At 40.2% G+C, this 144,179-nt stretch overlaps 1 protein-coding gene across 1 annotated transcript; it reads right to left on the bottom strand.

The window, feature by feature from the left end:
* Nucleotides 1–25,713: 25,713 nt before the first annotated feature.
* Nucleotides 25,714–133,484, bottom strand: cacna1eb (calcium channel, voltage-dependent, R type, alpha 1E subunit b). The gene is made up of 45 exons (XM_084410555.1): nucleotides 132,905–133,484; nucleotides 122,799–122,904; nucleotides 122,216–122,355; nucleotides 112,777–112,880; nucleotides 112,293–112,451; nucleotides 107,100–107,290; nucleotides 106,584–106,687; nucleotides 105,514–105,629; nucleotides 104,063–104,116; nucleotides 103,562–103,642; nucleotides 103,076–103,285; nucleotides 94,629–94,741; nucleotides 94,409–94,521; nucleotides 94,057–94,188; nucleotides 92,695–92,764; nucleotides 91,949–92,066; nucleotides 91,749–91,816; nucleotides 91,167–91,234; nucleotides 85,835–86,566; nucleotides 85,293–85,567; nucleotides 82,546–82,702; nucleotides 82,308–82,437; nucleotides 78,595–78,654; nucleotides 78,110–78,216; nucleotides 75,494–75,590; nucleotides 74,005–74,165; nucleotides 72,901–73,038; nucleotides 69,233–69,434; nucleotides 68,775–68,939; nucleotides 68,444–68,554; nucleotides 68,270–68,350; nucleotides 67,937–68,056; nucleotides 67,336–67,401; nucleotides 64,071–64,162; nucleotides 63,001–63,175; nucleotides 57,451–57,578; nucleotides 48,940–49,036; nucleotides 48,650–48,755; nucleotides 47,439–47,546; nucleotides 42,211–42,311; nucleotides 41,897–41,943; nucleotides 37,826–37,931; nucleotides 37,581–37,671; nucleotides 37,061–37,206; nucleotides 25,714–27,014 (listed from the first exon to the last, which is right to left on the bottom strand). The coding sequence occupies exons 1-45, from the start codon at nucleotides 133,111–133,113 to the stop codon at nucleotides 26,469–26,471; spliced, it is 6,501 nt and encodes a 2,166-aa protein (XP_084266681.1). The 5' UTR covers nucleotides 133,114–133,484; the 3' UTR covers nucleotides 25,714–26,468.
* Between the last annotated feature and the right edge of the window lie 10,695 nt (nucleotides 133,485–144,179).

Here is a 144,179-nt window from a genome sequence, read left to right as displayed (position 1 = left end):
TTTCTAAGGAAGGTTCTACTGTAACCCCGATGTCTGAGGGCTTGGAAGAGGGTCCTAGTAGCCAAATCAACATCTTCCACTGCTGTGCAAATTCTATTATATCTTATTAATTGTGATTTCACAATTCCCCTGTAGGTGTGTTTCGGGTGATGACTCGCCTTATGCAATAGCGCGTGAGTATCGGTGGGCTTAAAGTAGACCCTCGTTCCCAGAGAAAGCTCCCCACTATCCCCCCTAGCAATATATACTTCAGTGTCCAGGAATTCAATTTTATCCCGTTGTAGATTGTATTTAACTGAGATGGAAGCATAATGCTCGTTTAGGATCGCAATGAAATTTGTAAATTCAATCACTGAATAATTCCAAACACCAAATATATCATCCAAATATCGAACATAAAAACTGGGTAACTTATGGAATTTGAAAAACACCGCTGTCTCCCAGTCTGCCATATATATATTGGCATATGCCGGGGCGAATTTCTTCCCCATTGCTGTTCCAGAAATTTGGAGATACTGTTTTGAATGGAATTCAAAATCATTCCAAGTAAGGCCCAATTCCAACAGGGTAAGAAGGGCCTCGTCTGGTCTAGAAGGGTCGGGGTACTTCTCAAAGATCTCCTGTACTGCTTTTAAGCCCAATCGGGTATCTATGTTAGTGTAGAGAGAATCGATGTCAATGGTGAAAAGCATCCCACCAGGTGGCACTTTTATCTGTTTTAACTTTGCTATGAAGTCAAACGTGTCCTTAACATAGCTATCGTGTTTTTGTGATAAAGGATTATGGAAATAATCAATAAAGGCCGCAATCCTGTATGATTCGCTCCCACAATCCGATACAATCGGTCGTCCAGCAGGAACCTGATTCGGAATGGTCCAGGTCCCTGGAGGCTTATGAATCTTAGGTAATAAATAAAATTTCCTAGGCTGTGGGGGATCTTCACAGAAAAGATAGTATTTCTGTTTAGCTGTTATTATCTTCTTTTCATACAGGTCACCAACAATTTCCCGGATCTTTTTCTGGGTCTCCAGTTGGAGGGAACCAGCCAAAGGTAAGTAATGTGTTGTATTACTTAATTGTCTGTGAGCTTCGGTCAAATATTGATTCTTATCCATAATCACAATCTTCGAACCCTTGTCTGCAGGTTTTATCACAATGTCCTGGTTGGCTTTTAAATGATTGAGTGCATTTCTTTCCTCCATTGACAAATTATTCTCCCTCTCCCCATAAAAGCAAATCCTCTCAAGAGCTCGTCCATCTCGCCTGATTAGCTGTTTAATGGGTTCTGATATAGAATTCCATTCAGGTTCCCAAGAGGAAGGGTTGATAAACGGCTCCTGAGAGAAATCCGTGACATAACCAAAATGGTCCATAAGTTTCCTATGGTACAAATGGAGATCTCTGAGAAGCCCCCACCTATCTACTCTAAGCGGTGTAGGAATGAAAAAAAGGGCCTCTCTCCAGCAGCGTTTCCTCAACCTCAGAAAGAGAGAAGGTAAGTGAAAGATTTAAAATATGTGAAAGGGGCTGTGTGACATTTCTAGGTCCCCCTATTTTAAGTTTAACTGAGACATCCAATTATTAAGAATTTTCGTTGCCGTACCAGCCGTCCAATGGATCGAATCCCTCTGATTCACTAGGAACTGATCTTCTTCAATCCCTCTCAAGGTTCTGAAGTTAGCCTCTAAAAAGAGGTTCACTTCCCTTACTAGGGTTTGTACTTCCAATGGAAGTTGTGTTGAAATCTGAATCAAAGGGACCCAGATCTCCGCCCGCGGGAAAAGACCTCTGGCTCGTGACATTAACTGTCGAAACTGCCCCTGTATAGTAGTTAGTTTGTTTTTCCTAAGGCAATTATTAAGGCCAATTGAGAGAAGGACTTTTTAGGTTCTAAAACAAGGATCCAATTTCCCCAGAATCTCCTTCAAATGGAGAATCTGAGCTCCAGGAAAGCTGTCTATCTGGATCAAGGGATGTTACATTTTTTGAATCCTAGACAAATTGGAATCCCCTATTATTAAGATTGGTTGTTTAACCTCTACTCTCCACTGTACCATTTTTTGGTATGTATTACAGTGACGGGTGGGTTTCCTATGTGAAGGTGCTCTAGTCTCAACCATGTCACTACCTCGGCTCGAGGAGGTTTCCTCTCCCAAAGGAGGTTCTAATTCCTCTTCTGCTAAGAGTTGTGACCCTGGGAGAATCACCGCCACATTGGACTGTGGAACCCTTCCCTCTCTCATAGCAGATAGATCATCTTCCTCACCCCTATTTGTATCCCCCATATCAGAGCCCTCTGATAGATTAAGTTAAAAATTCAGTTGAAGGCTCAGGCTATTATTTAAACTACATGATGCAACAGCTGGATGTATTTCAGCTGTGCAAATCTGAAGCCTGTTCCCCAACTCCAATTCAGGAGGAGCCTGACCGGACCTGCTCTCTCCAGGGGCAGATATATGATCCCGCACTATAGTTAGGTTTGAATACTGCAAAACCAGCAGTGGATTAGGGTTAGGATCAGGGTTAGGATTAGGACTAGGGTCCAGATTGGGGTTAGGATTTGGATTAGGATTAGGATTGGGGTTAGGCTTGGGGTAGGGGTAAGAGCTAGGTCTAGAATTGATGCTAGTGTTGGAATTAGGTTCTGGTCTGGGGCCAACATTCCCCACCGGACCAGAAAGAGGCCTCAACTCTAGCCATGGATCAGGGTTGGGATTAGGATTAGGGTCCAGGTTGGGGTTAGGATTGGGGTTAGGATTAGGATTGGGGTTAGGCTTGGGGTAGGGGTAAGGGCTAGGTCTAGAAATGATGCTAGTGTTGGAATTAGGTTCTGGTCTGGGGCCCACATTCCCCACCGGACCAGAAGAAGGCCTCAACTCTGGCCACTCCTCCTCCAACAAGGCAGGATCGACAAGAACCATTTCATTCATCAACCCCGTTGTGACCGCTATTATCCACTAATATTGTCAAGGTTGAAATAGATGTAGATGTTAAACGGCTTTTATACCTATTTTTTCCATAGGCAATTGCCTTATCCAAAGCAATCTGTTCAAAAGAGGGCAGGTCCTGCAGACCCCCCGCTATTACCAAATCATAATGCTCCTTAAGGATGTTCATATTGACTTGCATCCATGTATCTGTATTTTGTTTGACCCGAGCTGTAGTTTCTACATTGGGTGAAGAAGGTTTAATAAAGGAGGTCAATTTATTGACTTGTCTAGTCATCTCTGTTGGAAATATATGTGTTCTCTGTACCTTCTCTATAATTTCTGCATGATGAACTGCTTGTAGCAATTTAAAATACTTTATCTCTAATTTATCGCCTAATGTTCTCTCAGGGACAGTAATCTCAGATGGTTAGGAAGCAAAGTTAGCTCCACGAGCCCGTCGACGAGGCTGAGCTGTTTTATTACGTACCATACTCCCTCCAGTCGGGGGGAACCAAAGCACACCTGGTTGCTGGAATCTCAAAATTTAAATATCTCAGTTTTAAACTCCAAGTTTAGGCAGATAAAGATGGGAAAAGGGGGAAAAGGTGGAAAAGGGAGAACTCCCAACAAATCACCTACTGATATTTTCAATTTGATCCTTTGCTAGAAACTACAAATTTTAATCTATTTTCAGGTCCATATTAGGACCTGAAATTATCTTTAAAAAAGGTCCATTGACACTATGCTTAAACTGTCATACAATTCAATTACAAAAACCTCCAAGTATTTGAGAGTCTAGGCAATCAATTTACAAAAGGCACACTGTGCTTAAGGTGTAAAACACTACAATCCACTCTTAAAGCGTAGTCCACATCACTAATTTCCCCAATTGGGGTTGTATCAACACTACACACACCCCAATACACTGGTAAATAGTGTCCACCACTCCAAACCACACATAAGGACCGTCCAGACTCTCAAAAGTTTGGATCTGGCTTCAAAGCCAGAATATAAAGATGTGATTTAGTATAACTAGATAGTGGTTCATTCAAGGTGTCAGAACCTTTTTTTTCCTAGCAAGGAACAACTAGATTCTTTTTAGAAAAAGAATAAAAAGAATAAATTTCATATTAGAATCAGTAGGATGAATGCTAAAAGCTAAAAAAAAATTCCTGACGTTTTGCCACGCTGTGGCTTCTTCAGAGGAATAAGTAAGAAGTAATAAGTAAGTGCCTTGTTCCAGTAAAAAGAAAAGTCACCCATCAGCACTGATGGGCAGTAACGCGTTAGAAGTAACGCGTTACTGTAATCCGATTACTTTTTTCAAGTAACGAGTAAAGTAAGGGATTACAATTGCAAAAACAGTAATTAGATTACTGTTACTTCCCTGTAAGCAGGCTGCGTTACTGCGTTATACTGCGCGACTGTCTCGCGACGTGAGCCGTGACTCGTGAGTGACAGGACATGAGCGCCGCGAAGTCAGTGGTAAACACTATGGCAAGCGATCGCGTTCAAAAGTCTTTGAACGAAACGCGTGAATTTTGACGCGTCAACACGTACCGTTTGTCCGTGTTCAGACGTCATGTTTATTCATGAACGATGTCTGGTAAACTGGTATGCACGTGCAAACATCAGACGTTATATTTGTTCATGAGGGATAATGCATTGGTGCGATGTGAGTGATGTCAGTCTTATGTCATGATTTGTCATGCCTTTTTAAGTTGTTCGTTTAACGTTCTACTTCTTTCTCAATGTAGAAAAGTCAACAGCTTAAAGGCTCTTAGAATGGGTCTTTTATTTTAGCAAACTGCCAAAAAACCTTTTCAGACTGTGTGCAGCTGAACCAAGAAAAGCTTAAGATTGCAGAGCTGATTAGCATGAATGGCAGAAGAAAAAGACTGCAATTAAAAAACAAAACAAGAGAAAATTATTTTAATGCAAGCAATAAAAAACTGCACACATCAGCTGTGGAATAAAAGAAAAGAAATGCATGATCAACTAGATTAAGGCAAACTCCTGTCTTAATGTAAACCCTGTCCACCACCCCCAAAGGTTTCACAAAGGTATTCTTGCCACTGTAACTTATGGCTTCCTAAAGACAGGTTTATGGGTAAATAAATGAATAATAATAAAAAATATATACCAGGGCTCAACATTTAAGCCTTTTCATTTGTCCTTCGGTCGGTCATTCACTTGTCCGAGTAAAAACATTTGTTAGAACAGGAAAAAAATGTGATTTTGTGTGTGTTGTAAATATAATTTATTCCGAATCAGTATTCTCATCAGTTCAGTCAGCTTTAACATATATAAATCGGCATATTTATGATAAAATTCTTAAATTTGATCAATAAATTACAATAGAATAATAAGATGCTAAAGGGCTGTTACCAATCAAAAAAACTGCATTAAATAATGTAATGAGATTATTTAAGATATTTTTTGAATATACAAATAAGAAATATTATTTGTGCATAGAAATAATATTTATAAACCGCCAGTAGGAGGCGGCAGGCGACCATCTTAATGAGTGAGTCATTGATGCAATGTGCATAAAGTTAAAATACTGAAACTAATAAAACAAGTTTTAAAAAAGAATGTTTCATTTGATTCAATTTTAGATGATGGAATATGCAGAAAGAATAAGAATTAAGCAGAAAGGTCTATTGCTTTATAGCGTATTCATTTCGTGCATCATGTTTTTGAAAAGTAACTAGTAAAGTAACTAATTACTTTTGAAAATAAGTAATCAGTAAAGTAACTGGATTACTTTCTTGGAGAAGTAATCAGTAATCAGTAACTAATTACTTTTTCCAAGTAACTTGACCAACACTGCCCATCAGTCATCAACGACTATAGACCTGTTGCCCTGACATCCCTCACCATGAAGGTCCTGGAGAGACTCCTGTTGCCCCACCTAAGCAAACTAGAACATATCAGGACCCCTGCAGTTTGCTTATAGTGCCAACTAGTCTCTCCCTATGGAGGATCCCTTTCCCACTCTACAGATAAAGTGTCGTCGGGAAAACTCAATTTGCGTATCTACCCCGAATTGATAAAATAAAATAAAATTCTGAATCAAAACTATAAGGAAACACCAGTAATTTGTTTAGGCTTGGTTTGTAGGGAATTCCAAACCTGCACACATATATTCAAACGCACATAACTATAGAACCCGTTCTTAATGCGCATCTGAACGCCATCAGCGTTTCTCACAGGTTCGCGTTTAAAGTCTGTGTAGAGAGAATGGTGTCGTCTTGGCGGCCCTAATTTAAAAACAAATGATCGTTGCGATGGAAGCGAATCAATCAAACATCTACATTGTTAAAAGCGCTATATAAATGAAGATGACTTGACTTGACTTGACTTATCATAGTGGAGTTGGCGTTGAAGATGCCATCATCCACCTGCTTCAAACAACCCACTGTCATCTGGACAAAGCAGGCAGCACTGTGAGGATCATGTTCTTTGATTTCTCCAGTGCATTTAACACAATTCAGCCTGATTTGCTTGGTCAGAAACTCCAGAAGACACAGGTGAAGCCCTCAACAATCGCCTGGATCAGTGACTACCTGACAAACAGACCACAGTTTGTGAGACTGAATGATTGTGTGTCAAACCAGGTAGTCAGCAGCACAAGAGCACCACAGGGGACCGTACTCTCACCATTCCTTTTCATTCTGTACACCTCAGACTTCCAGTTTAAGTCAGAGACCTGTCATCTGCAGAAATACTCAGATGACTCTGCAATTGTCGGGTGTATCAGAATTGATTTACATCAGATAAAGACAAAAAGCTGAGTGGATGGATAGTGAAAGTTGCCAGTTTGTCAGTATATAACCTATTGTCTTATTACCATCTCTGTGAAATCCTCCTCAGCATCAAACTGCAACATGTTGCAGGAAACACAGAGATCTTCCACACCATCTTAAATGAAAAACAAAAATAGTGCAACACAAGCAATGTTAATTTAAAGACATTTGCTACAAGACTTTAGCACAATTTATCCTGAATATAGTCTCTTGTCAAAGGACAAGAAAGACATGGATAATTAATGGATACCTTTGCATTCCAGAAGAGTGGCTGCAATTTTGACTCTTGCGGCTGAGACCTCCCCTGTGTCTGTTTGAGCAACGCAGATACTTCTACCTTGGAGAATGAGCTCTGCAAACTACAAAGAGTCAGTGTACTGTAGGTGTAAAGTAACACACATTCACCCCAATTACATACATCAATAATATCCATACCATCAAAATTAAGACTCCACAACTAGAGCCGTCCTGCTGCAGATTGTGGTTTGCAGTTTGGATCGTCCACGGGCCTTCACTGACATTTCTTGTCTTCCAGAAATTTCAGTTATTGTACAAGTCATTAGTTCAGAAACATATTCAAATACATAAGTCTACAAACACAGTAAGAAAGGCTTGTTTTACATCACCTCCAATTCCGAAGAATTTTTCTCTGGTACATATTTTCATTACCGAGGGGGTCTATCACAAGGAGGGATTTTTCATTCATTTTGACAATCTGTTGAAATTTTTTAAAATGTATTAGTTAATCCTAAAACAATCCCTAAGGATTCAGTGACCTCCAACGTTTACAGGACAAATCCAAGTTGAGGCTGTGGGTAACTTCATCAAAAAATAGAAGAGATCACTTAAAATCCAAAGGTTACATAGTCTGTAATAAAACCATATTATCTTTTGAACAACTCTGAAATGGCCACGATGAAAGAGAGAGGACCCAAGTACAGCGTCCAACCAATGCACAGGTATCTGTAACAGTATTGGTCTGTTAAAATCCAGTATTTCTAACAACAGAATGAAAACACAGATAAGGAGTGAAATTTCATTTATTTCCTTGGCTAATTTCATAATGCAGTGCAGGTATGTTGCAGTCCAATAATGACTTGTACATTTCATAGTATAGACTTTTGCACTAAATGAATCTACAATAAAATATTAAACATGTTTCCAATAAAGCTGAGCTTCATGGGCAATCTATCTGCATTTATATATTACTACTGCATCTAATGGATATATGTGGGATCTGGGAGTTACAGGAAAATATGTTGTGGTTGGGGTATTCAGAAAACCTGAGCAAGGTAAAAGAGGAGCAGTGGCACCTTTTGGGGTAATATGCTATGCAACCTCAAATCATACTGGTTTATAGGGCTGTCACTTTTATGAAAAAATTCTGTTCAATTTTTGAGACATAAATGTTCATTGAATCGATTGTAAAATCGATTTTCCATGTCTAAAGACTTTTCCATTTTAAACGCCAAATATGGGCAAATCCACGGACAACTAACAGGCATTAGGACGAACGTAAAGACGGCGGTTGAGACGCGCACAAGTCAGCAATATTCCTGATGATTTATTGACGTGAAGTTTCGTGCACAATGACAAACAGGAGTGCAACATTCTCGAAAAACAATAAGCAGAGTGAACTACCATAACATCAATGAAAAACATTACTGCAGTCTTCAACATGGCTGTGTTTACGATTAGAAATGTCAAACAAATTTTGCCTATGTAGGCGATTGTAGCCCGAATCTGTATCTGTATGCATGAGACTGTCTGAATACCGGCAGAATTCACACTTTTGTAGTAAAAAGAGAAACATTATGCAGAAGTATAATTTGCTGTTATTTGTGTTTGTCAGAGCCTGCAGTTGCTGTGTGACGCGCGTTCGCTGCGGGCGTATCGTGACGAGCTGGACGCGCTCCGAGAAAAGACCGCTAAAATCGATTCCCTATTTTCGTTTTCAAAACTTGTGTTGGTTGGTCCGATCGATTTTTGAACGTAAAGTGACAGCCCTACTGGATTAAGCTATATTATCTAATGGCGCTTTTCCACTGCATGGTACGGTACGGCTCGGTTCGGTACGGCACGCTTTGGCGCTTTTCCACTGCATGGTACGTTACGGCTCGGTTCGGTACGGCACGCTTATGGCGCATTTCCACTGCATGGTACGGTACGGTACGGTACGGCACGCTTCGGCTCGCTTTAAATGGTACCACCTCTGTTGAGGTTCCAAGCGTACCGCACCGGTACTAAAATGTGACGTGAAAACACTGAAGATCACTGATTGGTCAGACAGAATCGTCACTACCAGTGTCATTGTATTTGCGACACGAGACCATGCACGAGACAAACCCGCTAGATTTAAATAGCCAGTAGACAACAGCCAACGCTGTAGTGTCTTGCAGTTAAAAAGTTTCTTGTAAACTGTTTCTTGCAGTCAGGGGCGGCGCCGGATCATTTTTAACGCATGTGCTGAGGGCACACACACACATGTGTGTGTATATATATATAATATATATAATATATATATATATATATATATATATATATATATATATATATATATATATATATATATATATATATATAATTAATAAATGAGAAAAACTTGGCCACAAAATATTTAATATTCAATTATTTTAATGATCACAATTAAAGTTTTAATTTTATTAAATTGAACAAGCGCAAAATTCAGCATTCAATCAAATATTCAAAAAGACTTAATAATAATGTTATTTCTCTCTATAGGCGCGTTTACTACGAAAATGGCGATCGTCAACTTCATCTTTGCCAGACACTGACAGAAAACACTATTTTATAAATAAAAATCGGTGCACGCGTCCCCGGATTTACAAACGCACATCTTGCTTGTTGCACGCACATTATGTCGAAATAACGAGATATTATGTTGAAATAACATTATTATTATTAAGTCTTTTTGAATATTTGATTGAATGATTTGATTTAATAAAATTAGGCCTATATAGCCTATATATATATAGCCTACTATTAATAAATGAGCAAAAATTGGCCACAAATTATTTAATATTCAATTATTTTAATGATCACAATTAAAGTTTTAATTAAAACGCGTGCACTGATTTTTATTTATAAAATAGTGTTTTCTGTCAGTGTCTGTGCATGGCAAAGATGAAGTTGACGATCGCCATATTCGTAGTAAACGCGCCTATAGAGAGAAATGCACATAATGGATTACATAAGAGAGTAGCCTATTTCTTTTTGTTTTGAATTATTTCGTTTAAAGACATTTCAAGCTTTGTGTATTTGAGGATGAGATGCGCTCCAGTTAACGTACAATGCAAGTGACCGCTCGGGCGCCTCAATGGTTAAATTGTCTATTTTGCATCTTATTCAATCCAGGCAATTGTTTGATGAAAAAATTATTAAAATTAAGATACAATTTATACAAAACGAAATTCACTTAAAGAAAACAAAGTGAACAAAACTTAATGAAGTGGTCAAAATTATGTCTGACTCGCTCCATGTCTCTCTACTCGTCTCGTGCTGTTCACTTTTCATAATCAACATAGGCAGATGGAAAAAAATAACATAACATTAACATTAAATGCGCTTTTTTAATGGCAGTAGTTTAAAACAGTAGGCTACATTAGGCCTAGACTCTCTATTTGTAAAGATTGCTGCACATTCATTTAATTCTGAATTTTGCACACACAAGTTGAAAGGCATTTGTTCAAATCAAGTTCACGGATAATTGTGCGTGCATTTATTAATCATTATAATGATACTAAAATCATAAAGTAGGCTATGCTATGTACAAAAAATCAGATGAGCCCAGAATATGAACGCAACGTTTAATTACACGTTAAGAATTCTCCTTCCATATAGTAAACCATTATAAGAACGTTTAATTTAATTTAAAAACATCCACATGCCGAGAATCAAGAGCGCCATACATTAAAAGAAATGGTGAGAATTTTGTTGTGGTGTGTATTTTTGATCTCAGCGAAAAAAGACTTGCATCTAGGTACTGGTCCCAGTCATCCTGCGGATCATTGACAAGCTTTTTAAGTGCCCTAGAAAAATCATTTTTAGAATTATTTCTAAATTAATGTATTTCAAGACAGAAACTACCAACTTTCAATACACTCTGGTAATAATGATCAGAAGAGCTACCAAATAAACAAAACCCTTAAAAAAAAAAAAACAAGAATAATGAAAGCTTACCGTTTGATGTTATCATTGCTTTTCTCATCAAGCCCATTTGTTTGGGGATGGTAAGCAGCCGTAACACTCCTTTCAATAGAGAGCAGCTCACAAAAGTGTGCTGTTGATCTAAAAAAGAAAAAAAATTAATAATAAAAAATTATCATCTGATTATTATTTTCATTTGGTTTATAGTACTTCTGACAAATATTTCAATCAATAAATCTTTATTTGTTGAGCACCAAATCACAAATGACATCATCAGAACAAAATGCATAAAGTAAAGCTTACTTGATTGACAAACTTCCATCCTTGGTCTGACAGTATGCGCCTAGGGCAGCCATGTCTATAAATGAATGTACAAAGGTTTTTGGCTACTTCCAATGCAGACTTTGTCTTTTGAGGAAAGGCCTCCACCCACTTGGAAAAATAGTCAGTGACTGTCAATACTGATACCCAGTAGATGTTTTTTGGAGTGAACCAGTGAGATCAATGCCGATGAGCTCCCAAACAGCAGATACCTATTAGTGATTTGAATGCATAATAGATTAAATAAAATAACACAATTTTTTTTTTAAATCTAGTCGATTACAAAAGATGGTGACCTTGATGCAGTCCAGAGTTTTAACTGCATTCAGGGGTGGTCCCACCAGTTGACATTGGTCACATTCAGATATAAAAAAAGCTCAAATTCCAAACAGTAAGTTTCACATAGCTATTAATATGTAGATATAGACGTATAAAAATAACAAATTTTGCTTATGGATGAACAGATAAACTACATACCCATTTGTCAATGTCCACTGTCATGCCATACCAGTAGAACCGTGAACACATGGCAGCTCGTGTTTTTAAGGTTCCTGTATGTCCTCCAATAGGTGAGGCATGAAATAGCCTCCTCCTTTGTCTGTATGACTCTTCTGTGACTGCCAAAGAGTAGTTCTCCATCTTTAAGGAATATTGATATAACCAATAATAAATAATACAAAATATGAACACGTGCATATTCCTGTCAGTATTATAGACGTATTTTGATGGTAAATACTGACCGTGAATCCTGAATTTCGAGGAGTATTTCCTTAGGCTTTGCTTCTGCCCTTTATTTAGCTCTGCAGGGTATGAACCCTTTAAAAGGTCAATGAAAATTTCCTCCCACTTATTTTCCATGGTTAAACTACAGTTAGCAGAAAAATAAGCATTAATCATTTAAAAGCAAAACATTAGTCGATGTGTTTAATCTCGGTCAGATGGCGCCAAACGCTAGAACCTCGAGTTAACACCAGATTTAACGTTTTAACACGATTTGCACTTGCTAAAAATAATATATTGAAAACGTCTGTCAACATTTCTTGTGATTGTACAAGGCATGCAATTAGGTAATGTGTATGTAATATGCAATATAATACACCAACACTTACCGCTTGTAATCTTAGGTATGCTGAAATGATGGTTTAAATTTAACGCATGCGCAATTCCACAAATTTCACTGCTGCGCATGCGCATTAACCCGAAGGTATCCCATTCTGATGGGTATGGTGTTCCGTCAGAACACCGGCTCAAATGCCAGGTCAGACGTAAGGGGCTCATGCTCCGGTATGATGGTGGGCATGTCCGCTTCTCACTAAGGCAGTAAACTTAGTGAGAAGGCTAAGGCAGTAAACAAAACTGCATAATCCATCTTTTGTGGTCGGTTCTTCTGTCACACTTTAGATAAGCGTGGTGTATGCAGGAACACGATGACGACGATTAATTAACAGAAGAAAAACATAATCAAACTCAGCTTAAACGTTAACGAGAACTGACAAAGGGGACAGAAACACAGGCCAAAATATTATAAGTGCAAACAAGGATGATTTGATAAACACAGGAGAGGGAAATGAGAACTTATGGGTAACCATAGTAACAAACTAGATTGAAATGAGTAACCTAGGAGACTAATGAGAACACAGGCAAACGGGAGCATGGCAGACATGAAAGTGAGCATTGCTGTGACATTAACAATGAACATGCGTCACTCTTTTACTTTTACGTTTTCAACAACTATGTATGTACAAAAATAGCCTATCCAGTCTGTGCTTGGGCTGAACGTATTTAATTTCTTTTGTGTGTGTGTGTGTTTTCTTGTGACAGAAACAGTGACATTCCCATTTAAGTTTGAAGGGAGGTATAAAGGTACAGGGAGCGAAATCTTAGTTTAGATGGAGCCTTTGTTTAGGCTATTAAGGAAATGCAATTTCGCCAAAGAAGAACTTTTACTTTAAATGAATGTTTATTTAAATGCAGCCTACTTCAGTGTGATATGATACCATATCACCCCTTAACGCTGAGAATTTGAATAACTGTAATGCAAGGGCGGTTTGGATTAAGGTCTACACAGGGCCCTAGGCTCAGGGATTTCTCTGGCATTTTGTTACTCATAGCTACATATAATAGCTTGATCAGTCACACGAAAGTAATAAGAACATTGACTTAGTGCAACCAGGACTATATTTCAGAATAAATAATTGAGTGTTTACAAGCCATGAATAGAGATGTGGTCTCGCCCCCTGTTTGAAAATCATTCAAGTAGGTCTTTTTTCTGGCATGGTTAAAAGGCTTTACATTACCAAGCATTGACAGGGCTCTGATCCAATTGTGTTGAGCATTGTCAGATTAACAGTACCTGTTCTTGACATTAGGTAACAGTAATAGCATTGGTAACAGGTGTGGTGTGAGTTTATGTCACAGGTCGGGGTGGGCCAAACCAGACTGCACCCACCCCTAAACCACTATCACCCAGAGGAGCGTATCAAAGGAGGAGGCAGAAGGCAGGAGTAAAAGGAATAACAACTTTATTTTGTATTAAAAAGCAATTAAAAAGTCCTAGTCTAAAATTCCTTGTCCTCTCCTTCCCAGGGACCCAGAGCAGCACCGCCGCGAGTATGAACCGGCGAAACTCCCAATGGGAGAACGTTGGACAGGTGAATGTCACAGGTGAGTAGAGAGAACAGAGATCACTTCCTTCACAGACTGGCGTCAGACTCACAGTGGCAGAGCGTTGGACAGGTGAATATCACAGGTGAGTAGAAAGAACGACGGCCACTTCCTTCACAGGCTGGCGTCAGACTCACAGTGGGAGAGCGTTGGACAGGTGAATATCACAGGTGAGTAGAGAGAACAGAGATCACTTTCTTCACAGACTAGCGTCAGACTCACAGTGAGAGAGCGTTGGACAGGTGAATATCACAGGTGAGTAGAGAGAACGGAGGCCACTTCCTTCACAGACTGGCGTCAGACTCACAGTGGGAGAGCGTTGGACAGGTGAATATCACAGGTGAGTAGAGGGAACAGAGATCACTTTCTCCACAGACTGGCGTCAGGCTCACAGTAGGAGAGCGTTGGACAGGTGAATATCACAGGTGAGTGGAGAGAACGGAGGCCACTTCTTTCACAGACTGGCGTCAGACTCACGGTGGGAGAGCATCGGACCAGTGAGTATCACAGGTAAGTAGAGAGATCAAGGCTCAGCTGCAGCAGACTCACAGTCGCAGGCTGAACGGGGCTTCCAATCGCAGGCTGAACGGGGCTTCTCTAGGACAGACAGAATCAACTTCAACAGCAGTGTACAGTTCTCACGTGTATTGCAGGGGACAGATAACTTCACACCAGGCAAGTAGGCTTAGGGCTGCAGCAGACTCACAGTCGCAGGCTGAATGGGGCTTCTCTAGGACAGACAGAATCAACTTCAACAGCAGTGTATAGATCTCACGTGTGTTGCAGGGGACAGATAACTTCACACCATGCAGGTAGGCTTAGGGCTGCAGCAGACTCACAGTCGCAGGCTGAACGGGGCTTCTCTAGGACAGACAGAATCAACTTCAACAGCAGTGTACAGTTCTCACGTGTATTGCAGGGGACAGATAACTTCACACCAGGCAAGTAGGCTTAGGGCTGCAGCAGACTCACAGTCGCAGGCTGAATGGGGCTTCTCTAGGACAGACAGAATCAACTTCAACAACAGTGTATAGTTCTCACGTGTGTTGCAGGGGACAGATAACTTCACACCATGCAGGTAGGCTTAGAGCTGCAGCAGACTCACAGTCGCAGGCTGAACGGGGCTTTTCTAGGACAGACAGAATCAACTTCAACAGCAGTGTATAGTTCTCACGTGTGTTGCAGGGGACAGATAACTTCACACCATGCAGGTAGGCTTAGGGCTGCAGCAGACTCACAGTCGCAGGCTGAATGGGGCTTCTCTAGGACAGACAGAATCAACTTCAACAACAGTGTATAGTTCTCACGTGTGTTGCAGGGGACAGATAACTTCACACCATGCAGGTAGGCTTAGAGCTGCAGCAGACTCACAGTCGCAGGCTGAACGGGGCTTTTCTAGGACAGACAGAATCAACTTCAACAGCAGTGTATAGTTCTCACGTGTGTTGCAGGGGACAGATAACTTCACACCATGCAGGTAGGCTTAGGGCTGCAGCAGACTCACAGTCGCAGGCTGAACGGGGCTTCTCTAGGACAGACAGAATCAACTTCAACAGCAGTGTACAGTTCTCACGTGTATTGCAGGGGACAGATAACTTCACACCAGGCAAGTAGGCTTAGGGCTGCAGCAGACTCACAGTCGCAGGCTGAATGGGGCTTCTCTAGGACAGACAGAATCAACTTCAACAACAGTGTATAGTTCTCACGTGTGTTGCAGGGGACAGATAACTTCACACCATGCAGGTAGGCTTAGAGCTGCAGCAGACTCACAGTCGCAGGCTGAACGAGGCTTTTCTAGGACAGACAGAATCAACTTCAACAGCAGTGTATAGTTCTCACGTATGTTGCAGGGGACAGATAACTTCACACCATGCAGGTAGGCTTAGAGCTGCAGCAGACTCACAGTCGCAGGCTGAACGGGGCTTCTCTAGGACAGACAGAATCAACTTCAACAGCAGAGTACAGTTCTCAACAGCAATTACACAGTGCTCACATGGGGTGAACGTTATCTCACAGAGGTTCTTCTCTCTGAACACCGCACGTAGATGTAAGCAATCTCACTCAGCTCTCATGGTAAATAGTAGATTCCCCCTCAGGCCAGATCCTCTGCTCTACCCATGTCCGCACCCGCAGCACATCTCCATCTTCGCCCTGCCACAGCCTCCAGCGTTGTGGTTCCCATCCCCAACAGGGAGGGGGATCCTCAGGCGTCTGTCCCGGTGCTTCAACAACTCCCACCATCAGCCCCTCGTCGGACCCTGATCCTGGGGTCGGTATATGGCCGGCCGATCTCTCACCCGATAGCCTGGATAGCACGTCAGCATTGGTGTGCTCTCTGCCTGGCCGATACTGAATCTGGTAATCAAAGTTGGCCAGTTGTGCCACCCAGCGTTGCTCTACTGCCCCCAGTTTGGCTGTTTGTAGGTGTACCAGCGGGTTATTGTCTGTAACCACCTGTACCTTGGTCCCCCACAGATAGTCTTTAAACTTTTCGCCCATCGCCCACTTCATGGCCAGTAGCTCGAGTTTAAAGGAGCTGTAATTCGAGTCATTCTTCTCGGCAGGATGTAAACTTCGGCTCGCATAGGCAATCACCTTCTCCTCCCCCTGTTGCTTCTGGGCCAAGACAGCTCCCAACCCTAGCTGGCTAGCATCGGTGTACAGGATGAAGGGCTGGTTAAAGTCGGCATATGCCAATATCGGGGCCTGTAGAAGCTCCTGTTTAAGCTGTTGGAACGCGGCTTCACAGGTTGGGTCCCATTGAATGGGAGGGGATCCTCGGCCCCGTGCTCGACCCATACCCCCCAACAGCTGGTTAATGGGCTTGGCGATTTTGGAGAAGTTCTTGATGAATCGCCTATAGTAGCCCACAAAGCCCAGGAATGACCGAACTTGGCGCACCGTTTGGGGAGCTGTCCACTCTTGCACTGCCCTCACTTTTTCTGGGTCAACGGAGATCCCTGCCGCACTGACCACGTGTCCCAAAAACTTAACCTCTTTCTTGAAGAGCTGGCATTTGTCGGGCTGTAGCTTTAGTCCATAGCGTTCTAGGGAGCGGAAGACTCGCCCAAGATGCTCCAGGTGGGACTCGAAATCGGGAGAGTAAGTGATGATGTCGTCCAGATAGACAAGGGTGGTATCCATCACTTGGCTGCCCAAGCAGCGCTGCATCAGCCGCTGGAATGTAGCGGGGGCGTTGCAGAGGCCGAACGGCATCCGGTCCCACTCATAGAGACCGAAAGGGGTGGTAAATGCCGTCTTCTCCCGGTCTCGCTCGTCCATCTGCACCTGCCAATAGCCGCTGGCCAAGTCGAGGGTGGAGTACCAGGCAGCTTGAGTAAGGCTCGTCAAAGAATCTTCCACTCGGGGCAGCGGGAAAGCATCCCTCTTGGTTACCTGGTTCAACCGACGGTAATCTACACAAAACCTCCAAGACCCTGTCTTCTTGCGGACTAACACTATCGGTGCGGCCCAAGGGCTGCTGCTCTCACGAATAATCCCCTTGTCGAGCATTCCTCGCAACAGAGTGCGGATCTCAGTGTACAGGGTCGGGGGTACAGGTCGGTAGCGCTCTCGGCTCGGCGCGGCATCCCCAGTTGGAATCTGGTGTTTCACTACATCGGTGCGACCATAGTCTTCCTCGTGAGTGGAAAACAGGTGCTGCCACTTCCTCAAGAATTCATGAAGTTGTCCCACTTGCTCTTCCCGCAGTCCGTCGCCTCGTAACGACTCTCCCCTCAAGTGAGCCGGCAGTCTTCCGGTCTCTTCCACTCCGGGACCGGCCCGGGCTAAGGCCACTTCGACCACCGTGGGACCCACCCGCTGGAAGTTAACTTCATCCTGCTCACAAACCTGCTGCGGCTTTACTGAGGTCACCCGGACCAAGCATTGACGATGATACAGGTGAATAAGGAAGGGACTCGTGTTCCTAACTCTCACCGAGACTCGACCTCCCCGAACAGTTGCCAGTCCTCGAGCCACCTCCACCTTGGGACCCTCTTCATGGGGTTCCACCATAACCCACTCTTGCGTAGTATAACGTCGAGGGGGCAGTCTGGCCCAGATTACAGCCTCACTCTGAGCGGGGATCGACAGGGCGTAACGACAGGCCACTCTTCCTGTACTCTCCCGATCGTGCTGTTGTTCGGCCAGACATATCCGGCGGCAGTCGGCTCGGATGCGATCCCACTCCCGACTGGCTGGGGTTACGGTTGCTTGCGCCGGTCCGCTCCGGAATAACTCCTCCCAGCACTCCGAGATGACATTCATCCCAATCAAGGCCCGATGGGACCCCAGACACGGGTCTCGGACAACCACTACCCCCTTCTGAGGCACTACAACTCCATGGATCTTCAAATCAGTCACGAGGTACCCCACATACGGTATGTCCAGCCCGTTGGCCCCACGTAGCGTCAACCAGGGGGCTTCGGCAGGAGGCCTACCATTGGTGCCAAACAGCTCATAGGCCAGACTTTCAGCAAATAAGGTCACTTGGGAGCCAGTGTCCAAGAGACAGTGTATTTCTTGGCCATTAACTTGGGCCATCACCACCGGACAACGGCCTATCAAATGATTCTGAGAGGATGCAGAAGGAGAGGGGTCTAATAAGGGGGTCCCGACCACTTGACCCACAGTGGCCGGAAACTCTAAAAACCCCCTTGTGATGCTCGTCTAGCGGAACACTGGCGGAAGTAGTGCCCAGGCTCTCCACAGCCATTACAGATGGGCCGCCCCTGTTCGTCCCACTGGAATCGGGAGCCCACTGGCCGGGGAGGACGGCGTTCCGAAGGGCGACTCCCATCAGAATAAGCCCGCTCTCGGGAATGGAAAGATGGCGGTGGGCGCTCTCGACGGAGCTCTTCTATAACGGACTTGGACAACTCGAACATTTGTTCCCGAACATCTTGCTTCAACTCTTCCCGCAGGGCCTGCTTCCAATCGGGTGCCGGAGGGGCCGGGAGGGGGTCAACAACGTTGGCAGCTAGACAGCTGGGAGCTTCCACATGTTCCGCCTGGTCACACTCGAGGGCCAGGGCTTCTCGTCTCAGCTCCTCAATGGTTAAGTCTGGTCCTCTCCTAAGCTGCACCCGCAAGCTCTGGCGTACGGGGCCCTCTCGCAGCCCCAACAAGAATTGATCTCGCAGTAACACCTCCTCGCCCCCCAGGCCATGGTCCTGTCTCCCCGTGAGTCGAGAATACTGCTCCCGCAGTTGCAAGGCAAAGGCCCGCACAGATTGTCGAGGACCTTGGCGAGAATTGAAGAACTTCATCCTCAGAACAGCTACCGGGGTGGTGTCTCCATACTGCCCCGTGAGAAAGTCGAAAATGGCCTGGATCGTCGCTCGGTTGGCTTCCGGTGCTGCCTGAACTTCTCTTCTCGCCTCCCCTTCCAGGGAGTTCAAAACAAACTGGACCTTCTGTAGGGCACTCAACCCTTGGAGCCCCGCCAGATATTCCACCTGGGTCTTCCACAGGGACAAACTTACTTCAGACCCCGGACCTCCATACCTCGGGGCCCATGGAGCACCCATGAAAATTGGCATGACGGGTTGCCGATTCCCAGGCTCTTCCCCCTCCGCCATCTCGGCCTCTGACCGCTCAACTCAAGGTGAATCCTGCCGACTACGCCAAATGTCTGTCACAGGTCGGGGTGGGCCAAACCAGACTGCACCCACCCCTAAACCACTATCACCCAGAGGAGCGTACCAAAGGAGGAGGCAGAAGGCAGGAGTAAAAGGAATAACAACTTTATTTTGTATTAAAAAGCAATTAAAAAGTCCTAGTCTAAAATTCCTTGTCCTCTCCTTCCCAGGGACCCAGAGCAGCACCGCCGCGAGTATGAACCGGCGAAACTCCCAATGGGAGAACGTTGGACAGGTGAATGTCACAGGTGAGTAGAGAGAACAGAGATCACTTCCTTCACAGACTGGCGTCAGACTCACAGTGGCAGAGCGTTGGACAGGTGAATATCACAGGTGAGTAGAAAGAACGACGGCCACTTCCTTCACAGGCTGGCGTCAGACTCACAGTGGGAGAGCGTTGGACAGGTGAATATCACAGGTGAGTAGAGAGAACAGAGATCACTTTCTTCACAGACTAGCGTCAGACTCACAGTGAGAGAGCGTTGGACAGGTGAATATCACAGGTGAGTAGAGAGAACGGAGGCCACTTCCTTCACAGACTGGCGTCAGACTCACGGTGGGAGAGCATCGGACCAGTGAGTATCACAGGTAAGTAGAGAGATCAAGGCTCAGCTGCAGCAGACTCACAGTCGCAGGCTGAACGGGGCTTCTCTAGGACAGACAGAATCAACTTCAACAACAGTGTATAGTTCTCACGTGTGTTGCAGGGGACAGATAACTTCACACCATGCAGGTAGGCTTAGAGCTGCAGCAGACTCACAGTCGCAGGCTGAACGGGGCTTTTCTAGGACAGACAGAATCAACTTCAACAGCAGTGTATAGTTCTCACGTGTGTTGCAGGGGACAGATAACTTCACACCATGCAGGTAGGCTTAGGGCTGCAGCAGACTCACAGTCGCAGGCTGAACGGGGCTTCTCTAGGACAGACAGAATCAACTTCAACAGCAGTGTACAGTTCTCACGTGTATTGCAGGGGACAGATAACTTCACACCAGGCAAGTAGGCTTAGAGCTGCAGCAGACTCACAGTCGCAGGCTGAATGGGGCTTCTCTAGGACAAACAGAATCAACTTCAACAACAGTGTATAGTTCTCACGTGTGTTGCAGGGGACAGATAACTTCACACCATGCAGGTAGGCTTAGAGCTGCAGCAGACTCACAGTCGCAGGCTGAACGAGGCTTTTCTAGGACAGACAGAATCAACTTCAACAGCAGTGTATAGTTCTCACGTATGTTGCAGGGGACAGATAACTTCACACCATGCAGGTAGGCTTAGAGCTGCAGCAGACTCACAGTCGCAGGCTGAACGGGGCTTCTCTAGGACAGACAGAATCAACTTCAACAGCAGAGTACAGTTCTCAACAGCAATTACACAGTGCTCACATGGGGTGAACGTTATCTCACAGAGGTTCTTCTCTCTGAACACCGCACGTAGATGTAAGCAATCTCACTCAGCTCTCATGGTAAATAGTAGATTCCCCAGGGCACATGGGCAGTTGCGGGGCAATAACAGGTATTCTTCCACACACACACACTGCAATCCAACTCTAAACATGTATTCGTGAGGGGAAACGTCAATTTACACACTACAATTCCACTCTTCCAGTGCGCATAAGGCCAGCACTCACCCACAGCTCCTGGACTACCAGACTGAGGATCACCAGGGGCGGAACAGAACACTCGAGAGATTGGTCTTCACAGCCACAGACGGACTTCACTCTGCTGGACTCCAATCGGAGAGAGGAGATGAGGAAATCAACAGGAATCAATATTTCACTCGGTGAAAGGTGTACACATGCTCCAAACACTTCAATCCAATACCCAATTTAGTGTAAAACACATGCAGTTATGAGATTCAGTCTGATAACTACTCATCTCTCTCTTCCCCAGCTCAGTCAGCGAATTTCACTCCTCTTGACCGTCCCCGAGTCCTCTCAAATAACACTCCTTTTCCTTCAGGACGACCCCTCAACTGCAGTTCCATAAACAAATCCCCACGGGAGAGAAGCCACCAACAATCAGGGGGAAGAACAATCCAGATCAACGGGCAGAAAAACAGCGCAACACCACACAGCACAACCCAGCCTTCTCTTCCTTGTGTGTTTTTATCCTGTCAAGCAGCGGGAGTGGTCTCAATCAAACACTCAGCGTGAAGTCCTTACACCTGTCACCAATCTGCCGTTTAGTTGTCATGACGACAAACACTCATACAGGTCCGGGGATGGTGTTACGCTGAAAACGTCCCGACGGGAACAATTCTCCAGAGGGGAATTGTTCCGGGGCTGTTTGTCACCCCGTGACATTTACAACTAAAACTGATGTAGAGATGGGACATTAATCTATCTTCCGTAATTGTTAAACCTACATCCAACTAGCAATTACTAGTACTGCAGAAATAGATTAATCACAAAATATTAGCAAAAACCGCTGAATAGTGATGTTACATATGACACTGAAGCTTCAAAGTGCGTATCGAGCCTACGCACCGCAATTTCTCATGAAGCGCACTGTTTTCAGAGAAACACGTGATCAACGAAAAACGAAGCCTCACTTTCTTTGCAGTCGCGTGAATGCTTCACTTTGCGTGTCGGAGTGTTTGAACCCAGACCACTACTCGACAGGGTTTTGGAAGTTTAAGTCCATTTACTTTTTTAACTTTTTTCATTTACCATTTATTTGTATTTTTTTATTAATAAGTCTATAGCCTATGCTACATGATCATATATTCAGCTATATAGCCTAAACAGCATAGAAACCATAAAATAATTAGACCACCATTTACTTGCATCAAGCAACTCAACATTTAATTTATTGCCACAATCTAATATGTGAATTATATTTTCAGAAAACTGAACATTTAACATCGTCAGGTTTTTATTTGTGCTTAAAAGATAAAACAACGGCGCTGCGCACTCGGGTTTATGGCTGCCATACATTTTACCTCCCACAAGATGGCGCTGTTTTCGACACTCTTGATGCTTCGAATATTTTCCCGGAACAATCAAGGGAAAGCCTCAGTGCTTCATGACGCTTCATTTTCCCATCCCTACCGCTGAACAGAAGCGGTCACAGGTTGTTTTGATTTTTGGTTCATGTTTCATGTCAGTCATGTTTCATGTCTTGTCATGTGATTCCCTGGCCCTCATGTGATCCTGCCATGTGTTCTGTGTTGTCATGTTGTCACTGGTTCACTGTTTCATTGTGCACAGGTGTGTCTTGTTCAGTCATTAGTCCTTGTGTGTATTTAAGCCCTCATGTTTGCCATGTGTCCTTGTCAAGTATTGTTTGTGTAACCACTGTTGGTGGAGTTCAATGCCACACCATTGTTTTTGTATTTAGTTTATGTTGAATAAACTGCACTTGGGATCGTCAAGCTCGCCTCCAGTGGAATGATTACAGAAGCCCCCTGATCATGTGGGCTCCTATAAGCTACAGCCTAGGTTAGCCTATGCATTAATCCTTCCCTGGTGTGAGTGATTATTAGCATGATCTAATGCCCGGTAAATATTGTCGTCACAGTCTTGCAACCAAAGATAGCCTTCGACAATGACGTAAATTTAACATGATCATCTCACAGTGTGTTTGCTGCTACGACCTACATCTACTGACTAGAAAAAAAAGCAACATAAAATGGTTGATCAACACGACATGGCGCTAAAACTTACTTACCTCAAGCTACATTTGCAAAATTGGTCTCTTTTCCCTAGCCATGACCGCATCCATATTCTCCTTTCGCTTCCTCCTCTTTTTTTCAGCGCACATAAAAAAAAACAATTGCCAAAGTGCAATTCATCTTGCTCTATTTGTTTAACACAGGTGCATAATGATGACGTTTTATTCCTAAGTAATTCATTACATTTATATAGCACTTTTCCAGGCACTCAAAGCATTTACATGGAAGGGGGGAATCTCCTCAACCACCACCAATGTGCAGCTCCACCTGGATGATGCGACGGCAGCCATATTGCTCCAGAACGCCCACCACACACCAGCTTATTGGTGGAGAGGAAAATGTGATGAAGCCAATCAGTGTAAATGGGGATGATTAGGAGGCCATGATGGACAGAGGCCAATGGGCAAATTTGGCCAGAATGCCGGGGTTAAACCCCTACTCTTTCGAAAGACATCCTGGGATTTTTTTTTAATGACCACAGAGAGTAAGGACCTCAGTTTAATGTCTCATCCGAAGGACGGTGCTCTTTTGACAGTATAGTGTCCCCATCACTATACTGGGGCATTAGGACCCACACAGACCACAGGGTGAGCACCCCCTACTGGCCTCACTAACACCTCTATACTAACTTGCGTCATAGCCTATGATTTAACAGGTGTCATCATCAAACAGTCTACATACATGTCGTACCCAAGTTTATTAGAACCATGTTGCACTGTGTGATTTGTAAGGATCTTATAGGATTGCTGAAATCGCTGTAGCAGGCATTAGATGAATGTTCCAAGATGGTGGACACAAGCTAATGAAGTTTATGTTTCCCTTTCTCCTTACATAGCACTGAATGGACTTGAATAAAAACAAAAGCTGAGGGTGCTTTGTAATTTGAATGGGCAGAGCAAAAGGGAAGAGAGAGTGCATGGGTTACACTTATGGGATTTTATATTTCTTTTTGTAGATTGACAGCAGTGGTGTAACTAAACACAGTGGGGGTTGGAGATTGTACTGCAAAAACAATAATGCAAGAACAATGCAACTGAAAAATAAAATAAAATAAAATAAACAATACATACTTTATCTGTCTGAATTATTCTTTATGGTTGCAAATCGATTTAATCTACCATTTCATAGCAAAAGGCTTTCTCTTTCCACTTGACTTCAGCCAGCTCTCCACAGCTCTGCGTCAAACTACTGAAGCTCTGAGCCTTCTGTTGAAATGAGGATCATGTCTGAAAGGATGAGAGACATCTGAGTTTATTCTCTTTTGGGCACTGAAGGCTTTTTCACAGGTGGCAGAGCTGATTGGCAGAACAAGAAGAATCTGAACAAGAATGTTTTGCATCTCATCTCTGTAGGGTTGCTTCAGCAGCAGTGTCCGGTACAGGTCCATGAAGATCACTAGACACTCGCCTTTTCAAGCGTCTCTATTCCCCAGGGATTTCTTCAACTTGATGTCCAGATTGAACAATTTTCTCTCTGAACCATTCAAGTGAGGACCTTCAACTCCTTGTTGCAGTACAATAGTTTGAGTTGTTTTCTCCCAGACAGCAAAATAGTGTCAGCCCAGATCTGGCCCACATCTGAGCCATGTGGAATCCACTTGCACCGGATCTGGGCTGACACTGTTGCTGTCGGGTCTGTCATAGGGTCACTTGTCGTGGTTGATTATTGCACATGCTGACATCACAGCTTGTGCATTGTGACTCCTTTTAACTCCAAGCTGGATATCCAATTTAGCATGAAGGTTTTTCTCACAGGCTGAACATGTATGTCTTAGATGGTCTCTTTCCCCTCTAAAGTCAATGCCCTAAAAAAGTTGTGGCATGAGCACCAGGAGTTTGTTTTCAGACACTTTGTGATAAAAATGTCCAGAATACTGTCTTGGAGAGTGTTGGTTTTTGTGTAGTCACGACTGGTCAAACAGCTCTCAATTACAGCAACAACACTTGGTAGGATGAGGTCTGCCATCTGAACAGTCTGATTAACGTTGCTGTCTCCTGCAGCACATCAGCCAGGAAATAACCAAATGCAACAAACCTTTTTCCCTCTATCAGCAATGCCAGCATTGTGACTGGTTTGGCCCAAATTCTCCATGTGAATGACAACAGCTGTACGGCCCAGATTGACTCACAAGATGGTGGCTGTGTCTGAAATCGCCCTCTATTTGAGGGAACAGCCATCTGTTGTGGTGTCTGAAACCAGTGGATGCTATCGAGTGCACTCATTCATTCCCATAAAGCACCACAATAACAAATGTACAACTGATGTAAGTGTATTCCCATAGTCAGGGACAACTTGACATATGCTAGCTTGGTAATGGTAAATTTGGTAAAATATCTGAGTAATGGTGAGCGGGATTACTAAAAATAGCTTTTGCCAACCACTGCAATTTAGAATTATAATAGCAAGAGATTACTTTGGTGAAAACTCAAAAAAGAGAAATTCTAACAAAAATCAAAAACAGCAGATAACTAAAACAGGGTAAAAAGACAATATTTTATTAGTTTAAACATACAGTTATCAGGATGCTTATCCATTCAAATTCAGTAACAAAAATCCAAATTCCAAATAGCCTGAAAGAAAGATTCAATATTACATATTTTTCAAAGAAATCTTTTGTCTTTTAAAAACAATTCCTGAATTGACTGTGACATCAGATTTAACCTTTCCCCTTTCTCAGAACCCCTTTATAAGACATTCAGCTAAACTAAATTTCAACATTTAATAATTAAAGCCTCAGCTGTAAAATATTTTTGCATTTTCTTTTTAACAATATTTGAAAGAAACATGATTTTTTTATTTGTTTTTATTTGTTTTTGACATTGTTTCGTTAAATGGAGTACTTCATATTATGAACTGAACTTTGGAAGTCATGTTGCATTTCATTGCACTGGCCTATTCAATTTAGAAATTGAATTTAAACTTCAAAGTATTTGCATTATTAAGGAATTTCAATAATGTGGCACAGAGATGAATTAGAAACAATGGATTTTTTTGTAGAAAAAAAAAAAGACATTAAATGTAAGAAAAGTTTAAGCGCTTTAAACCATCATCTCACTATCCCCAATAAAGCGCTTAATACCTGAATTGGGCCTTAAATGTAAATACATGGGGTTGTTTTATATATTCTGTTCCTCATTTCATTGAACACATTTAATTTGTATATCTATAAAACACTGCATGAATATTGTGAAGATCAGCATCCACCTTAGTGCTCTCCTCGAAATCTACATTTGTCCCGTTGTGTCTCTGTTCTACTAACTGATCTAGTATTTGTCGTCGTCTACATCGCTGAGAGCTTCGCCGCCAGCGAGAGATACGCTCTGTGCCAATCTCTTCCGGAAGTGTCCGTTGGGCACCTGCCAGCCTACCCGTGACCTCGTGCGCATCGAGGCGCTGACCGTGTTCGCGCGGCCTAGGCTGGTGGCCACCGCTGCCTCAAAGGTGAGAGTTTCCATATGGGTAGCAGAATCCGGGCTGTGCTCTTCATCTTGTAGGTTAAGGAAGGATTCAGAAGGATATCGGCGGGCGGATGAACCCACTTCAAAACGGGGGCTTTCCTGTTGTCTCCCTCTACCTTCCTGGTCTTCAGCGCCGTCATCCCATAAAGCAGTGCTACAGCACCCTAACATCTGCTGGACGGTTGGGTCATCGTCGTCATCATCAGCTTGTGATGAAGGTTGCGTGTGTAAAATTAAGGGTGAGTAGGAGATGTGAGGGCGTGAGCAGGTGGAGGTCTGGGACAGGCGACGCTTGCCGCTCGGCGTGCTGGACTCTGAGGTGGAGGGAACGGGGCTTTCTGAGCTGTTTCCCTGAGGAGAAATCAGATGTCAGGTATTTAGGACTATGATCCAATTGAAGATGTAGCCAGACCACTACAAGTTAAGAGATTGTAAGATCAACACAATCAAACAATCAAACCTAAGATGGCAGATTTCTAGAGTTCTTCTGATTGATCTGACATTTCAAAAATGTCTTGGTCTGTATCTGAGTCTCATTAATTATGTTTCCATCCACCTATTTTTATGTAAAAAAAAGTGTGCTCATTTTTGTCACATTTTTCTTACAGATATTTTCTGCCAATTTCCCAGGAAGTGCTGAGTTTGGTCTCTTGAACACATACAGTAACATGTTTAATTCAGTTTTATGAAGTTAAATTCACAACTTAATGGATGGAAACATAGCTATTGCTCAGTTTCTCAACTTAAGATCTGGATATTGGCTTATGGTCTCTGACAAAACCAAAACATAGAAATAGCTACATGCAATTTAATTTGATCAAAAAACCCTTCAATTTCTCTTGAATTTAAGTTTTAGGTCATGTTCTTGATGATTTGAGATCAAATAGTTATTTGTACAAAAACATACGGTACCTTCAAACTCAAAACTCCTTTTTAAAATGAGAATTTAGCATTGAGCAAATTGAAATATATATATATTTCTACTGCTTACTTTATACTCCCTTCTTTACCCTAAACCTAACCATCAGACAAGTCTGTGCACAACACTACATTTAAAGCTAAACATAATCTGGCCCGTATATGAGCATTTTCACTAGTGAGGTTTCATTATCGAATATCACCCATGAGTGAAATACTGTGCCATTCATTTACATAAGTGTGAGGAAAGTTGTTTTATTATTGGATTATTACTATTATTATTTGCAATAAACATATATAATTAATAAGTGACAGAATCAGATGTTTGTGTGAGCGAAACAGACATGTGAGACATTATGAGTCTCATCCACTCAAACTGATGAACCTAATAATTACACAAAGGCCTATTATTTCGGTTTCGTGAAACTTATGCTTAAAATTATGCAAATAATCATTATTTAAATGTTTATTCAACTGACAGTCCTGGTTTAAACATATTTTCAAGATAATAGAGATTTTAGCAACTTAATTCAAATGAGTTCTTTTACTCAGTTTCCATTAAAGCAAAACTTTGTGAGGGAGGGACCCTGTCAGTGCTAAAATTAATCAGTAATGTTTAGATTATTATTTTTCAAGCTTTTTATTTATATATCACATTAAAACAGCAAAATATATGTATTTACAGAAAAAAACTTCTGTATTTCCTATGTTAAAACACATTAAACTTGTCACGACCAACAGCTGGAGTGCTCATGACAGCCACTAGAGGGTACAACACCCCAGACTATTGCCACATTCACGGACTCCATTACCCATAATCCAATATACAGGCAAGAGGTCATACACGCAGTCCAAACAATCACAGGGACACAGGCAAATAGGTAAGTCCACGAACAGGCAGATATCAAAACCATGAACACAGGAACAACAGACAGAATGCTCAGAATTGCAGTAGTAAAAAGACTTAGCGCAGAATGAGTGAGTGAACATGGCTGTTATAGGGTGAGCTAATGAGGCTAATGAGATACAGCTGCAAACAATCATTGAAGATTTGAAAAACTGAGCAATGGATTATGGGTAATGGAGTCCATGAATGTGGCAATAGTCTGGGGTGGAGTACGCTCTAGTGGCTATCATGGGCACTCCAGCTGTTGATCGTGACAAAACTGGTAATAAGAACAATTAAGTAAAATGATATCCAAAATTTTGCAGTTTATTATCTAAAGCTAAAAAAACTTTAGCTTTAGAAGAAGAGACGATAATTTCAAAAATTACGGCTTTTACTCATAAATCTCCTCCAAATTTGTTGGATAATAAATATCTTGAGTTATTCACACTTCAAAGCCAATTAGATGATATTTATAAAAGGAGGGGGGCTTCATTAGATCTAGACAGAGATGGTTAGAAAAAGGTGAACAGAATTCGGCATATTTCTTTCAATTAGAAAAATTCCATGCAAAAACAAATACAATTTTGCATTTGAATATTAATGGTATGATAACACATGACTCAAAGGACATTGCAGATTATTGTTCAACCTTTTTTAACACTCTTTACAATTCAGGGTTTAATGAAAACATTAGTCTTACTCATTTGAAAACTATAATTGACATAAGGCCTAATTATCTTAATTACACTTTAATGTTAGACGACTAGCGACCAATTTCCTTACTTAATAATGATTATAAAACTTCAGCCTCTATATTAGCTTCTAGAATTAAGGAAACTTTGGATTTTATTATCGATGACGCACAGTCAGGTTTAATGCGTAATAGACACATTTAAAATAATATTCGCTTGGTATTAGACCACGTTGATTACCCACATCTATACCCAGACGAGAGTTTCACTCTTTTCTTAGACTTCCATAAGGCATTCGACACTGTTGAACATCATTTCGTATATTCGGTTGGTTTCGGTGATTTCTTTATTAATTCCATTAAAACTTTATATTCTAATGCAAATTGTTCAGTCAAGCTGCGTAATGGCACCTCACCCAGACTCAAGTCGTGGTATCAGACAGGGATGCCCTATTTCCCCATATTTATTTTTACTTTGTTCACAACTTCTTGCAGATCATATTAAACAGAGCCCTAAGAGGTATCACTACTGCTGGCAGTGAAATTAACATTAGTCAGTTGGCAGAAGATACCACTCTTTTTTTAAAGATGCAGGAGAAATTTTGCTTAAACTTATGTTTGCTTATATGTCAAGACACGTGTCAGTATGGAAAAAAAAAATGTTCCTCTAAAGTTGAATCCGCATATTACTGTCATGTTTACATTATATAATGATGCACTACTGAAATCATCTTTGAGAGCAAGGGGGCCCCCTGGTGGTTCGGAGGACTTTACATGGAAATGTAAAGTCGATGTGCCAACGATGACAGACCGGTGTACATCTAATAAATGACCCATTCAAGAATGTTGTGCAAGTTTACTGCAACAATGGAGCTGCAAACTTCAAATAAAGACTTGCACGTCTCCTTGAAATCCTAGAGAATTCAACTAATTGGATGAAAACTTTGAAACCCCCGAAGTGTTTCCCATTTTGTGTGCCAAACGCATCAGACGTTCAGCCAACAGTGTGTGATGTCTGAGGCTGAGACTAGCTTTCGCATTACATTCATCTAATTTTTCATAGGAACCGTGCTCTGTTTCAGACTAAACTGCCTGTTTGAAAGCTCCTTAAGAAAATAATTTCTGTATGGACCACACTGGAGGGGAAAAGATGTTGCACACGATTTTGTAGAATTTTACTGTATGCTGTAGTTTGAATTAAGTCCTCACAGAAATGATTGGAATAACCAGACCATTGGTTCAGAAGGGGATGTCCACAGAAGTTTAGCCAATTTTGTATATCAGTCTATCTGAAATGAACTTTTGCAGTTTTTCCTCCATTCCAGATACTAAAAAATCTACTAGTTTTGGTCTGGATGTGAGTCTTGGAAGATGCGATCTTGACTCTGAAATGTGGTAACTGGTTCTCTTACGAGAGTTCTCTCGTACTGCGTCTTAGCTAAGACGCTGCGGGAAAGTCTCTTTTCACGAATATTGAAGCAAAAAATTATCCTTAATTTTAATATTTGTAAAACGCATTTGCCACAGTATGCAGCCATAGGCAAGACGGCTCGTTTGCTCATTGGCTGTTGTACTAGCAAATGCATAAGCCTATCGAGCGCAGGCTGATGCAACATCAGACCAATGAGGCCACTTCCCGCCGACGCGGGCGTGGCCTCGCCCTATAAAGGTAGCTCGAAAAGGCTGACTCACTTGATTTTTCACCTCTTCAGCGAACCTCTCACATCGCTGGATCTCGGATAGGAAGCAAGCGTCGTCTGAGTGCAAGCACATCAGCGGGACGAGCCATCTGAAGTCGCTGGCCTTCGCCGCCTTCCACTGCCGTACCTGCTGCGCTTTCCGGCGCTCATATCCTTTTCTGTTTCTCTGTGTGTGTGTGTGTTCGCCCTGCGACACACACTCGTAAAGAGCTCGCGTCTTTTTAAAGATGCCTTCCTGCGGCTCGTGCCGAGCCCCACTCAGCGAGGGAGACCGTCATGTCATCTGTGTCTCCTGCCTGGGTGAAGATCATGCAGCGCTCGCACTCGCTGACGGCGGCTGCCCTCACTGCGAGCTTATGCCTTTGGCGACTCTGCGGACTCGCCTGGCACTTTTCTCCGAGCCTGCACTCCCCGCCGCGTTGCCGCGCCGTAAAAAGCGCCGCTCCCAGCGGATTCCGGAGCCCTCTACAGCCCGACCGAGCTCGCCGGAGCGCCCGCTCGCTTCGCCGGCCTCGCCTGTATCACTTCCTGATGCTCAGCGCCCGCAGTCTGCCGCCGCTTCATCAGAGGAAGTCGATTTCAAAGCCGCGTCGGGGGATGAGGACACGTGCTCTCTGTTAGCTTCGGGCAGCGGCGATTGGTCGAGCTCTGAGGATCTCGCGCTCGCTGCTCGTAAGCCTAGCAGACGAGCCAACATCGAGAAAGAGTTGATGCGGGTGCTCTCGCTGGCCGCGACGAGTCTCGGCCTCGAGTGGTCTGCACCAGCACCTCCCTCTCGTACCCGGCTGGATGGTAGCTTCCTTCCCGGTGAGCATGCTTCTCCTGAGTCTAAGCCCGCCCCCTTTCTTCCTGAGCTTCATGAAGAAGTGGCAAAGGCCTGGAACGCTCCCTTCTCAGCACGAACTCGTTCGTCTGTTTCTCCAGCATTCTCCGCCCTGGACGATGCTAAAAACAGAGGCTACCAGTCACTTCCGCCGGTTGAACAGGCGATAGCGACGCACCTTTGCCCGCCCTCTGCTGGACGGCGGACGAAACCAGTGTTGCCATCCAAAGCCTGCCGCACGACGTCATCGCTGCTCGCGCGAATCTTTTCCGCTGCTGGGCAGGCTGCATCTGCACTACACACCATGGCCACGCTGCAGATTTTCCAGGGAGATCTCCTCCGTAAGTTGGACGAGATGGGACCTGATGCAATCTGCCTCGCGGATTTGAGAAGCGCTTCGGATCTCACCCTTCGCGCTACTAAGTCTGCCGCTCAAGCTATGGGACGTGTTATGGCTTCCGCCACTGTGGCTGAAAGACATCTGTGGCTGACGTTTTCAGACATGGCCGAGTCTGAGCGCACCGCGTTCCTCGACGCCCCGCTGAATCCCACTGGCCTCTTCGGATCCTCTGTCAATGAGTTCATAGAGAGATTCGCAGAGGACCAGAAAGCGTCACAAGCCTTCAAGCACTTCCTGCCGAAGCGCTCCAGTTCTGCAGCGAGTCGTGCTAAGCCGACCCAGCGGAGCTCTCAGCCACAGCCCCCTCCTCCTGCTGCGTCATCACGACAGCAACGCAGCGCGAGACCCCGCTCTCGCTCTACCAGCCGTCGCCCCGCGCCGCGTGGCCCACGGCAGAGGATTGTGGTGAAACCGGAAGCCCCGAACACATCCTAGCACGCCTAGGAAAGCGCCGGTGTACAAGTCCCGCTGCGGCCGGACTCACACCCAAGCGCGCCGCTGTTTCAGTTCCAGGTATTGCGACTGTCTCAGCGTCTTATGCAACGCGCAAGCCCGTACAGTTGCCCGCTTGCCTGCACACAAAAGCCGTTTTCACGGCTACCCAGATATATCCCATAAAGAGTGTATTTTCTGGTGTCCCGGCCACGGCCGATGGTGCTATAAATGTAACGCTGATGCCCACTTCTCAGTGCCCATCCGTACACACAAGCACAGCCCTTCACACAGGGCTCGCGCCCATAAAATCGACTCAAGTCGATCGCGCGCACTGCATAGTAGACGTGTCCACTCCTCAGTGCACACGATCACTATGTCACGCACGTCTGACGGTTTCTGTAAAAACGAAACCTGTGCACGTTCGCTCTGCTCAGGCAGACAACGCGCCAGAAGTAGTAAAGGTGCGCGCTTCCAGCCCACACTTACTCACAGACGATATGAGTCCCACGGGACCCGTTCAGCCCTCCCTCACTCAGCTAAGCGCCATAGTGGGGTCGAGGACGAGCGCTCTGCCCGCTGTCATCAGCGCGCCCCACGCCTCGAATGCCACAGACATAACGCCTGTGTTACAGCACACCGAAGCGCTTCCGTTGCTCAGCCAACAGAGTGCGCTTCGCATCCAACCCTTAGCCATCCATGCAGATGCATGGGCAGCGCTTCCAGGGGTTTCGGAATGGGTGCTAAGCATTATAAAGAGAGGCTACTCGCTACAGTTTTATCGACGCCCTCCCCGCTTTACGGCGCGTGTCGAAACTACGGTGAATTCGGAAGTAGCACACCTACTCCGAGCCGAAATTTCAAAACTGATGAGCAAAGGGGCTATAGAGCCTGTATCTCATGCTCAAAGCGAACGGGGGCTGTACAGCAGATACTTTCTGGTTCCCAAAAAAGACGGGGGCTGCAGACCCATACTGGATCTGAGACAGCTGAACAAAGCATTAGTGAAACGCAGTTTCAGAATGCTTACGACCAGGAAAATCCTCGCGCATATTCGCGAAGGAGACTGGTTCATGTCAATAGATCTGAAGGACGCGTATTTTCAAATACAGATAGCGTCACGTCACAGGCAATACTTGAGATTCGCCTTCGACGGTCAGACATACCAGTATACAGTCCTGCCATTCGGTCTGTCCCTAGCACCTCGCACATTTACGAAGTGCATGGACGCAGCGCTCGCCCCTCTCAGACTCAGAGGCATGCGAGTGCTGAACTATTTGGACGACTGGCTGATTCTGGCTCATTCACGATCAGAGCTCGTGGAGCACAGGACCATGTTACTCGATCACCTCGAGAAACTCGGTCTCAGAGTCAATTGGACGAAGAGTTCACTGAACCCCAGTCAAACGATTTCGTTTTTGGGCATAGTTCTGGACTCACAGTCTATGACGGCGCGGCTGTCGCCACAGCGCGCGCTCGGCATTCAGCGCGCAGCGAGATCTCTCCGCTGCGACGCGTCCTTCCCGCTCAAGACGTTTCAGAAGATGCTAGGTCTCATGGCCTCAGCATCGCCAGTTCTTCAGCTGGGCCTGCTCCGCATGCGCCCCCTGCAGTTCTGGCTGAAAGCGCGGGTACCACGCAGAGCGTGGACTTCTGGTCGATTGCGTCTCAAGGTCAACCAGAGCTGCGTTACAGCTCTAGAACCTTGGACGGTGAACGACTGGTACCAAACAGGTGCAAGCCTGGGGACTTCCTCGAGAGTGAGAGTGGTGTCCACGGACGCCTCCACCTCGGGATGGGGAGCGCTGCTCGAGGGCAGACCGTTATATGGCCTGTGGTCAGAACGGGAAAAGCTCCGACACATCAACTGTCTGGAAATGCTGGCAGTAGAAAACGCGCTGACACGTTTTCGTCCCCAAATCAAGGGCCACCACGTCTTAGTCCGTTCGGACAACATGTCGGTGGTGTCCTACATAAATCGCCAGGGCGGTCTCAGATCCCGAGATCTGTACAGGTTGGCGGAACGCCTCCTGGTATGGGCTCAGCACAACTTGCGCTCGCTAAAAGCAGCTCATGTGCCTGGGATACAGAATGTGGGTCCAGACAGGCTGTCCAGGAACAACATTCCCGCGGGCGAATGGTCTCTACACCCACAAACAGTCCAGCTGCTGTGGGAGAGATTTGGCAGAGCGGAAGTGGACCTCTTCGCGTCCAGCGAAAACGCTCACTGCCCCGCGTTCTTTTCCAAGAGCGAAAGCGCGCTGTCCCAGAGGTGGCCGCGCCGCCCGCTCTATGCTTTTCCCCCCGTCTCCCTCCTTCCAGAGGTGATAGAACGTGTGAGGGAAACGAAATGCTCAGTGCTGCTTGTAGCACCACTCTGGAGGAACCAACCTTGGTTTCCAGAGCTGATGCAGTTGGCAGACACTGCCCCATGGCCGGTGCCATTGAGAAGGGACCTTCTCTCGCAGGCCAGGGGCTCGATTTGGCACCCTCAACCGAAGTTGTGGGCCTTACACGTGTGGGCTCTCAACGGTTACCCGCTGATTTCTCAGTAGGAGTGCTAAATACTATCACTCAGGCTAGAGCACCGTCGACTCGACGGCTCTATGCCTCAAAGTGGTCGGTATTCTCCAGTTGGTGTGGGGCTCGGGGATGCTCACCCCTCGACTGTGAGGTAACGGAGGTTCTCTCCTTCCTTCAAGAGCTGTTGGATAAGGGCAGAGCCCCATCCACGCTCAAAGTTTATGTGGCGGCTATCGCAGCGTTCGCTGAGACAACGCTCGGTCAGTCGATAGGAAGGAACGATTTGGTCATCCGCTTCCTCAAGGGAGCTAGGAGACTGAACCCTCCCAGACCCCCGTCGGTCCCTGTTTGGGACCTCTCTACGGTCCTGGAGGCCATGAAAGGTTCCCCTTTCGAGCCCATCCAGACGATTAGTCTCAAACATCTGTCATTTAAGACAGTGTTTTTGCTGGCCCTTGCTTCAGTGAAGCGCATAGGGGACCTGCACGCGCTCTCAGTGAGCCCGTCGTGTCTGGAGTTTGGGCCTAGTGACTCGAGAGTCATACTCAAACCTAGGCACGGCTATGTGCCGAAATCCCTCAACACGCCGTTTCGGGCTCAGGTTATATCCCTGTCCGCCCTGCCGGTGTTAGAAGAGGAAGGAGACTTGGGCTCTCTCTGCCCTGTCAGGGTTTTAAGAGCCTATGTGTCTCGCTCTGCTGCCTTTAGACAGACTGAGCAACTATTTGTCTCGTTCAGTGGACATTCCAAGGGAACGGCTGTTTCGAAACAAGGCCTATCCAGATGGATAGTTGACGCCATAGCGTTGGCATACACCTCCAGGGGTCTTCAGTGCCCGCTGGGTGTCAGAGCGCACTCCACGAGAGGCGTTGCCTCTTCGTGGGCCTGGTCTAGTGGAATATCTCTACAGGATATTTGTATGGCGGCAGGCTGGGCCTCGCCGTCTACATTTATCAGGTTTTATAACCTCGAGGTTCCCGCTTTGCAGGCTAAGCTGTTATCGGTGTAATTGAACACTGAGAATGCAAGCACAGTGCGTTACTACTATCTTACGGGCAGTTTTACGTAAGACCCATATTCCCACTTTAGTCAAGAGTGTCTTGTCTAAGTGATGTCTTATATTACGTCTGCAGACGCAGCCACATATCAGAACGGAGAGTTCCTCCTCTTGTTCTAGGACTCTATGTCAGTCCCTCTGGTGATTGTGCACTGTAAATCCTGGGTCAGCCTCCAGGTTTATGGTTGTTAATCCCTGCACGCACGGCGTCTTACATTGGGTTCCCGCAGCGTCTTAGCTAAGACGCAGTACGAGAGAACTCTCGTAAGAGAACGTACTCGGTTACTAACGTAACCTCGGTTCTCTCTAGAAGAGGGAACGAGTACTGCGTTCCCTGCCGTGCGTACGATTCACTTTGGTTCGCTTCTTCGTTGAAATAAATCAAGTGAGTCAGCCTTTTCGAGCTACCTTTATAGGGCGAGGCCACGCCCGCGTCGGCGGGAAGTGGCCTCATTGGTCTGATGTTGCATCAGCCTGCGCTCGATAGGCTTATGCATTTGCTAGTACAACAGCCAATGAGCAAACGAGCCGTCTTGCCTATGGCTGCATACTGTGGCAAATGCGTTTTACAAATATTAAAATTAAGGATAATTTTTTGCTTCAATATTCGTGAAAAGAGACTTTCCCGCAGCGTCTTAGCTAAGACGCAGTACTCGTTCCCTCTTCTAGAGAGAACCGAGGTTACGTTAGTAACCGAGTACGTTTCTATCAGAGTGAAACACATCTACCAGCTTTATCTTAATTTCATCTGGCCAGCAGGGGACAGCATTTGTAGCATAGTGTTGATTACAACATTCTCAGAAATCACAGGTTTTCCTTGTATTCTAGTTTCCATGTTTCTAGCTTTACATCGTCGTAAAGGTATAACAAGGTCCTTCAAGTAAACATCAAAGATAAGGTGAAACTGTGATGCGAGTCACACGAAAGAATCTTTACAAATATGCGTTTTGAGCTGTTTGTTTACCTGTCTGGTGACCCCATGTATGCGCTCCTCACTGGGAGAGCGGGAACGGGATTTTGAGTTGGAGTTATCTGGGGACAGTAAGAACCGTTGTTCTTTTGGTCGTCCCCGCACCTTTTCCATGTACTGTGTCTGGTCTGAGTGGGACACTGTGAATTGCAAAATAGATGTTATACATCACATAGTCCACATAGGTACTACAGCACTCAATAAGACTTAAAGAAAGGGTTTATGAATTCTGGTTATTCACATCGGATTTGATATCTGACACTGAATGTATTCTCATTAATGTGCTATTATACAGTATGTGCGAGAGAAAAGTTAAATGGCTCATATCATGAGGTATAATATTTTCGAATGCACTCTCAGAACTTCCTCCTCGTCACCTACAGTGCTTGACGTACAAGCCTGCATTTTAAAAGCTCTTGTCTCTTGCATGGTGACTCATTGGTCAAGCGTTGGCTGGTATATTCTAGAGTTATGCGGCGTCTTCTCACTCTACACGGGAAATGCAGTGACCAACCTGCAGCTTTGTAGCTCTTGTGTCTGGTTCTGAATGCATGTTCAGGTGGGCGATCTTCTCCCCACACGCCATTCAACCCTGATTCATCAACCTGTGAATCAGCATCACATTAGTCAATATCTCGTCAGTTTATAAATCATTCACTCATTGTTCAGTATTTTACTTTGTACAAGTTGTAATACTATATGACACAGAATGTATCACTGTCAACTATTTCAAGGAACAAGACCTTTTTTTTTTTGTACCTGAGAGGCATCGTAGTCTTCACTGCTGTCTGTGCGCTGGGTCATGGGGTGCAATAACAGCTCCTGTGGTGAAATTGGGCTTAAAGCCACAAACCCTCCACTGGTCCTACAACACAGAACCACATCTTGAATACATACACAATATTGTGAGTTAATGGCTTGAAACCTCAAAGACCCATAATCAAGTCAACATGCAGTGCACATAACAGTATAGTTTATAGCATGCTATTATAGGGCCCTATGAAATCCATTAGATTTTTTCCCAAATTTCGTAAAAAAAATTCTGGATACCTTTTTTTCCTAGTTAAATTTTTTTGGACTCCATTTTAATGGTTAAATTCATTTGTATTAATCAAAAAGCATGTTTAATTAATTGAAATCATGAAACGTATACAATTTAAACTTATACAATTTATTAAAAGTTTAACAAACATTACATGTTTAGGGGCCTATGAAATACGTTTAATTTTTTTCTCAAATTCTATTTTATTTGTACCAAATTCTGTGTTTTCTGTTTACATTTTTTCGACTCCATTTTAATGGTTAAATTAAATTTTAGTAATGGAAAAGCATGTCTAATTAATTAAATTCATAAAAACAACAATTTATTAAGTCACATTTTTTTTCCATTTCTATTCAATTATTTATTTTATCTATTTTCATTTTTTCTGGCAATCAAATGAGGGCATAAAACATTAATTTAACTCTTTCCACAACATCATTTTTGTTAATTTTCACTAAAGTTTCATGCCCACCAGAATATTTTGTTTATATATATATATATATATATATCAAAAGAAAGAACATACCCTCTTCTTTTAAACAAACAAACAAACATTTTATTCTAGCTTCATGCATTCCTTTTTTATCAACACATGAATGTGGGTAAGTTTCATAAAAAAAAAAAAACATTTTAAGCAAAAAGCTGAGAAAATCTAATTTTTATCAAAGATTACATCCAGATTCAGAACGATGATCAAAACATGGATGGAGTAGATCGAGTCCATCAACACTCCCAAAGCTTCACAGTCCTACACCTCGTTACGCGCTGCGGGCTTCGTACCCTTTCTATGTAGCTCAGACCCCAGTTCCTCACCTTGGGTCCCACTCTAGGTGCGTATTGTCGTAGCAGGATGCTAACGACAGACGCTTCCCTGACAGGCTGGGGTGTGGTCTTAGATGGCCGTCCTGCCCAAGGGGTCTGGAGAAGCTGTCATCTCGAATTGATGGCTGTATTTCTGACCCTGAAGTACTTCTTCCACCAGTTAAGGGGCTACCATGTCCTAGTGCGGGTGGACAACACTACAGTAGTCGGCTAAATAAAATCGCCAAGCCGGACTGCGTTCACGCCATTTGAACAAACTAGCACAGCAGGTTCTGCTTTGGGCTCAGGACACGTTCCTGTCCCTCAGGACGATTCACATTCCTGGAAGCACAAATGTGGGAGCAGATTTACTGTCCAGACGGGAGATGACACACAGGGATTAGAAGCAACATCCCGATGTAGTCAGTCAGATCTGGGAAAGATTTTACGAAGCGTAATGTCCACTTTACTTCTCGCTGACTCTTCCATCCCCCCTGGGTCTGGACATCATGGCCCATGCATGGCCCAGAAATACCTTTATGAATGAATGAATGAGGCATTTATATAGCGCTTTCCTATGGACTACTGTACACCCAAAGCGCTTTACAATCGTATCAGGGGATCTCTCCTCCTCCACCACCAGTGTGCAGCATCCACTTAGATGATGCAACTGCAGCCACAGTACAGCGATGCCAGTGCGCTCACCACACACCAGCTATAAGTGGAGAGGAGAGAGAGTGATTGAGCCAATTCAGTGGATGGGGATTATTATTAGAATGCCATGATTGATAAAGGCCAATGGAGGGAATTTGGCCAGGACACCGGGGGTTACACCCCTACTCTTTACGAGAAGTGCCATGGGATTTTTAATGATCACAGAGAGTCAGGACTTCGGTTTAACATCTCATCCGAAGGACTGTTCTTGTTACAATATAGTGTCCCTGTCACTAAACTGGGGTGTTAGGACCCACACAGACCACAGGCTGAGCGCCCCCTGCTGGGCTCACTAACACCTCTTTCAGCAGCAACCTAGTTTTCCCAGGTGATCTCCTATCCAGGTACTAACCAGGCTCAACCCTGCATAGCTTCAGTGGGCAACCAGTCTTGGGCTACAGGGTGATATTGCAGCTTGGTTATGCGTTTCCACGGATTACTCCCGGGAGTCCTGGCCAAGGTCTGTCAACAAGGGTCTTGCCTCCTGCTGATAGCAACTCGTTGGCCAACCAGAGTTTAGTACTCGGGAATAATATCCCTCCTCAATGGCTCTCCCTGGGCGATACCGAACAGGAGGGACCTTTTGTCTCAGGTGCAGGGGACAATATTCCATCCCCGGCCCGAGCTTTGGAACCCTCATGTTTAGCCCCTGAGGGGGACCAGCTAAGAGACGTTGGGCTTCCAGCGGATGTAATACAGACTATTCTAAGTGCTAGGGCTCCCTCCACTAGAAGAATGTACACCCTTAAGTGGCACGTCTTTGAAAGGTGGTGTACTATACATCATGCAGACCCAGTTCACTGCCAGATTGTTTCAGTGCTGGAGTTTCTGCAGGAAAAGTTGTCAGCAGCCATATGTCCTGCTAATCTCAGAGTATTTGTTGCCGCCATTTGGCTTGCCTTGCCCTGATTGAAGGGGTTTCAATGGTGAAACACCCTCTGATTGCCCGCTTCATTCATGGAGCTAGGCGACTGAGACTACCCATCAGAGTGAGAGTTTCCTCATAGGACTTAGTAGTGGTCCTTGAGGGGCTAGTCAACAACCCCTTTAAACCACTAGAATCAGCACGGGTCAAGCTTCTGACTCTAGAAATGTTTTTCCTTATGGCTATCTCGTCACTAAAGAGAATTGGGGATTTGAGGACTCTGTTGGTTTCGGCATCCTGCTTCCTTTTTCGACCGTGCATCCTGTAATTTTTGAAGCCTCCTTCTGTCCTCTGGAGGACAGAAGAAGACTTGGATAAATTCCATTTATTGTGTCCAGTTCATGCTCTTCAGATTTACGTCCACCGCACTAGCCAGTGCGTAAGTCAGAGCAGCTGTTCATTTGTTACGGGGGCCGTAACCGGGGGGTCGGCCGCCACAAAGCAGACTGTTGTATTGGGTAAGGGATGCCATCACCCAAGCCTATCTGATTCATTCAGGATTCGCCTCTGGTTGTTAGGGCTCATTCCAGCAGGTGGGTTGCATCCTTCAGGGCTTTAGCAAGAGGCTAAGTTGCAGCAAGTATGTGATGCGGCAGGCGGGTCCTCTCCACACACATTCATTAAATTCTATAGTTTGGATGTTAATGTTACTCCAGGCTCACACGTCCTTGAGTTGACATCCCAAACTCATATCTGAGGCCTTTCTCGTGTTTGTGCGCACACACTACACAACCATGAGGGGTCCAGAAACAACGTCCAGTGAGGCGACGTCGGTATCCTCATTCCCATAGCACTTAAATCAGTGCAGCATTGAGAGTAGCTTTTGAAAGGGAACGTCTCTGGTTAATTGACTGTAACCCTGCTCACTGAAAAAGCGGGATTGAGATGTTGCGCTACATTGCCGTTCTGGGGGCGTGTTCAGGACGTTCTTGGTGTGTTTGCCACACGTGTTCACAACCGTTCAAACAAAGACGTTTTCCCATAGCGCTTAAAGCAGAGCAGCATCTCGTTCCCGCTTTTTCAGGCAGCAGGCAGTGGTTTGAGCGAGTCTGTGGCCAGGGGAAGGCCTTACACGTGCTCCGCCTATTATTATTAGTTTTTGTTTAGATTATTCTTATTCTGTTCATTGGTTATTTTATTTATAAATGGATTTTGTTGTTTTCATGAAACTGTTGGCTGACAATAAATCACATTTAACAAATCATTTTTGTCAAATCATTTTTATCCCATTCATTGTAAAATGGTCCACTCACTTTGAAATGTCTGGTCTCACCACTGGTATACACTGATATGGTTCAATTGTACGTTATTTTAAACATGACACTTCCTTGAAGCCAACAAAACTTACAGGGCTGATCCTGCGCTGTGAGCTATCAGGGGCAAGGTGGAACTTCTCTGTAGAAAAGCAAAATATATTATTGTGAAATTATGAAAAAATGCAAAGCCTTTATGTACACACAAAATATACAAAACATACAACATCAAAATATGTTTAGAGAAAAATAATGTATTCTAACAATCACTAAAATGTATCCTCTTGACCTTTGTCATCGCCTTATTAAAAACTTACCAAAAGAAGAAAGCATGATATGATGATGATTAATACATATTTGTCTAAATGTGAACCCTGCAAAAAAGAATAATAAAGTCATGTCAGCATACCTGGGCCTCTATCTGTAGCCTCAGCTTCTTAGCTTTGCTCTGCTTAAAGTAATCCATGATCATCATAGAAGCATAGATCTTTCCAACGGTCATGTCTGTGTCTGAAGATACACACACACACACACACACACACACACACACCTCTAGATTGTCATTATGAAAGTACAAGAGATTAATTTACATCAGCTAAGCCAACCTTTGAGCAGATACGCCAGTTTCATGCTCATGACACTTTTAAAATGAAAAGGTGTCATGTAATTCTTGTATATGGAAGTATATCTGCTCCTAGTTTGGTAACAGGTTGTGAACAAGGTAATTCTGGGCACAAATGCAGACAGACATTAATTATTCAGCCATTTTAAAAACTAAACAGAATGCTGGCTCATCAGAAGGCACATAAATCATGGCAGCTGGCAAATAAAGGAAGTCTCAAGACTCTGGAAGACTCTGACTCCAAGGTTTCAAAAGCTTGAATTGATCATGTTTAGTGGGGGCAGAGCAATAACCTTGTATGCAGTTCTCTGTCATATAGCACAGCTGCGTTTTCTTTTCAATTAATATTTTTTTTTTTTACGAAGGAATCCATTACTGGAGACAAACATAGCGGAGTGCAAAAGACCCTTCAAACAAAAGTTAGAAGGTAGTCCAAGATGGTTAAGACCCAATCTGGAGAATACCAGCTAAAGACCAAGTACACAACGCTGAACACGTCAGATCCTCAATTACACTCTGTGTTTATACTGTCTGTCACTTGGTCCACGTTGTTTTTGTGGTTTCTTTAAGGAACGTTTGGATGCATGTCTGACTCCATCTATGCTCTAGGTTTATGTTAGGTTTACTATAGGTATATAAGATATAAGATCCAAGATGGCGGCGCGAGTACATCGCGAGGCTCGCGGTCTCTCCAGATTCTGTAATTTAGCAGTATTTTTCTTGCTCATTTCGGGTCTGTTCGTCCAGAACAGTTGTGCCTTAACATCGTACACCCAAGGTGAGCTTTTGGATATTGGTTTGCGAATTTCCGACAGTTTTATGGACAACCTTCGACTCCTTCCTGAGATCGCCAGATCACCCGAGGCTATGCACTCTGCCCGGCCGGGCGGAAGTGCTCGCAGGCGCCGGCGAGATCGTAAACAAAGGCGGGGGAAGCGCGGAGGACTAAGAGCTAAGCTAAAGCTAACACCACACCGGCTCTCTTTACCCAGCATTTTCCTTGCCAATGTACGGTCGCTGTTGAACAAAATGGAGGAGATTCGACTCAACATCACATACAGCAAGAGACTTTTGAACTGTAATGTTCTAATTTTCACGGAAACATGGTTAAACAGCGGAATACCGGACAACGCTATTGAGCTAGCGGGACGCCATACATTCCGGGCGGATAGAACATTACATGGCTCCGGTAAGACCAGAGGTGGTGGATTGTGCATTTACATTAACAAAGCTTGGTGCACAAACTCTGCTATTGTTGGGAGACATTGTTCAGCTAACCTTGAGTTTCTCATGGTTAAATGTAGACCGTTTTATCTACCGCGGGAGTTCACTTCCACTATTATAACTGCAGCCTATATTCCCCCGGATGCTGATGCCAAGTTTGCTATGAAAGAACTTCACGCAGCCATCAGTAAACAACAGACCGTTCACCCGGAAGCTGCGTTTATTGTTGCGGGTGATTTTAATCATTCAAACTTAAAGTCAGTGCTACCGAAATTTCACCAGCATGTTTCCTGTCACACCAGAGGAAACAAAACCTTAGACCATGTTTACACAAACATGGCTGAAGCTTACGTCGCGACACCCCTCCCCCACTTGGGACAGTCAGATCACCTTTCTTTGTTCCTCACCCCCAAATATGCACCTCTGATCAATCGCGTGAAGCCATCAGTGAAGACCATCAAGGTGTGGCCTGCGGGGGCAGATTTCTCACTCCAGGAAAGGTTTCTACACACAGACTGGAGTATGTTTGCTTCTCAAGCCACCAGTGGCTCTCACACGGACATTGACTGCTACACCTCCTCTGTACTGGATTATATTAATACCACCATTGACAGTGTTACAACCCAGAAGCAGATCACCACATACCCAAATCAGAAGCCATGGATGAACAGGGAAGTGCGACTCCTATTGAAGACACGCAATACTGCCTTCAGATCAGGAGATGCACAAGCCTATAGCACATCCAGAGCAAATCTGAAAAGGGGCATCAAAGAGGCCAAGCACTGCTACAAGCTTAAGATAGAGGGACACTTTTCCAACGCTGACCCTCGGCGCATGTGGCAGGGCATTCAGGCCATCAGTGACTACAAACCCTCTCACTCCACCCCCGCAGCCACTGATGTCAACTTCCTGAACGAGCTAAATGACTTTTATGCTCGCTTTGAAAGAGACAACAGAGAAACTGCCACCAAGCTCAAATCCTCAGCTGACCACCCACCGATCACACTCTCCTCCACAGATGTCTGCAATGCACTGAGCAGGATCAGCGCGCACAAGGCTGCTGGACCAGACAACATCCCTGGACGCGTACTCAGGGCATGTGCGGAGCAGCTCGCTGGGGTTTTTACAGACATTTTCAACCTGTCTCTTGCCCAAGCAACTGTACCAACATGCTTTAAATGCACTTCCATTGTGCCAGTGCCAAAACACTCCAGCCCGAAGTGCCTTAATGACTACCGCCCTGTAGCACTCACACCCATCGTAATGAAGTGCTTTGAGCGGCTGGTCCTGGCACACCTAAAAGACTCTCTACCATCCACATTGGACTCACACCAGTTTGCCTACCGTAGCAATAGGAGCACAGAGGATGCAGTCTCCATGGCACTGCACTCTGTGCTCACACATCTGGACAATAAGAACACTTATGCACGCATGCTGTTTGTTGACTTCAGCTCAGCATTCAACACTGTCATCCCAACTAAGTTAATAGCCAAACTTGGAGACCTGGGCTTCAACACCTCCATGTGCAACTGGATTTTGGACTTCTTGACCAACAGACCCCAGAATGTTCGATCAGGCTCCAACTGCTCCACATCCATCACACTCAACACTGGTGTACCACAGGGCTGTGTGCTAAGCCCGTTCCTCTACTCCCTCTTCACCTCCGACTGCAAGCCTGTGTACGGATCTAATTCCATCGTCAAGTTTGCGGACGACACTACGGTGATTGGTCTCATCAGCAACAACGATGAGACTGCCTATAGGGAGGAGATCAAGCACCTGGCCACATGGTGCACCGAAAATAACCAGCTCCTCAACACCACCAAAACGAAGGAGCTCATCGTGGACTTCAGGAAAGTGTCAAGAGGCACACACGACACCATCCACATCAATGGAATGGCTGTTGAGCGTGTCTCCAGTTTCAAGTTCCTGGGGACCCACATCTCGGCGGACATGACCTGGACAACCAACACCTCCAGCCTGGTCAAGAAGGCTCACCAGCGCCTCTTCTTCCTGAGGACACTGAGGAAGAATCAGCTTTCCTCCACTATCTTGGTGAACTTCTATCGCTGTGCAATAGAAAGCATCCTGACCAACTGTGCTACAGTGTGGTATGGGAGCTGTTCTGTTGCAGAGCGCAAGGCACTGCAGCGGGTGGTGAAAACCGCCCAGCGCATCACTGGGACTCCACTACCTGCCATCGAGCACATCCAGAGGAAACGCTGTCTGCATCGAGCTCGCAGCATCCTTAAGGACTCCTCTCACCCAGCCCACAGACTGTTTTCTCTCCTGCCTTCCGGCAGGCGTTTCAGGTGCCTCCGGACCAGGACCAGCAGACTAAAGAACAGTTTTTTCCCCAGAGCTGTCTCTTTATTAAACTCTAACCCTCATTGATCCCACTCCCCTTATATACTGATTGACTCTCCTCTCCCTCCTCACACCTGCCTCCATTTTGTTATTTGCAATACTATAATGTTCATTTGCACTGCTGACTGTTATTACAGTAACAACTGTTTACATATGCATCTTGCACTACTACCTTGACTGGAATATGCTCATTTGCACTGCCGACTGTTTATTTACAGTACCGACTGTTATATATACACATTGCAATATCGTACCTTAACTGTAATATGCAATTACTTTCCACTGCACTCACTCGGATAGCTTCTGTCCAAACTTTATTTGCACTACTTTAAATCCATTGTTATACTGCTCATTAGCCTAACTTATACATATATCTATTTGTAAAATTCTGTTTATAGTAATATCCATCTGTATATATATTCATAGTACATATCTATCTGTAAAATTATGTTTATAGTAACAGCCATCTGTATATTATATTCAGTACATATCTATCTGTAAACATTCTGTTTATAGTAATAGCCATCTGTATATTATTATATTCAGTACATATCTAGCTGTAAATTCTGTTCACAGTAATAGTTATCTGTATATTATATTCATAGGACAATCTATCTGTAAATTTTTGTTTATAATAGTATTCAACTCTATATTTATTCAGTACATATCCATGTTCTGCACTTATGAACCACTGTATATCCTGCACTTGCTGCTATTGCACTTCTGGTTAGACCTAAACTGCATTTCGTTGCCTTGTACCTGTACTTGTGTAATGACAATAAAGTTGAATCTAATCTAATCTAATCTAATCTATAGCCTCGCATACTCTCCCTTTTGTCCATCTGAAGTCGGTTAGCTTGCACACTCTCCTTGAAGACTGTGCAGCTACTGATGCTAGTTTCTGTGAAGGGTATTGATGGTCTGCAGTTTCTGTTGTTCAAGAGACCCCATTTGTATTATGCACCTGGGTTCTCTATGAAGGTAGATTTCTAATTCTGACTGATTTTAAATCATGATTTTGGCCACCCCTTAAATGGTTCATACGATAAACATTACCTGAGCAGTGGAATAAAATACAATATAAAACCGTGCTCAATCAGGGACGTGCATTTATTGCATAAATGAAAAACAAAATGCGTTTAAAATGCATATACACGGTTCAGTTGAACGATATCATTTGCCCTCTTTAATGCAGTTAAACTGAATGTTCGAAGCAAACTGTTTGTTGAAAATATCCACAACTTAACAACAACATTGAAATTGGAGTGCAGTTCATTGGTCAATCAATTGTGTGTTAATTTCAATAATAGGTGTGTGTGTGTGTGTGTGTGTGTGTGTGTGAGTGTGTGTATATGCATATGTGTGTGTGTGTGTGTGCGCGCCCAGAGTACAACTTCTATTGCTATTTCACTTTGCAGTCTCACCTTTGTTGATGGGTACCAGCAGGTCCAGAGTCTTTTGGGACAGGTGTGGCCAGGTGAAACTTATCTCCTTCTGCAATTCCATGTCCAACTGTAACCGGTCCTCACCCCCTAATAGGAAACATATGGTTTCAAATAAGAGATTAATATAATAGATTATTGAAAAACTTTTGAGAACCTGCATAGACTGTGTCCTCATTAAATATACAGGTAAGTTAAATCTTTCGGTCACTTATGTAGTGCTGGGATTTCTCCCCTATTCCTCTTCTGATTAGCTGTCTTATGCCAGGTTGTTGTCTGCAAGAAACCCAGCCTCTTCTCTTTTCAGCATTATTTTATTTTTTTTAGGCCCTGCCCTTGTCTGTTCACTTTATCTACTGAATCCAGCCTGCCCCTCTAAACTCTGTTTGCCAGTCTGCCTGTTCTCCTGGCTCCGACCATGGACCGTTTATCCATCTCTCTCATTCTCAACGGACTAGCCTGCTAGTCTGCCACTGATATAGATTACTTCTTGATACTTCTGTGGTGCTATTTTGTCGTTTTGGAGCAATTTCACTTTCATTTTATGTAAAAGAATGGCCAGGATATTGTGTTTGACAGATGCGTCTCATTCAGCGCCCTAGTTCAGTGGTCAGTGAGTCTCAACTGCAAAATCCTTCCAGTGTGCATTGTAATGTTAGCACTAGGGTGGGAATCTTTAGGCAGATCCAATCCAAATCCAATTCTAGAAGTCACAATCCGATTCCAAAATGATTTTGGATATACATTTTTTTTCTTCGTATTAATTAGTTTACCAACCTTAAATCTTAAATTTATTTGTACATTTAATATAGAATTATATATATATATATATATATATATATATATATATATATATATATATATTTATATATATATATATATATATATATATATATATATATATATATATATATATATATATATATATATAAACAATTCCAATTAAAAAAAAAATGAAAACTATTACAACAATGGTGCCATTTTATAGCGCAAATGTATTGTCATGTTGCCGGAAATAGTCATCAGTGTACCAATGTATAGTGAGACAGGGTCCTTACCAGTGCCCGTATTTGTGCACACCTAGGGAACGGGATGAGACGCACCCATACAGGTGTGGAATAGTATGAGTGTGAGTAATGGGAATACATTTTTGGGAATACTATACTTTTTAAGCATAAATTCACAGTTCTGACCTCTAGCAATTTTTATCTCCAGTGCAGTGCGGATCAGAGACATCAGTGTGGATGTGAACTGAACCGTCATGTCCTCATCAACTGGCATATTCATCAGCACCAGTCTCTGCCAATAGCAACACAGCATGGTTGCAAATGTTAAATATTTCAAAGATATTTAAGAATTATTGGTACTTTTTTTTTAAGTATGCATCCTTAAATATAATTTGTTTTTCTCTGTATTTCAGTAGCACTCAGCAACTACAACTGTTAAACAATGCAATGCATTAGTCAAGATAAAACTTTTCTACCTTGTAGGCAACTTTGGCAGGACACTTCTTTCCCAATCCAAGAGGAGGAGACATGTGGGTTAGCATCTCATACATGGCAGTGTAGTGAATACGGCCACTGGAGGGTAATAAAGCAGAGTCAATCCATGTGAGAATCACAGCAAATTAATGTTGGAAGCAAACGACAAGCAAAAAAAAAAAATCTGACATATACTTTTGTGTTCCCACAAAACTGTTTTACATTTAATTTACAGAATGAAGAAATATTGTACATTTACATTTACATTTACATTTATTCATTTAGCTGACGCTTTTATCCAAAGCGACTTACAATTGCTATATATGTCAGAGGTCGCACGCCTCTGGAGCAACTAGGGGTTAAGTGTCTTGCTCAGGGACACATTGGTGTCTCACAGTGGATTCGAACCCGGGTCTCTCACACCAAAGGCATGTGTCTTATCCATTGCGCCACACCACCCCCATTGTACATTGTTGCATCTAAAATTCTAAATGTAAACAGCAATATTCATTAAACACATTTCATGAGGTTTGTCATTCATTGTCAGTCTTTACCAGTAAATCACTGAATCATACATTCAACTGATTCACTCAAAAACACTGATTAATTCAGGAACAAAACACCACTGCTGTGTCAACCCTGCTCCTGGAGAGATCCGTTCTAATCTCTAATGCACCAACAATTTTATCCAATACATTTTATGATTTTAAAGTAATCTTGAACCTGGTGTCAAAAAGCTCTTCAGTTCCTCTTGCTGAAAAGAAACCAATGCTGCCACCACCATATATGACTGTGTGGATGGTGATTGCTGTGTTTTGGACTCTATTCATTCGGTGCGAAACACAGCACTTTGTTTTCCAGCCAAAGACCTCAGCATTACTATTACCAGATCATACATGTTTCCTCTTATACTGTAAAACTTCAGGAATGAGTTAAATTCAGCCAATGCTACATATGAAGTTAAATGAGTTCATGGACACTAATGTGATCATTATGATAGTGAAATATGAGGGGTATGTTTACAGCAATAGAACATTCATATTTGTATACACAATAAAAATAGATTTTTTTTTTCCATTTAAAACACCTCATATATCTAAAATGCACAACAAAAGCTGCAGCAAAATATCAAGGTTTAAAATTAATAAATAACTTCTCTACCCTTTCACTGTTTTATAGCCTACAACAACAACAACAAAAAGATCCCACAAATGTCCATAGAAACCAAAGACACTCTTAACATTAATGCTTATTCAGAGCACTTTCTCTTTTTTATTATTTGTACACCTGTATCTTTGCAGAATATCAAGAGGAACAAACATTTCCCTATACTATGTGCCTATATAATTGTGATCATTGCGAATTGCAAAATCATTAAAATATATTTTTTCCTCCCATCTTATTTATTTTTTCATCTCCATGTACTTTTAGGAGCTCCATAGAATGCGTCATTTCCTTTCCGAACATAGTATTTGGCTTTGGGCACATATACTCTTCTATTACCATTAATACGACAGTTCTTAATACCTATGTTTATTCCCTTAAAGGGATACTCCACTTTTTTTGGAAATAGGCTCATTTTACAACTCCCCCAGAGTTAAACAGTTGAGTTTTACCGTTTTCGAATCCATTCAGCCGATCTCCGGGTCTGGGGGTCCCACTTTTAGCATAGCTTAGCATAATGAATTGAACCGGACAAGACCATTAGCATCTCTCTAAAAAATGAACAAAGAGTTTCTATTTAAAACTTGACTCTTCTGTAGTTACATCGTGTACATCGTTACATCGTTACTATACTCTCATTCCTGCGTAATAATCAAGAAACTTTGCTGCCGTACCATGGGTGAAGCAGGCGTAATGATATGACGCAGCACATGCCGCCTGATAATAGGCTACTGAGCTGGGGACTATTATCAGGTGCTGCGTCATATCATTACGCCTGCTGGACTCATGGTACGGCAGCAAAGTTTCTTGATTATTACGCAGGAATGAGAATTTAGTTCCTAGCCATATCAGCCTAGAAAATCGCAACTTTTCATTTTTCGTCGGTCTTAGTACTATAGATACTATAGATCACACAATACTCTTAGATCGACTACAAAATTATACTGGTGTTCAAGGACAAGCATTAAGCTGGTTCAGATCATACTTATCTGACCGCTACCATTTTGTCTATTTAAATGGAGAAAAATCGATCATAACTCCAGTAAACTATGGAGTGCCGCAAGGATCTGTGTTAGGCCCTCTATTATTCTCAGTATATATGATGCCACTTGGAAATATTATAAGGAAACATGGAATTAGTTTCTATTGTTATGCTGATGACACTCAAATATATATTTCGTCACGGCCAGATGAAAACGCTAAATTATCCAAATTGACAGAGTGTGTTAAAGATATAAAAGATTGGATGACGCGTAATTTTCTTTTATTAAATCCAGACAAAACAGAGGTACTACTTATCGGTTCAAAAAACCACCCGCAAAACCTCTCGCAATACAACTTTAATATAGTAGGATGTCCTGTTACTTTATCCTCTACAGTAAAAGACCTGGGTGTTATACTCGATTACAACCTGTCTTTCGAAAATCATATTTCATATGTTACAAAAACCGCCTTTTTCCACCTAAAAACATTGCTAAGCTACGTAATATGCTATCAGTTTCTGATGCAGAAAAGTTAGTTCATGCATTCATGACCTCGAGACTAGATTACTGTAATGCTTTATTAGCTGGTTGTCCTGCATCCTCAATAAACAAGCTACAGTTAGTCCAAAATGCCGCCGCTAGAGTTCTTACTAGATCAAGAAAATATGATCATATAACACCGATTTTATCATCACTGCATTGGTTACCTATAAAGTTCCGTATTAATTATAAGGTATTGCTACTGACTTATAAAGCCCTAAACGGCTTAGCTCCAGTCTATTTAACGGATCTTCTATCGCCCTATAATCCATCGCGCTCTTTAAGATCACTAAATTCAAGGCTTTTGGTCATACCTAGGATATCCAGATCCACCAAAGGAGGGAGAGCATTTTCACATTTAGCTCCAAAACTCTGGAATAGTCTTCCTGATAGTGTTCGTTGCTCAGACTCGCTCTCCCAGTTTAAAACTAGATTAAAGTCGCATCTCTTCAGCCAGGCATTCATATAATATTTTTAATCTTACAGTTCAAATTACAATCCGGCCTCTAGTTAATAAACGCCAGAGGAGAACTGGCCCCCGACTGAGCCTGGGTTCTCCCAAGGTTTTTTTTTTCTCCATTGGGTCACCTGATGGAGTTTTAGGACACCATTAGGTCATTTGATGGAGTTTTTCGGTTCCTTGCCACTGTTGCCTTTGGCTTGCTCAGTTGGGGATATTATGGGGATATTTAATCTGATTTTATCAATCAATAAATTCCACTAGAAACAAACCTTGTTGTATTATTTGAATTTAATACTGTGAAGCTGCTTTGATACAATCTGTATTGTGAAAAGCGCTATACAAATATACTTGACTTGACTTAGTACACGATGTAACTACAGAAGAGTCAAGTTTTAAATAGGAAAAATATCGAAACTCTTTGTTCATTTTTTGAGAGAGATGCTAATGGTCTTGTCCGGTTCAATTCATAATGCTAAGCTATGCTAAAAGTGGGACCCCCAGACCCGGAGATCGGCTGATTGGATTCGAAACCGGTAAAACTCAACTGTTTAACTCTGGGGGAGGTGTAAAATGAGGCTATTTCCAAAAAAAGTGGAGTATCCCTTTAAGCTTCATTAAACAAATACAATAATCAATTAACATTTTGGCAGCTTATAAGAATACTAAAATAAAATAAAATAAAATACAAATAAGTCAAAATACAAGTAATGAATACAAAAATAAACTGAAATGACAAATGGAAAAAAAAAATTGAGTAAAACTACAGTAACTACAGTTTTACAGTACTGTAAAATAGATGAGTGAATTCCTTCTTCCTGCTGTACTATTATAAGAAAGTAAACTTCTTCAAAATCAGTAAACTCAGCTATGCCATTTTTTTTTTGACATGGAATGTTATTACATTTATTACCTTCAATTGCCCTTGGCGGAAAGTGTAGAGAAATTCACATTAAACTGAAACCATCAGAATAAGACAACAACAAAAGGCTGGCTATCAATCTTTACCTATCAATGACTAGCTAGTAAGCAAGCTGCAACAAAGTTCAAGTCTCTGACTGTAAACACAAACTCAGAGTTAACTACTATCTAGGTGTCTTCAAGACTTGATTAATCGATTATTATTTTTTTCAAGTTGACAACTTCAAATGAATTAGGGCTGCAACGACTACTCGATAATGAAAACAGTCAACAATGTTTTTATTATTAATTTGTCAAGTCTTATTGATGTGCATGCTGAACCTTTGTCAGTATCTATGTTTCCATCCAAAGTTGCGAATTTAACTTATGCGCAAAATTGGTTAGTCCAGTTATCCCATAACATCCTCTGTTAAGGCAGGGAAACGAGGGATTTATTTGGTAAATGTTTTTCCATTGTAGTTTAAGCGCAAAAAATTTATCTGCCTTAATTGAGTGCATATGTTTTTTTTTTATGTGCATTCTTCGAATTTATGTAAAATATTACAAAATGCTCGTAAAAATAGGTGGATAGAAACATACTTGATGTGCTTTGAAAACACGTCTCTATGAAAAAAAGTTAGAAAAATTGCCAAAGTGTCCTCAAAAAATCATATAGCCTATATTTTTATATGTAAAAGATGATTTTCAAGGTCAAGTGATTGTTAAGAGTCAGCCAGACCGAACGTAACTGAGAAAGGAAGCTAAATAATTAATTTATTAAAATATTTATTGCTGGACAAAGGGTAATAAGGGTGTCAAGTCAAGTCACCTTTATTTATATAGTGCTTTATACAAAATATATTGTTTCAAAGCAGCTTTGCAGGAATAAATAGGAAAATAAAGATTAAATGATGCCAACAAAGTTCAATTCTGCTGTAAAGCAGCCTTAAAAAGAAAATAGTGTCATTGTTCAGTGTTGATTCAGTTTTGTTCAATAACTGTGTGAAGCTGAAATGAATTCAATTCAGTTATAAAACAGCTCTGTAGAAAACAATTTGGATGTGCTGGAGGAGACTTTACAGAGTGTTGGACTCTTGCATTGTCAATACAAGATCTTGACCAAACACGGATGGACCTCTTGATGGAAATAACCCCACAACATTTATTTTAAAAGAAAATGAAATAATTACATTGTCATACATATTCATCCCTTAACTCAGTACTTAGCTGAAGCACCTTTACAGCCTCAAGTCTTTTTGGTTATGATCCGAAAATCTTTGCATTGCATTCTGCTTTTGGGGATTTTTTGCCATTATTCTCGGCATATTATCTGAAGCTCTGTCAGGTTGGATGGGGACTGTTGGTGGACAGCCCTTTTAAGGTTTCTCCAAAGATGTTTGATTGGGTTCAAGTCCAGGCTCTGGCTGGGCCACTCAATGACATTCACAGAGTTGTCCATAAGCCACTCTTGCATTGTCTTAGCTGTATGCTTAGGGGTCATAGTCCTTTTGGAAGGTGGACCTTCTGCCCAGTCCGAGTTTCTGAATGCTCTGGACCAGGTTTTCATTAAGGTTATCTCTATATCTTGCTCTGTTGAGCTTTCCGTCTACCCTGACGAGTCATCCAGTCCCAGCCGCTGAAAAACACCCCCACAGCATGATGCTGCCACCACCACACTTAACCATTGGGATGGGATTGTGCAGGTGATGAGCAGTGCCTGGTTTCCTCCAGACATGACACTTGTAACTGAGGTTCATCAGACTAGAGATTCTTGGTTCTCACAGTTCTTTAGGTGTTTTTTTTGCAAATTCCAAGTGTTGCAGTGATGTTTGTCCTTCTTTCTCCCATCTCCATATATGATCATGGAGTTCAACCAGAGTGACCTTCTTTGTCACCACTCTTACCAAGACCCTTCTCCAATGATTGCTCAGTTTGGCCTGTTCTAGGAGGAGTCCTGTTTGTTCAGAACTTCTTCCATTAAGGATTATGGAGGCTACCTACTGCTGTGAACCTTCAATGCAGCAGAATTTCTTTGGTAGTCGTCTCCAGATTTGTGAATTGACACAATCCTGTGCTTGAGCTCTGCAAGCCGTTCCTTTGACCTGATGGCTTGGTTTTTGCTCTTGTATGCATTTTATGGCACTTTTCCACTGCATGGTATGGCTCGGCTCGCTTTACTTTGACTCGGTTTGCTTTTCCGCTGCAGTTTAGTTCCGCATCAAAGTGGGTGGGATTATAGACTGATCGTTATAGTTGCGTCAAATCCAAATGACGCAAATCCAATGATGCTGGTAGACTGACCAATCAGTGATCTACAGTGTTCACACGTCACATTTAGTATTGGTATGGCTCGCTTGGAACCTCAACTGAGGTGGTACAAAAAAAAAGTACCAGGTACTAGGTACCCCCCAAAAGAGAGCTGTACACACCTGTCAATAACAGCTAATGGCGCTTTTCCACTGCGTGGTATGGTTCGATACCACGCAGTGGAAAAGCGCCATTAGCTGTTATTGACAGGTGTGTGCCTTTCCAAATCATGTCCATTCAATTGAATTTGCCACAGGGTAACTCAAGTCAAACTGTAGAAAGATTTCAAAGATGATCCAGCGAAATTAGAATGCTCCTTAGCTAAATTTCACCTGTCCCAGATAAGGGTATGAATACTTATGCAATGTAATTATTTCAGTGTCTTATTTTTTTTATAAATTTGCAAAGTTATCACAAATTTGTTTTTTGCTTTGCCATTATGGTGTATGGAGTGTAGATTGATGTGAAACAAATTAAGGGGTACAAATACTTTTGCAAGGCACTGTATTGGTGTCCAAACCACCAGCTCTTTTAAGTAGGACGGATTCTGATTGGCTGTCAATGTTTGTATTGTTCATCAGCTAAAAAAAAAAAAAAAAAAAAAGGTTCTGAAAGTGATTCCAATTATATTGTTTATCTGTGTCACTTTTATTACAGTTGTGGTGTGGACTCTACTTTTCTTTTCTTTTTAGAATGAAATCATATCTTTATCACTATAGTTTTCGTCCTTTGTGTAAACAGAGCTTAAGTTCTGAAAACAAATTCCATCAGACAGATGGTAGGTCAGTAGGTCAGTTTAAATTGAGGCACTGGCTAGTTTAGATTTCTATCTGCAATCTAGTCAAACAGAGTTCAGTGGCACGTTCCTGCATAACATTCTAGTTCTTACCAGAGATGTTATCTTATCTTCCCTTTTGCCACATAATGTACTGTATAGCGTAGCCTACATTCATAGATTTATAGTTTTAATAGCCCTCAGTTTGCAGTTGGAAGAAAACATAAGGCAGGATGCCGAATAAAGTATTTAAAATAAATATATATATAAAAATATCCAATTTCTTTTGTCCAATTAATCAAACAAACAAGTAATCAACAGGATAATTGATTATCAAAAAATAAAAATCCTTAGTTGCAGCCCTAACATTAATACACGTTGTTTTATACATGCTAACACCACAAATAAGGATGTTAGGGTAGGCACGTACAAACCCACCTTTCTTTGAACAATCGAGGCCCTGTCTTCCTTAATGCGCCTTTTCATCTGACATGACATCATCCTTCCCTTGAAAGCCTGTAAACAGAAGGATGTGGCCTTCAGCTTTACTTACAGGGGACACCTATTTGCTCAAAGTCATCCACTGGCTTTGCTAAATTTGAGAAATTCCATCTAAATTCCAGTCTTGGAGGATGCAACTATAACTGCAAGAGCTTCTTTCATTAGCCTAAAATAATTTTAGACTTTCTAAGCATCGACATTCTGATGTGTAATAATTTTCACTTGAGGCCAGTCTAAATAAACAGCTCAAGCAAGTCCTGATTGCACAAAGCAATACAGCTTAGTTTGTGTTCCGGCAGCGCATAGGAATCCAAGGCCCCATCTGAGAATTTCAACAAATTTCACCACCACAAAACTGAAAACATCTGCCTGTGTCCAAAGCAGTGAGACATGTAGTCAAATGTTCTTTGCAAACTATTCAACTTAATTTGATTCAAGCACAAAAAAATTAAGCCGTCACTACAGTCGCAAACAACCATTGAAGCTGAACATCTACCAAAATATAACGTCAGATCCACTCCACTCTTCTGCTTGAGGTTCCATCCTATATGTCCATTTCATGCAAGTTCTATCCTTTTTTATGTAAGTTTTCCTTGCCCAGGACTTACACTTGGAGGGTGAAGACCTAGGATCTTTGCATATTCCTAACTACTGTTAAATGTGCTAACATACAAACTTGAGTTGAACTACTGAATTGAGTCACATCTGAATGAATAAACCAAAGTGAAATTAAATGGGAACATGATTGTGGATGTAAATGAGCAGCGGTTCCTAGTGATGTGCCTCTATGCGTATGGCAGTAAGAACAGTGACAATCCTTAAATTTTTTTATTATAACTAGTATTCCAGTAGTTACAGTTACAGGTGATCTTTTTGTGCTTACCATGCTGCTCGGTCATATTCCCCCCAGATGCGCACAAACTCGTCCAGGTGGTGAGGTCCAAGAATGGACGAGTCTCGTGTCAAATACTCAAAGTTGTCCATAATCACAGCCACAAACAGATTCAGCATCTAAGGAAAAATAAAGTGCCACAATTTTGGATGTAGGCCAAGTGAAAAACTGTCAGTAATTTATTATTAAATAATATATTTAATTATTTAATCTATGGACCCTTTTCACATTTCCGGGGTTCTACAGCAAATATGATTTTTGTGTTCCCATCAGATTAAATCAATGAAAGTGATTCAATAACTTTCCAAAAAAAAAAAAAAAAAAAAAAAAGGATAATAATATAGTTTTATTAAGGTGGTCAGAAGAGAGTGAGATGTCAAATTTGCCATCACTCCATCAGCTGTGGAATTAGAAACACTCATGCAGCAGCATTAAACTAGTTTTCTGAAATGTAATGCCAAGGTAATATAACACAAAGTACAGTGTTATAGATGTACATTACACACACACACAAAAAAAAAAATTGTGGAAAAGGGTCCGTTATTATTTATGTGGCTATAATTTAAATTTATGGCGTAAAAGTAAATAAGTACAAGGGTGAGTATGTTCAGTGGGTGAAGAATAAAATTTACCGTTTAATGTTATGTATTTGTATTATTTTTCTTTATTCATAATTTCATAATGTATTTTGTCAAGCCAGAGTTGTATCTGTGTTCAGTGCATGAGAGACTATACATAGAATGGGTGCATGTGAAGATCATGTCACATGAGACAGGTGGATGAGCTATATTTTGTAGAGGGTGTGTACAATGTAACATGTTTGCAACTGATGCAGATGTAAGCAACAAAGATATGTTCTTAATATGGAAGTGAATTGTGCCATGTGTTCGTATGACATATACGTTCCATTTTTAAAGCTTAAGCAACATACTTTGTTACCTTAAAAGGAAGCTGCTCTGTAATGTATATAAGCTCAACTTTACTGTACCACCTCAGAGAAACAGAGGCATGAGAAACTAAGAGATGTGAGGCATGAGAAACAGAGAAACAATGGTATAAGCTTAGAGAAACTTAATGACAGAGAAACATAAAGCCAGAGAAACCATTTACATCTAGCATGATGGGATGAGAAGATTAAGAATGGGGAACGGAGAAATCTGGAATGAAGACCTCTCGTGTAGCCTTATTCTTATATGCCTGTTTCTCTCTGTCTGACACATGATACATAATAAATTGAATCTCTTGGCAAAGGTAACTGGTGTAGCTTCCGTGATTCAACCATAAAGGGGAAACCTTGATTTTTAAATCTACAATTGGCGTGTTACGAACAGGATTGATTTCGTCAGGCCTTTGTTTGATCATTCCAGGTAAGACCTTATTTTATTCTAAAAAATTATGAGTCTACCTGATGATTAAACATAGACTGAAACTGCTTAAAAGAACTGTGCTATTTAAATTACCAGTTGTGTTGCCAAGAAACATGTGTCAGACATGGTAAAATTGGAATTAAATTAATTAAATTAAATTTGGAATTTTTAAGTTCCTCTGAAAGGTAAACCTCTAAAGTATTTGATATGCTGGGATAGAGATAGATCTTTTTTAGAAAGAAGACTATCTAGTCAAAATTTGGGAAATTAGCTGTAAGACGGTTAAGCTAGGACATTTTGATAGGATACTTGATTAATAGGAGCGATTAGATGTAGGGAGTTTCCAAAGAAAGGAGTAAAAATAGTCTCTAAAAACATTAACGCTGGAATTAATACAAGTATGAAAAGGCAGCAAGACTTGATTGACAGGAGTAGTTAAGTGTGACGAGCGCCATAGAAAGGGTTAAAAATAAGCTCTAAGGACATTAACACTGGAGTCATAAAAGTATGAATGTGCCGATGTAACTAGTTAGGATCGCAGGCATTTCTGATTTTGACCGTAAATCTGTTCAAATATTTGAGGATACTATTCTGAGCAAGCTTAGAGGAAAAGAAAGAAAAAACAAAGAAATTAATCTGAGTTAAACTGAAAAAAAAAAAAAAAAAAAAAAAGATAAATGCAAATTTAAGGGTTAATTTTGTTCATTGAGTGAGAAGGGAGAGTGAAGCAGCCCCTTCCTCTGGAATCTATACCCTCCTTTAGACACACACACACAGAAAGATATAAATAGAAAGCTTGTTGCTTCTCTAGAATACACAAAGGTAATTGTATAGCAAAACATTATCTTTGGGGTATTTGAAGAGAAAAACAGAAACAAGCTAAGCTTTTTAACAGATTTCTGGTGTTAATGTGAGTTTTGAAGTTGATCATTGTTTAACATTATAAATTTAAGTTTTGTCTGAAGAAGAACAAGAGATAAATAACATCATAAGATTGAAGTTAAGGAATTAATTTGAGGAAAGATCTATGATAATATTTTTATAGTTAATTGACAAGTACAAGCTGATGAAAATCAGAGATAATGACTCCATAAGAATGTGAGTTGGAAAATATATAAGGAAACATGTCAAATATAAACAAAGATGTCTATTTGGAATATATATTATTTCTGACTAGGTCAGAGTAAAAGTGAGTAGGAAGAAATTATAAAAGTATTGAAAATGCAGAATTACTCTGAGATTTTTAATAAGAAATAATATATGCAATTGGGAGTTAAATGTTTTAATGATATTCAACCTTAAATGATAGAAGAGACCATTTTTATTTGTTTATTTCATGACCAGTAACTTCTTTGTCTCATCTTTGTCTTCACCATGTACAGGACTGATGGTTCCAGTTATTGATTGGTTCCGGTTATTGATGTAACAGAACATTTCACTGAATGAATGGTTGAAATAACTAAATTCACTGAGTAAACTCAGCATTGCTATGTTGATGTTTGAAGATGTTTGATGGATTCTAGTGATTAAATACTATCATTAATTTGTCTCCATGTTTACACTGTTGGGCATTCCAAATGGCTCTGATGGCTCTTGAATGCACTTTCCTGAGATTTGGAAAATACCTGTTAAAAATTACCTAATGGGAAAGAGCGGTTACCAGTGTAAATGGGGTGATTTCTCAGAGACGGGTAAGATTCTCTTTTGGCCAACGGAGGACAACCTAAGACAGGGGGTCATCGCCACTGGGCACCTACCCTGAAGGGAGGTGTTATGTGAGATGGGTATGGTTGAGCAGATGTTTGTTAGGCCAACAGCATCATTGAGGGTTACAGCAGTTTGCCCTAAACAAAAAAAGTGAGCTCTCCAATGCCTGATCACCAGAGACCGCATTCCTTGAATGGTTTGTATTCCATTGTGACAAGTGTCATAACTTGATATATCTATGCCAGGGGACAACACCCTGAGGAAAGGAAATGATATACAAAAGAGCTGAGGGAAAGAGTTTTCAAGAACTAGCTGAGACCATGAGGGTAATTGTCATTAATGATATGGAGAGTAAAACAAACATTGTCAGTTTTTTTTTTAGATTGTGGTGTTAGTTGCCTTATAGAAATGTCTAAAAGTTTTATATCCTGAATATGTGATGGTTGTATGATGTTGAATTAATTTCTATCATAGTTTTCACATTTCAGATCATTAGACATGGCATTGGATAATTCCAAGACATGGTGGTGTTTAAAGATGAAGACGTTGTTTTTGCTAATTCAAAAGAAGTCTGGGTAACAGGGAATAAATTAATTCATTTATTTTAAACTAAAGATAACTTTAGAAATGCTCCTTTGATGACAAATGGCTATAACTGAGAATGGGACATAAGGAGTGAAATAGGAGATTTTATATTACTTACAAACCACAACTCCACAAACAATGAACACTCGTTTACTGATTTTCAACCCCAAGGGATAGGAGCTTTTTAACATCAACGTTTGTTTTGGTTTGTTGTTTTGGCTGGGAACTTGAGGAGTTAAGTACTTAATGAGTCAAGGCACCAGCAGAAGAATTATTAGTTTTTCTTTTCTTAGATGATTGGGGTTCATTTTAAATGCTTACACATAGACATTAAAATACACATATACACGGGGACATGACATGGTGGGGTTATTTGTTTGTTTCGTGTTTTCCCTTTTCCTTATGTTTCTATTGTATCTTTATTTTGTTTTGTCATCATGTATTTCTTTGGTCTGCTATTTCTTCTCCTCACTATCACTTCTATATAGGTTGGCCACCTGGGAGTGACGTGTGGAACTTACGGTCGTAGTTCCAGTGGAGGGACTGAAGAATAAAATTTACCGTTTAATGTTATGTATTTGTATTATTTTTCTTTATTCATAATTTCATAATGTATTTTGTCAAGCCAGAGTTGTATCTGTGTTCAGTGCATGAGAGACTATACATAGAATGGGTGCATGTGAAGATCATGTCACATGAGACAGGTGGATGAGCTATATTTTGTAGAGGGTGTGTACAATGTAACATGTTTGCAACTGATGCAGATGTAAGCAACAAAGATATGTTCTTAATATGGAAGTGAATTGTGCCATGTGTTCGTATGACATATACGTTCCATTTTTAAAGCTTAAGCAACATACTTTGTTACCTTAAAAGGAAGCTGCTCTGTAATGTATATAAGCTCAACTTTACTGTACCACCTCAGAGAAACAGAGGCATGAGAAACTAAGAGATGTGAGGCATGAGAAACAGAGAAACAATGGTATAAGCTTAGAGAAACTTAATGACAGAGAAACATAAAGCCAGAGAAACCATTTACATCTAGCATGATGGGATGAGAAGATTAAGAATGGGGAACGGAGAAATCTGGAATGAAGACCTCTCGTGTAGCCTTATTCTTATATGCCTGTTTCTCTCTGTCTGACACATGATACATAATAAATTGAATCTCTTGGCAAAGGTAACTGGTGTAGCTTCCGTGATTCAACCATAAAGGGGAAACCTTGATTTTTAAATCTACAGTGGGTAAGATGTGTCACCCCTTAATCTAGCCACCTGTGCTTTGTTTTTGTTGTGTAAACATATATTTAGAAAGAACTCATGTGACTGAGAGATTCACATGAGGAAATTATGAAGCATTTTGAATGTTCTACATGACACACTTTTTTCGCAAACACTTACCTAATTCACACCCATAAATCAAGGCACTTACTATAACCTCTTTTTAAAAAAAAGAGGTGCACTGATCTAGCTTATACTTGAAACTTAACATTGTTTATTACTAATATTGTTGGCTTTTATGACTAATTGCTTTCTTCTAATTTCAGATAATAGTAGACATCCCAAAATGTCATTAGGTGTATTAGTTTTACCCTTATTTTGGAGTACTTTGAACTTGAGTAACAATGGCACAATCTACCCCACTTTCCCCTTTACATTTTAGAATTCAGGGGCCAGTTAACAACTTAGTTTGACCAACTAGCAGTTAACCAATGTGTAATCAGTCTTACTTTTCCAATTTAAAGGATACCGATCTACCTTTTTATGTAACTGAGTTTATAACCAGTCTTGAAGAAAAAAATTTAGATGACTAACTTTTATGACTAGTCTAAGCAGTTTATGCAACTGGCCATTGCTGGACAACATGTTGATGAATTCTTACCAAAAATGAGCTGAAAAAGATGAAAGAGACAAAATAGAAATAGGCAAAGTCAGTGCCACAGCCCCCTTCATGATCTGGAGAAGTGAAAGGTGGTACTATTGAAGGGTCCGGTTCACACTCCTTCCCTTCTAGACATGAGAGCATGATCTCTTGCCAAGACTCTCCAGTGGCACTTCTGCAAGAAGCAAAGTAATATATCTACCCAGGAATGAGTCAGCCAAACATTAGACTGAAACACCTCTCAATTAAAGGAGTAGTTCACCCAAAAATGACAATTCTGCCTTTATTTACTCACCCTCCTGATGTTCCAAAGTTTTTTTTTTTCAGCGGAACATACAAGGAGAATTTTTTTGTCTTTATGCATTTTTTTATTCTGTTCAAAAACAGTTCATAGTGACCACGGTTGTCCTAAAAAGGACAAAATATACCGTAAAAGTACAAAAAAAGAATCATAAAAGTGGTCTTGTTCTTTGTAAGAGGAACAACAATTTTTTGATACCCTTGCACAACCCTTTAATGATAAAGTTTCAATGAAAAGTCTTGTCAAAATTATGACAGAATAAAAATTTTGGGGTGAACTAAAATGAAAGTTAACCTTACAGCTTTTATTATATATTTGGGCACCATAGTATTTTTAATGCTACATTTCACTAAAGAAAGAATACAATATAATATTGTGCCCCCAATGGCTTAATTTACCATTATATTACGACATCTTCAATCTAAATAAATCTACATTTGAAATTTCTACATCATAAAAAAATTTCACCAATACAAAATTGTTTTATTCGTCACACTTTAGATTAGGGTCCAATTCTCAATATTAACTAACTATTAACTATGACTTTTGCCTCAATAAACTCCTAATTACTGCTTATTAATGGTTAGTAAGATAGTTGTTAAGTTTAGGTATTGGGTAGGGTTAAGGGATGTAGAATATGGTAGAATATGCATGCTAATAAGCAACTAGTTAATAGTGAGAACTGGACCCTAAACTAAAGTTTTACCAATTCAACTAAAATAATAAAATATATTTAAATGCATTTTCTCTCAGTGTTTTGTGATCTTACCTAAAGAGCAGCATCAAGGCACCAAAGAATGTCTTGAAATTGTTGTGTTGATTAATGTGGCTTTCATCAGTCAATTTAATATTCCCAAACACCTAAAGAATGAAGAAGATATTATAGTGTCACAGTTCTGTTCAGTTAGTTTAATTTTCATGGGCTTTTAGTTTTTCTCAGTCACATGTTCTTCTTTGTCTTAGTTTCCCGCCACTCGTTTGTCTCCTTGGTTACCGTCATTATGAGTTCTGTGTTTCAGCTGTGTTTGATTTATCATCTCGTTTGTGTTTGCTTTAATAGTGTAACGATCACCAGATGGAGTGCCCTTGAGAGCCACCAGAGGGCACTCCACATCAGAATATTGTCATTCCCTCACAAACTACATCTCCCATAATTCTCTGCCTGGACTTATCAGCGCCCATTGTTTTCAGCTGTGTCTCATTACCTTGTTTAACTCACAATATAATAGCCTGGTTTTCACATTGACTGCTGATTACAGATACAATTAATGAAAATGGAAACCCTGGCCCCCCTGGTATCCAGGAATGCAGCAGCAGTGAAGCCGTGGCAAGGGCTGACAAGACCACTCTGGACTGAACTACCACCTCCTCGACAATGACAACCTGCAATGACTGGAAGAACCTTCCCTTCCTTGAGAAGCCTGGGCATGCATAGGCATCATCAACACCCAGAGGAAGTGAACGAGGGAAGGAAAAACTCCTTCAAAAGAAGAGGAAGGGGTTGACAACACAGGAAGCCGATCACCTAATTGAACTTGCAAATGCTGAATGGAGGAAGAACATGCTAAAAAAGGAGGATTTGAAGATTCTTCAGTCAATTCTCTCACCACTCAAGAGATTGCAACTGTTAGAATGGACACCTCCTCAGCACATTCAATGTATGATGAGTCAGACATCCTCTCCCCAAGTGGTGCCAACGGACCCACTTCCGAATAAACATCCCTCCGACCAATCATCACTGTTGAAAGGGCAACAACAATCAATCCATTCTCCAGTTCAGCCCTCGAAGGAATCTCCATCTCTGGAAAGAGTAAGGATGAATGAATTTCATAGCGCGAGAGTTAAAATCTGATCGAAGGAAGAAGATGAACATTTGCTAGAGCAGACTGGAAAGATATGGGTAACTGAAAAAAGATCTGACAAAGCTCTGAGCGAGATAGTAACAGGAATAACTATTGAGTCGATTAGGAAACTGCTCCAGAAGATCGGGTTGACCCCTCCAATCACCTCTGAAGCAACTATTTTGCTGCAAGATCAAATGAACGGCTCTCCAGTGGTTGAGTCTACAACTGAGGGAAGAGTGGAGGAGTTAAGGACTACAACCCAGAAAATGTTGGAAAAGGCGATGGAAAGTTTGGAAAGTTTGGAACTTTACAAGCTGCGGAGAACAGATGCAGCATATACAATCCTGCAAGTTTGGTGGAAGAAGGCATATTGAGGATTATACTGATGAATTGATGGGATGGAGGAGTAATGGGCGAAGATCTAAACGACAACCACCATCAGTAAGGAATGTACAACAACGACTGTTGGGGAACCGAAATGGAAAGTGGTAGCCCCAGTTGAGGCAGAAGAGGTCACAGAGGCACTCCCTGCCATGGGCCACTCAGCGGCAGGGATGGACAGAATAACAGCAAATAAGGTGTTGAAAGGGCACCAACCTTCAGTGGCGGGACTGTTCAACATCATTCTGGCAACAGAAGTGCTTCCTACAACCTTGTCCAGTGCGAGAATGACTTTTCCTCCGAAGGTGGAGTGCCCAATGAGTCCAGGTGACTTCAGGCTGATTGCAATTTCATCTAGCCAAAGATGGCTGACGGAAGCATCTGGTACTGTTGCCCCACTCCTATACCACCAGAGAAAGAATAATACTAGCTATGAGGGTACTGGACAAACAAAAATAACTGGGAATGGAGTTTAGTTGGAAAGGATCACTCCGAAGCAAACCACTGAACTGGAGCAGATTGTATTGAATTGTATTGTATTGTATTTCTTTATTGTCCACAAAGGTGGAAAATTGTCTTTTGGCTCACCAGCACATAAAATAACTATACAGAAAGTAGGAACATAAATAAAAAAACAGAGATTCACATTACATAAATATATAAATACATATATGTAAGATGCTAAATGAAGTCATGACAGCCCTGTTGAAACCCCGCCAGCGGATGGACATTCTCAAAACATTTCTAGTCCCGGAACTGACACACGAGGTAGTGTTGGGATATGCCCATTGAAACACTCTGGCTCAGATGGACAGAATGATCAGAAAAGCCATGAGGAAGTAATTCCATCTACTTTAGGACACGCCACTGGGCTTTCTGTATGCACCAATAAAAACTGGTGGCTTGGGAATTCCCAATTCGGGGACCTCGTGCATTCAACTTGGTGTCCTGAACACAAAAGCAAGGATCGCCAGAGGGAGGAATAAGACGCTTGAAGATACAAGATGTCGAAGGCCCTGTTGCAGAAAGGAGACATTAAATCATTTTCTCCAGGTATGTGAAGTAACCCATGACGCAAGATGTGCCTGGCATAATCGGGTAGCAAAACAGACTGAGAAAAAGTGCAGTCCAGACGTGGGTAGAACCAATAATACCTAAGAAGACGAGCTTCATAAAACCTGACATAATGAAAAAGATGAAGGAGTACCATCATAATGGTAGATGATGGCCATAAGATTACCATCCTTGATGTATCCATAGTAGTGGGTTGTTATAAGTTATAAGTTGAAGATGGGAAAATACTGGTCCCCAGACAATGTCACTGCTATTAAGTAAATGACTGGAACCACTGCCCCGATTAAACACCACCCAGTGATCATATCAAGTCTGATGTATGGCCCTATAGGAAGGGGGCTTCGATCTATGGGGCTGACCAAGCGAGACCTGTCTGAACTCTGTCTACTAACAATTGTTGGATCATTAAAATGTTACGATCTATTTACACAAGGAACTGCAATAGCAGCGATGACCTTGCCACAGCTTACTATTAGCACCTCTTTGGGCGCCTCAAGCACAAGTGGAATTCCATCTCCACCACTAATGATGATGAACTAAAGACCCCTCTATTGATGCGTTTTAGTCGATGGGATTACGGGGTTGGCTGATTAGAAACATGAAAACAGGAACTACGAAATGAAATAAACTTCAAAATAAGAGTCTTAGGACACAAAAAACACAGGCAAGACATGACATTTGTAAAGTTTACATAATTTTTGACAACTGCCATACATATTGGTATGAAAAACGTACCTGCATGCCAATAATGGCATAAATGAAGAAAAGCATGGCAATGAGGAGGCAAACATATGGAAGAGCCTGAAACAAGAAGAGATTAAAAATGTTAATCACATAAATATGCAGATTCTGTACTGACAGAACTGCAAAAAAAAAAAGAAAAAAAAAAAAAGGTTTGCATGCTATTTGAACAGTCAATTTGTTCCTTGACCTTTCTAGTAATTTGTGATAGCTGGATTTTTTTCCTTTACAAATAATTTAACATAGATAGCTGGGTGGATTTCTAGTTGTATTTTATTTTAACTGATTTAAATGATTGTGTAAAAATCCACATTATGATGGACAGGCTCTGGATTGTGAGAATATTTGATCACACAAACAGTTTTTAGTCCATTTTTTTGTTGTAGCTGTTGTTGATGTTGAGCTGAACAAAACTAGAAATATATATTTTCCATGACTTTTCTATGACTTCTATGACTAAAATGTTGGTAATTTCTATATATTTTCCAGACCTGGAAATAACATTTGTAAAATAACTTTTTTTTTCCAGTTTTTTTTTCCAGGTTTTTCATGCCCATGAAGGACAGTGATGCATTTAGTGCAAAAGCCATTTTACCTTGAAGGACTGAACAAACGTCCACAGCAGAATCCGTATTGTGTAGCCTTGCCTCAACAGTTTAATGAGTCTAGCTGCCCGGAAAAGCTTTAGAAAACTCATATTGATGGTGTTCACAGACTAAATCGAAAGAGAGAAAGGAAAGCAATTGTGTACTTGTGACAAAGGTTACTTGATAGACATTTTATCTTGTTTTAATGATTTTTAGATATTTTAAGTTAAAAAGAGGGGGGCCAGAGCTAACAAACTCTAGAAGGGGCCCAGAAACCCTAGCAACAGCTGTTACACACTCTTTGATTCATATTCAGACCCATACATGTGAAATATTCCTACCTGTAAGTCTACCACAATTTCAGTTATACTGCCCAGCACAGTGATAAAATCAAAGATGTTCCATGTATCACGGAAATAGTTCTGTGAGTGAAAACAATGAAAACAATAAACAAGTAAATCAATTCAAATACATTATAGATGTATTCTCCTTTGAAGGACACTCATTAAACTCACTATGAATCCAAAGGCCATGATCTTTAAGATGCATTCCAGAGAGAACAGCACAGTGAACGCTGTGTTGAGGTGCTTCAGGACAATGTCGTAGGCAGCCGGCGCAGAGTGGTACTGAAAAGTGTTAAGGTTATCAAATCAGAAATGCTGTATACACCTCAAAAGCTTATATTTCAGATATTTCAGCAAGTTCAAGACCATTTAATGGGCACTCAAGTTTTTTCATTTAATATAAAATAAATTCAAATAAAATATTACAATTATATAGCTTCATTTTTTTTTCTTCTCCAATTATCATAATTCTTTCCAAGTTATTGCATTTTGAAAGTTATACCTTCATCATGAGCACCACTGTGTTGAGTGCAATCATGACTAGAACCGTGTACTCGAATGATGGTGACACCACAAAGTGCCACAATCGGTACTGGAGGGTCTGCCTGTTCTGAGGCATGTATCTCGTTAGGGGTTTTGCACTGATAGTAAAGTCAATGCATGCCCGCTGAAAGAGTGAGATAAGAAAGCAGTGAAGGAACATGCTGGTTAGTACTGCAGATTGGAAACTCAGCAGAATAGCTTTATTTATAGTGTTTATTCATTATTATTGTGTTACTATCATTTAATGATGCTAAATGGCAGTTAATAAAACCTAGCAACATGGACATTTTTTAAAATAATAATAATAATAAATATATGCTTGATTCATAATCCAGTCTACTGGATATTGAGGTCATATATTTGGCTTTTTACTCACTGCATATTGCACACATTCATTGTATATTAATGTATATTCACCTCGTTTTTCTCCAAGTTGCACTCCTCCATCATTTTGTCACCCTGCTCCTGGAATGTGATTATGATGAGAGCAACAAAGATGTTGACAAAAAAGAAAGGAAAAACCACAAAGTATACGACGTAGAAAATGGACATCTCCATTCGGTTTCCTCTGCTTGGGCCATGGTCTTCTTCAGTGACATCCACAGAGTGTTGAAGAACTCTGTAGAAAGCAGGGATATGAACAAATACTGGATTCATCCAATGAATTCATCCAATAATGAAAGTCATCTTTTACCATTCATAATTGCAGCAATATTATTGATTTGACTGAACTGACGCCATCGGATGAGAACTGAGCTGGATGATGATATCAGCTGAATTGAATTCAATTCCATAATTGAGAAAATGTACACAGTTCTTGAACCAAACTAATCTACCCTGAACTGACTTCAGTTAAAGAAATTGCATTATTGTCTTTTTAGAGCTGTTTTACTATAGAATTTATTTCTGTTTGCATCGCTGATCATTATTTTCATGTTTATCACTATAAAGCTGTATTGTATAAAGCGCCATATAAATAAAGGTGACTTGACTTGATTTACTTACTGAATATGTTGCCCAAATCGTGGCTCCATTCTCATTAAAGAAACCCGACGCGTAACATATTGATGAACACGGACAGAACACCGGATACGAATTTGAAGTCTAAAACGAGAATTTTTAAAGAGAAATGTCGGAGGAGCTTGAGTTTGTTACCCAGCCCTATTTGTTTGAACCATGAGATGTGTTTACTCTCACCTAAGCTTACACTACTCCTACATCTTATGTCATGTGTCAGGTCAGAGGTCACTCTTCCACCGGAACTCGACTCTTCCACCGGAAGTCAGTGATTATAGTTTATAAAGTTATAAATATGGATATTTTTCTTACAAAAACACATCACTTCACTTCAGAAGGCCTTTATTAATCCCCTGGAGCCGTATGGATTACTTTTATGGTGGGTGGATGGACGGATGGATTAACTTTTTTGAGCATTAAAAACTCTTATTTTCTTACAGAAAAACTTGTATTTTATATTTTTCAATATAAATCCGATTGTGTTTGGTTGAAATAAGAATATATATACACATATATAGTCATATACACCTAGGATGGCTTGAGGGTGAATAAATTATGGGATAATTTTCAATTTTGGGTGAACTAACCCTTTAACTAGTTTTCTATAATGTAATGCCAAGGTAATATAACACAAAATATAGTTTTATAAATGTACATACAATTCCTTTAAAAATTAAAATACAAAAAAGTGAATAACTGTCGAAACGTGTAATCACAGTCTGTAAGAGTCAAATCTGCATCATTAAATCTCTTCCTGCTTCTTCATAGACATGCTACTCAACCCAAACTGAATTCATCAATGACAGTCCACATTATTTTCCCTGCCCTTTCAAACACTGATTCTTTACATCGGCTATTAAATAACTATCTCTCCACGTGGATCCTAAATGTACGTTCGTTTCGGCTGTAACCCTGTAACATCGGATCGTAACAAACGGAGGTGTCATGCCCCATTCTGGTTTTCCAACAGGTCAAAAATGCGGACTATACTTCAGAAGTTAACTGTGAACTGCTATCTGACACAAAATCTTCAAGCCACCATAATATCTGAACACGACTAAACAATTTGCACGTCAATAATTACCATAATTGGAGAAAATCGTTGTATTAAAATAAGATCTGTTATGAAATCCACTCAAAGAAGAGACTTGCAGGACTTGCAAAGGTTTTAGGAGATATGTGGGCATGTATCCACACACAGTTTATTATTGGACCATTAGCAGCATCACGGCTCTTATAACTGCACGACCTTGGATAAATGTTTCTTTAGGAGGCCAATGTTTCTGAGCTCTCTGAATCTACTTCATAAATCAAATGATGTAATCAAGCCATTTAAAGAACAGATAAATCTTAAAAAATTAAGATAGGCTCTTGCTTGCCTTTGCTACAACTACAATTACTCACATCCATAGTAGAAGCAAACTGTGCTTTGAGTCGATCAGATGCTTGAGTGACTTCGTTCCCCTCGAGATTGCTTCCATTTAAAGTAGTTTGCCAACACAATCTCATGGCAATTCATAACCATTTTATGTTTTGACGAATTGGTGGATAATTTCTAACAATCTCATCCATGTGTTTTTTTAAGATCTGCTTGCGTCCCAGTGATGGTAGGTTTGAAGGTGGGGTTAGGGGTGGACCTTCATGCTTACTATTTTCTGATAATCGTACATTTCTGTACGCTTCACATTCATTTGAATTTGTGCAAAATCACGGCCTCAGAACAGTTATTCTTTCCTGTGAGATCAGGTTGTAGTTTGCAAGTAGGTTATTTTCAAGCATCTTGGAGAAGTTGCCACAGTTCTTCTTGGATTCTCTTCATGTAACCCTGGACTGGTTTGATGATGATGAGATCATATCTCCATGTGGGCCATACCATCTGTTCTATGACTACTTTTGTTCATACAAAAATTTCGCTTATAATATTTGCAATTGCAATGTTTGGAAATCAACAACTGATATTTCCTAATAGCGCACTAAAGAAAAAACTTTCTTAAAATATTTTTTTTTTGTGTGCCTAAGAAGCACCTAAGACTTTTGCACAGCACATTTACTTTGACAATTTCTGGACAAGTTCTGGTAACTGTTAATGGATTTTGTTCATTCAACACTGCCAAAGCTTTCACAATGTGACAGCTAGTGTGTTTGAAGAGAAGCCCAGCTCTTTCATGTTTGACATTTGCTGACGTTTCTGGCATTTTTGGATTCGATTTGCTCTCACACACAAGGTTCTCTGGCAAATTGAGCCCAACGGAATCAAAGCCCAGTGCTTCCTTGATATGGCTTTCAGTCCTCTGATTTTGAATAGTTTAATGAGCAGTAAATCCTTGTTAACATATTAATTCATTTAAAATGAATTTGAACTGTTTCAGTAATTAGAATATGGTAATTTCGTTCACCATCATGTCTTTAAGCAGGCAGTCATGCATAAAGGAAGGCATTGTCTATTATGTGTGTATAACTATAGAACTAAACAACTTGAAAAAACAAAAAAACTTATCTTGCATCTCATGCAAATCTCATACGTATTCACCTATATTCATATGTACATCCCCATTCTCCAGCTCTACCGTAACAGATAATTTTTAGGGTAACCTGTCTGACACCAAAACATAGAGAGCTAGATCTACACTGACACAAATTTCCTTGGCAGATGTGTTACTAGTACTCGAGAAGGCATCAAAATAGCCCAGCACTGACAGGACTCTTCCTTCCAGAAAAGTCCCCATCCTTCTCAGATCTCCTCCATGTGCAGAACAATCTTGGGAGCAGACCAAAAATGCATAACATGTTGCCAAATGCTCAGTCTTGATGCTCCGTAAGGTACAGTAAGAAACATCCAGAGCTTCCTACAGCCCTACTTCTCCAAGCCATTGAGTGTGACCTGATATATTAACATGCTTATGGAGGGTCTCGAAACCATCAAGCAGTTTCAGCCTAATAGCAAGGCAAACAGAGCTACTGATTTTAAATTATAATTAAATGATGCAGAGGGTGAAGATTTGATGTAAAACAAAAAAACAATCAACAATATACAAAGTCCTGTGCGATATATTAATAAGTGGACTTACTGTGGCCAGCCCTCTCCCGTGGACACAGTGAAGAGCGTAAGAAGAGCCCAGAGGACATTATCATAGTGGAACTCGTGTCTCCTCCACTCCCTCTTCTTCACCTCCTTCCTGTCCTTCGCATAGTCAATGTAGTAGCCCCTACACAACACAAAACAATTAAAAACAGGGGCAAACAAGCAAACCAAGAAAATGTAACTGAAAGTTGCTGACCATTGTACAGCTTTACCAGAATTTTCATGTATTTCCTGTACTTTTGAAATACAATAGTTTGATTTACTCTGTAAAAATATTGTAAATAAAAACTTCACAATCCAGAGAGACTATTTATTTGAACTATTACTCTTCTTGGTTCGCAAATTATTGGTTTGGAAATGGTTTTAAAACTACATTAATGGTAATATATATGGGGGCAGTGCCTCCTCAAAAAAATTGGATGAGAAAATGATCAATTTTTTCACAAATAAAACAACATAAATATTACAAAATGCGACATTAAAAAGGGTATAAATCACTCGTTTTTCTAAAGGAACACTGTCACCAGCAGGTGAAGTTACAGCGGGACGCCGTGTCTCTCTTGCCTCCCCTGAGACCATTGACTTTTAACAGATCCTCTAATGCGTACTACGTAGTACTACTACTAAGTACTAAACATGCTTGCCATAAAGGGGTTGAATAATTTTGAGACTGTAGAAGTCATTAAAAGTAGCATTTTAGTTGAATTTGGGGAAACCACTCGAAACATTTGTTGAGCTATTTCAATTACTTTTGTTTGATTTGTTAATTAACAGCTGAAAGTCTGTAAATTTTGCCAATAAACCTGAATGGGGATTGAATAATTTCGATTACAACTGTACATTAGCCTCATCTCCAAATTAAGTGTAAGTGTTGTATAATTTTAATCCCACACTCATACAACTAGTTAGGGAATAGAAGGTAAATAGTTATCTCTCTAAGCCAAGATTCTTTTTTTTCTTTTATTACATTTTTCTACAGTCTACCTACAATGTTAGTAATGATATCATGCACTAAAACAGTCATAAATTAGCTTGTTGTGAACATTGTCCACCCTCTTTCTTAAAATATATGGCATATGTCTGCACTTACTGGCATTCTTTCTGGGTGCCCATTGAGCCATCAGTACAGTAAAAGAACTTTCCCTTAAAGAGCTGCACTGCAATGACAGCAAAGATGAACATGAAGAGCTTGTACACGATGAGAATGTTGAGGACGTTCTTCAGGGATGTGACCACACAATCGAACACAGCCTGCATGACACAAAACATTCGAACAGAAGAAATAATTATCATATTACATATCCCTTCCTCAACAGGTCTTCAAACAGGAATACAAAATGAGGCGAGTTTCATATGCCACTTTTAGCCATGTACAGTATAACAAATGATGAGTTACACACAGTATAACTAAACAATCAACGCCACAATGTTTTTTTGTTTTTTGTTTTTTTTGTACAAATGTCTACCTAAAGCCTTTGAATTTATGTGGAGTTATTCAATTGGTATAACATGTATCATGATGAACACTGCACACAGCATTGCCTGCACTTTTTTATTCGGATTTCATGTGGTTAATGAGATTTGCATCAGATATGAGGAAACTGTCTGTCTGAGCTAGTGATCTAGTGTTGTATCAATGTTCATCACATATAAAGACTCCTGAGGATAGATTAGTGACAATGTTACACCATTATGTAACATGTTACACCTCATTTCAAATCACCACTGCACACCACTGGACCTTACATTATAAAAAAATAAAAAAATAATTACATTCAAAGACGAATGCCACTGCGTAAAATAGTTATACGTTTTCTCATGAGATAAGGTTGGGAATTAATTGCACATGACCAGTAACTTCATATGTCTCTGTCATCCCTATCCCCAAAGATCTCCCATCACTAATTCAATTATGGTTTAGTTAAATGGTCTGATGATAATTCTGATAATTCTGGCTCTGCATATTACTGCATATTGATTTAAAATGAAAAATGTCAAGTGCTGCATGTTATATTTAGTCTACTTTTAATTATTCACAGAGGGATTACTCATATTTGGACAGCAGAGCGTCCTAATGAATTAATTAATTAAATGTGTTTTTGTGAGACTGTTTCAAAGGAATATTCTTGGAATATTTCTTGACTAGAGTGTATAAGTGTTTGAAATACATAACACATATAGACTATATACTAAACACTAGTTTATTGCCCCAGCAAAATTAGAGTGTAGAATAAAAAGACTTAAAGTTAGCTTAACTAACTACAGCATAGCATTTTTTTAATTATAGATCATTATGTACATGTACTAACTGTCATTTAAATCATGACAACTCATGAATAGAAATAATTTTAGCATGTTATTGAATATGGCAATGTTACTGTATTTGTTCTTGGCGGAGTAGATGTGCTTGATCCATTAGATACACAGACATGCTGCTGTGAGCATGTAAGATATCCTGCTGCATAAATACATATCCTACAGATATTTCAGTGTGGTAGGCAAACTGAATGAAAAGTTGAATTGAGAGGGATGGAAAGCATGCTGATCTAAACATATCTAAAATGCGAAAGAGCAGATACCTTAAGCTTTGGAAGTCGTTTGATGGTCTTGAGAGGGCGGAGAACTCTGAGAACCCTCAAGGACTTAATGGTCTTTATGTCTCTGCCTTTGTTGTTTCTGTGATTAACAAAACATATTAAAATATTGTATTATTTATTATTTAAAACATTTTTAAAAAGAAAGAGAAAATGCCCACACAACAAGTATTACGGCTGTCAATAAACAAAACCTTTATATAAAATGTATTGCAATTAATCACATATTTTAGTCCCCAAATCAAAAATGAAACTTTTATACAAGTAACAGCTCTTTTAAAAAAAGTGATTAAAAATTTGGAAAATTCATATCAGTAACGCAAAAAAAAAATCACATGACCAGCTGAATACTACTCACTATATCTTGCTAACCCTATGTTAATGGGTGCTTTTACTCATAAAAGGTAATCTTTGTTTGTTGTGAATTGCATACTGAAAGTTGAATTGGTAACTGAAAGATTTGCATTATTCTGCATCCATGCCGCATATCGTCAGCATATCAGACAAAAAGCTAAGTACACGGATAAGATGGTGCCATTTTAAAATCAAAAACTTTGATTTTGTTCTTTCAAAAACATGAAGGAGGAATATTTCTTATTATGAAATGTACTAATGAGCAAGAGGTCATGATTAATTGCATACGTTGTGTTTAAATGATGAATCACACTAAATTAACAAGTTAAATCGATAGCCGTAATACATAATGCATAACCTAAGAATATCTATGTATGGCTGATATACTGAGAGAATGAATGACATTTTTTTCATTAGTACTTGCAAACATGGATCAGACATCACTATATTAACACACACACCCACACAAATAAATGATCGGTGGCATCCGAATGTATATTTAAATGGACAGACAATGAGACAAATGAGAAGCGTTTGCTGTTACCCCATTAAATTCCTGGCAGCCACAGAGACACAATCCAAAACAATAACAGAGAAGCATTAAAAGAGAAAGAACACATGAGTATCTCAAGCGTGTGTAAAGCCATTAAATAATCAAGCTGAAGTGCCTGAGCTCAACCAGAGCATATTTATGAAAGTCTGGAATATCCTTTTACAGAAATATTTCCTTAAATAACAACACAAACAAATATGCTTTTTTTTTTTTAAGGTAAAATTACCCTTAACATTTTTTATAAATGGTGAGAAATCTTATTATCTGCAAATAAATGTTTTTTTTTGTACATATGTCTAATGCTTGGCAGATTTCAGATCATATTAATAAGATATTACCTGTGGAATTATCTCTGATGTGGACAGCATGAATTTAGGACTTCTCTAAATTGTTTCCCATATAGACTCTTAAAATTAGGACACCACCATTCAACTGAAGATAATATATATTTGAGATCATATTTCACATATATTCATAAATCAGAAATTAACTATATATGTGTGAAATTTGTAGGTGTACCATTATAGAATATATTAGCAAACATCAAGCATACAAGAGCAGTAACCAACCACTGTGGACTTATATAACTTAAATGAAGGGTATCCAAAGTACAGCCCACGGGCCCATAGCCTTCTCTGAATCAGCCCGCAAGATGCTTTAAAAATAGAACAGGATTTGGCCTGCTATTAAGAAAGCATATGAAATGTTTAGACTGCATTTGGATGTTGATATCTCATATAGCCAAATCTCTTAACACACCACCTCCACTAGTGCAGTTGCCACCAGCTTCTTCTACTGTCTGAGGTCCACTGATGAAGTTGCACACAAAAAGAATGAAGAGACTGTTTGGCTTATCATACAGATACTGTACTCTTTTTTTACATACTATACCCTACAATTAGCATAGAGCATTTGGTATTAAATGATGACTATACCCGTTTAGCCTGCATAAAATACAAAAGTTGGTAAGTGTGATCCTCTGGACTCCAACCTTCCCAATCTATCAAATAACACATACACCCACAGGCCAGTCTTTACTTCCTATTCTCGGTCTAGTACTGTTGTCAACAGGAGCCTAAATGTGTGGGCACATTTGACTTTGTTTCGGATTTTCATGGGGAAAATTCAGTAATTTCAGAATCCACGCAAATGGGAATTTCAGGTGAGGGCGAAAGATTTTGCAGTGGATTCACTGGTCATGTAGTAGACCAACATAAAGCTGTTTATTTTAATACATCGCTACACTATTAACCGTAGAAAATGAACCTTTTGCTAATGTGACTGCACTGCAAGAATGGACTTTAGAATACAGTTCCGTTATTATTTAATAACTTGTGTGTATTTGGCCATATAATCTGTGGAAGAGAACTGAATTAGGGATTACTCGCTGTCCGAGAGGCGGCTTTCTGTGTGCGTGAATACTTCACATATTGCATACAGTCATGTGTCCAGTCTACTCTCTGCTGTCTGCGTCAACCTAAAACTTTAAAATCATTAAGTATTAAAATCATGCAGTTATCGCAAGCCGTTGCGAAATGCATATCACAATATGTACATTTGTGATAATTTGCTGTATCGTGCAGCCACAAATGTCTCTAAAGCAAAATTATTACAGGTTAATATTATCATCAGAAATCTGACTTTATGCAAACAACTTGTCACACAAGGAAGATGGATATCACTTGAATACTTACGTCAACGCAAAGGCAATTAGAGCTCCAACCACCACAATAAAGTCTAGAATGTTCCACAAGTCCCGGAAATATGATCCATCATGAAGAATGAGGCCCTGGTCAATCATCTGTAGAAAATGGCATATTACAATATTATAGAGAATATAGAGTATATCATTTACAGTATAAGTAAAATTCGATATATGTTTACCTATATATCTATATACAAAAAAATATATAATTGAAATTACATATCACATCTGTCTCTGTGTTGTCCCTAGACTTGAAAAAGTATTAGGGGAGAAGCCCGCACCTTTTTAGCTAATCATAAAGGCTAACTGCCTGTCAATCATTTTGGAGTTTCAGTTTACTGAAATCGGGTTTGGTGAAATGTCTTTGCAGAGCTGGGTTTTGGAAGAGGGCATGTCATGAAGTTATCAAAATTCCTTGCAGCACATTTAATATAACAGTTATTTAAATCATGTTTGAAGTAAGAAAGCAGATACCTTTATAATCATCTCAAATGTGAAAACGCCAGTGAAAACATAATCAAAGTAACGGAGAACCTGCAAACACAGTAAACAACCCTGTCACTTTTATTTCCATCTTTCTGTCAAAAGACAGGACAAGAATCGCCATGCTGATTTAATGTGCCCCTTTTACGCTTTTTCGAAAATTACCTTTCATGCAGTGCATAATATAACTGTTTGTGAATGTAGAGGTTTGAAAATGTTTTGAAGATTAAAGTGTACGACAAATAAAGTTGATGTCTCCTAAAAGAAAGAATCACATTCAAACTGACGAAACAAGTCGTCAGCAATTTCAGTATCACTTCCATCGTTACTGTTCGTATCATTGTGTATCAAACGCCGAGGAAGCCTCCAGAGATGAAATTCAGATATGATAATAGACCTGTCGTTTACGACCAATCAGATCAGAGTACACCAATCACAACAGACTGGGTCATCTGACCAATCAGAGCAGAGTAGACCAATCACAACAGACTGGGTCATCTGACCAATCAGAGCAGAGTAGACCGATCACAACAGACTGGGCCATCTGACCAATCAGAGCAGAGTAGACCAATCACAACAGACTGGACCATCTGACCAATCAGATCAGAGTAGACCAATCATAACAGACTGGACATCTGACCAATCAGATCAGAGTAGACCAATCGCAACAGACTGGGCCATCTGACAAATCAGAGCAGACCAATCATAACAGACTGGACATCTGACCAATCAGATCAGAGTAGACCAATCACAACAGACTGGACATCTGACCAATCAGAGCAGAGTAGACCAATCACAACAGACTGGGCCATCTGACCAATTAGAGCAGAGTAGACCAATCACAACAGACTGTGCCATCTGGCCAATCAGAGCAGAGAAGGCCAATCAGAGCAGAGAAGACCAATCACAACAGACTGGGTCATCTGACTAATCAGAGCAGAGTAGACCAATCACAACGGACTGGGCCATCTGACCAATAAGAGCAGAGTAGACCAATCACAACAGACTGGACCATCTGACCAATCAGATCAGAGTAGACAAATCATAACAGACTGGACATCTGACCAATCAGAGCAGAGTAGACCAATCGCAACAGACTGGGCCATCTGACCAATCAGATCAGAGTAGACAAATCATAACAGACTGGACATCTGACCAATCAGATCAGAGTAGACCAATCGCAACAGACTGGGCCATCTGACAAATCAGAGCAGACCAATCATAACAGACTGGACATCTGACCAATCAGATCAGAGTAGACCAATCACAACAGACTGGACATCTGACCAATCAGAGCAGAGTAGACCAATCACAACAGACTGGGCCATCTGACCAATTAGAGCAGAGTAGACCAATCACAACAGACTGTGCCATCTGGCCAATCAGAGCAGAGAAGACCAATCACAACAGACTGGGCCATTTGACCAATCAGAGCAGAGTAGACCAATCGCAACAGACTGGGCCATCTGACAAATCAGAGCAGAGTAGACCAATCACAACAGACTGGACATCTGACCAATCAAATCAGAGTAGACCAATCATAACAGACTGGACATCCGACCAATCAAATCAGAGTAGACCAATCATAACAGACTGGACATCTGACCAATTAGAGCAGAGTAGACCAATCATAACAGACTGGACATCCGACCAATCAAATCAGAGTAGACCAATCATAACAGACTGGACATCTGACCAATCAAATCAGAGCAGACCAATCATAACAGACTGGACATCCGACCAATCAGATCAGAGTAGACCAATCACAACAGACTGGACATCTGACCAATCAGAGCAGAGTAGACCAATCACAACAGACTGGGCCATCTGACCAATCAGATCAGAGTAGACCAATCACAACAGACTGGCCATCTGACCAATTAGAGCAGAGTAGACCAATCACAACAGACTGGACATCTGACCAATCAGATCAGAGTAGACCAATCGCAACAGACTGGGCCATCTGACAAATCAGAGCAGACCAATCATAACAGACTGGACATCTGACCAATCAGATCAGAGTAGACCAATCACAACAGACTGGACATCTGACCAATCAGAGCAGAGTAGACCAATCACAACAGACTGGGCCATCTGACCAATTAGAGCAGAGTAGACCAATCACAACAGACTGTGCCATCTGGCCAATCAGAGCAGAGAAGGCCAATCAGAGCAGAGAAGACCAATCACAACAGACTGGGTCATCTGACTAATCAGAGCAGAGTAGACCAATCACAACGGACTGGGCCATCTGACCAATAAGAGCAGAGTAGACCAATCACAACAGACTGGACCATCTGACCAATCAGATCAGAGTAGACAAATCATAACAGACTGGACATCTGACCAATCAGAGCAGAGTAGACCAATCGCAACAGACTGGGCCATCTGACCAATCAGATCAGAGTAGACAAATCATAACAGACTGGACATCTGACCAATCAGATCAGAGTAGACCAATCGCAACAGACTGGGCCATCTGACAAATCAGAGCAGACCAATCATAACAGACTGGACATCTGACCAATCAGATCAGAGTAGACCAATCACAACAGACTGGACATCTGACCAATCAGAGCAGAGTAGACCAATCACAACAGACTGGGCCATCTGACCAATTAGAGCAGAGTAGACCAATCACAACAGACTGTGCCATCTGGCCAATCAGAGCAGAGAAGACCAATCACAACAGACTGGGCCATTTGACCAATCAGAGCAGAGTAGACCAATCGCAACAGACTGGGCCATCTGACAAATCAGAGCAGAGTAGACCAATCACAACAGACTGGACATCTGACCAATCAAATCAGAGTAGACCAATCATAACAGACTGGACATCCGACCAATCAAATCAGAGTAGACCAATCATAACAGACTGGACATCTGACCAATTAGAGCAGAGTAGACCAATCATAACAGACTGGACATCCGACCAATCAAATCAGAGTAGACCAATCATAACAGACTGGACATCTGACCAATCAAATCAGAGCAGACCAATCATAACAGACTGGACATCCGACCAATCAGATCAGAGTAGACCAATCACAACAGACTGGACATCTGACCAATCAGAGCAGAGTAGACCAATCACAACAGACTGGGCCATCTGACCAATCAGATCAGAGTAGACCAATCACAACAGACTGGCCATCTGACCAATTAGAGCAGAGTAGACCAATCACAACAGACTGGCCATCTGACCAATTAGAGCAGAGTAGACCAATCACAACAGACTATGCCATCTGGCCAATCAGAGCAGAGAAGACCAATCACAACAGACTGGGTCATCTGACTAATCAGAGCAGAGTAGACCAATCACAACGGACTGGGCCATCTGACCAATCAGAGCAGAGTAGACCAATCACAACAGACTGGGCCATCTGACCAATCAGAGCAGAGTAGACCAATCACAACAGACTGGGCCATCTGACCAATCAGAGCAGAGTAGACCAATCACAACAGACTGGGCCATCTGACCAATCAGAGCAGAGCAGACCAATCACAACAGACTGGACATCTGACCAATTTTTTTTTTTATTATAATTTGTTTACCTTGGATGCATGTAAGCCTATTGTAAGAGAATCCAAAACAAAATTAGGAACATTTAAAATAGCATAATAGGGGCACTTTAAAGTCAAAATACTTATTAATCATTATACGAGTCCTTAAGAATTCAATATGTAGAAATGCAATAGTTTACTTTATTCCTCTCTGAACTGGCGCACACAGGGTCCTCAGCAGCTAGTGCAATACTGCTGGCCACAATCACTAGGAGAATGGTCATCTCAAAGTACCGCAGGGTCACCACATAGTGGCAGATCCGTCTTATGCTTTAGTTACAGAAAGAAAAATGATTTTAGATGTTAGATTTGTCCCGTTTTGTCATGCATGGTATATTGTACAAACAACTAAAGTTGTGAGATCGTGTAAACACTTACGGATTTGTGCTTTTGAAAATGAACATGCTGTCTGGTATGTCAGGTTTAGGGACAGTCGACTGTTCACCTCCATTCTCATCATCATCATCATCATCATCGTCGTCATCATCATCGTCAGCTTTATCTGAGTGACTGGCTTCCACATCCTTGAAACTGACTGTGATGGGTTAAATCAAGAGAACAAAACAAAGATTTCAGGACTTTATTCACAACCGGTTTAAATCATAAATATAAACATAACTTGTTTCCAAATAACAAGTTATGTATATATATATATATTTACTGTGGCTAAAACTGAATTTAATTTTTGATATTTCAAAAATGATATTTCACTTGACAAAGAAATCAAACATTTTGATAAATGAATTTAAAGCTGCATGAACATTTAACAAAAACAACATGTGAAAAATGTCCTTGTGAAAAGTTCCTTAAAGGTATAGCGGAGGATTTTCCCGAATTTTAGAAAAGAACCGCCCTCTCCACTTTTTGAAAAAATGCACATGCGCAACACTCTACCTGCTCCCGAGAGGGAACGCCTATTAAACGTGTGCACGAGAGAGCATGCACGAGCTAATCATAGCTTACATTAACTTTTACTAGCAGTGATTTTAAATGGATTTCTCCAAATAGCATGCCAAACTTTACCTGTCAAGTAGAAACTTAGCGACTGAGGCATCAGTGGGAAGCCCAACCTGTGTTTTGAGCGCACGCCATCGTGTGAATCGTGTGCACGAGCACGTACGACGGCCTTGCGTAAACATATCACCAGAATGATTGACACTTAGGAGGACCAATAGTCTTGATGATCCACCCGGAAAAAGAAAATCCTCCACTATACCTTTAAATAATATTACAATAAATACACTTATGTAATGTATTGCTGTGTATTCTTTATGATTTAGTTATTAACTCTCTTTGTTTTAGACAGAATTTAGTGTGTTGTTGTGGAAAGTGTATTCACAATGTTTATTTGGGAAGTTTTTTTTTTTTTTTTTGTTAAAAATATTTTTGTAGTTTTGACGGGGTTAAATGGTTACAGGTTATTTGAATGTGCAATTTCGGGGTTCAGGTTGGTTTCCATCTTAAAATTTGACTTAAAATTCTGAAGCGTGCATCTGATGGACAATTTACTATCCCATGGGGCCACAGGAGAAGAGTCGTGAATGGCGGGGAAGCAACACCACTAATGTGTGCGTCACATGACAGCGCCTGCATGGCAGATGTAGCGTGTCTGGATTGTATTCATACATACGTGCATACTTTATAGAACATACTTTGTTAATGTTCGCAAAAGTTCTTCATCAAATGTAGCGATTTCATTTGCTGCAATAAGATTTCTGAGTGGCATTGGCTCTGAGTCTGTGAATGGAGTGTAATTGCCAGGGTAATTATATCAGGGCAAATCTATAACTGCAGATAGCTGGCAAGCTTTGTTGCCGGTCTCAAAGTACATATGTTTGGGCTTTCATTAAACATGCATTGAACTGTATAAAACGTTATTTCTGAACTGTTGTGCCTATAATTTTCTTGGTACAACTCATTATAGACTCTCTGTTGCTAGGCTCTGTATCTCTCAGGTTTTGATCTTGACCACGATTTCTTGTGATTTATCTGAGATGCATCATTCCACTTATGGCATGCACATGCTGAAATATACATGAGCCCATTGTGTAACACGTTTAATATCTGTTTTAAGTGATGTTTAAGTACAAATATATTAGGTGTAAATAATTCGACTGAGATTTACTGTAGATTTGCCTGAGTGAACACTAACCTAGATTTCACACAACACCCAGCACCAAGACTACTATACAGCAATGGAACAGAATACTCTAAAGACAAACTGCTCTTTATTTTCTGAGACTGCCACAGGCATTGATGACCCACTTCTGTGTCTCTATAAATGAATCTGTCCTCACTTTAGCAAATTATCCGCTTTTTCAAACAGAATCAATGGCTGCAGTCCACCCCTCCTTCAGGACTCAGCCACCATCAGCCACTGAACTACTTCACTGTTGCACTTTGATCATTAAGATTTTCCTACTGAAAAAAAAACACCAAACACAATGGCCACTTCATTGCTGAAAACTGCTTATTTCAAACTCATACTTCATTCAATGCACTGTACATAATGCACATTGTATTATAGTAATGGTTCTCACACGTATGTTCTGATAAAGTTACAGAGTAAAAACGTTGCTAAATGCAAATAGGTAGGTCAGATACAATTATTTTTGGAGATTGCTTGACATGCTGTACTCCAAACATAATTCTGATACTTCTTTTATAATCGTTATGCACCCAGCTTTTATGATCTTTAATTAAGAGACATTATGGAAAATTTGTCATTTTGAAAATGCATTTGTAACCACATGACAGGATTTAAATAGTCATGGTAAATCGTGAAATTGTGACCAGTTACATGTCCTTAGATAAACTTATAAATGGGAGGTGAAAACATTAACATTATAGACTATGCTAACCAAACTTCCTTGTGTTTGCTGCATACCTGTCACTTAAGAAGCTTATATTGATTTCACAAATTTTTTAATGTTTACTATCAAACTGTTTTGGTTTGGTGCTTCATTTCCAAAGCATCTGAAACTCTAGAAATTGGTATGATATTGATATGAATGGTATGAGAAGACCAATCTAGAGGAATCATACTCTGCACAGTAAAGATGCAATTAAAAAAACAGAAGCAGAATGGATGGATGGAGGGAAGAATTGAGAGACAGCTCAAATACCACTCATTGGTGCCATTTCCAACAAAGGCTGGGCTGACGTCTCTCTTTTAATGCAGGTTTCTGTCATACACGCATCCTGGTTAAGATAGCTGCCGTTGTTCTCAATGTCTGAGACTTCCCCTGTGATGTATTTAGATTCTGATGTAAAGTCTTCTTTGTGCCTCAGAAATGGAGTTTCCTGGCTTTCTGCTTGATCCTCCATTCCAGTACAGACAGACTGAAGCTCCTGAAGGCCAGATGCTTGGGAAAGTCCTGTCACATCTCCCACAAACTCCCTTAAATACAAATGTACAGGTGTGAATGTTTGATCTTTGTAACTTTGCTCTGTTCTGTGCCTTGCAGAACAACTTCTACAAATAGAAAACCAAGCTGGGAGTTACTTTCAACTACAGTATAATCGTAGCACTAACATTTCTAAATTCATTCCTTATTAGTTCTTTACCAAAGCACAACAGTAACAGAATGTCAACAGCGACATAAGGTAAACTAGCATGTGAACTTAGTAACTTGCTAAATAAAATGAGCTGTGATGGTATTCTTACCTTGTGCATTCCTCCTGGTTCTCAATTTGCTTGCCAGACATTTCAGTTTCATGCATGTGCATCATGTTTTTAGACTGTGTTTCCTCCATTTTACCCTCACCCTCTTCAGCCTGTTTCTCACTGCACCCAAACTGCTGGTGATTCTCTGCATTTCGGCTCTCTGTTCTGGGCTCTCGATGTCTGTGCCGTCTGTGTCGCCCACCCTCTACTACCCCTGCAATGGCGGCAGCCCGAAACTTTCTTGCCACACGATGCTTCCTTTCTGTGTTTGAATGGTGGTTATTAACGCTCAGCCTCTCCTCCAGCCCCGATCCCATCAGGGGCAACGGCTCAGACTCTGGAGGTTCGGGGAGAGGAATAGTGATAGACATGGGTGGCTCTGGCAGGGGAATCCCCACAGACATTGGTGATTCTGGCAAGTGTAAAGGGCTCGTCTCAGGGGACATGCAGCTCTGTTGGAGATGATCACTCACTGGAGTGTCCAACTGATCCTCTGTGGGACTGCCAAACAGTACCTCACGACTGGCCATCTTGCGACGTTTCCGCAGCTGGTTTGTCCTTTGCTCCCAGACGGACATGTTGATCTTTTTACGTCTCTCACGGCGGCCAGCAAAAGCATTCACAGGCTGCTCTTCCGGTTGTTTGCAAGCCGGTTCCTCCTCTGCCTCTGCTGGAGATGGTCGTCCTCGGTGGATGGCCCTCTTCCTGTACAAGTACGGTCTCCGTCTCCTTCTGCGTGGACATGATATATCTCAGTCACAGGAGTTATATCATTTGCAGCATGCACAATTACAATTCACAAGGGGTGTGTGATAAAAATCTGGAAATTAGAATAAAAAACAATGGCTATCGATTCAGGCTAAATAAAACAGAATTCAAGAGAAAACCAGGGGGAAATTCTTGAATAAAAATTAAATAAATAGAGAAGAAACAATAAGAGAAACAGAGTGCAAGGATCTACATGTCAGCAGTGTTAATGAGATGGACAGTGCAATGATAATGGCAGACACAACAGATAAAAAGATACATAGACAGTTGTACTTACAATTATGTGTATTCTTTTGTTGTCCATGAAATCAAATAAATGATTAATTGAAAATAAGCCATTAGTGTATTTGTAGATAAGACAAACCAAACAATGCATATTGCCAGACTGCACACAAGTCAACTCATAATTCATATAGATGGAAAGAAAAACTCTGACCCCCGTGGTCCCCTGTCCTACAGCTTAACTCCAACCTGAATCAAACTCAACTGAACAAGCTAATTAAGGTCTTTAGGATTACTAGAAAGTATTAAGACAGGTGAGTTTGATTAAGGTTTGAGCTAAACTCGAGGGCCAGAGTTGAGTTAAACGTTAAAGGGTTCTTTGGCACTTCAGTACAATTAATGCCACATCACGCATTTGTGTGAAATGCACAAACTGTAATCAATGTTTTCGATGAGCTTTATCCAGTGGTTTTGGAAGTATACTTTTACATGTCTTAATATTGCAATAACTAGATTAATTGTAGGTCGAGTTTCATGTGCCCTTTCTATCATTCTATTCTCTCTATGCCCTGAGCAACTCTATTCAGCCAAAACGACTAACATTTCCACTCAAAACCTACAAGCTTCAGACTAGACAGTTAACCAGCTTACGGGGACTGGCTTAACTGTAACTAACTTTAAGCTGTATGTGCCATTATGCAGGTATCTTAGAGAAGAGAGAAACTAGTCAAACAATTTATCTGCACTTGAAATGAAAATGATAATTACTTGTCAACTAGATGTGTTTCTCTGTTGCTCAAAAGATTTCACATCTTAGTGATCTCAGAACATCAATTTCTTCTCTACTGACAAAAGATGCACAGTTGTCCTTAACACATCTGACTACTATGTTAAATTAGCCAAGCTTCTGTAAACTAATATCTAATATTAAAAACATCTCAGGCTATGACTGTAACTGTTGTTCCCTGAGAAGGGAATGAGATGCTGCGTCAATTCTTTTAAGAGATGTTAAAGCCAGAAGAAACAGTCTTCAGAGTGAGAAAAACCTTCTAACACCAAGGCCAAATAAAAAGCCGGTACCCTTGTGAGTGTTTCAGGCCTCCGCCTCAAGGTACCATGGAGGAAACGAGACACCAACGGGTTTCTCCTCAATGATTGACCACCCAAAGGTGCGTGGTAAGCAGCTATGGCCACCACATACATTTTTAAATTGGAGGGAGATAACCGATCTTTCAGGAACTCCAGCATTGTACCACCTGGGCAGTTACTGTTATGAGGCTGCTAAGTGCGACGAGCCGGTCCCCAGTCTCCACGATGGGGGGCACAACTCACCATACTCTGCCTTTGAGCATTTCTTTCAGCAGGTCAGCATGCCTGTAACACTGCCACAGTATGCAGAGCAGCACCAGCTTGACCCGCTGACCGAAACGCCTTCCCCACCAGCGTGGATGTTATTATGCAGGGCTTGATGGGGAGCGCTGACTTGAGTTGAAGTGACGATGAGCTCCAGGGAAGAGATAGCCTGCGAGTGTCTCTTCGGACTGGGGCATCATCGTATAACAACACACCCTTGCACCCACGATAGTCGAATAAGTTGACTTTGAGGGCACAAAGACACGCAAGAAGGAGGTTTTCCCCATGAATGAGTTAAGGTCAGGGAGATCCTCAAGAAGGGGCAGTCTAGCTGTAATCTGGCCACTGCACGAGTCACACCTTGAGTATCTTCTAACACACTTTATCATGACAGGAGGAGCGCTCTGAGGCAGTGCTCTCACAGTCCATTTTAGATGGCTATTTCACTCTTTAATTCTGAAGAATTAAATGTAGCCAAAGAACGGCCAAACTTTGTTTAGTTGAGTATTATCATTTAATTCCTTAGCATTAAATGCAGCCAAATATCAACCAGACAAGTAAACACAGTCTAGATGAAAGGCTGGGCTTAAATCTTTCAAAAGATCAGGCTGGTGTGTCTGTAACACAGCCATAGTGTGCAGTGCTGACCTGCTGCTGAAATGTGATGCCCCCGAGTGTCTCTCTGATCCGAGGCAGCATCGTATCACCACATGCCTTTGCACCCGCGATAGTCGAATGGGTCGACGTTGAGGGCACAAATACACACAATGTATATTTTTTCTAAAAGAGTTAACTTGCTTAAGCGTTTGGGGGTCTCTTGTTCCTAGGGCCAGTTTAATCTGGCCACTGCACGAGTGACCGACTCGAGTAGTTCCCCCTGCACTTTATCATCATGGGGGGGACGCTCTGAGGCGGCGAACTCACGAGTTTCAGTGTCCTCTGCCCGAGCTGAAGAAGCGGCGGGTCACGCTTTGGTAGTCAGGCAAAAGGACATCGCAATCTGGAGAGAGCAAGCGATAGGGACAGACCCGTCTCTCGCTTCTCAGCCATCGCATTGTGGGTGCTAACCCTTTGAAATAAGCAAAGCGAACGCGAAGCACTTTAACTGTGAACGTTTTACAGCGCTCGCACTCACCATGCTCAAAAACAAGGGCTGCATACTCTTCCCCCAAACACACAAAGCAAAACTGATGTGTGTCGCATTCACGCATGGGCAGTGAACACAGAGGCACACAACGTTTACTTTACACATCGCTCATATTTTCTTTTCCTTTTTCACTTGTTGAAAAGAGTGAGAGAATTTTCTGCACACTGCCTAGTGAAACTAACTCCTAGCAGAGAGAAAGAGTCACACACTAGCTTTAGTCACACACAAACACACAGTATGGTCTGAAGACAAAAAGACCCGTCGATGCACCTGTGGGACATCAAATTATAGCCTCTGATAAGCACACATTCCAATGACGTCACTGTGCGAGGCTATAAAAATTCCAGGAGAATTTCCTTAAAAAAATAAAATAAAAATAAAAACTACTCCCAGTTCTTCCAAGGTAACAATCATGGTTAAAAAAAAAAAAAATCAATGCCTCAAAGGTCCAAAAGCCAAACCCTAAGGACCTTCAGGGATTCTTAGCCTTTGCAAATCTTTACTGCATGGTCATCAGAGAGTTACAATGCAGCCAAATCAATTGCGCCCATTTGTGATTGAAATTGATGCTATATTTGTGATTGTAACTGATGCTATATTTGTGATTGTACTTGGTGCTATACTGACAGGTTATACCCCATGCCTTATTTCTCATAGTCTTTCCCCAAACAGAAAAAACTAAAACTAAAATGAAGGCTGCTCAAGTGGAGTGGTGACACTGGCTAAAAGGTGTATGTCACTAGGAACTTTATTTTAATCAAAACTGGATTTTACCTCACTGCTACTTTTCAAACTTGTGTACATCAAATTTTGGCAATCCTAAATATTTATAATATGCAAATCAACAGTCTTAGACTGCCTAGTGTGCCATGCTCATGGATTATGACATGCTCATTACTTGCAATGAATTTCAGCCTCCGACTTCTGGCAGTCAGAAATTTTGGGTAGCAGTCCTAAAATGTGACTACTTATATGATGCCAGTCCACAGAGGATCCAGTAGGAGGACAGAAACGAATGCTGCAATTGACATGCCAACTATGATCACAATGCCATTAAGAGCGTAAGAGCATAAGAGCATGGACTGATTTAAAATACTTGACACTGTCCAAGTCTTGGTTATGATGTATCATAGGAAAAAGAAACAGAGCATGAAACTATCTTGCCAAAAGCCATTGTGAACATAGTCAGATGCAAAACCATAGAAAGAATCCAAAGGGTTTTTGGGGACTTGGTTTGACCACTCCTCGTTTACTGACTTCTGTGAATTTGGGTTATGTACTTTTGAATCTAAACTCCACTGTCTACAGTACTAAATTAAAGCTTCTAATCACTCAAGCTCTAATAACATGTTGATTTTTTTTTTTTTTTTTTTTTTTAAATAAACACTACTCCCCCTGTGGTGTAGGCACTTGAGTTTCCTAGCAACTCAAGATTTAAAAAAAAAGAAAAACAATTAAATTCTTACACCCTCAACAATCAAGATTTAAAGACAAAAGAGAACATGATTGTCATTCCAATTGACGAATTTAAGTGTTTATGTGTTCTTCCCTATCAAATTTGACCAGAACCAATACTGATCAAAAAACATGACAGACAAATGGTACATTCATATATGACACTTCTGTTCATGTGTTTGATGGGTCTGAAAAATTACATAGTAGCATAGTGTCATAGTGGTTTAAAAGCATGTCTGAAGCACAATAAGATTTGCATCAGTCAACATCAAATTCTTGCTAGATAATTTGACGGCTTTCTCTTACCAGCTTCTTAATACATGATACGCATCCTTAATTTGAAAAATAGCTTATGTCAGAGAAAAAAAAAGAAGACAAAAAACTTACTCTGAGAGGCCAAATTCTCTGCTTTTATAACGCTGATTGAAGAACTCTTCTTCCTCCTCCTCTTCTTCCTAACACAAAATATACCTCTTCAATATAACACAATACACTATGAACTAACATTAAAAAACATTGTTATACTTTTCATTAGTATTACTTAAATGCATGATACATGATTCATAATTAAAGATATACTAATGCGAAGCATACATAATATGTTACTATTTTACGGATACTTTTCTAGCGCAAAGTCAGTGTCATATTATTTACATGTTTATTAGAAAGCGGTTATGCTATTGTATTTCCTTCAAATATATATTTGTATGTATTTATAATTTAGATATACCTTCTATATAGTAGAATTCATTTAAGGCATGACTTAATATTGTAGATATTAATTTCTGTTTTTTTTTTTTATGTGTAAATTGTAGATTACATTGAGTAATTGGCATGCATGCATTTTATCCCCTTTTTTCTCCTTTGGTTGTTTTCTTGACATTTTTTACTTCTATTGTATTATTGTAATTTTTTTTAAAGAAAAGAAAAGGAAACTGTTATGCAAAGTGTTAAGTTTCATTGTCTTACCTTAGTTAGTTCCTGTGCATTGGCTAGATTATCCACAGCAATGGCCAAGAATACATTGAGCAATGTGTCTGTTCAAAGCATCGTCAAGAATTTAGGTTCTATTCGAACAGATGTTATGTGCAACAACAAAATTAGAGGGTTTTCCTTCATATTTTGTCTATTTTTTTCACACAGAAAATAGTCATGACTAAAAAGGATACAGTTCCCAAACAAGGTTAAAACAATAAAGTAGATGGAGGACCACATTCCATACTGCACTCCTCCTTGGGAGCGTATCCCATTGTACATCACCTCATTCCAGTCTTCTCCAGTAAGAATCTATGTTGAATTAAGAAATTCAGAAAGAGCAATTAAATGTTGGAGTTGCCACAATCTCAGCCTGTTTTCCCCTGTCTTGTGTCATGTTTTGTAGTTCTTTGTAGTTTTTCATGTTGATAAGTCTCCCCATGTGTATCTTGTTTCCTCCTTACCTTGTTTACCCCTGTGTATTTATATCCCTTGTGTTTCACTTATTACTTCGTCAGTTGTTTTACATGTAATGGTTGCTTCTGTGATCCCCGTGGTTTTGTTCCTTGAGCTCTGTGTTATCTGTTTTACTTTATTTACCTTGTGCTACTTTATTTAAAAAACCTGCTTTTAGATCCTCGCCTTCGCCTGCTTTCTCCGGCATGTTACCGGAGTAAACCTCAATCAAACCTCGTTACAAATCGAATTGCAAACAGATGGTCATATGATTTCAAAATGGCAGCCACAATGAGGGGATGAGCAAGAAAAATAAAGTGGCTTTAATAAATCTATTATATAGATATTATTACCAACTGTTTAAAAGCTTTGCTGCTAATTAGGTCGAATGTGAGATACGTATAAGCCTTTTGAATCAAAAGCATTTAAAATGTTCATGTCCATTGAAGAACAACACAAAATATAGTAATCTGAAGAGTCATACCTGAAAGACAGTCATGATGGCAGCTGGAAACGTGTCAAAATTAGTTGGAGTGTAATCTTCAAAAATGAACCTGTGGAAGAGAAAGAACTATTTCAACAAATTTCGCTAAAATTACATTGTGTCATTCTCACTACTTTGAGGAAAGATTAAGCATGGAGCCAGTCATTCACATCAGTCATTCACGCTAGAGCTCGGCTAATGTATACATTGCATACATGCACTGTTATTGATACAGTTTCCATGTGCTCACTGCAATATATTGGAAAAATACTCTGTAAATAAATGATTACAAGTAAAATAATCGGTTTGTTGATGGACATGCACTTGTTAATGCTGATGGTGAGGAATTACAGTTGCAACATCTCATAAAAGTTGCGTCAAACTAAGTAGTGCATCACTGAGAAACGTCCTGCTCGAGTCGTCCTTGCGATGGAGGTTCGGGTAGAATAACTAGTTCTTTCAATGTTTCATCATCGTACTCGCGCTCGTATTGATATGGTAAAATCAACGTCATTGTTCATTACTGTCTTTAGTTTACGGTGTAGGAAGCCTCAGGACAAGAAGACCTGACGTTGTTATGGCAATGGGCGTTTTTGTTTCCGACGCGCACACTGTACGCGGTAAACCAATCACAACAGACTGAGCTGTCTGGCCAATCAGAGGAGAGTAGCTCACGGAAAGGAGGGATTTAGAGAGATTGATTCATCTGACGAGTCGTTTGAGAATCATTGAAAAAGTGGTGATGTGCAAATGTATATTATGAGGAAATTAAACAGTTTTTTTTTACCTTTGATGCATGTAAACCTGTTGTAGGAGACTCCAAAACAACATTAGGAAATTTTAAAATAGCATAATAGGGGCCCTTTAAACCTAATGTCACACAGTTACTCTGAAACAACTGTGTGCAAAGGGGAACAATCTTTCTCTTGCCACCATGCATTGAACAAGCTCAAATTAAGGTATCTGATTGACTAGCTAACACACACACACACACACACACACACACACACACACACACACACACACACACACACACACACACACACACACACACACACACACACACACAGCGTCATGTAGTGGCAGGACTAGTTGAGTAGTTGATTAGTTGGTGCAAACCGTGTGTGTGTGCATGTATGTGAAGACTGTGAGGCGTTCGAGAAGGTAGGTCAGTCTTGAGGCTCAATTTAAATGTTTTTTTTTTTCCCCTTTAGATTCTTTTGTAGAGAATGTTTTAATAAATTAATGTAATGTTTTGTTGTCATATTTAAGGACAGTGTATCTGTAGTTGAATGGTTTTATGTTTGTTTGTAAGAATGACTGAAAGAGGTCGGTGCTTTAATTCCGTGATCAATTTCTCACCTGCCACCAAACAGCTGCATGCCAAGTAAAGCGAAGACTACGATAAACAGAAAGAGGAGGAAGAGCAAACTGATGATTGACTTCATGGAGCTCATGAGGGACACCACCAAGTTCCGCAAAGATGTCCAGTACCTGATAAAACATAATGCATGTTCTTTACATTGTCATTATTTTACCTTTACACTTTTATGTTGGTGTTGTAGTCAAGAGAATATGCAGCAGACACATCTGTGTTATATGCCCACTGATGCCTTTATGTAGTTTAATGTCAACAACATAATTTGCATTTGCTGGTGGCCATCATACAAAAAATTCCTTGAATCGATACCTTGGATAAATGTTATAAACTTACTTTGTTATCTTAAAGATTCGTAGCAGACGTAAGGCTCTGAGGACACTGATGCCAAAAGACACTCCCGGCCTGAAGAATCCCCAAACCACTTCAAAAATACTTCCTACAATAACCTGCACAAAACGCATAACATTATGCTTCGATCAGTGCCAGGATTTATCAGACATAGGGGTTGCATGATTATTTTGTTTGATTGAAAGCATGTAAAAGAAGCACTTACCCCACAATCAAAGCAGTTAAAGGATGAATGGAAGTACAGACGGAAACCAAGGCCATACATTTTCAGAAACATCTCAGCAAGAAAAAGTCCAAGAAACACGAATTCTGCGTAGTCTGCAAATTGTAAAAAAAAAAAGATATATATTTTCAGTGGTAAGCACCTACTGTAGGGCCATGTATTAGCCTACTCTGTAAGTAAGCATAAAAACTAAATTGCTCCCATTAAAATCATTGAAGCTGTCTAGATCCATTCACAATGACAGTGATTAAAGCACTTTCTGTTTGGTGGGGTGCAATTAATTGTTTCTACTCGATTGTACTATTCCATAGGTAGCCACTGCATCATGTTGCTGATTTTTGTGCATCGCCAAAAGTGTCACATGGAGTTGTAAATTCTTACTGAAAATGATGGGTGTCTGGTTGGTTTTTCTCTACAAATCACTGTCTGTGTGAAAATCTGCTGTTTCTGTATGTCACAGTCACTGTACTGGTCAGTCACAAGCAGGTGCTCCTAGTTATGGTTTCTCTCTTTTATGCTCCTAAAAAGTATATTCCAGAGGTAGAACATTTAGTTACACCAGTGCACTAAGCATCATATTACAGCACATTTGTAATGCAAATAGATATATGTTGTTAAGTCATTATTCAGCCTCGGGTACATCCCTACTTGTTATTCATAAAATTAAATATGGCGTCTACTCTGACAAAAAGTGTCCGCTCGTTCTTTTGAAATAAAAATGAAGGAACACTGACAGCTTCACAGATCCCTCATGACAACACGACCTGCCTTGAGCTACAGAGTGCTGGATGCCCTGTTGTGCAGTGTGGAGTATTTTCAGCAACTCTTAAAACACTAGGGACCATTAAGTGAATGTCTGTCATCGATACACAGAACAGTTCTGACATGTTGAGCAGGCAGTGGGGCATTTTTCTGTCTGACAGGCCTATTTGTGTAGTCATTTTATTAGCAGCAGTTTCAGTGGAAAACATAATGCTGCTCTAAAGTGGTTCTGTTAGTTGAAATGTGTCTCCTGATAAAAGTGCTTTCAAAGCTGTAAAGTATTAAGAGGGTTTTTTTTCTTATCGGAAGCAGCATTCAGACATTGACCTTGGAGAAGGTGCTTCAAGGAGTTTGTGATCAGACCGCATGTAAGCTGACTTGAGCACCACAGAAGCTTCTCAAACCTGTCCCAAGGACCCCCAACCATTGCACATTTTGCATATATCTCTCTCATCTTACACACACTTGATTCAACTCATCAGCTCATTAGTAGAGACCGCAAAACTTGAATTTGATATGACCGATGTTCAGTGTTCAGTGGTGGGGGGTTCCCAGGACAGGCATGAGAATCAGGGATGTCCATTCCTGCTTCTGCAGGGCCACCTTCCAGCAGAGTTTAGCTCCAGCCCTAATTAAACACACCTGAACCAGCTTACCAAAGTCTTCAGAATCACTAGAATAATAATATAATAAAAAGAATAATTTGTTACATTTATATAGCGCTTTTCTCAGCACTCAAAGAGCTTTACATAGAAGGGGGGAATCTCCTCAACCACCACCAATGTGCAGCTCCACCTGGATGATGCGATGGCAGCCATAGTGCGCCAGAACGCCCACCACACACCAGCTTACTGGTGGAGAGGAGACAGAGTTGATGCCAATCAGTATGGGGATGATTAGGAGGCCATGAGGATGGACAGAGGCCACTGAGCAGGGTGAGCAGTGAGCACCCCCTGTTGGTCTTACTAACACCTCTTCCAGCAGCAACCTAGTTTTCCCAGGAGGTCTCCCATCCAGGTACTGACCAGACTCAACCCTGCTTAGCTTCAGTGGACAGCCAGTCTTGGTCCACAGTTTGCACTAAGCAGTGCTAATTCTTTCTTTCTGGGTAACAGATTGCTCTCTAGTTACATATGCCATGGGCTGTTTGACTTGCATTAGACTAGCCCTAAGGCTTTCTACTTATTATCTTTTGAACTTTCCATAAAGCCTAATTTCAAACAATGACAATAAGTAGTAATTGAATTACATTGGTCTAATATATCTAATACAATGCAATCCTAAATAACACCAAGACGGTAACAGGAATGGTCGGGATTTTGGAATAGTTGCCAAACCAGACAAGTGATTTTATTGGTGTCTTGACATTGTGTGAAACGACCCCAACACAGTTTTGTTGAATGAGATTAAACATCCAGTTGGGGTGTGATATTACATCAGTGGAGGAGTGGTTCCTCATCATTGTCCAAAAGGTCCTGGACCCTTTGTCTATACAGTATGTACCATTTAACTTTTTGATGACAGGAGTAATGAGTAATGATTTTTTTTTCTTGTTTCTTCACTAGATCTGAAAACTGCAAAATATTCATAGAGTTGTAGTTCAAAGTAGTTGAAGAGAGAACCTTAGTGTTTATCCATAGTTTCCAGTTAGGTTATAGGGTTATAGTGCAGGAACAACAACATTTACAATCATGGCAGTAAAAGATTGTAGCAATGTCTTGCAAAATTTGCTGCTTCAGTTGTTATGGTGTTTATTCATATTGTTTCTAGATTATTGTGCAGATGCATATAGTGATCAGATGCATTTTAAATGACTGCAAAAAAACTTTTTTTGGCCCTGGCACAAAATGACCAGCTAACATAATTGTACTAATCATCTCATCAGCACATGGGAAATTGTGAATGAGTAGTATTATTCAGTAATCAGTAATCTTTCTGATTGGATTATAAAAGCAGACCGATTGCTATAAAAGGGGGAAGAAGTGCTTCCAATCATTCTGTTCTTGTGTTAGCAAAGGTTACCTCCAAAAATTACATGCAACCATAATCGCTTTGCATCAAAATGGTCTAACATGCAAAGAAATTGCTGCAAAGAATATTGCACATGAAATAACCATTTAATGGATTATCAGTAACTTCAAGGGGAGAGGTTCAACTGCAATGAAGAGGGTTCAGGACGTCCCAGAGTGTCCAATAAGCACCAGGACTGTCTCCTCCTGAGAAGTCAGCTATGGAATCATGTCTCCACCAGTACAGAGCTGATCAATAATGGCAGTTCATCTGCATGCTGTCATGGTTCTGTTTAGTTTGTTTCATTTTCATGGACTTTTAGTTTGTTATTTTCAGTCACATGTGTTCCTTTGTTCAGTTTCCCACCACTCTTTAGTTGTCATGGAGATTCATTTATTATCACAGGTAATTGTCATTATTTCGCTTATTTGCTTTGTATTGAAGTTGCAGCCTTCTCAGTGTTAATTTTCCCGGTCAGGTCTATGTTAGAGGTTGTGTTTTGTTTGCGTGCCTGTGACGTGGATTATTAAAGACTTTATCTTTATCTTTTATCTTTTTGTTCTTCCTTCAACCTTTTGTGACAGATGACCGGAACAAACAAAGTATGGAGATTGCCTCCATTAATGTTCCCCCTGGGAGGGGGAATAATTTATTGAAAGGGGAGACTGTTTGTATTTTTCAGAGAGGAAGAGACCTGGAGGACTACATGGATGAATTAATCAACACTTGCTATCATACCCACTGTAATGATGTCTGTTTGATAGAGGGATTTCGGTGTGGACTGGGCGATGATATTTGCTTCGTCATGCTACAGGGAGATCCGTGCTGGACCCTGAAGGACTTTATTAGATTTGCGCTGTGGCTTAAGCGGATGTTGATGGTAACATCAACGTTCAGCCCCACCTTGCAGACGTCTCACAGCCGAACCCAGAGCCCAGCCCACCACAACCCTTGACCGAGGATATTTCGCTTGAGCCCCCCACAGACGGAGAGCTTCAGCCTGCCACGATGTGTGAGCCAGCCGGAGCCCCAGAGTGAGTCTGACCAGGGGTGTGAGCCAGCGACGTCTGTGGCAGAGGAAATTCGGGTGGATTTGGACACTGAGGACTGGCTGATAGACTGGGACACTGAGGTACTGCCTGCCACCCTTTCCCACCCTGAATAATTTGTCTGTTCTTCGTCGAAACTGTATCGTTCACCTGTATGGACCACCATGGATCCCGTCCAGCTTCCCTTTCTCTCCATCACCTCAGAGCTCAGCCAGTCCTCCAGCCCTACCTCTGTGGGATGCCTGCAGCCCTTCATCTTCCCCGGGAACGACTTACTGCAACGTGAAGCCTCAGGTTGTGCAACCACCAGCCTCACCCGAGCAAGAGGATCATGTGGCTCCGCTTCCTGCCTCTGATTCCTATGCTGTACCTCGGCCCTTTGACCTGTCAGCTCAGCCTTGGCTCCTCCCGTCCTCTGCTCCACCAGAAACCCTCGACCTTGCGGCTCCACCGGGTTCCCTCATCCCACCGTCTGCACCTTGGTCAGTTATCACTCAACTTCCACCACGGACTTGCAAGCCTTCTGCTGCGCTCGGGGTCTCCACCCCTAAGGCTTCAGCAGGATCCTCCTTCCCTCCGGCTCCACTTCTGTCCTCCGTCACACCGGTTAAGCCTCAGTCCTCGGGCACTCCGTCTCCGACGCTCGTCCGCCTAGGTCTCCAGTGCCATCGGTGTCGCTTAAGTCCATCGGCTCTCCGTCTGCGCCCTGGGATCCATTGGCTCCTCCTCCGTTGGTCGTCACCAGGATGTCATCAGCCACAGCAACACCTGTGTCAACCGGTGTCAACACATCAACCACTCCTCACTCCCTCGGCTCCACCGTGGGCTGTCATTCCCGCTGTAATCTGGGTCGTCCCCATCCTCCCTGGATGCTTCATCCATTGGCTCTTCTCTGGTCTTCTCGGTCAGTCTGTCTGCCTGCTCTCACCATCCCTCTGCCTACCATGCTTACCATCCCTTTGCCATCTCCTCCTCCTCCTCCTAAGCCTTCTCTTCACACCGTGAGGTTGCGCCGTCCGGGAGGCGGCGTGATGTCACGGTTCTGTTTAGTTAGTTTTGTTTTCATGTACTTTTAGTTTGTTATTTTTAGTCACATGTATTCCTTTGTTCAGTTTCCCACCACTCTTTAGTTGCCATGGAGATTCATTTATCATCACAGGTGTTTGTCATTTTTTCCCTTATTTGCTTTGTATTTAAGTTGCAGCCTTTTCAGTGTAAATTTTTTCCAGTCACGTCTATGATAGAGGTTGTATTTTGTTTGCCTGCCTGTTTGGATTGCCTTCGAAGTGAATTATTAAAGGCTTTTGAAACTTGATCATCATCTTCTTTTCTTCCTTCAACCAACAGCCTGGTGTCAAGAAGAGCAGCAAAGAAGCCACTTCTCTTCGAGAAAAACATCAAGGACAAACTGAAATTCTGCAGGAAGGACTGGACTGGACAGCAGAAAAGTTACTTTCTCTGATAAAGACCCCTTCCGACTGTTGGGGACATCTGAAAAATGAATTGTCCGGAGAAGTAAAGGTGAATGCTACCACCAGTCCTGTGTCATGCCGACAGTGAAGTATCCTGAGTCCACCCATGTTTGGGGCTGCTTTTCATCCAGGGGAGTGGCTTTCTCAATTCTGTTCTCAAAAACACTGCCATGAATAAAGAATAGCATCAAGACGTCCTACAAGTGCAACTTCTCCCAATGACTCAGGAGCATTTTGGCTCACATCTCCCAATGACTCACATCATTACATTGAAATTTTGGATCAGTGGCATTGAGAACATGTGGTCAATCCTATAAAGGCGAGTGGGCAAGCAGAAGCCAACAAATTGTGATCAACTCCAAGCACTAATGAGGCAAAAATGGATAGCCATCAGTCAGAATTTGGCCCAGAGTGAGCTGCAGAGGTTATGAAGAAGAAGGGTGAACACTGTAAACATTGACTATTTGGCCATATTTAATGTTTTTGCTTATAAAAACCTTTAAAACTTATGAAATGCATATCATTGTATTCCAGTATACCATAGAAACATGTGAAATAATAATCTACAAATACTGAAGGAGCAAACTTAGCAAAACACAAAATTTGTTATATTAACAACTTTTAATTCAACAAATGATCAACAATTCATACTCCTCCAAGTCCACTAATCACTGGTGAGGCTATTCCACATTTTGATGGATGCCATGACTGTTTTTGTGTCTGAAACGGGGCAGTGCAGAAGAGAAGTCTAAGTTCAAGAGGTGGGGGTGGGGACACGCTGAACGTTGGGCTCACATGTTGGTGTAGACATGATCAAAAATGCCTGGAGAACGGATAGAGACATGCTGATGGAAACTGTTGTGACTGAATTTACCTGCTATTATTACAATTTCCTCTTAGTGTTTGTTAAATAGCAGTTTACTGAATAGAATGTGATAGTTTACTGAACTTTTAATCCAAGAAAACGCTCTTTCTATTTGCTGCTATGTCTCAAGCAAAGTTCTTATGATGTAAATTTCAGCTACAGCAGGGGGCGCGGTGGCATGTGCAGCCTAAATATTTGTAACCTGTGCTCATCCTATGCTTATGTGCCTAAATATATTGTATTAATTGTTGGGTCCCCTTGGTTTTAACACTCAGTTACCCTGTTTTTCGCACAGATCAACTTCTTTTCCTCATCCTTCAAGAACAGCAGGCACATCCCCTTACGAAACAGAAGTATACTTCAAGTTAATTTTATGAAGTATACTTAAGCAATGTTCAAGTATATTTTTAAGTATACTTTATGTAGTAGGTATACTAATATAAATGTGTACTTGCAGTAAACTTGTAAGTGTACTATTTCAATACTGCTTGGGACTAAATTGGCCCACTTTTAGTATACAAAAGTATACGTTTAAGTGTACTAAAAATACACAACTAGGTTTCTCATTTGTAATGCATCTGTACTACAAGTAAATTTATAAATATACTAGTAATTTACTATATTTATACAACTAGTAATTTTTTTTGTTTATGAAAGTACACACTTAAGTGTACTCTCAGTAAACTACTAGTTTAGTAGTTTATACTGCAAGTCTACTTGTAAGTTTTCTTAAAGTGAACATAACATTATACTTATAGTTTACTATGCATATGGAGAAAGAGTAGAATTAGAGTAAATTCCTATACGCTACCAGTGGACTAGCCTAAACAAAATTTCAGATACGCAGAATTAGAAACATATCTGTTTTATATCAATATTCTAATCAATATTTTCAAACAATGTAAGTTTCATAAGACTGTATATGGAAAAACTATGTAAAAAAGTATATTTATTAGGCTACTCGATCAAAAGAGTTAACACAACTACAAGCCAATTATACTTTGAATACTTAATTATATCTCGATCAAAAGATTGAGTACAAGTATTGGCCAAATATACTTGGACTTTTCTCTCAGTATAAGTCAAGTACACTGAAGTGTAATTTTAAGTATATTTCTGAGAAGTACATCAAGTATATTTCTGAGAAGTACATCAAGTATATTTCTGAGAAGTATAATGTAGACTGAAAGTATACTTCTTATTTTTAATTTAAAAGAAGTATACTAATAGAACGCTTGAATAAACTTCTTTTTCGTAAGGGTCAGCATGAACTTCTCTACTTTTGTGATCCTTTATTCCTTTCGAGCAGAAACCAAACTGTCCAGAGCAAAGCCCCCACTGTCCTCTCCGGGTCAGGAGGAGTATGGATGCTGTATGGGTACATCCCTTGAAAATGTACCCATTCAAGCTCACGATCAATGGAGTATACTTTTAAAGGCTAGAACACACACACACACACAAAAACAGCCTAGGTGCTACAGCACAGCCAGTTGTCTGAGCTAGCTGTCAGGTGCGTTAAGGCATGATAAGAGATGCATTCTAAATGTGCAGTGTTAAGGGTGCTCCAGGACTGGGAAATACTGCCCTGTGCTTTTGCATTCGAGGGGATGTAGCAAGCAATGATGACAGCCACTGTTAACTTTCTCAGCAGTAGTTTGACACCTAACTGATAAATATTCTGCTGATTCAGATGTGTTGCAAAGATTCAGAGGGGTTGCAGTTTGTAGATTGAACTTGGACGAACACACACACCCCCTTCCTTTTTACTAGAAAATTTGTTTTGGTCCAAAGAGGAAGAAGGCATTCCTGTCTGAAGTCAAGGATGTTGTCAACCAAACACATTTCAATGGATATTTAAACATGAGCCCATTGCTGTGTAGCTGATCAACTAGTGTTTCGGGATAATCCAGTCCATAAAGTAAATTTACGAACTTTGTATAGAGCTGTAAAGCTATATAAACATGAGTGAAAATACCCCATTACTATTTGGGAGGTCATAATTTGAAAAAAAATATTTTGATGAATTATTACTTATGTCCTCTCATGCTAACCTGGTGCAAATATCAGAATAATTAAGATTATTAGACTTAAGATATTTGATCAGTAATACTCCATAGATTTATTTATACTTAAAAGCTTTTAAATATTTTAATCTGAGTAATAAAGTTAGTAAAATTGCCTACACAGTCTCAGAAACTTTATCAGGATTATTATTATTACTTTTAGTAGAAGCAGTATTAGTTACAGTTTTAGGGGGAAATAGACACTTACATTGAATAACAGTGAGCCATTCCGGTTGATTGTGATGAACGATGGAAACACAGATGGTGTTGAGACCCACCAGACTGAGGACTATCCAATAGAAGCTGTCGGTTTTAACCATGCGACGAATAGAGATTCGCAACATGCGTTCCTTGCGACGCATGTAAGCAGCAGGACCTCGTCTTGCTGTCCGTATACCAACCCTTGGTCGGGGTCCACCTGACACGCAAAAGAAAAAAGAAATCCATAGTCTCACAGAATCAATGTCATTTGAAATTTGCTGTTTGTTTTCTATCAGAATATCAATGGTGGTGTGTCAAAAGCCAGAAAAATGGAGATGAATTTATGGAATGTGTGTTAATTATAGTTGTTTCCTTCCCTTCAGACAGATAAATTCTGATTGGTACCTCAAACATAAAAGCTGATTACAAAAGGCAAAACAAGTCAAGTCTTAATGTGGTTGAAAAAAAGAGATGACATTTATATTTTACTTACCAACTGTAGAGATTTCAGAATATTTCTCCTCCCCTGGTCCTCGACGCCTCGCATTTTTCTTGCTAGTGGCCCGTTTCAAAACTAAAATTAAAAGGGTTAAATGGCACCATTTGTTGGCTTTATGTTTCTTATCATGAAGGTATAGCGATCCAAGTAAATAAAAATATGTTGTTAAGTGTCTGGAAGCATTTATTGTGGCCGCCATTAGCCTTCCAATTGCAAAAATACATTTCTAACCTGTGAACACATCTCCTATTCCAAATTATTACTGTCTGAAAATAGGTATTATTTATTTTTATTGAGGCTCTGCAGAGAAGTCACAAGAAAGATTATTTTGGGCTAGACTCTTCCACAATATCACATTTAATCAATAACAGCAGTCTTTAAATCTGAGCTTTCATAGTAGATTTTTGGGGTTTAAAACTGGTTTAAAAACCAAACTCTCCATCCACAAGACAACACATTTGTTTTTGTGCAGCTCTGTTAAAATGTAATTCATACCATCTAACGCTGACCTCCCAGAATTCTTGTTTTCTTCTGCGAGCATTACTTCCTCTTTGAGAGAGAGAGAGAGAGAGCGAGAGAGAGAGAGAGAGAGAGAGAGAGAGAGAGAGAGAGTGAGAGAGAGAGAGTCAATATAACTTATTAACATGAAATTAACATAATAAAATCGATTATTGGTCAATTCAGTTTGCTTTGAGAAAAAATAAGACAATTTGTAGGCCTCTTAAAAGTGATCTGCCGTACTGTAGAAGCATCAACTATTCTGAGCACAGACAGGCACATACACAAACACTCCAGTCAGTGAGTCAGTGTCACCTTTTGGTTGACCCTTCACTGCGTGGGAGAATGAGCAGCTTCACACACTCATGTTCACCTGAATGTTGTGTTCAGGTGGTGGGTGGCAGGGTGAAATGTGAAAAGAGTGGTGTAGGTGTAGTACACAATCAGAGCACAGTCTGTCACTGAACCTGGGTAAAGACATGAAACTTTGCTAGCCTGGCTGAAATGGTTTTAAAAAGCAACAAATTACAAATAAAATTGCATTCAAAACAAGCAATACCACAGTAGTCTTAGCAATTTTAAGAGTGTACTGGAAATATTTTAGTAGCATAATAGCCATCCAAGTTTGAATATTTAGCTTCGCTAGTAAATAATTAGCCAGTGAAGCATCATGAATGAAGCTACTGTCACATCTACAGTGTCCCGCTAGCAGATACTACTGTATCAGCGGCATCGAGAAATACAACCACAACTCCTCCAGAACATTTCACCCACACTTCTCTGATAACTTTTTTTTTTTTTTTCATCAATTCATTGTTGACAAGCCTTTTGTCTATTTTAAGCTCTGTCTCTCTTAGCAACACGTTCCCACTCCCAAATCGTCACATATGGATGCTTGGTCATTGATGCCAATGGGGTCCTGGCCGAGCATCCATATGTGAAGTGAGTAGTGAGAACATGTTGCCACAAATCAAATTATTAAAATAAATCAATGCTTTGACGAATCCAATGCCAAGTATTGCAGGCTTGTTTCCCACCCCTTACATATACACAACATATGACAAAAAACATGAGTGTTTAACATACAAACTGTATGCTGAAATAGATAACAAAATTTGCCGACATGACACATCAGTGATTAACATGAATGAAACGAGACTAACCGACCAACCAATGCGCACACTTAACGAAGCATACAAAACCGACACCAGTATCCATCCTGACTCATTTATCTGACAACAGTTGTTCCACTTCAAACATTGTACTGTTCTATTGCTTAACATTACAACAAGAAGAAACGTACAATTGTACCAGCATCTTGCAAGCAGAAACCAAGTCCTCAAATCCACTTTTTGACAGCATTCTTATAAATCCAAGTCTGAACATTTGTAGAATAGCAAAACCAGCAATATTTTGGATGTAAATGAATGCATGCTTCTGACTTGTACCTGCTCTGTCTATCCAGGCCCGGTAGCCGTTGAGTTCTCTCTCCACCTGTTGCTGTCGTCTAAGCTTCATGAAGGCACGTCTGTTCTCCACCCTCTCTCTCTCTTTAGCAAATTCCCTGCAGAAATATTTAGGGAATTAAGTGTCATTACACACATTCACACAATAATTCCGTAAATGATCAATAGATTGGGCATCAATTAAGTGCTTTATAAGTTCTGACCTTTTACAATCTATAAAGGGCATGAACAGCTAAGAAACACTGTGGAGGCTGAACGAGGCAAAGAGTACAGTAATCAATCCCTACTGAACCAATCATCCAGAGTGTGTGGTTTTCAGCCCACCCACGACTGCAGGCTCACCAGAAGGCAATAATTCTCTCATTCAGTGAAAACTACTAAACTAATAATCATTCGTTTTTGCATATCAAACCCTGAAATTATTGGATAAGAATAAATAAGACAAAATAATAAAAAATCAATCAACATTTAGGCCTACTTGGATTTCTTTCCGTAGCACACAAATACATTTTTCCATGCAATTACAAAGAAATGGGACTGGAGCTTTCAAGAATAAAAAAAATCATGCAACAGCACCAAACAGATATTTAAAAAGTATAATAAAAATAGTTAACATGACTTGTGCATTTTATACAAACATTCAGAAGCTGTAAGTTCGCAAAATCCTGACATCCACTATAGCTCTCCTTGGTACATATTTGATTGTTCATAAAATAAATAGTGATGTCGATTAATGAACAAATTTGATCCAGTTCACAACATCAATCACAAATCAGACTGATCCGGTTCTCGATAAAAATGTTGGTCTGTTCCACATACAGAATAATTTAATAAGTAGATGCTTTTGCATCCTTTTGATGCTTGAAAGTTACAGTCCTCATTCAATGTAATTGTCTTTTTTAAGTACAAACAACAACAACAAAAACACGGTGCATTATTAAAATTCTCCTTTTGTGTTTCATGGCAAAAATGAAATCAGGTTTGAAACAACATGAGCATGAATAGATAATGACAGAATTCCAATTTTTGGGATGTATTTGTGAATTTCTTACCCAGAGAGGACACCCAAAACAAGGTTGAGCACAAAAAATGAGCCGATAATGATGAGAGGAATGAAATATACCCAATTCCATGTGGGTCCTAAAGCATCATTAGTCTGTGGAAAAATAACAATAATCAACAAATTAAGTAAAACCTGAGTAGAAAATAATAACCTGAAGATTATGGCTAGGTGTATGTTATTTTTCCAATAAATCATTGCTGTTTGCAAAGTAAACATTATGTTTGAATAAATGCAATATAGACATTTACAGCATGATTTCGACACTATTTACTTTGTTTTCTCCTTAAAGGAGCAAAATCCTGCATAAATGAGTCACATTAAGCAAAGATATTCAGTTGAAGACAAAATCCTGTCATATGTTTTATATATAGAAATCACTGCAAGCACTGCAGCTCCACATGTTAAGTTGGTATAGGTTAATGAGGATGCATAAAGATAAACGTTGAGTATTTTATCAGTGTAAACATAAATCCAATCAGTCAACTATAAAACTGCATGAACTCACATTGTAGAGGACAGCAGTCCATCCCTCCATGGTAATGCACTGAAATACTGTTAGCACTGCAAACAAGATGTTATCAAACTGAGTGATGCCATCATTGGGCCCAATCCATGAGCCGATGCAGGTGTATTTATCAGGGCACTTCCTCACTCCACACGCAAACTCAACCTCAGAAGAGTCCACGGTCTCATTCTCTGAAAGAACAGTGAGAGGAACATTATAAGATGCATTCATCTACACTATATTGGTGAAAGCATTATATTAGTGATGGTCACTTTGTTTGCTTGACAGTTCAAAATAAATAAGTTAACTGTACACCAAGGCAGACTTTAAAGTGAGAGCTTTAGAATTGTGTAGGATGCCATCCTCCTAGTCAGAAGGGGGCAGTGTCTGCTATGACATACTACATTTAGGGGTGTTTCTCAAATGCTGCATCCTAGTGAAGCAGCGCCCTTAATAGACCAGTTCTTCGGAGGCTTCTATACAAGAGTCCTCCTCAGCATTAAATGGTAGAATGAGACAGTCCAATGGCATGGCAAAACCAAAAAGGTTTCCGTCCCGGCGATCACAGCACTAAAATACTATTACAATTAATTTGGGAAAAATATTTGATCTTACAAATCTTTGGATTAACTGACTTTCTATTACAGTACAATGCGACCGGTGCACATCCTGATTTTGCCGAGCTAGATGCGTTCCTGGGTCAACATATTTTGTTGATCCTGGAACAACATTCCTGTCCGAAAATTTAGTCCTAACCATATCCCTACCCCTAAACCTAACCCTACTCATAACTTATCCCTAGAATCAGAGGGAAAGGATCGGTGAAATCAGGAGTAAGTGCAGAGGCGCTGTGTGCGCTGTGTGTGAACATGACGGTTATTGCAGTTCTAGACTAAATATGAACATTTACTCACTTGCACAAAAACAGATTCAGTATTCCTCAAAATGAATAAGAACAGTGAAAATGCAAAGTCAGAATATTACGCAAAACCTACAACAATTAAATAAATCAAACAATACAAATAAACTTCATGTAATCTAACTTTATTAACCAATGTCTTTGCTGCTGACCTTCGATTATCTATGGAAGCTTGTTTCCGCCACAAAATAAAAAAAATTAAATGATAATTGCGACTTTTTATCACACAATTGCGAGTTTACATCTCGAGATGCAAAGTCAGAATTGCGTGAAATAAAGTCGCAATTGCGTGTTATAAAGTCAGAATTGCGTGTTATAAAGTCAGAATTGCGTGATATAAAGTCGCAATTGCGAGAAAAAAAGTCAGAATTCTGACTTTATAAGACGCAATTGCGACTTTATTTCACGCAATTCTGACTTTATATCTCGCAATTCTGACTTTATAACACGCAATTGCGACTTTATTTCACGCAATTCTGACTTTATAACACGCAATTGCGACTTTATTTCACGCAATTCTGACTTTATATCTCAAAATTCTGAGAAATAAAGTCAGAATTGCGAGATGTAAACTCGCAATTGTGAGATAAAAAGTTACAATTATCTCTTAAAATGTTTTATTCTGTGGCGGAAACAAGCTTCCATAATTATCCAATTCAATCACACTGATAAACAAAAATGCGCAGCCAAAAGGTTTGTCTGAGTGGAGCCCTCTACTGTACAGGCATGATTTTGCATTTCCTTTTGCACTTGCACTTCTAGTGTAAAAAGGGCCTTTACATTTGCCAAAAATAGAAGCTTTTTTGTTATATAAAAAAAAAAAAAGCCCAGGTGTGAAAAACTTTCCTTTCCATAAATACATTACTTTACATTACTTTACATAAATTTTAACTAAGTAACGCATTTAAAAAAAATTTTTTTTATGAATAACACAATATTGTAACACATTACTTTTAAAAGTAATTTTCCCCAACACTGAATGCAATACAGTGAATAACAAGGCTGTTCCATCAGCAGTGAATTTACAACTAAAACAAAAGAAAACATGCATCTTCATCTTGTCTTCCATTTCATGATGAAATGTGATGAGCTCAGTGCCAACTAATTTTCTGTAAATTCCTTTTCATAGATTGGAATTCGTTCAGATGATTGTGGGTGACTGGAGGACACAAAGGATACACTTGATGCATCCCTCAAAATACGCTGAATGAAGGGTGCGAAACGAAGGCTGCCTTCCTAGGATCCTTAAAGTTGAGACTGCCTTCGTTTTGCAGCCTTACTAGGACGCAGCTTTCCAATTGAGAAACACCCAATTTCAGCTCAATTACAGTCAAACAGTTTACTGTTAATCATGGCCTTGTTAGTCTCTGCTGGCGTCTTTCTCCATTGATGGCCTTTCAGAAATGTTTGAGTATTCTCACGCAATAACATTGCTAATAATATTAGATCTTGTACTCATTCTGGTTCTTCTTTGGAGTGTGAAATAGATCTATATATGTCCTTATCTGCTGCCTTTGATGTCACAGCTCAGGATAGATGCTAATGAAGGGCATTCTGCTTGTGCCTTTAGCCAATCACAGTTGTCATGACATCATTTTCCAGAGGTGGTGTGTTCAAGTCATGTCGGAAAGATCGTTTTAACAAGTTAAACACACATGAACCCCACTACAAAGTCGTAATTACAAGTGGGAAACTTTAATATTTCATTTCCGAGTTGGGGGCGTGTCAGGAAGAAAATATGGCAGATGCAATAAATGCAGAGTCAGAGTCACAATTATGATATATCGTAATTGTACAATGCTATCATATCATATTTTTAAAAATGCGTCTTTGTAACGCATCTTGCCCTGCCTGCTCTGCCCCGCTGTACATTATTTTTAACATTGCGAGTGTTAGCTTAGTGATGAGCGTGATGCAAAATGAAAACAAAGATCTGCTTGGCTCTCTGAAGGGAAATCTACAATTTAAAACTCATCCAGATGGAACCGCTGATTAAACCATTTCTTTCTTTCTTTTATTTTTTAACAATTTCAATTTTATTTATTGTTCATATGTAACTAACCTCCTCGGGGTGAGGCTTATATCTCATGCTCTGAGATGCTCCCTGCACTTCGCCATCATAATGAAGGTCTCTGATGAGGATCCAGCCCACTGTGTATGGTAAGGTTCAATACTACCTTCAAGAAAGATCTTGCTGAACGGCAAGCTGACATGAACAATGAATGGCTGAAACTGGCTTCAGCCCTTGAACCACATTTTAAGGACTCGAAGTGCCTATCAATGCGAGAGAGGGAACAGGTGTGGGCCAGCCTTGAGAATCCACAACCAGGGCATCAAATTAACTCTCACCATATGGCAGTAAAAATGGGTGTTGGCGAGTACATCATTTCCAACAATGGTTAATCCCAGAGAAATCAGCAATTTTAACCAGTGTTACGGACCGGATCTGTGCGTCGCCTGCCAATGACGCCATATCCACGCTACCCTCGATTTCCAGTTTTTCTTTCGTAGAAACCATGGAAACAACAAATACCTTTAGGGCCCTATTTTAACGATCTGAAACGCAAGTATCAAATGCGAAACACAAGTAACTTTGTGGGCGGATCTCGGGCTCTGTTGCCTTATAATAAAATAGCATCTGAATAACGCGGAATTGTTTTCTGGAACTGCAAAATAGCACCAGGGAACATTTGCGCCGGAACACGGCTCCGCTTTTCGCTGAACTGCCCCCAGGAGTGCAAGTTCATTCCCTAATTTATTGACGTGCGTCTGTGGAGGGAAAAGTCCGCTGTGCGTCGGGTGCAAAATAGGAATGATACATGCGTCAGTGTACAAAGTCAATTGCGCTGGGTGCAAGATAGGGCCCTTAATATATTATGGGTTTTAATGGACAGGTGAGCAAATGTTTGGATACGTTTATTAACAGAAAACTAATCATTGTTATTTAGCTCAAGGTGCGATATGTATGATTATACTGCTATTGTGCCTGTTATGTGCTATTCACTTTCACAGTGTTGTTAAAGATATGTCACTTTGTACACTCTTCATATCACAGTCCTGCAAAGATGATTTAAATTTACTTGCAATTGCTGTCCTGTGGCAAAAATTGAGAGCAGTTTTAGCGTTTTAAACCAAACATATAATATATACAATATAATGACTGCGACCTGGACGCATCAGTGAATGCTGAGATATTTAGCTAAATAAAATGATCCTGCCAGAAGAATAGCATGAGAACTTTATTATGTCTGTTCCGTCTGTATCATCTCACTGAGCTTGTATGAGGTTTTACGCATGCAAAGTAAGGTTAATGGTTAATTTGGTGTTTTCTGCCGTTTCAGTGTGGATGAGAAACTTTTATAAAACGCTCGAAAACGGCAGTGTGGACGGAGAGCATTTTGAAACGAAACGCCGTTTTAAATCTTTCTGGATTAATGCAGACGTGGCCTCAGAATCAGAGGAGGAAAATGAGCTTGGCAATGCTCTACATCACGACAGACTTGAGCGCAGTATTGAGATAATTAAGTGTCCTCTACAACTCATACAGGGGCGCATGTTAAACTGTCTTCCTTAAACTGCAAATATCTGGCCACCCCTGAACCTCTGTAATACATGAAAGACTTCTCTCATATATATAATAGTATAATATCACTCTCGTATACGTGATAGGCTTATGGTCAATCATAAATAATAATAATAATAATAACAAAATGTTGTACATCGTCTATCCAATACTCATATAACATAATAATGACTTTAATTTATCTTTTTTGGGCTAATTTCTCAGCCAATATTCATGTGTGATTAAATACAGTTAATTAGATTAATTAGTCGTCATATCATGTAATTAATTAGATAAAAAATATATATTGTGTATACACACTATATATTCAGATTCAGCACCTTCAAAAGTTGAATAAAAACATAGAAAAAAGCAAAAACACACCCGATGCGCATTCCTTCTTCATTTTTTAGAATTAGTTTAGAAGTAGTTTTCATTTTACTGAATTTTTTGTAAAAAAGAAAAAAAGGTACATAGCCATCTTGCTTCGACCAAAGTGACTTGAACACACTTGACATCGTGATTACCAATTACAAACTCGTAAAAACAAACTTCCCAGGAGGACTTGATCATACCATTAAAAAACCAGAACTGAGCACCCAAGATCAAAGATTTCAAATGACATGCATGGCAGATGTCTTGTGTTTGCCATATTACAACTGTCCAGCACTCCTCTTTCACTTGAGTTAAATACCAAAAAGATTCCCCTTACCGAGTATATCTGGATAGGGCAGGCAAGTGTGGTGTAATTTGCCACTGTAAAACTCCAGACCGATGATAGCGAACATCAGGATGGCAAAGAAGAGCAGAAGACCGATTTGCAGCAGGGGCACCATCGCTTTCATAATGGACTTCAGAACTATCTGTAAACCTGGTGGAATTAAAATGAATTAGTACAAAGTTCTTCTTGCCAATGAGTGGTTTTACTTTTAATACCAACTATTGTGTTTCAAATTTATTTATAGTAACAAGATGACATTGCTATTGATCAGGGGTGTCCAATCCTGCTCCTGGAAGTCCACTGTCCTGCAGAGTTCAGCTCCAACTAAACACACCTGAACCAGCTAATCAGCGTCTTACTAGGTATACTAGAAACTTCCAGACAGGTGTGTTGAGGCAAGTTAGAGCTCAGGAGCAGGTTTAAACTGCCTTGATTTTGATTATTATATGTAGTGGGAATAGGATGAGAAACTTACTGGGGATTCCCGAAACTAGTTTGAGGGGTCTTAACACACGCACAGCCCTAAGGGTTCTCAGATCCACAGGAATATTCATATGAGAACCAGCAGTGGCCAGAATCCTGAGGGAAAAAACACACACACAAAGAAAAAGGGAAATAAGGCTTCATCAAAACAGCTGTTAAATGTGGCCTAAATAAAATAAAACAAAAATTACACAGAAATAAATGACATCATTTATGCAATAATTTTCACATCTAACATTACATTTGTCAAAACTGCATGCTTGATTTACCCTTGAATCATAAAATCCTTCAAGGTGAATTTTTATTTATTTACAATAGCAAATGTTGTGATTCTCTACACAGTGATAACAGCAGTTCAGATGTAAAAATGGGGTTACACTATGTGTAATCCCCCCCCCCCCCCCCCCTAGTTATTACCCAGTTATTGTAATTACTATGATACGTATATAGCGTATATAACAGAACTGTAAAATTGCACTGTAAAAGTGCTACCTATTTATATATATTTTTTTATATATATATATAAAAACAAAATGAGATTTTGTAACAAGGTTCATAGGTATAACTGACATTCATTAACATACATGTATTGCAACATGAATTAACACTAAATTAGTAAATGCTGTTAAAATGCATTACCAAATGCATTAATTGATGTTAATGAATTTCTAATAGAAAAAAAAAAGTGTTAAGATTAAATGATATTCTTAAATTAGTTGAGGCAGGTCAGTTCAGGTCAGGAGTTTCACCTGTTCATCCTGACATGTGCCGCATTTAAAAGGTGTGAACAACCTGACAAAAGAAATGGGAAGTGGGCACTAACTATGGCATGCGGTGTGAACCTTAGTGAGAGCTGTTTTAGCAGTGTGTGCACTTCCCAGAAATGTCACAGTGATAAATACACTTGACAAAAATATCTGTGAGCACTAAGACCATTGTTAATATTCAGGAGGAACTTAAAAGTCATGAGCTCTAGGATAAATTTGAATAAGAGAATAATAATTACAGTATGGAAGAGGGAAGAGGAAAGAGGAAAAAGCGAGCGTCAGAAAGAGAGCGAGCCATGGAGCGAGTGAGTGGGTGAGTGGATGAAAGCATTGCTCGGGGGTGTAAATGGTGTGAAAATTCAAGGTTGTGAATCTTTCTGTAGCCTCCAGAACTGCACCACGTCCGTACTATTATACATCATGATTTGAATCAACAAATCCTTCATATCTGCCACAGGAACAGAGAGGAGTCTGTTTCATTATCCATTTTTATATACAGCGGTTTCTTACAAGAGCTTTCAATCTGTGATTCAAAAGAACTTATGCAATGCTTCCTGATTAATCAATGGAGAATTTACAGTAGGCTATGTACTATGTTTAAAGCATTTTGGGAATTGAAAAATAGGACAGTATGTTTAAGAATAACCTGTGTCTTTAGATTTAACAACATTTTACAAATTTACTGATAACTTCTTTAAACACAGGATTTTTTAACAATGTGTTTTGCACATGTCATAATAAGCAATTATGTTTGTACCTTTGTTTCATGGCTTACATTTCTATCAATCAGTGTAACATGACCAAACACTATTAATTATTTCACAATTTGGCTTCTTTGTACCTGCCAGTGAAAAAGCTGAAATGCAAACATGAAATGAATATGGGCTCACCCACACATGAACACCTACACACAACACTGAACTGAGCTCTGAGAGGCAGTGAAGGGGGAGGGGATGGAGGAAGATGGAGGAATAACATTATCAACACTTAGTGGTGAATCATCAGCATATCTGCAGCAAATGCTTCATCTTTCACACACTATGAAAGAAAAGGCTTCATGCCGAGTCTATGCCGTGTTCTGAACATCTGATCGCACTGTATGCTCATGCAACTTTGTTGTCCACATCCTCAAGATACAGGGGAAGATGGGGAACCTTAAAGAGTTAGTTCACCCAAAAATGAAAATTCTGTCATCATTTACTCACCTTCATGTCATTACAAACCCGTAAGACTTCATCGTTCATCTTCAAAACACAGATGGAGATATTTTTAATCAAATCAGAGAGATTTCTGTCCCTCCATTGACAGTTCACGCAACTAACACTTTGATGCTTCAAAAAGTTCTAATCCATATGAACTGAGCGATTTAGTCCAAATATTTAGACACGGTCACTTTATATGATGAACAGATTGAACTTAGGCTTTATTCACATTTTGATCAGCGATCAACAGAAACCTGCTTGACGCGAACAAACGTGCTGCGTAACACAAGAATGAACCTCTCTGGGTCTTGCTGAAGCTCAAACGTGCTGCGTAACACGAGAATGAACCTCATTGGTTCTTGCTGAAGCTCAAACGTGCTGCGTAACACGAGAATGAACCTCATTGGTTCTTGCTGAAGCTCAAACGTGCTGCGTAACACGAGAATGAACCTCATTGGCTCTTGCTGAAGCTCAAACGTGCTGCGTAACACGAGAATGAACCTCATTGGTTCTTGCTGAAGCTCAAACGTGCTGCGTAACACGAGAATGAACCTCATTGGTTCTTGCTGAAGCTCAAACGTGCTGCGTAACACGAGAATGAACCTCATTGGCTCTTGCTGAAGCTCAAACGTGCTGCGTAACACGAGAATGAACCTCATTGGTTCTTGCTGAAGCTCAAACGTGCTGCGTAACACGAGAATGAACCTCATTGGTTCTTGCTGAAGCTCAAACGTGCTGCGTAACACGAGAATGAACCTCATTGGTTCTTGCTGAAGCTCAAACGTGCTGCGTAACACGAGAATGAACCTCTCTGGGTCTTGCTGAAGCTCAAACGTGCTGCGTAACATGAGAATGAACCTCATTGGTTTTTGCTGAAGCTCAAATGTGATGCGTAACACGAGAATGAACCTCATTGGTTCTTGCTGAAGCTCAAACGTGATGTGTAACACGAGAATGAACCTCATTGGTTCTCGCTGAAGCTCAAACGTGCTGCGTAACATGAGAATGAACCTCTCTGGGTCTTGCTGAAGCTCAAACGTGCTGCGTAACACGAGAATGAACCTCTCTGGGTCTTGCTGAAGCTCAAACGTGCTGCGTAACATGAGAATGAACCTCTCTGGGTCTTGCTGAAGCTCAAACGTGCTGCGTAACACAAGAATGAACCTCATTGGTTCTTGCTGAAGCTCAAACGTGCTGCGTAACACGAGAATGAATCTCATTGGTTCTTGCTGAAGCTCAAATGTGCTGCGTAACATGAGAATGAACCTCTCTGGGTCTTGCTGAAGCTCAAACGTGCTGCGTAACACAAGAATGAACCTCATTGGTTCTTGCTGAAGCTCAAACGTGCTGCGTAACACAAGAATGAACCTCTCTAGGTCTTGCTGAAGCTCAAACGTGCTGCGTAACACGAGAATGAATCTCATTGGTTCTTGCTGAAGCTCAAACGTGCTGCGTAACACAAGAATGAACCTCTCTAGGTCTTGCTGAAGCTCAAACGTGCTGCGTAACACGAGAATGAATCTCATTGGCTCTTGCTGAAGCTCAAACGCGCTGCTTAACACGAGAATGAATCTCACTGGTTCTTGCTGAAGTTCAAACGTGCTGCGTAACACAAGAATGAACCTCATTAGTTCTTGCTGAAGCTCAAACGTGCTGCGTAACACGAGAATGAACCTCATTGGTTCTTGCTGAAGCTCAAATGTGCTGCGTAACACAAGAATGAACCTCTCTGGGTCTTGCTGAAGCTCAAACGTGCTGCGTAACATGAGAATGAATCTCACTGGTTCTTGCTGAAGCTCAAACGTGCTGCGTTACACGAGAATGAATCTCATTGGTTCTCGCTGAAGCTCAAATGTGCTGCGTAACACAAGAATGAACCTCTCTGGGTCTTGCTGAAGCTCAAACGTGCTGCGTAACACAAGAATGAACCTCTCTAGGTCTTGCTGAAGCTCAAACGTGCTGCTTAACACGAGAATGAATCTCACTGGTTCTTGCTGAAGCTCAAACGTGCTGCGTAACACGAGAATGAATCTCATTGGTTCTTGCTGAAGCTCAAATGTGCTGCGTAACACAAGAATGAACCTCTCTGGGTCTTGCTGAAGCTCAAACGTGCTGCGTAACACAAGAATGAACCTCTCTAGGTCTTGCTGAAGCTCAAACGTGCTGCTTAACACGAGAATGAATCTCACTGGGTCTTGCTGAAGCTCAAACGTGCTGCGTAACACGAGAATGAATCTCATTGGTTCTTGCTGAAGCTCAAATGTGCTGCGTAACACGAGAATGAACCTCTCTAGGTCTTGCTGAAGCTCAAACGTGCTGCGTAACACGAGAATGAACCTCTCTAGGTCTTGCTGAAGCTCAAACGTGCTGTGTAACACAATAATTAATCTCATTGGTTCTTGCTGAAGCTCAAACGCGATGCGTAACACGAGAATTAATCTCATTGGTTCTTGCTGAAGCTCAAACGTGCTGCGTAACACGAGAATGAATCTCATTGGTTCTTGCTGAAGCTCAAATGTGCTGCGTAACACAAGAATGAACCTCTCTGGGTCTTGCTGAAGCTCAAACGTGCTGCGTAACACAAGAATGAACCTCTCTAGGTCTTGCTGAAGCTCAAACGTGCTGCTTAACACGAGAATGAATCTCACTGGTTCTTGCTGAAGCTCAAACGTGCTGCGTAACACGAGAATGAATCTCATTGGTTCTTGCTGAAGCTCAAATGTGCTGCGTAACACGAGAATGAACCTCTCTGGGTCTTGCTGAAGCTCAAACGTGCTGCGTAACACAAGAATGAACCTCTCTAGGTCTTGCTGAAGCTCAAACGTGCTGCGTAACACGAGAATGAACCTCTCTAGGTCTTGCTGAAGCTCAAACGTGCTGTGTAACACAAGAATTAATCTCATTGGTTCTTGCTGAAGCTCAAACGCGATGCGTAACACGAGAATTAATCTCATTGGTTCTTGCTGAAGCTCAAACGTGCCGCGTAACACGAGAATGAACCTCATTGGTTCTTGCTGAAACTCAAACGGCATCTTTATTTATGTAGCGCTTTATACAATTCAGATAGTTTCAAAGCAGCTTTACAGTGATGACAGGTAAATAATGCATTTCGGTTGATGTTCAGCTGAAGTCAGTTGCTGCGTAACAAAAAAGAAAGCACCTAATTGGTTCTTGCGGATTGTTATCGATAATGAAAATATAAAAAACAAATTTGATTATCGATTAGTCACATCTGCGCACTGTGCTTAAAAACCACCAGCCAGCCACGTCGGTTTACAGTAGAGAATAACCCATTGCTATGGACAAAACGCATATGGAAAATAGCAGAGGACACGTGAGCTGCTGCAGGAAAGGTACAGCAGTGAGCTGTCAGTTCAACATTATGATACTCATATTTGTTTTATCATGTCAAATGCAAAGTTTCTCCATATGTTCCCAGCGGACCTGTGAATAAAAAAAAATATATCAAATTGGCTCTGTCCCAGCAGATTCACTTGCAGCTAATCATTAATTTCAGATGAAATGAAAGCCACAAGCAATGGCCTACTGGCCTTGTTTCAGCTCCCAGATGAGTGAAATGACACATGTAGTTTTCTTTTAAGTCTGACTTACTTTCACTGTTTTTAAAGAGGTCAGGTATGTTGGAGCCAAAAGTGTGTCAGATATGTAGCAGGGATTATCGGTTTGATTTCAGATTTTAACCACCATTTCAAGATCAGAATTTTAAGAGAAAAACGGGCATTTAAAGAGAAAAATCTGAAATTCTATTAAGGGTGTATACAAATATACAGTTATGTGGATCTTTCCAGGCAAAACTAAGAACAGTTGCTATGAGCATTCAGATATCAAAAACAAGATTGGCCTCATTCATAAAACGAACAAAAACTAATTTCTCTGTAAAACCATTTTGCATTTAACTTAATAATTAGTAAGACTGGATTTAAGAACAGTTTACACATAAATATGTTCTGCTCATGTTTTATGAATTAGGCCCAGTCGATGCACTGTACTAAGTCTATACAACCAGAAAGAAATTACACCTTTCATTAATGTGATGTGTGTTAAAATCAATGTCAGACCGTTTCCCACCTTTTAAGAACATCGATTAAAATGTGAAAAAAAAAAATGACCTGGCATGATTTGTCATATTTTCATCTATTAAATGGATTAAAATCTATGGTGCAAAATCATTTCTTGTTGTAGACACCCACATTACCTTGACAACAGGGGGTCAAGGTTTTGCTGGCTAGCACAGACATTAACTACACCATTGACAGCCATTCAAATGTAGTTATGTATTTGAATAAAATGTTAATCATTTTTATAATTTTTTAGTGGATGTTTCTCCAGTGATAGTTTTTGGAGGACTTTTAATAGAGTTAAATAGACTGCCTATTTAAAAAACAAAACAAAAAAGTTTTCTTTGCTGCAAGAAGTGCAAAAATAGCGTGTTGCAGTTCAAACTGGTTTGATTTTCTTTTTAGGGAAATGAAAAGGAACAACTCTTTTATTATCGTTTAGTTTCTCTCGAAGTGCCTGTGACTCAAGGTGTGTTGCTCCCACATCACCTCAGTGGAAGAGGAACAAGGCTTCCTCCATCTCACCTAGTCTGGTAGTCCCAGAGCTCCCAAGTCTGGTGGTCCCATGTCTGGTTGTCCTGGAGGTAACAGAGCCATTTGCCATGGAGGCCGTCCCAGAGCAGCCCCCTTTTCCTGTCAGAGCCACGGAGGCCATCCTAGCCACCCCTGCCCGATCAAGGAGGCCGTCCCCGATCTCCCTTTAAGCCTCGGCAGTTAATGTGTGTCTGGGCTGCACACATTTCCCTGCTGGCTCCCCTCACTCCTGCCTCTACAGAGAGTTGGCCACTCTCCCTGTCACGGCCACAGAGGTCGTGCCAGGTCTCCAGACCCACCAGAGCCCCCCTGGTCCATTCCCCTGGCTCTGCTCTGGCCCTCAGCCGGGTCTCCAGGCCCACCAGAGCCCCCCTGGTCCATTACCCTGGCTCTGCTCTGGCCCTCAGCCGGGTCTCCAGACCCGTCGGTGCCTCCCTGGTGCAACCCTCCGGTCCCTCCCTGATCATCTGTCTGGTCTCCAGACCTTTCAAAGACTTCCTGGGCTGTCCCGCCGACACTGGCTTGGCTCCCCTCTCTCCCTCCACTTCTTGTCTCTGTAAATTGACCCCTCTCACCATCTTGTATTGTCCTGTTGGTGTGTGTCTGTCCTGTGTGGTCATGTTGGTGTGTTGGTTTTGTGTTGTCTTTGTTCAGTGTACCTCATGGGGCCAGTTATAACTACAAATAAAAGCCCATGCTCTGTGTCTTGAGTTCTCGCCTCATCCCTTCACCCTTATCTAGCACATCTTATGTTGAATGAATGAATTTAGCTTATTTGTCCTGGTGTGGGGGTGTCAATATAATCAGTTGTTAAACAATTGAGATGTATTCTGTTTGTATATTTGTATGCATATCCATTTGGTCTTCACAATCATAATCGGTACTTATTGTTTGTTTGGATTCTACAGTTTTCCGTAAATAATTCCATCCTAATTATTTAATGCATGTAATGTATGTGAGTAGTTGATTTCACCATATCCTCATCAGACAAACATTCAGTATAAGCTAGTCTTTTGGCATCCTTGCATCTACTAACTTGTGTAATGTATTTTGTACTCTAATGTAGTGGATGCAATGCACAACTGCGAAGGCAAGTTGTATATAGCTATATAAATGCCTCATTCATTCATTCATTCATAATCCGGTAGTGACTGTGTTCTAATTTAGGAATGTGTTCCTTTCTCTAACTTCCTTCCAACTCATGGACATTGCTTACGTTGCACGAGTGCCCACTACTGACAGAGCCTGTGCAATGGGTTTAAATGGAATGCCCTATGCCCTTGATCACTTGGAACCTTCTATGGTGCTGATTTATTGTTTACAGTTATTTTTTATATGATTCTTTTTATGCACTTCTCTATAAACCTATGTGTATGCTTGGGCTGTTGAGAAAATGTTTAAAAAATACACAAACATGTTAGCCTAGAAATCTAGATGCACCCTAGCGGCAGCAAAATTTTATTTTGCAGCCAGGGTTGTCTAGCAACTCTCCGTTGGCTTTCGAGCTGGAAAAAACAAACTCTAGTCAGGCCAATCGCATCGTGTATAGAGTCGGTGGGCGGGCTTAACATAATGACGGCAGAGTTGTGAGGGTTCCGCGTGAATTCCCTGCTACTTGAAAACAAAGAAGATGGCTGCTGCTGTCATAATAATAATTAATTAATAATTCATTACATTTATATAGCGCTTTTCTCAGCACTCAAAGCGCTTTACATAGAAGGGGGAATCTCCTCAGCCACCACCAATGTGCAGCATCCACTTGGATGATGCGACGGCAGCCATATTGCGCCAGAACGCTCACCACACACCAGCTTACTGGTGGAGAGGAGACAGTGATGAAGCCAATCAGTATATGAGGATGATTAGGAGGCCATGATGGACAGAGGCCAAGGGGCAAATTTGGCCAGGATGCCGGGGTTACACCCCTACTCTTTTTCGAAGGACATCCTGGGATTTTTAATGACCACAGGGAGTCAGGACCTCGGTTTTACGTCTCATCCGAAGGACGAAGGTCATATCCCAATCGGCTTTGGGATATGGCATTTTGGGATATGGAGTAGTTATTAAGCCTTTAAATGGTCGAGCCGGTTCAGAATCTAACTGAATCGGACACTAGTTCCAGGTTGATGACGCAACACACACATCTGAAGTTTGGAATGATTGAATCAAACCTACAGGCACAGTTGAAAGTCAGATTTTTTATCATATCCGACTCAAAAAGAACCAGTTCTAACTGTCAAAGTTTTCCAAGGATAACCAACTTTGACAGACCTGTCTCATTCGGTTATTTTTTATTTGTTCATTTCAAAATGGATCTTTGGTTTAATAACCCATCTGGACATGCTTATTAGCTCATTTGGTGCTGTGCTAATTTGGATGTGCGTCTTACATCATGAACTCAGAACTAAAGTTTGATTCAGTTTGATTCTGATGAACAAGTCCCTCAGTCAGAATTGATGATGTTAAGATCAGCTGAAACTTCCCTCACCCAATTAAGTAAGAGGAATGAGCTTTCAAAATGCTCCATTAAGAAGTGCTTAGGGAAGTTAGCAGCTGTATGTTTATTAAAGTGTAGTATAAGGCAGCATAAGATATCATGCCACCATGGGAGAGTCCTTCTGCTTTTGTACCTAAGTGTGTTTCTGTTTTTATTTTGAATGATTGTGCACACCTATCCAATATTACACATGGCAGAACTCTTAGGGCAGATACCTACTACCTCTTTACAGTCCTATCAGATTTGTTTTTAATGAAAGTTTAATGGAAGCAATACTTTCTATAGTTGTAAAGCTCTCACCTGTTATCTCAAACTATTCATACTGTGAAGTATTAAAAAAGCAATCACTTACCCACTTAGCACAACAATGAAGTCCATTACATTCCAGCCATTTCTGAGATAGGAACCCTTGTGAAAAACAAAACCAAGTGCCACCAGCTTGATACCAGCCTCAAAACAGAAGATCCCAATGAAATAAGGCTCTGTCTTCTCCTAATGGACCCAATGATAAAGAAACAGATAAAATGATTAAACAAAACAAATGATCAGATTTAATTTTCAGAGTTAGTATTGTAAGCAAGTTAACCCAGCCCAGGTAAACTATAAGTACAGTGTTCAGTAGTTATGATGTGTTGTTTGAGATTTGCTTAATTTGTGTCTAGGAAATTGGCCGGGTTTGATAGTGTTAGTGAAGGTTGAAAAACTAGAAAGTGCATGTGCTGTGGTGGTTTAATTGAAGATTTGTATTGTTGCATAGTTAAGTTGGTTGCCATGTTCATTAGGAATTGCTGTTGGTTGACATTATCTTCTGAGTAAAAGAATGAGGTTTATTTTGGACTCTGGGAGTCAAATAAGAGTATAAGTATTAGCAAAAGTTTTGAAAGGTCAGTTATGTTTCTTAAGAATATGGGTATATTTATGTTTTTAATGCTTACCAGCCTTTTGGACATGGGCGTCTTGTCCTCACCAGGAAGATGTTGCTCCAGGGATAAAACAATACAGTTGGCTATGATGGTGGCCAGGATCATATACTCAAATGGAGTAATGACATAGAAGTCAAGGCAAATATTATGTCAGAGTAGCCTAAATAACAAACTTAATTTCAAACAAAATGAGAACTATTAAATTTAAACATTCCAGCTTGCATCTAAACAATGAAGACTCTTCAAAACTCAGTCTCTATACTTACTACTCAACACATCCAAAAATCCTGCATACCTGCATTAATTCCCTTTTCTCTTCAGTAGGAACATACACTGTATACACATAAATGGTAATGAGTCATTCCGTGTCAACTCAACCAGAGGTCCCCGGCTGAAAATTTTTATTTTGATAATTTTTTGCCTGGTGAAAGAAATACTTGAAGAAGAAAGCCAAAATATGAAATATCATGGATGCATATTTACTATTCTGTGGAGAGTTTTCAAAATTAAAATGTTTACCTATGATTTGGAGCCAAATTACAGGGGGGTAAAAATGACTTTAGAAAGATGGCATCAATATTTTATTTTTTACACAGAGATTGGTAGGTCTATTAGTTAAATCTGTTGACTTAAGCAATCTTTGTTGCATTATATGCCAACAGTAAAAGTCAAAAATGGGGAAAAGCTTGTGTGTTTTTGCCCCAAGTTTGCATGCCTGTAACTCAAGAATTATTAAAGATATCGTAATATTCTTTTAGATTCTGGTTCTTAACAAACATTTTAAAAGCCCTACAATAAATGGTTCAATCCCAGAGATATGGAGATCTTAATGCAGTCCCATGAGTAAATTGGTCAAATAAACACATTTTCAGTGGTCAAAAACTAAATGTGGGACACTTTGCATACAGCTGATATCTGTTTCTTTTAAAGAGGAATATCTGAACAACAAATAATGTAATCGCATATTCTTATATTGTTGTTTATCTGGGTTTTTTTTTTGTTTTTTTTTGGTCGATATGTGTATTTTGTAAAATTTCTGTATGCATTTCTGCAATTAGAAAAAAACAAAACAAAAACAAATAGGGTTGAAACTAGAAATGTATCTCATTTTTTTTCTATCAACACAATTGCATAGAATATACCTGTCTGAGTGCCATAAATATTCTTTTTCCAAAGTTTGCGTGCATGTAACTTTTCCTTTTCCTTCATTTTAAAGGCCCTATATGGTTCAATCACATAGAAATGTTGATCCCAATGCGACTTCATGTTCAAATTGTTTAATTTTACTCATTTTCATTTATCTTTGTTTTCTTCCGTAAAATATTTGGTTGATTTGACATGGAATGACCCTACTGGACTTGTTTGATTAAATGCATGACTAATCATTCTTATTAGTTGGCTTTTCATCTAGTAAAGTAGTTGACCTCATATAAATGGCTCCATGCTGCAGTAATGGAGTGTTTGAGTGGATGATGTAGGTGAGAAGCATGCATGTCTTCATTGACATATTCACAGTGGCTGCATTGTCTTGCTTTAGCTCCTGTCAGCCTTGATTAGCTTTGTAGTGATTTATCCACAGCTATTCAACTCAAACCCAACATGTCTACAAGTGGTAGAATTGTAGATTGAAATTGATCGTTGGTGCAGCCCCTAATAGCACATTCACATCCATTAAATGTAGTCTGCCACACTCTAAAAATAATTTGATAATGAATGAATGAATGAATGAATGAATGAATGAATGAATTAATTCAACAGCTTTCATCAATATTCTGAGATATGACAACTTCTAATGCAATTATGTTCAACCAACATATTACATTAAGTAGCATTGTAGCATAATGCTACAGTACATTATTCAGGAGTTGTTCCAACTACTTGAGTGGTAGCATTGGAACCAACTCTTTTTATGTATTTCAGTAAAAATAAACATATAGAAAACCACATGTTAAATTTCACTTATTTAGCATGTAAATGTAATGAATAGGTAAGATATTACTTGTCACTACCGTTATAGCATAAAGTAATGTATTCTTTGAAATAGCCAACCACAACCTAGCCACCAACATTACTCTTCAGCACAATGATAACCACTAACCACAAAAACCTCAACAACAGAAATTCTTCTAAAAGTCAAACATAACAGCATTAAACACATATAAAACACTTGATTTCAACATTTACTCTTCTTATACTCTGTCTATGCAAAGGATGCAACTACAAACCCACTGCCCAATTTTCAAAGTTACAACAACTTAATTTAAAAAAGAAAATTGGTAACATTATTTTAAGGTGACGTATTTTTTACACGAGTATAGTAATAACAGTACATTATGCATAATTATAAGTAATTAACCCTAAACCAAACACTAACCCTAAACATAACTCTATATAGTTCATTAACATTACTATGTCACCTTAAATTAAATTGTAACCAAAAAATCAATTAATGAACAACTTTGAGTTAAAATTACAGCCAATATTAAGTTGATATGATGATCAACATTATTATGTCAAGATAATTCATCAAAACTTAACTTAAACTTAAAATGTTTAAACAAATCAATAATTCTGATTCTTTAACTTGCAACCATGAATGTATTTAAGTTGAGGTAATAGATCCCCTGGATTTCTTTTTAGAGTGCATGGCTCAGGAATGCAATTTAAGTGAGTAAGCCTCCCAATTATATTCTGGCAACACTGAGAGTCTAGAATGTCTTTCTTTAGCTTTGCTGGCTGCATCCACCAGAATGCCTTGGGAACCTGTGTCAATGTGGAAAACAACACGTCTCTGCTCTCAGTTGATTCTGACATGACCACTGGAAGACCAGACGAACATACAGTAAGATGTCTTCAGAAGAGTAGATCAGAAGCTACAATGTTTTTAAAATATAGGCCACCCTTTAAAGCAAGTAAAATATGCCCTTAAACAAGTAAAGAAGTCTTAATTATTGACATTACTTTTTCTAGTGCTGGATATTGATAAATTTGTATAATTTATTTCATTTCTCAAGCAAGCTCTAACAGTAGAGAGCGATATTTACACCATTTCAGTACTGTCCTAACTTCAGCTGCAGATATCATTCCTTGTTTTAACTGAAATAATTTAATACTTATTTCTCAGATTCTTAAACCCTGGTTGCCCAATCTAAAGTTGTATTGATAAGTAAGGAAATGAGAAAATGTTACATATGACTTTACATTTGGATTGCAGAAAGAATGATGTAAACTGAAAATCATTGTGCATCCATGAAACACAGCAAACAAATCCGAAGGAAATACTACAGAGCAGGAATAAATACGAACAATTTTGTAAGCACCATCTGAAACTGCCTGGTAGTAATATTGTAGAAGTGTAGGAAACAAGTGTGAGTCATCATTATGGTTTATCATTATAAACTAAAACTTGGAAGATGGTATTGATACTTCAGTGAACTTTGGTCCAACAGTGTCAAGCACAATTTTCAGGTCTTGTTAAAACATTTTTGAGGCCATAGAAAAAATATTTTTCCAAGCCATTACATAATTTTTTTGCCATATAGTTTGGGTCACTGAACTTCTTGGGCCAAACATAACCCTAAATGCAAATATCTAAGTGATAAAAACATAGAGTCCTGCGTTTGGTTTAGCTTGCACCAGTCTGTCTTATAGTCTCAGATCATAAAATGATCTTCCAAAGGATTTCACATTAATGTTTCTTTGGAACAAATACAGTATACAACAGAAATGTCAAATGGAGTTGTCAGATTGGACAAACAAGAGTGTGTAACAGCTGAGATTCCATTTGCAGAATTATGAGTAACATACCAGGCAGAAAACAAAGCAGTCTAGAGATATCCAAACTCGTCAAATCCAAAACACAAGCCAACATAGAAGATAACTCCAAAACATCCAGTTGTTAGGAACTGAATGGACAGAGACCAGCCATGGGATCAAAACAATACAGACAATATCCATAGATCACTCAGAGTTGTAAGAAAACTCCCTAGCAAAACCTTGCAAAAATGTTAAACACTAAATCTCTTTTTTCTAAACAATGTTCTGAGTTACAACTCTTATCATGTACTGAGAAGGACGGGACCAACATCTCTGTTTACTGCAGAGTTGGTGTGCAGAGTGTCACATTATTTCACCTTTTGACTGTGTTTGAGTTTGACTCTTAGATGTTTTTTTCTTTTCTCGTATCATTGTTTCCTGTTCTGTTTCCTTTGTTTGCATTTGTTACTATGGTTATTCATTGTTCGATTGATGTGATCCACCTTTTTCTCTTTTCCTACCTGGGTCTTCATCTCCTCGGATCTAGTTTTAGTTTTTAAAGTTTTAAATAAGTATATTTTTCTTACACAAACGCATCAATTCTCTTCAGAAGGCCTTACTATATCTCAGATTGTGTTTGCCTGAAATAAGAAAGTCATATACACTTAGGATGGCTTGAGGGTGAGTAAATCATGGGGTAGTTTTCATTTTTGGGGGAACTATCCCTTAAACGTCTCTGTACTTTTTTTTAATGTAAGTACAGTACAATGTACTTATTGTGTTCATATTGTATTGCAAAACACTTTTTCTGTTATTTAGGTGGGATACGGATCATTTTAGGGACAGGTTTGTGGTATGGGTAGGTTTAAGTGTGGGTTGAAGTGTAAGGGAAGGTCAACAGTGTAATTATAGATGTATTTACATGCAGGTATTTTAAAATGTAAGTACAATGTAAAAACAAGCATGTACGCAATAAGTGCATTGAATCAAATTATTAATTTAAATGTTAGTACATAGTAGTTAAGGACACTTAATATAAAGTGGGACTGGGTTATTCATTGTTTGATTAATGTGATCCACCTGTTTCTCGTTTCCTCCCTTTGTTTTTGTTGGCATTTATTGATCATGTTTTCTGTTAGTCTTTGTTTCAATTTGGTCTTTGTGTGGTGGTAGTTCTGTTCGTGATTTTGAGATTTCTGTGACGTCTGAGTATTTTATTATTTTTGTTATTTTGAGTTTGTTAATAAACTAAAGATTGCTGCTATTAGATCCTGCTCCTTTGTTTCTCTGCTGCAAACAGCCATGACAGTCTGACATTTAAGTATTCTATTTTATATAAATGTATTTAATTCTTTTTTTTATTGCAAAACTGGTGCTGACATAATAATGAGCCTTTTAAATTTAAAAACTTTTTCCCTTTATTCTTACGAACTGGGTGAAGCGATGACCTAATATAGTTCTTGTAAACGGTTTCCAGTATTTCAGAAATAAAAGACTATTTTTAAAATGCATGTGCTTGGCAGAGGTCAAAAAGGATTTACAAAATTACTTTTCGATTGATTGATTCTTGTAAACTATGAAATTTGAATGACCATTAAATTGCCACGTGACCAAAAAAAAAAGAAGAGTTTATTTTTTATGCATATGGTGGGAGAAAATAAAATGCTAATGCATGTGAGAATATCCATTGCTATTATTTTTACACTTAATGAGCGTTTCACTGCAAATCCAAATTAATGGAAATCCAAATTCATTCATGTTCTCTAAATCTTGTTTGAGGGGGTGATCAAAGGGTAATCCTCAATGGCCAGATTCATGAGCCCAATGACATCATCACCAAATAAACCCGCTTCAAAAGCGAACAAAGAATGGTTTGAGTTGTGTGTGTGTGCTGGGGCAAACATCACTTTTTCTTTTGATCATATTTAGTGATATGAACAATTTAGAACTTACAGTAAGTCGCCTGCACTGACTGTGCTACGGACATGAATGATACCTCAAATCATGCAGCTTGTAGAGAAAATCTGTGCTAATACTTTCTGAGCAACCAGAGCATCAAATTTCACCATTCTTTTCAGATAAAAAGATGGTTGCAAGAGAGATAAAATACTTGGAAGCTATAACACAGCCACACACACACACAAATGCCATTATAAAATAATACGCACAGTAATGTCAATTCAGTCAGGTGCACTAACTTAGAATCTTCAGCTTTTTTATTTTTGGCATCTCTCTAGCAGCGAGGATTGCCATGGCAACCAGCATTCAACACTTAACCTCCTCCGAGGAGGGTTGACTGAGTTTCGCTCACCTGAGAAACATTCAAACATTATCTCAAATGCTGCTTGTAATGTATTTTCAGGCTCAAGTGTGGAAAATGGGTGCAATCCTCGTAAGAATGTGCTGTGACCAATTTCTGCTGATTGGATTGGTAGCTGACACTTGTGAATGTAATCAAAGTTAAAGGATTTTTAGGAAACATGAAATATATAGTTTATTGTGTGACATAGTGGTTGATTGAGTTGAAAAGTACAAGTAATGAAAGCCATGATAGAGTACAATGAGAGGATGGGCTTATAGATGAACAAGCAACCAGAACTAAATCAGGGTGACAAGTTACTACTATTAGCAGAAGAAAAATAGTAGTCAGCAAGTCTAATTAACCGTATAATTTTCTCATACCCACATGTCTGTTTCTTCCTTGGATAATTGGCTGTTATATGAAAATTGTAGCCTATATATTCACTTGATCCTTCACTGTAAAAAATAAACAAAGATATAACATAAAAAATATTAAACATACATACGTCAATACATGCAGACTATAACATGCTGGACAAACAGTAATACACATAAACTTTACAGAATGGCTTGGATTTGAGTGTAATATTAATATAGTGTCTTCCATTGCTAGGAAAAGACATTTGCCATTTATTTTCCCATCTCTGAGGCTTTGTTACAATCTTTGTGTCATTCTGACTATAGCCTGGAGAAAAGTCTTTATTCACAGTCAGAACATGCTCTTTCTAGAGGACCTAACGGAGTTGTCATTGTGTTGTACATTGTACGTATTATGTACATGGATTACAACTTTATGTAATTCTGCTCAGTTAAAGAATACACGACCATCAACTCTGAACCCAACAAGCAAACCCTATTCTGCATTATACTATGGTATGACCATAGTGCCTGATTTGTAAACTAATACAGTTTGCATCACATAACCATCTCCGCAAGTATGGCTTTTCTGACATAATAAACTTGGTAGTTCACCTGACACAACAATGTACTTGCTAAAATGTCATTGCTGTAACGAAACAGACACTCCAAACAAGATGGTTGAGATGAGAAACAGTTTTATTAAATGTTAAGAGAATAGCGGTAGCGGGAACTGCTGTGGATGAATGTCAATGAAGGATGAAGAACCGGAGATACTGACTGTCCTTTCTGTTATGGTGGTAGATGAGAGCGTGGATGATGAAGCACACACCAGTATGGGAAGAGAGGTGAGTATTTGCTGCCACGACGAAGAATACGAAGATGACGACGAACAGGGAAACACTGGAGACTCCGGAAGACGAAGATACTTTTCCAACGAAGCACAGAAGGTAAGCGATGATACATCTGAAGTTGAATACTCAGGTGATAGTGATCTCAGTTATTGTGTGATGGTGGATCCCTGACACTTGCGTTTTTACATCACGTTAACACTATTGGTTAGGTTTACATTCTTGGCAGTACATTCTTTTCAAAAGCGATAGAGCATTAACCTTTTAGCGCCACTCACCAGACATTTCATTTCACATTCAACATTGATTCACTTTTATCTGTTTTGGATAGAACTGAAAGCACTTTTAGTGTCACTCACTGGACATTTAACTTTGAAAGTGTAGCGAAGCGTTCAAGACGCAATGTAATGTTATTTTGCAGAAATGTTGCCACAGGCATGTTTTTCCAATGAGGCTAGGTTGCATTTATGATTCTCTCAAATACATTAAATATGCCAGTCCAATTTCAGGCAACGTCACAGTTGGAATCTTCCGGGATATGTTCATTTTGCTTTGTGGCTGAGTGGTTCACCATGTTATGGAAGCTTGTTTCCACCACAGAATAAAATATTTTAAAAGATAACTGACTTTTTAGTTATACAGCTTGTGAGATATAAAGTCGCAATTGCGTGTCATAAAGTCACAATTGCGAGATATAAACTCAGAATTGCGAGATATAATCTTGTGATTCTGACTTTATAACATGCAATTGCGAGTTTATATCTCGCAATTCTGACATCTTATCTCATAATTGTGAGATATAAACTGGCGAGTTATAAGAGTTATAAGTCAAATTCTAAGACATTTTTTTTTGCAAGTTTACATCTCAGAAGTGCGTGATATAAAGTCGCAATTGAGAGTTATAAAGTCAGAATTGCATGATATAAAGTCACAATTGTGTGTTATAAAGTCACAATTGTGAAATATAAACTCGCAATTGCCAGAAAAAAAGTCCGAATTGCAAGTTTATTGCTCACAATTGTGAGTTTATATTTCGCAATGAGAAAAAAAGTCAGAATTGTGAGATAAACAGTTGCAATTACTGTGGAAGTGGTGGATGGTGATCACTTTTTCCCTCTTAGTTTTGCCCAAATATGCCAGCTTTCTCACCTCACGTTCACAGCCACGAGTCCATACTCATGCCTACCTTGAACCTGAATCAGCACCCATATCTGCTACAGATGAGGTCCAAACCTGTGTACTACCATTACCCAAGGTGCCCACAAACCGTAAGCAGGAACTCAGACCCCCTGTCTCAAACCAGGAGCTTCGTATTTCTGCAGCATACCCCTCCAGAGTTTATGGCAGTCTTTGGACTTATTTATTTAGTTCCCTGTCATAGAGACCACCCATGTCCCGAGTCATGTTATGGCTGCCAGTCCAGAGTCCACTGCATTCTCTGTTCTCCAGGACATTTAGGAGTTCCCTGAGGCTGGTCATGTCATGTCACGACTCTTGTCTCAAGTGAAGTAAGAGCAGCCTTGGCTCCAATGCCTGCAACACCCACCTATTCTCATGCGCCTACCATGTCCACCCATGCTTCTCTATCAGCCACACCAAGGCTTGTTCCCAAGTGTACCTCGCCTGGCCATGCAGAGTCAGTTTCTCCAGCCAGTGGGGATCCCTATCCAGCACCACCACAAGATCACTATACAAGTCAACCACAATCCAACATCCCAGGTCCACCACAGCCACAAGGTCAGAAACCTGTGATCAGGTCCACTTTAGCAGTATTGTCACAGCCCAGTTGCAACAAACCCAGATTACAGCTGTTATCATCCTCTAGCATTGAGCCATTATTGAGTCTTAATTGCAATTAATTAGTTGTATAAAGTTTAGGATGTTGGCCATATGGAATCCGCCCCTCGGGAAGATCTCTGAGTTTGGTTGATGCTTTCATACTATTGACTTTTTGTTGTACTAGTTGTCATGTCTTTATTTTGAAGTTCTGTTCTTTGGCATTGAATTGTATTTAGGTGTGTTTTGTCATTGGTTAACTAGTCTTGGTTAGTCCGTAGGTCTTGTTGAATAGTGTTGTTATTGGACATGAATACATCCAATCCATGACAAAGACCTACTGTACATTCACGCACATAAGATCTGTATTTCTTGAACGTTTTGAGATCCTTTTTCCACATTTACAGGTAGAGGGTTATTTGGTTTAGGAACAATGAGTTGCTTGAGTTGAAATGTGTGCGTCTATATTGAATTGTCTACCTTTTGATTGCAGGCTTTGGTGTCTTGGCAAATATGACTCTAGAGGAGACACGTGTGAGATTACATGTGAGAAAAGCCTCCACATGCTTTCTATTGAACTCATTGTATTAATCTCATATTGGCTAAACTTGATCTTGTGTGATGGAAGGCAAATAAAACCTATTTTAAAACCAGTTTTAATTAAGTGATTACGTACCAACTCTTTTGAACATTTATTACTATACTTAGATACATAAATCTCAAGCAGCTCTATGAACTATGGCAACAGTTTTGTATTACACTGTTACACCCTAGAAAGAGTGTCTAGCGTCACAAAGTCTGAAATTTCTTAATGGTAGAGATGCAAACCAGTGAAATATGAGATGAGCGTCTTAGTCTACAAAAAACTGATTGCGCCTTTTAATACAGAACTTGCCGTTCTTTCTAGCTTTACTAAATGTGTCTGAAATTATTTCACCAAACAACTGACAGTAAAAGGACAGCCAACTTCTATCAAAAACATTAAGTAAAGAGAACACAGCTAAGCAAATCTGTGATAATTGCATGCAATTTGTCATTCTATCATTGGCAAAAGAAGAAAAGCTTGTTAAAGGATATGGCCACTCTATAATCCTCTTTGCATATTTTCTTATGCAGTTATTCTCAGCGAAGATAAAGAGAGACCTGTTGACGGTGAGACAGTTGTGTTTGGCTGGGATGGGGTTGTAGAGAGCCATGGTCCGAGCCCGTTTTATCGCCCCTGCTGACTCGCTCTCTGCCTTCGCCTCAGCGCTCATCTCCGTAGGCATGTCTTCAGGCTGAGCCATGTTTCAAGATCTGGAATAATCAATCCCAGCTTTCATAGAAGATCCCAGCTTTACTCCATTCTTCTAATGGCAAATCAGCTTGAAGAATTTGGCACGAGGTTTGCTCAGTTCTGCCTGCTGCACTCCGTAAAGAAACTTTTTTGTAAAAAAAAAAAAAAAAACAGTCCGGTTTAACAGAAGTCTTTTTCAAAGCATTGTATCCTTTTCGTATGAGTGGCCTGTTGGAAAAACTGCCATTTCTGTCTTGTCAAAAATCATGAAATCCTTTTAAAAGAAATGTCCAAAAATGACACTTTTAAATCCCTACTGATACTTCTCAGGCTATTAAACATGAAATTCTGTCAAAACCCAGCCCATTTATTCTCCAATGCCAGTCAAAGACTCGATGCGCAGATGAACAGTGTAATGCAGTACAGTTTGTAATACCTGTTACACTGGTACTGTGATCTATAACAGTGAATGTGGTCTTTTACCATCACATATTGCCTCATCTCTCGCACTCACCCGCCCCCATTTCTCGCTCTCTCTCGCTCTCTCTCTCTGCCCCAGTGCTCCCCCTCCCACACACACACACACACATACACACGCAATGGGAAATCAGGACATAGGAAAACTGGTTACCATGGAAATGTATTTTACATTTTTTAATGTGATTGTGTGAGTGGCTTATCATTTAGTTTGTCAGATGATGAACTGAAACAGATTTGTAGCACAGAGTCTATACTGAGTCAACAACGAATAAATCTCTCTCATTTGTTCACGGGTGGTAATGTACCTTTCATAATAATTAACTTTCCAAGCATTGGGAATTACTGTAAAACAACTAACTGATTTTAACATACAGGATTGAATGTATAAAACGAGAATCAGCTTGATAGATTATCTGAAGAGGGATACCTTTATAAGAAGTAAATGTTTGTCCAACACAGGCATAATAAATATCTGATTTGATTCACAGTATACATAAATAAATATGGAAAAGTGTGCTTTTATTTTTGCTCATCTTACCCTGGAACAGCTGTAAGTGTCAGAGTAGCTTGGCAATGTCTTCGTAGTGAACACTTGATTGAAACAGGCTACAATAATGTAGGTTAAATTCAGGCTTTTGGCAATATTAGCATTTGCACAGCTTGTACTTTTCCAGTGTCTTGCATCATACTGTTTGCTAATCAAACTATGACAGTCTTCCCTCAAAGTCTAAGCTTACATTTTTCAAAATGCCTTTCTCCCATTTTAGAAATGATGAGTCTGATGACTTTTATACTTATATTGTGTTAGTGACAACCTGCAGAACATTTGCATTTCAGAACTACTGAACTATATATTTGAAGCACAAGCAATACATCTGTTTCTTAATGTTATGTCTGTTTACTAATCAGAATTACTTTTGGTCTTTGCCAGTACTTTGGTTTGTATACTTGTGCCTGTTGCTAAAAGTCTTCTCAAAACAAAAATGAACTGTGATTGGTTGCTTTTATATGTTGGCCAGATTGTTCTTGGTCAAAATTGCAAACTGTTTGGTTGCTTGAGGCTATATCTACACCATTTACACTGGCCCCCGACTGAGCCTGGGTTCTCCCAAGGTTTTTTTCTCCATTCTGTCACCTGATGGAGTTTTGGTTCCTTGCCACTGTTGCCTTGGCTTTTGGCTTGCTTAGTTGGGGACATTTAATATTCAACAACATTATTGATCTGCCTTACTTAAGGTGGACGATGATGCAATTTTCTTCTAGAAACAAACTTTGTTGTATTATTTTCAATGTATCACTGTGAAGCTGCTGTAAAAAGCGCTATATAAATAAAGGTGACTTGACTTTTATTTGCAGATTTAGCTGATAATGAGTCATCAGTGTTTCAAACTGTAAAACAATGAAACGATAAGCAGAACTACGAACTTTAACGTTAACTGACAAGTCTAAAGTAAGGATGCACCAATACCATTTATTTAAAACTGATCCGATTACGATACCCAAAATACTGAATAACGGCTGATACCAGTGTTTTATTTTCTTGATCGTTGAAGTATATCTATACCTCTGTGTGTGTGGAACTGATGATCAATCTAATCCACTAAATACCAGGGATGTCACTCGACCTATTTTAGAGAGGCTTTATGCCCCCTAGAATATTTATTAGCCCTCAAATAAATCTAAATATCAGTCAATTTATTTTCTCTGTGATTTTCTTCCTGTCAACAGTTCCATTGCATTTTAAACTTCTCACTAAAATATAGAGGCTGCTGAACTACACCAGATGCGTCATTCTGTTCTCACATGTTGAAGTTCAAGGCAGTATGTCCTAAAGAGTCAATCTTATCGCCATACAGCCAAAAGTTCCCTTCAAGAATGAATACAGTGGTGTCTTTATTTGAAGTTTGGTGTTTGGAAAAAAGCAAATGTGATCTAAATTATTATTATTTGTCATTATAAAGCATAGATTTTGATTTGTGCTGTAACAATGATTTGGAACAAATATAATGTAATTTATTGGAAATCTATGAAAGCCAACCTTGACTAAATATAGATCGGTTTTACACTTTTAATTGAAACTTTTTGTTATGTATGTCCAGAAGTAAGGACTGGTCTAGAAGTAAGAACCGTTTGCGTCAGTGGCCGGGGGCGGGGTTACCGTGACCAACAAGACAAACAGAAACTTGTGACCGCCATTTTTGAATTGGCAGCTAAACACGATGGACGCAATTAAGCAAAAACAACAGTGGTCCGAGGAGGAAACAAGCTGCTTTCTTGCACTCGGGTCCTCTGCTGAAGTCCAGAGTAAATTAGATAGGGCTTCACGGACGAAACAGTTTTTGACGCAAATTCAGCAAGAGATGTCTGCAGCGCGGATTAGCAACAAACTTAAAAAACTTAAAGAAGGAGTACAGGGACCAAAAAAAGGACCTCGTTCGAAGCGTCAATGGTCGCCCATGTGACTGGTCTTCGTTTAGCTCTGCGTTGTGTTGGTCGATGAACGAGACCGGGCAGCAGAAATTTCTCAAGCCAGATTTTATTCTCCATGACTAAAGCTTGAGTCTGTGGCCTTCTCTCACAATTCAGCCTCTCTTCAGTCGCATTTACCGCAAACTGAAACATTTTATACTTTTGACATCTTTATAAACATGTATTTCAGTTTCTCATATAATCAAATCGTGTTTGTTCAATAGATCTAAAAAAAAAAAATGGTACAATATGTAAGATTTTTGCATTAAAATATCCCAAAATCTCAAGGCCATGCAGTGTTACATATGTTGTTAAGTTGATTACTTCCAATATCCCAAATTTTTCCAACTATTTTTAAATCGTGAGAAAATTGCGATTTTAACCAAGGAAACGGGGCGTTAGAGCAGGGGTGAGCTGGGAGTCGCCAGTCAATTGCGTCATATCCGCGTTACCCTCGGTTTCCGCTCGTACTGCGTGGAGTCCTGGACAAATGCGGAAGTTGTAGTTGTAGCGTCTATCAAGCAACAAACGTTAGCTTGTTTCGTGCAGTCGTTATGGAACACAATTATTCTTTACCGATTGCAGCTGTAGGGTTGGGCATCGAGAAACGGTTCCAATTTGGAACCGTTTAAAAAATAACGATGCCATTGGAATCGTTTTCGATTCCGATCATCGGTTCCAAACGCGCAAGTTTTGGTTTCCATAGTGGCCACCGTATTTCCGGAAGTGCTTGCCGCGCCCGCTTGTTCGGTTGCAGCTATGGAGCACGGTAAGCGGCGCTCAAAAGTGTGGCTTTATTTCACATTAAAAAAGCCTGGGTCGGCACAGTGCAACACATGTGACAAAATAATATCTTGCACGGGAGGATGCACTACGAATATGACGAAACACCTACGCCTGCATGGTGTACAAATTAAGGAGTGTAGCGTGTTTGACGTGCTGCGCAGGTCCACTGTCTCGTCCTCCCCGGGCAACCCTGTGCTAACCAACGTTGGTAACGTTACCTCGTCACAATCAGGTAAGTGATTGTAGTTTAACAACAAAGCGCTTGACCAAATTGCTAATTGTGGTGAACAACAACGTTACTGAAATATTTTTTTTCCCTCGTAGATGAATGTAGCGTTATGCAAATTGCCCACGCTAGTAGCAGTCCTAATATTACTGCTTCTAATGCTAAACCGGTGGAGACTCAATTCTCCTTTGCAGCAAAGCAGGGGAAAATGCCAGCGGAGAAAGTGGAAGAGTGCCACAGAAAAGTTACCACATATGTGGTGAAAAGACTGCATTCCTTCTCTGATGTAGAATCCCCGACGTTCAGGTAACTGTTAATGTTAATCAAAGAGTTAAGATAGAAATCTTGCTTCCCAACCTATGTTAGGTCCTATCGTTATGTGTTTTTATGTTCACAGGGATATGATCCGTTCTATCAACCCCAAGTACACCCCCCCCCCCTACCAGAGACTATTTGGCAAACCAGTTAATCCCAACTTGGTACAAGACAGAAAAATTTAATGTAATCTCTGAGCTTGCTGATGTCCACTCTGTTGCCCTCACTTGTGACTCTTGGACTAGCATTGCTCAAGACCACTACCTAACTGTCACAGCACACTATTTAGTGGAGGGCAAAATGAAGCAAAAAGTGCTGCAAACCAAAGCTGTCTACACAGCCCAGACCGGACATGCCGTGGCAGAGGAGATCGGCGACATCCTGAAAGAATATGGCATTTTTGACAAAGTAGTGGCTGCTACTGTGGATAATGCAGCAAATATGGACATAGTCATAAAAAGACTACAGTTTGGGCTGCTTTGCTCATACATTCAATTTTGCAGCACAGATTGCTACTCCCTGACTGCAGTGACTCAGTGGACTGCAAAGATCCGTACCATCATTGTGTGGATGAAGAGGTCCTCGATGGCAAAGGTTGTTTTGCGAGAGAAGCAAGATCTCCTCAGTAAGAATCGCCAAATTTGTTTCATTTGACCACAGTGAATGCTATATAATTAAAATGCCTTTTTTAGTAACGTAAATTTTGCATGCATTGAATTTTTTTCAAATAGTACAACAATAGCTGATGTCTGAATGTAACTAAATCACATAAATGTTGTATGGTGATGTTATATAATATCATTTGTTTCTTTGTATTTGTGATTTTATTGTGTGTGTCAGAGCTGCCGCAACACTCACTCACACTTGATGTGAGAACTCGATGGAACTCTCTCTACCTTATGATGGAGAGATTCCTAGAGCAATACCCTGCAATTCAAGCAGCCAGCTTGGCTCAACGGCTGAGAAAGAATATGGAGAGGGACAGGTAGAGCTAGATAGGATAGATGAAAATCTGGGTATCCTACTCAACGTATTTATACAGCACAGCACAAGATGAATAAAACACTAAGCAGCTCAAGTTTCAGTCAACTTCAAGTGAGAGTCTAATGTTAGATAATTAGTAAAAGTGTAGTAAAACAAAGTGATAAATAGATAAAAGTGTAAGCAAGAAATAACTATTAATTTTATATTATAAAATGTATCCTAACTGTCACACACAGACTTGCCCGGCTCAGTGATGAAGACTTCAGGAAGGCAGAGGACTTCATCAACTTGATGAGAGTTCTTTACACTTCCACGCTTTTCGTTTCAATGGAAAAGAACCCCACATGTGGTCGGATCCTGCCAATTCTCAAAAAGCTTGAGATGCACTTTACTGTTGTTGAGGGAGACACAGTATTTGTATCCAATCTCAAGAAGCAAGTTTGGGCAAACTTGTCCAAGCGATATCAGCCAGGTAAAAATTAGGTGAACTTTCATTAAAGAACAATACATTAAATAATTCTATTCCTCTGACTTAATTGTATAGTTAAATAACATTTTTATTTTACAGAGCGAGGACATCAGGAACTTTCTTGAAGTGGCAACAGCATTAGACCCACGCTTCAAACAAAATATGGATGGTGATGATGACGCTGTCGGTGTCTGGGACCGAATCAAGAGAGAGATGATGACAGACTCTGAGCACGAGCAGGTTATATAATGTCATTGAAGCTCAAACATTTAATGTCTCCAATTCAGTCATTAAAATGTTTGGTCTATAAATACTAAATACTATAAAATGGTCTATGCAAGTTCTGCATATATAAATCTGTTTTTTGGTCTGGTGCAGAGGCATTCCTAACTTTCTTCCACATGGGCTGCAGCTCCCAAAACTAAAACTCATTTTGCATCAAAATAAAATTATCCTCTGTGAAATCAAATGAGCCTGTGACATGTTTTGACTCCACCCCACAAAGAATCGGAATCGAAAAGAACCGAAATCGAAAGGAAGAATCAGAATCGGAATCAGAATCGTTCAAATCAAAACGATGCCCAACCCTATGCAGCTGGTTCTGTCGACAAAGCATGCTTAATTTTATATTTTCCAAATGTAGCATTCGGTAATAGTTATGTTTATGTAAGGAAAGTATTATTGCTTTAGATTTGTGTTTAGTTTATTGTAGGGCTGTCAAAAGATTAATCACGATTAATCACGTCCAAAATAAAAGTTTGTGTTTACATAATATATGTCTGTGTACTGTGTATAATTATTTTGTATATATCAATACACACACATGCTTGTATATATTTAAGAAAAATTTGTAATTTATATATAAAAAAATTATATTTATATATAATATAAATTATATATAAATATATACAGTATATGTATGCAAATATTTCTTAAATATATACATGTATGTGTGTGTATTGATATATACAAAATAATTATACACAGTACACACACATATATTTTGTAAACACAAACTTTTATTTTAGATGCGATTAATCGCGATTAATCTTTTGACAGCCCTAGTTTATTGACATTGTTTATCTGGTGTTTATGGCCATGTAAATAAATATAGCATGTGTTTTACATAAAGATTAATCAGTATTTTGGCAAATGATGTGGGTATGTTCGAATGTACTTTTGCAACAATTGTTTAGAACACGTAAAACTGTGCCGCGTTATCACAACAATGAATTTGACAGATACAGCAACAGGAAGATTGTTGTTGTTTGGAATGTATATCGCCGTCTAGCGGCAAAAAAATCTTGCATATTGTACCTTTAAGCGTTTTACATAAACTCAAAACAATATTAACAGAAGAATGAAAGAAAACATACCTGCATGAATAAAAATAATTTTAAGAACAAGCTCGAGTCTGTGGCCTTCTCTCACAATTCAGCCTGTCAGTGAAAGGCATTATTATAGCCAATAGATAGAGCTTGCACACTCATGCTTAATGAATTCTCTCCGAAAATACATGTTATAACTCATCACATCATTCACACAAACTTCATACACGTTTGAATAAGATTAAAGTGCATTTTAGAACAAAATTACATGTTGTATTACAATAAAGAAAACTCACATTAAACTTTTTAGACGGAGCATCAGTACAACTCACCTGTCTTCAGTCGCATTTACCGCGAACTGAAGGAGAGCAAACGGAACCGGAACACAAGTCTTAAAGGAACCACGCACCGTATTGAACAATACTGGAAAATGACCATCTAACCATAGAAATATGACATCTCAGTCAATAGAAATCAATATTAGAAGAATAAATTAAATGAAAAATTAATAGAATAATTCCAGAATACAAAATAATGCAAGAAATATAACAAATGATAATAACACAGGGAGACATTTTGAGTAAAATTAATAAATAAATATAACACCCATATCGAAACCCACATTTCGACGTTCTCGACTCTGTCCTCGGCGATAGACCGGCATGCCAGGTGACCGGGGCACTGAACTCGGCAACAATAATGCTGGAGTCAATGGTGGATGATTCGCTGCAGCAAAGCTGCACTGATCCTGGTAAGTTCTGTTTTTACATTATTTTACTTGTTCCCAGCCAGTTATTTTTTTCTTAGCTGTTTAGCAAGGTACTAATTTCTCACATCAGTGTTTGCAATGTTGCTAGCTAGGATTGTTTTATCTGTGATTTCATTGTATAAAGTATCACAGAACAGTGTATAAAGTGTAGTGGACAAAAATCTTTTTTAAAGCACTGTCTTCTTGTTTTTGTTTATAGAATTGCCTGCCATCAACGACATTCAGCAACTAAGAGACGACGTTCTGACTAATTTTTTTTTATGCTAGATATAGATATCCCCATTTAGCATGTTTTGTGGCTAATTTTTAATTAGTCATATGTTAAAAAATTATATACTTTTTAAATATTGTTTATCCCTATTATTATTTAGGTTACCTAATTCAACTTTATTAAAACTGCATATGGTAATCAAATTGCACTTCCAAAAGTCATACATTTGTGAGAAAACAAAACAAAACAGGGAGTGGATTAACGTTAACTAGCATGAGCAGACATGAGAAAATTTAGCAAAGAAACGAATGAGATGACAAATAAAAATAAAAAAAAAAGTTGTGCGAGCAGTTAAAATTTTTTTTTTTTTTTTTCTGTGCGTTTCCAAAAAAAGCATTAACGTGCAACAAGTAGGCTACAGGCTGAAATCAATTACTCATCATTAAAGTCATTTTGGCTTCATACTTTTGGCATAAAGTTAAATATTTGTCATACCTGACCAGAAGATGTTCAAATAAATGTCACATTAGACAAGGAAGTTGTAGGTTGTGTTTGAATAATTACATATCTTATTTAGCTGAGGTAAATTAAACGCAATTCTCACGTATCCTTGCTTGATGAAGAATGAGACGGCCCAACGGTCAGTTGAAATTTAAAAGGCTGATTTTCGTGCTTCAGGGCAGTGACGAGTACATGTCGTCCAGTGGTTGTCCAGACACCCTAGACACAACCTTAAGCAATGGCCCTGAACGGTGGTTCAATGTCAACATTGTGACAACGCTGTAACAACCTTCACCACAAAACGTAGTTATAGCAACCTTTTGGCCATGTTGTTAAAACGTTGTTAGAAGGTTGGGTATGTTGTGCCAACTCCAGTACGGGTTCAATCTTCAGCTGGCTGGCAGGACCTGCCACTGGCATGTCACGTGACCTGTCAGTGGCTGGCTAGTTGTCTGGCAGTCATAAATGCGGAGCTGACTTTTCCAACACATCTAATCTGAAGTGGCATGAGAAAATGCAACATGGCTTGGAGCAACCTATGCTTTGCATAGATAAAAAAAGTGCTATACGTCACACCAAAGGAACTACATGGGCCAAGAGTGCCAGTCCATGTCAAAAAAATCGCTTCTCCTAGGACAAATATACTGTGAGTCAGACATTTGATGAGACATGGCAAAGATAGCAGCCCAGAGTGGACACCCTGGAACTGGATGCCACCACCTTCGAAGAAATATCTCTGCACAACACTACATTCCTCCACGAACACTAAACTCTGCATCTTTGGAGCAAATGTTAGACAAAGGACTAATCTCAAAGTCAAGAGCCCAGGAATGTAAGGACTTACATTTGAAGGCCAGTGAAGAGGAGGTTGATTGTGTCTTCCCTATTTTTGGGGGGGAATATGGCCTGCCACAGACTTACATTTACTTTTCATAGACCAGGTTGAAATCACAAAAATGTGCCTAAATAAAAATCCTCAGGCATTTTTGAGTAAAAGTTGGCAAATAGACTATTCTAGGGGTATTTTTTATGCTGAATCCATTTTTGCTGTTTGCCAAGCTGTATCTCTTACATGAAACTCAGTAGAGTGCAAAATCCAAGATGACCGCCTCATACGCCAAAATGAGCAAATTTCTCAGCACTGGCTCAAAGATAAACTGTTTTTATTGTGCTATAGCATTTATTGAGTAAAGGAAACAAACAGAATAGTCAGAACAAGTTAGTCATTCTGTCTTTCAATATTTCTGGTAAACACTGACTTGTAATTTTGTGTATTTGAGTATGTCCATATAAGAACATCAACATCATGCTGGTGGCAGCAAAAGGCCTATATCTTAAACCATCATCCTATTACATTATGTTAAGAGTGTTTATTACTTTTCAACATTTACATGTCCATGTAAACAAGTTTAAGGACTTAAATTTAACCAAACTAAATTCTCTTTTGGTTTATTTATGAAAAAGATATTCTCAGAAAGATTGGTTGTAAATATTAAGAATTGAGACAAATTAACAAATTACCAAAACATATCATGGTAATGTGTCACACCACTAACATTAGCTTTGAACAGATAAAGGAAATAAACACAGTAAACTTGGCCTAAAATTACCTTATAAAGTTGGACATAACATTAGCTGAATAATAACTAAAACATGAACTGCATGGCATATAAAATGTAATGTTATTTAAACAATGGTACAACAAGATTCTCCAATATGATCACAACAACACAGAGCAGTGCTCTTATTCAGTTCAGCAACTGCTACATTCTGCATCACTTGTCTTGCACTTGCATGCAGCAGAGCAACGCAGACGAGACTTTTTACATTTACATCGTGCACTCATACATCTTAAGGCGCAGTTGCAGCTGATAAATTCCAAACAGTAGTCTGACTAACCGAGGTTACGTTAGGTAACCAAGTACATTCTCTTAGGAGAGGTTCTCTCGTATTGCCTAAATTGCTTACGCTACGGGAACCCCTTGTCAACGCCGTGCGCGCCGAGCATCCACTGCATGAGTCCCAGGGAAGCCCGGGGAACACAAAACGCGGGCCAGCACATGTACATAAGCACTTCATAGGGAAATACAGAGCGGCTCCGCCGGTCTATGTATAGAGAATATCGCCCTTAGTACAGCTCAACCAGAAGAGCTAATAGTCACGTGAGAGTAGCCTGCACACGAACAAACTGGGCAGAACATACACACCACTTAGACTGATAAAAGTCTAGCCTGCAAGGCGGAAACTTCCAGGTTATAAAACTTAACAAATGTAGAGGGGGAGTGTCATGAATAGAAATCCCGTTGGACCAAGCCCACGACGAGGCCATGCCTCTAGTGGAATGGGCCCTGATGCCCATAGGGCACTGCAGGTGTTTGGACGCATAAGCTGCTGCGATAGCGTCCACTATCCATCTGGACAGGCTCTGTTTCGAGGTGGCGAGACCCTTGGTGTGCCCACTAGGGCTGGGCGATTTAAATCGCGATATTGTTATGCGCATCTCGTCAGTAAAGCCGGTTCCTTGATTAGTAGTAAATC

This window comes from Rutilus rutilus (assembly GCF_951802725.1).
Source record: "Rutilus rutilus genome assembly, chromosome: 6".
Classification (NCBI taxonomy): Eukaryota; Metazoa; Chordata; class Actinopteri; order Cypriniformes; family Leuciscidae; genus Rutilus; species Rutilus rutilus.
This window is presented reverse-complemented; position numbering and strand designations above follow the sequence as displayed.

Coding starts and splice junctions, on each gene's coding strand:
- cacna1eb (XM_084410555.1), bottom strand. CDS start 133,113: ATGGCTCAGCCTGAAGACATGCCTACGGAGATGAGCGCTGAGGCGAAG. Junction 104,117..105,513: donor GGCCTGGATAGACAGAGCAG/GTACAAGTCAGA, acceptor TCTCTCTCAAAG/AGGAAGTAATGCTCGCAGAA. Junction 37,672..37,825: donor AAGACTACGATGCCTCTCAG/GTACAAAAAAAA, acceptor GCTGATTCACAG/GTTGATGAATCAGGGTTGAA.